Raw genomic sequence first — 138,102 nt, forward strand, 5'->3', positions numbered from 1 at the left:
GAATGATTAAGCTATTAAGTTCGTTGTGGAAGCCCAAACCCAAAAAAAAAAAAAAAAAAAAAAAATCGTTTTCAAATTTTTTGTTTTTTTTTTTGTTTTATAAGAATAATCTGTGGACTAAAAACAGATTTTAAACTCGTTCAACAAACTGACATATGAGTATAAACTAAAGAAAATATAGTTTTTTAAAACAAAATCTTATGTAGTTAAATTAATTAATATATTCTGAATCAATCAGCTGCCTCTTTTGAAAAGAAGAACAACAATAAATTCGGTAAAAAAAAAAAAAAACAAAAAAAATCCAACTGAAACAACGAATGCATTTATGACAGATAAATTAAATATTTAGAAGGTACAAAAAATTCTACGTGGAATAAAAGTACACGCAATTTACCATGACCGAAGAAAAAAAAACAATGGCAGTAAATGGATATTTATTAGTAAACACAAGGCATTTACTTCAGGACATGTATACGTGGCACCATAATAATTAAGGGAAAGTTAAGGATAAGAGTGAAAAATCCGGAAGGAAAGTAATTAGAGAGAGAGAGAGTGCAAAGCGTGTGTGTGTGTGTGGTGTTATTCAGTTTTTCAGTTCATAGAATTACTGAGAATAGAAGCGGAGAGAAAGAGAGAAAAGAAAAATAGAGAAATAGAGGAAGAGAGGGAGAGAGAGAGAGAGAGAGAGAGAGAGAGAGAGAAAGCAGAGAATGAAACAGAGTGTTCTCATTATCATTCTCTGCTTCGCAATCCTCGGTAAAACGTCTTCTTAAGGTGTTATCGGAGACGGCGACGACGACGGCGATTATCGATCCGACTGATCCGATGGCGAAGACGGACGTCTCCGATTCTGATCCAACGTTGATGGCTAAAGCGACCGAATTGAAGAAAGAATTGCAGAGACTGGTGAAGGCTATCGTCGACGATGAGGATTATACCGCTGAAACAATCGATCAGGCTAAAGACGCTCTCTCTTCTCTCAAAGAACTCAAACTGAGGAAGCGATCGCCGTCTTTGAAGCTCCATGAGACTCTGTCTTGTCCTGAGGAATTTCGATGTCCACTCTCTAAGGAGTTGATGAAAGATCCAGTGATTGTGTCTAGTGGCCAGGTTAGTCCTCTCCGGTTTCGGTTCAGTGTGTTTTTTCCCCCCTTCTGCTTGTTCTCTGAGAAAAAAACAAAAAGAAATAAAATAAATGAATAAAAAAAAGAACTGAAATTTTGGATGTCCGAAATATTCGTTCTCTCGCTCCTTTTTTTTTTTTTTTCATCGTCATTTGGATTAATTTCCCTTTTTTTTTTTTTTTTTTTTTTTTTTTTCCTTTGTTTCAGCATTTTCAAACTAATTAGCGCAATGAATATGTAAGAATTTTTATTTCTTTCACTTTCGTCTGTTTTCTTACCAAGATATTGAAGGTCAATGCTTCTTGAGACGTTTTTTAATTGTTTTTTAACCACTCTGTTTTGGAATTTTTGCAAGTTCACTTTTTCTTGAATTTTTATAATTCATGTCAAGCTGATAAATGTGGGAAAGTAAAATGCTTTTCAATACTGTTCTTGTCGTATTCATTAATTCGGACCTCGGAAATACAAGCTACCTGCTGAATTCTTGCATTCTTTGACTTGAGATTTATTTGATTCATACGAAATAAAAACACAATTTATACAATTCTATTTGCCATTTTCTTCTTGTAACCAAGTGGTAGAGGATTTATTTGATTCTATTTGCTATTCTGTTTGTTTCATTTCTTTGATTAACAATCCGTGGAATTTTGATTTATAGGACGTATATACAGTACAGTAGCGTTAGAATTTGTGTTTTTTCTTGGTAGTATTTTCCTTTTTCTCCATTGATTTTGAAGGGCATCAAAGGCATGCTTGATTAATTAGTTCGCTGTATTGAATTACTGTTGTAGATAATGACAGAATTAGAAAAGGAAAGATTTAGTTCTTTCTTGAGAACTGTTGATGATCTCTGAAGTTTAAAGGTGGATTCAAGTAAAAACAATTTCACAACTTTTCATAGAAGGATATTTAAGAAATTCTGGTTGGTTGGAGCCTGTTTGTTTTAACCCAAGTGATGCAGTTTTTTTCCCCTTTATTCAATTTCAATGTGTTCCTCTTGATGTATGTTTCATGGTTGCTATAGGAGTATAGTTGCCGTGAATGTTATTAATTAGTATCGATTTCTTGTTTATTTTGACAGACATATGATAGAGCGTTCATCCAGAAATGGTTAAAAGCAGGCAACAGGATATGCCCTCGTACCCAGCAAGTTCTGTCAGACACAAGCCTAATTCCCAATCACTTGATCCGGGAGATGATATCGCAGTGGTGCAAGAGTCGAGGGCTCGAGTTGTTGGATCCTGCTCACTACGTAAATGATGATGTTGTAACAGCAGCTGATCGAGACCATTTTATTTCTTTGCTTGAGAAGGTTTCTTCATCGGTGTCTGAGCAGAAAGAAGCTGCAAAGGAGCTTCGACTATTGACGAAGAGGATGCCATCGTTCCGGGCTCTTTTCGGTGAGTCTCAGGATGCCATCCCTCAATTGCTTAATCCACTTTCACAAGGCGAGTCTCTAAGCGATACTCAATTGGAACTTCAAGAAGATTTGATTACCACTCTCCTAAATCTTTCCATCCATGACAACAACAAGAAGCTCGTCGCAGAAACCCCCATGGTGATACCTTTACTTATGGATGCATTGAGAACGGGAACCATTGAGACAAGGAGCAATGCAGCTGCAGCCCTTTTCACGTTGTCGGCTATTGATTCCAATAAGGCACTCATAGGGAAATCCGGTGCACTGAAACCGCTTATTGACCTATTGGAGGAGGGGCATCCATCATCGGTGAAGGATGTTGCCTCAGCAATTTTTAATTTATGCATCATCCATGAGAACAAGGCAAGAGCTGTGCGCGATGGCGCGGTAAGAGTGATTGTGAATAAAATAGTGAACCGCATGTATGTGGATGAATTGCTGGCTATCCTCGCAATGCTTTCGAGCCATCAGAAGGCTCTAGAAGAGATGGGGGAGCTAGGAGCTGTTCCTTGCTTGCTTAACATTATCAGGGAGAGTAGTTGTGGTCGTAACAAGGAAAATTGCATTGCGATCCTCTACACTATATGTTTCAATGATCGAACCAAGTGGAAGGAATTGAGGGAAGAGGAGAAGACTTATGGAACAATATCTGAGCTTGCTAAGAGTGGCACTTCCAGGGCTAAGAGAAAAGCAAATGGGATTCTCGAGAGATTGAACAGGGCTGTTAACTTGACGCATACTGCGTGATTGGGATCGCTGCTGTTTTGCAATTACAGAACACCATTGTTGTAAATTCTGCATCTATATCAATTTCTCGCTGCGCGGGTGTTAGTGGAACATTGCAACTCAAGCTCGCTGATCTTTGGTCATCCTCGGTCGCCATTTTGTACATTCCCATTTTTCTCTCCCAAGTTTTAATTTAAGGCTTTTTTCTTTTCTTTTTTTTTCCCCCTTTTTTTGAGTTAGTCATTGTGAATAAAATATAATACAAGCTTTATCAGTAAGATTTTCTTCTTCTCACCCAAACCCTTTTGACTTTGATGGAACGGTAAGGAAAAGAGAAAGGAGAAAAAAGAAAAAGAAAAAAAAGAAAAGAAAAAAAAAGAGGAAGTATATGAAGAGTGAAGCAGCAGTAAATATTTTTGCTGAGATCAGTGGGTGACGGAAAAAAGAATTTGATGTTGGAAAATATCTAGGTGGGTTGAGAAAGAAAGAAATTCGGATTCAGTTGGCCAACATTTCGAATAAAAAGCTTTTAAGTTGAGCGTGACTCATGCTATCTTGGTTCACATCAATTTTTTTCCTAAAAAGAAAATAAATAAAGTAAACAATAAAAGATCTGAATGGTCCATGTTAATTGCAGACGTTTGTCTTCTTTGAAAGGTAAAAACAGAAAAAAATAAAAAACTGTTAAAGCCATGAAAATTGTACTAACAATTAACTAATGGAAGTAAAATCCGATAGTGTCTTGGGTTACTTTGAACAGTTCGACTACAATGCAAGTGGCAACTTTTTATTTAGTTTTGACCTGGAATAGAGCCAAAATATAATCCTTCAGAGCACGATTCCAAAAAATGAACGGTTGTGAATGACCAGAAAGGAAGTTAAAATATGCAACAACAAGAATGTGTCCGCATTCAATGGTGCAGTGACGTTTAGGGAGTCAGGGGTCCATCATATAGATGCCTCACCCTCTCCCCTTTTTTTTTTTGTGAAAATATTGAATGGATTTCATTTCCCATCCATAACAAACTTATACATATTTCCCGACCAAATATATAAAAAAGAAAATTTCACTTAGATTTTTTAAATTTTATCTTAATTATAATGATATTTATATTAATAAAAAATTATAAATTAAAACTATATTAATGAAAAATTATAATAAAAATTGGTAAAAATCATAAATGTAATTATGAAAAATGTAAAAGAATTTTAAATGAAATTTGCCATTTATAAAACTAGCAATTTGTTTTTGCAAAACCTTATCTTTTTGTTCCAATGCCATGTCCACGGATAGATTTCTCAGCCTCTTTCCATCGTTCTTTTAAGTCATGGGAAAGATTTTTGTTGGATGGTGAAGATTTTTGCTACAATATCCCCGGCTACTTTTTGTTTTTTTTTTTTTTTTTTCTTTTTTTTCCATAAAAAGTCACACCGGATTCCCTATTCTTTGTCCTTGTAATTTCTATGGGATCAGAAATTGCATCATTTCAAACAAGGAATAAATTCTACTCGTTTATCTCGTGCTCAGATAAAAATAAATAAATAAAAAGGAGATTACATTTTAGTAGGAAATTAATTTTCTTTAGGGTTGCTCGTCGTTTATTGATGAAAATTTGTTTCGTATTAATCACAATTCTCGTAACCTACTTTAAATTTATATATGGAGGAGGAAGGTTTGACTGAGAGTTGATTGGTTCGTTGAAAATAAATTTATCAACTTTTTTGATCGGTGGAGTACACACAGTATAATAGTATACAAGACGATGGAAACCACTATTAATTTGAAAGTAATAATTGTAGCTTTTGACAATTAAGGAAGATTAATTAATTCTTTCATAAGTTGTTTCTGATGAATATATTTCTCTTACACTAGGTGGTTGAATGGCTTTCACAGTGTTTGGTCATATAAGATGGTAATTTAAATTCGGCAAACAAAACCACATGATCATTATATAACAGAAAGGAAAGCAAAGCAAACACGTGATTATAATGTTAGCTTACCTGCCAAAACTCTTATCCTTTTGGTTGGTGGTTTTGTAATAATTATATAGGTTAAGAAAACACTGTAACAATGCTGACCTTTTTATCTCAGAAGGGCCTGCGGTCCCAAAAAAACAATTATCTGCCGACAAACTCCACTTGACGGATTTCATACAATGTGCGTGACATTTTTTTTCTTTAATATGTTTGTTTTTTTATGTATGCTTTCAATTTTTCTTTTTGATCCACAATTGTAGGAGTGGCAAGTTTTAACTTTTAACATTTATTATATTTATAAGATTCTAATAAATTCAATAATATATATACTCTATTATATAGGATTTTTTTTAACATTTACAATAATATAATTTTCCTTCATGTTTTGAATTCACAATTAAAAATATGATTAACATACTAATTAAATCATGTTTATTTGATAAACTATAAAAATTTAAATGGCAAGATATGTTTCCGATATATCAAAAATTCTATAATAAATATTTATATAATTATTTTTTTTATAATAACTCATATACAAATAATTTGGCATCATCTTCTTTTTAACATCTAATAATATTACTGTAGATTTTATATTTTATTATTGTGTAACGTTTCACATAATTATAGATCATTAAATTTACATTTTATGTATTAATTAAATAGATGATATGATATATCTTAGATCATTAGATTTTAAATTGAAAAGAATATAAAATAATATGGTATATCTGTTATGTATAATACATTTTTTACATATATTTTTTTATGTCGGAACAGATTTTTGATCTTTTGTATTATCCAACAACGTTTTAATTTTAACTACATAAATCATAATTGAGATGTCATTCAAACACTTGAAGCATCGACACGTGGAAAACACCTTTCCAGTATAACATAACCCAGATGTTATACATATACATATTTTATCAGGAAATGTAACGTCGGTTCGACACGTAGCTAGATTGCTTTACCGGTCGTCCCACGATTGATTTTGAAGTCACTTTTTATTTTATTTTATCTAATCTCCCTCTACAACTTGGCACCGACTGGGTCGTTATAATTAACTAATAACTTTTAACTTTTGTCGGTGAGTCGGCTCTTTGCGAAGTGGAATAACCAATGTAACGTCTTAATACGACACATAGTTTTTTTTTTTGGTGGTATATATACGATTTGACGTCTTCTACTTGAAGCTAACATAAACGCCAATATAAATCTGGAAATGTGAATTTAAATATCTAATTATTAATGAGACAGGTTTAAAAGACTAGCAAGAGGGTACAATAATAATAGATTGATATAAAAAGTCCATCAAAGGAAAGTGAAAGCAAAAAAAGCAACGTTTCTATTTCTACCATCATCTGGGTGCTTAGCTGAAATATAAAGCTCAAATTAATCCATGAACCAGCTTACCATCTAATCCATGGGTCTACAATGGACCCAAGATAAAAAGGCCCTTTCTTCATCCATGTCTCAATTTTCAGAGAACCATTATAATTATCCTACGGACTGAACAAAGCAAAAAGCAAATTGGGTATTAAAGAGAAAAAAAGAAGAGAAATAAAAGGGTGTATAAATAGGTGGCAATAGTGTCTTATTTGTGAATTATTGTGATAAGATGTAAACTCTTCGATTGTTTTTATGTGGTGGCCAATCCGGGATGGTCTATTCAACTAGACCCATTTCTTATTTTTCTGCTCAACTTTTTGGGATGGAATATGAATGAATAAGTGGCGCAAATTTTAGAATCTTTTGGGATTTCAAATTAAGACAAAAAAATGTAGTTAACACCTCCGCTTGGACAAAAACAAAAATATATATGTCATTTGAGAAGACTCCTTGAAGTGACTTGAGGCATTATTGATTGGAGGGAATTTGCTCCAAACTTCCTTTTTGATTTTCTTGCTCCTTATATATATATATATATATATATGTATAGCTTTGGAGCTAATAATTGAGAGATTTAGTAATAATGCTAATAATTACCCACATCTAAATCCTTAAAAGCTTTCTTCGCTTCAAGCATTAAAGCAAAAAATATCTTAGGTTTGAAAACAAATTTCGCTTCTAACCAATTTGTTGTCGGCCTTTTAAAACACACACGCACACACCATGAATTCAAAATAGTTTTTAAAAATCATTCTTAATTATTTAAAATCGATATGAGCACAAATGATAATGATTTAAATTGTCCAGAATATATAATTATTTTTTTATAATTATACTAGAAATTTCTTTTTTTTTTTTCCCCCTTTTATCTATTGATTTTCCTACCATTTATGAAAATTAAAGATGGTTGGACAAACCAGACACGTAAGAGTAAAAAACCAGATTAATTGAGTTTGGAATGGAATGATGCTAGAGATAGGAATTTTTTTTTTTCCTCTATCCATTTGGTTGGATGTCTTTCTTTCCCTTTTTCGGTGAATAGTTTGGTTTTTTTTTTTTTTTTTTTTTTTTTTTTGGGGTGGAAAATTTGGTTCGGTTTCTTTATTATCCACATGAGGAACCAAAATCACCCTTCAAATAAGAGCCTGTCCTAGTTTGCCCCAAAAAAAAAAAAAAAAAAAAAAAACAGAAAATCACCTTGAAAAGACTCGTTAGGTTTAAGACGACAGGGTTCTTATTTGAAAAGACTCGTTAGGTTTAAGACGACAGGGTTCTTATTTGATTATAATTTTTTTTTTTTTTTGTTTTTTTGGTTACCGTAAGCTTCAAGGTGATAACGAATTTTGATGAAAGTTAAGAGAGCCATAAAAAAAGGAAAAAGCCTTTGGTTGAAACCCAAAAGTAGAAGGTTTGAAGTTATTTACGGCAATTATGTCAATCTTACTGAAAGAATATGTATTGGGAAAGCCAATACATTTTCGTCTTCATTTTCATCTTTATCATGTAATTTTATCCACAACAAGAAACAACTGTAAAGGTTGACATTTACAGGGTGATGTACAAGAAATGCCAATTTTTTTTGTTTTCCCAGTTCTTATTTTATCCGTGTCCGACTATTTTCTATCAACCGAATTTTCCTACTGATTTCGATGAATTATCTACCAGTATTAGCGTTTTCATCCACTTTATTTTCTTCGACAATGCAGTGAACGGCCCCACTTAATGAAGTAACATGCTTGATGTCCATACTGAGTAATGAATAAAATAATTACTAATCTCTGTAGTAATTGGACGTTATAATGAGAAAGCACAAACTTTTCTCTATACGCACTCGTCAATATATAAGGTTCAACATACCAAATCTGTACAAGCAGTTAGTAAACTGGTTCTTTCAACAATCTTTATACACTTCCGCGAACATTGACCACTAATATGATCTGAGGACATAGCTTCACTCAAACGCCGCAAAAGATAAGACACCAATCACACGCTTGATGGATGATGCACAAGTATTTAGACACTACCAGAAGAACATAATACCACGTTCAGTAGCTCCATTAGTCAATCACATGTTGAACATAAGTATCAGCTCTGTAGTCCCCCCATTCCACAAACCTCCCCCCCCCCCCAAAAAAAAAGGGGGGGAAAAAAAAAATCAACCGTCAATCCATTTTATATGCCCAACCGTGTTCATGTAGAAAAGCTTGGACTGCTTCTTTTATGGCCAAGTTTGGAACTAGCTGGGACTCTTCAAGCGGCTCACGTGTGACTGGATCGAAGTTACCCACCTAGATTGAAATGCAAGTTGGACCATCAGAGAAATAGTTAAATAATACAAATGAAAGGAGGACATCTAAATTGGTGAATGCAATTTCAAAACAAAATATCACCTCTTTAAAATGGTTAAGAATAACTGATCTCTCATATGTAACACCACTTGGAGTGATGACAGGATCACGGAATACATCAAGCGTGATTTTACAACATAGATAATCTGGGACCTGAAATTTTTATACAGTTCCTCCTCCAGATACTGAGTGATAATTTATTAAAAAAGTGAATTAGAAATGGTATGGGGAGAAATGGAACCAAGAATGTACCTCAGTTGGTGTATCAGCTTCTGCTGCTATCTTGAATACTCTTGCTAGAGACTCTAACTGTTCCATATGTTTAGTACTAACTTCATCCAAGAAACCTTCCAATTGAGAAACTTCTAGTATATATTTCTCTTCAAGAGCAGTTTCACAAGCTTCTCTGCAATCATAAAACAAAAATGGGTAATAAACTGTTCAACACCACCAGCCTAAGCTCACTGAGAACATACTTCAAAGTTTGCAATTCCCATGTGCGTTTGGTAGATTCATGCTCCCACTCCATGTATTTTGCTCTTGCAAGCTCTTGCCAGATCTCCTCTACCATGTAACCCTTTGGGTCGGCACCCCGTCCAAGATCCAAAGCCTACACAAGGAAGTTCAAACAGAATTTGAAGCTTATGATCAATCGTATGTACAACTAAAAGAAAGCAGGAATAAACAAATACAGCAATGCAGATGAGATATAACAAGATTCAAGTCATGAGTGCCAAGTGACAATTTTAATTCTAACGACAATTTGACTAATATCTTTTAAGTTTTGAAATTTTTAACATTATATTCACATAATACCTCCCAGCCTACACTTTAAAAGTCACTAGCAAGCATATATCATAATCTTAGAACTTCTTGTACTTTGCATAATACTTGTTTGATGTCACTTGCTCTGCAAGCAAGAAATCCATTGTCTGCTTACAGATGATATCTTCAGAATGATGCACAAGCTAAAATTCCTTTGCTGAAATACATAAGACCAGACATCCTGTGAACCTATTTAATCTTAAAACAGCTCAACTTTTTGTATCAACATCTACAATGCCAATTCAACATATGCAGCAGCAATGGTTAGTTACAACCATTTCCATCTTAAAATTGAAAGCCAACAGAGAGTGACTGATTCAATATGCTTCTATTTGCTACATGGGCTGCATTCCTCAATAGCATGGTGGAAAAGCATCGTTAAGCTATCGATAATTCATGACAAGATGAGAACCACCACCTCAAATAGTTTTTCCTGTGTAGGTGGGTTTTCTAATTTGGTACTCACTCATTAGGACCTAACAAAAAGTTTTGTCTCGGCTAAAAGTAAATTTTGACTGTACACAAGAATCTTTATTCCTTTTATATCTATTTGTTCTCGCTAAGACTTGTTGAAGCTCCATTAGAAAATTGTCTCTCTTCTCCCTTTTTTTATTGGAGATACAGACCACTATGGCTTTACAAATGCTTAAATCAATTGACCAACCCATCAAATAATAAGAAAATTAACACTGCAGTCCAACAAAAAAGTATATTCTCTAGGAAAATGCATAGTACAGTAGGCACATCTGGCATTTGGAATTTGGGTTTTTCACTCCATAACATCCACATCAACCTCAAACATGACATATAGAATATCAAATTATAGTTTCTGAAACATCTGAAACGAAAATTGCAGTGGCAATATTGCTTGCCATAAAGGAACAAATACAAAATATGGTATCCACGACACAAACTCTTGCATAAAATATATAAACAATAAAAACCTCAGTCATTAATTATTCGCAATGCTTACAACAAACAAAGTATCAAATGGCACTTGCAACAGATAAAAAGGTCATTAACTAACAATACAGGCTACAAAACACTCTCTACCTTCTCCAATTCTTTAACTCCTTCGGCATATTCTTGTCTCTGTAGTAATGCAAGTCCCAACATATAGTGGCCCTGCATGCAATCAATTTAACTATGGACTCTGTGAGATAATAATCATCCGTAGGGAGAAATAGGAACATCCACCCTGAAGGTTCCAAATACATATGAAAAGAGTGTACCAAGAATAAAGCCAAGCAAAGGTACATACCCATACTCCACCTAACAGAGATTCCCATGATTACTTCCAGATGAAAACTTATGAAAGACCATAAAAGCCTTAAAAAATAATTCCCCAATAATCTAAAAGAATAAATTTTACACAATCGAATCACTATGATTAAATAGTCAAACAAAACTAGTACAACAACAGTCATGTATTGTCCAAAAGCTCACTTAAAAATTTTCAAAATTCTATATTATTGCCATCTATCACATCCTAGCCTAGACTGAACAAATAGACACTCAGAGAGAGCAGCAGCCAGATTGACATGCACATAACAGAGCATCCAGTCAACTCAAGAGTCAGAACCTCATCAGCCTGCGATAGTACATTAGTACTGAAGGAATGAAAAAGGAACTACTTAAAAATTAGAACCATAGATTCCAAAGCAAGACAAATAGTTATGCAACGGAAGCAATGTACCGTTACCCTCTTATACAAACATCTGAAGGCATAATTTTAGGTACCTATATCACAAGTTTAATTTTTTAAAGAAAGACTTTCAGTTCACACACCCTCATGGGCATTAAATTTAATTTTAATATGGGTTTAGAGTAAAGCATGCCTTCTCCCATTAAAGGTTCCAACTAAAGATTAATCATAGCGTTACGAGCTTAACTTAAAGAACACAATCCTGACCTTAACGGAATTGTTATCAAGTTGAACAGCTTTCCGGCAATCCTCTTCCACTTTTGTCCAATCACTGCATATAGACAGTAGCCAAGTGAAAACCAGAAAAATAATCGAAACTGAAAGAAAGAAAATTAAATGTGATCAGAAATTAAAAAATAACAAGTATTTAACGATGATAATATTATCAAAAAAGGAGAGTTGGAAAATGGTTATCATTCTCGTACATACTTCCGCTTGAGATGGCAAAGAACACGATTCGTCCAATATACAGGAACATTAGGACACAGGGTAATTGCCTTAAAATCCAAAAACCCAAAAGAAAATATCAAGTTGGAAATCACCAAAACCCACAAATTTGTTAGATCATTCATGTAAACTCAACAAGAAATAACATAAAAAATAAAATAAAATAAAAGAGACGAGTTTTGGGTCGAATATGACATAAAATCCATTAAATCGTTACCGGGATTGAGAATACTGAAAAATTTTACGATAACCCATGAAGAATAATCGAAAACAAAAAATTAAATATGGAAGAATACCTCAGTATAAGCATCAATGGCGGCTCTGAAGCGATCTTTCTTGAAGCAAACGTTGCCATCTTTCTTGAGCTGCTCAGCCTGTTTGGCCGGAGACAAAGCCACACTGGGTCCCATTTCTTTCCCCAACTCCTTCGCCAAATGATCCTCTAAATCTAAAATCTTCCCACCCCCAAGAACCACCACCAGATTCCTCTCTCTTTTATCTAACCACAAAGAGAAAAAAACAAAGAAGAAGATGGGAAAGTGTGGGAAATTGAAATTTTGGGTTTTGGGTTTGAAACTAAAACCTTTCAATCCGAAATGCCAAATAAGAAAAACCCTGAGGCCTGATGATTCAGGTGCCTTGTTTGTAAAAGCAACACGAAACGCTGAAGAAACCACGCAGCAACCCCCACGAAGAAGCCAAAAGAGGTCCTCGACGACGTTCTAATTTCTCTCTCTCTCTTTTTTTATTTCTATTTTTTAAATAAAATTTCTGTGTTTATATGTTTTCTTTTGGGTTGTAAAAGACCAAAACCCCGAAGACTTCCTGTTTGAAATCAACGCGGGTTACGAAAGAAAATGAATATTAAATATCACGCCGAAACGGTAAGGATGTGACTCGGTTAGATGGATTCCGGGTCGGACCAGGTTCGGGGCCAAACAAAGATCCCATTGTCATTGTGTTTGTTTGTAGAAATATTTTTATATAAATTTATTTTTTTGGATAATTTTTATTCATGTTATAAAAAATATTAAACACATTATATTCTATATAAATTCTATATAAATTTTATTTTTCCTTTTTACATTAATAAAATATGTAAATTTTACTATAATATACATTCATTTGATACATGTATATCGAAATATATATATATTTTTCAATTTTCAAACGTTTCCATCCACCATTAGTAGCAAGGTATATAAAATATGGACAATATTCATTCCCTATATGTATATTGGATTCCTTTGATTTATATGAATTCAGATTTTTATTTTCATATGCTGTTAGAACATCAGAAACATAATTTGGATGGTATTAGTCTATTCAACATATATAAGTTTATATTTTATTTAAATACTTAGGAATATTTATGATCTTTTATCAATAATTATTTTTAATATATTTTATTTAAGTACTTAGGAATATTTATGAGTGTAAATTTTTTGTGAAATTGATATTATTTTATGGGATATAGGAGTTGAAATTTCTATGATTTTATTGTGGGTTGTGTAAGTTCTATGTGTTTTGGAATAGGTTGTACAGGTTTTATGAGTTTTGGAATAAGAGATTTTCTGGCATTATATTCTGGAGGAGTATGTCTGCAGGTTTTGTGCGGTTTTTGAAGGAGAAGACTTTCTGGATGTAAAAGTCGTTTTAGAATTGAGCAAGTTTTATAAGGTATAAAGAAGTTGAAATTTCTACATTTATAAAGGAATTGTGTAAGTTTTATAAATTGGAGTATCTATGCGAGAGAATTGTTTTTGGAATAGTTTTGTCTTTCATGGGTTGTGACCGAAACTCCTCTCGTACATAGGTTTTTGATACATTCCTTTTTACCAAAAGAAAAAAAGCAGTTTTAGATAGGAAAGAAGAGAAAGAAATAAAGAGATATAGATAGAATTTGATTAGGAATAAACTTCATTCATTCATAAGTTCTTCTACAATCAACGTAATATTTAAAGGCTAAATCCACTTCCCCATCCATAAGTAGCTTAGTAGTACCGGCGAAACCCACTTTCCAATCCATAAATAATTATTAGTACTTGGAGGAAAATAAGGAGTGCATAAAGAAACCACTAATTGCTACTATCAACTAACGTTGGACGTTTTTGCATGGGACGTAACTAGAGATATAAGACACACATACACATAGAGAGTAGGATCCATATGCCAAATTGGGTACATATTATCCCACCCCCTCAATTCATCCTTGTCCTCAAGGATGGTGACAAGATTAGAAATCGAGGGCAAGCTTGGAGATACTACATGATTTGAACCTTCTTTATTTCTTATGTAAACTCATCCAAAAAGGATTGTAAATCAGTGAACTCGCATAAAACTCCAAAATCCCCATAATGGCGAGGTTGTGTTGTAAATCTTTTGGAAGTTGGTGTCGATTACGAATGAGGTCATCCATTGCTTGAACGTTAGTCATACTAGGGACATAGGAAATCATGGAGGGTGGTGAAATCCTATAAACGATTTTAAATAATAAAATGTTGTAGGTAAGATTTTTTAAGTGAAGATTTGAAGTCATAGAATTGCTGTCCATTATAGAAGGTAAAGGAGTGTACCCATAACAAGAAGTAGGACAAACTCGTAAAGAATCCCCTTTATGGAAGGAATTAAAAGTCATGTTCCACCGGTTACTTACTGTACTAGATGAACACACAGACCTTCTAAATCGATAAGAATCATTTTTAAAGTCTCATTGATTCGTTCAAATTTGGTTTCATGCCTTGCCAAAATGTCCAGAACTTCACTTTGGAATTCGACATCTTTTTTTCCACATGTATTTATGGAAAGATGCTCTAATATCAAATGATACATTCCTTTTTACCAAAAGAAAAACAGCAGCTTTAGGTAGAAAAAAAGAAAAAAAATATAGGTAGAAGAGAAAAAGATAAAGATCTAAAAATAAAGTTTGATCAGGAATAAATTTCATTCATTTATAAATTCTTTTAACTTCAATATAATAATTAAAAGGATAAATCCACTTCCCTATCCATAAATAACTACTAGGACTGGCTAAATCAACTTCCCTATCCATAAGTAACAATTGGTTTTTTTGAGGAAAATAAGAAGCACATAAAAAAATCATTAACTGCTACTATCAACCACTTCTGTAAAAAAATTAATGCTAAACCTTCTTATGTGTAAAATAACTACAAATACAAAACATATTATACATAGAAACTAGGACCCATACATGAAATTGGGTACATATCACTTCTTTCGCACAGTCTCAAATCATTATTTCAATATTTTTTAAAATTTTATTAATTATTTATTTTAAAGTGACGTCAATCAAGTGATACAATCAATGATACGAGGATATTAATGTCATTGTAATATGAAAAAAGAAGAAGAATGGATACGATCGTAAAGCAGTGGCTGTGAATTGTGATTTCTCAAATCTCAAGGTGTTTCCCGACATGAGGGGTTTGCCTACAAATTCCAACCAAAAAAAAAAAAAAAAAACACAAAATGTAAGGCTCGGCAATCATAGTACGTCCACGGCCAGTCAACTCAAACTAAATAGTCAAATCCTTTTCTCGCAAGGAACTTGGTCCAATCAGAAAGTTGAAAAGGACAGCATATTGTTACTATTATCATTATTATTTATAAAAGCATATACTTTTCTTTTTCTTTTTCTTTTTTTTCTTTTTCTTTTTTTTTTTTTTGGTAAATTGTTTCGTTCTGTTTTGGTAAAAGGAAAGGACAGCATACTAATTGCAAGGAAATTGATAAATTCACCAAACAACTTGGGGTTCTGGAGACTGTAAAACTAGAAGAAATCTTTGCCCAACATCCTGCAGTGCAGATTTTCTCATCGAAGAAATACTCTTTTGGAACAAATCTGACACTGCAAGTCAGAGGCAGATTACCACTTATAATGCACATATTTGCTGAGCAAAAACCTGTAACCAGTTATACACAGGAACAAAAGAACAACAGAAAAAAAAAAAAAAATTGTATTTCATCACATGTGAAAAGGCTGTTATCTATTTTACAAAGTAGCTAATCCAGCTCCACCTTTGACCACTGACTTCAAAACATGTAGAAAAACCAAAATAAACGTCATGGTACTACTACAATACATAGAAAATCATATCCCCTATTACTATTAGAAGAAATATTCCTCCAAAGGTATATAGATGATGCAGCAGAGTAAGGTAGATATATATGTGTTACTTACTAGTCTAGTACCCAAATCAAGATCCAAGAGGTCAATGAGGCGGGGGCTAACTTGAGAAATTTTACATTATGTGGGGAGCAAATGCAAAACAATAAGACATATGATTTGTTTGGTTGATCATGGGATTTCAAAGGACTTAGATTTGCTGGTGTTCCAGGTCCTATGGTTAAGATATTTGGCTTGTTCAACCGGTGCGGGAAAAGAGTTGAACTTGAAGATGCTGCTAGAAAAACAAATGACATTCCAGACAATGTTTGGCATCACTGTGAATTTTTTTTTTCTTTTTTATTTTTTTATTTTTTTAATTTCAAACCCCAAAATTACTTTTCCCATGCTTTTCTTAGATGAATTATGAAGGTGATGTAGATAATGCCAAGTTGCCACTTCTAACATTTTTGTTTTGAACCTAACTTCTCTCATCTGGCTACAATGGACGCCCAATTCAGTGATATTTCTAAGAAAGTGATTTCATTGTTATGCTTGGTTTTCAGAAATTTGTAAACTCTGCTTTGCTTATGATGGAATAAAGAAATGAATAATCCTGTAGGACACTGTTGATTTATAAGCGCGCCCCCCCAAAAAAAAAAAAAAAAACTATTGCGTTGCAAGAAAAGGTCAAAAAAGTCGCATTATGCAGCAGCTTCTTTCATTTCTCATAGGCAATCCTATTTCAATAGCTTTTAGACTCATCAAGTCCACGCATATCTAGTGAAGCATTCATTTCATTGTTTGCTAAACGTTCAAATATTAAGGAGAAAAAAAAAAAAAAATCCCTTTAGGATGGTTTTATGTCTTTGATTGCCTTTGTTACTTGTTCCTTTTTTTTTTTTTATCGATTAAATATTTCACTTTATAGTTGACCATAAATAATTCAAGACTCAGTGATAAAATATCTCAGTTTTATAAAAATGGAAATTCCTTTTTTTTTTTGTCCCTTTTGATGTTTCTGAACTGAAAAGTTTGCTTGCAGTTGTATTGCAATGGTTAGAAACTCAACCTAAATGTTAGTGTTAAATATCACCAGTGTACAGTGATTAAATACTTTCAAAATTTAGTGATAATTAGTCATTTGTTTAGAGCAGTATTCTAAGATGTGATACTCTTTAGGAAGAAACCTCTAGTGCGGATATTTACCCCCAAAAAAAAAAAAAAAAAAAAGACCTCTAGCGCGGATTTCTCATTGAACAAATACTCTTTAGAAATAAACCTGACTCTGCACGTTGAGGCAGAATACCATGTACACATATTTGCAGAACAAAAACCAGTTATACATAAAAAAAAAATATATATATATATATATAAAATTGTATTTCATGACTTATAAAAAGGCAGTATCACTTTTACAAAGTAACTAAACCAACTCCAGTTTTGACTACTGACTTCATATGTTCTCAGCTGCGGTTCCAAGTAAACAAGATGAAGGACTAAAGCTAGATGATGATTATCCACTGGTGAGTGTACCATTCCCTGGTTACTCCTTATACTACGTGTAACTATATATTCATATGGTACATAATTTCTTTTTTCAAAAAATAAATAAATAAATAAATAATCCCGGATGAAAGATCTCATTGATTTCTGATGAGAATAGAATCTTTGGCCTTGCTATTCAAAGATTTGTCTCAGATGCTTCTTGGTCTAGTTTTAAACTTTTAGAGAATGCCTCTGCATAAGTTCAATGGTTACATATATCCGTAGAAAGACTTCAGTTTCCCACACTGGAAAACTGAAGTTGATTGATGCATACCTCTGATGCCCACAGGTAGTCACTTGCCTTGCGAGGAATTAAATAGATATGAGTCTGCATTTTCAATCACATTAGGAATTAGCAGTTCCCTTTTTTCCAACGTAAATAGCAGAACTAACCTGCTTTATTAATACTTATCGTGGTGTCCGATAGTATGACTACAGGCACTCAAATACAATCAATAAAACCATAAGAAAATGAAGACGTAAAAAAGGAAGTTAATGCTATTTCAATTCAAACAGAATATGATATGATTGACATTTCGAAAGGAACTGTTTAAATGCTAATGGAATATAGCATGGTTTGCTAAATATACTAAGTCTCATTCATTAACATGACATAATATAATTAACGCAAATTGTAATCTTTGATTCTCCATTTTGAAAGATATGGTGATGGTCCTAAATCAAGAACAGAACGATAATAACTTCAACACAGTTTTATGAGAAGTGCCATGGGATTATAACATATATAGCGTCTTTCCTTCAATATTTTTTAATTTTTTTTTCTTAATCCGACCTTAGACACGAAGACTGATGTAAGAAAACATTTTTGTTTATTTATTATCATTATTTTTTTATGAAAAGGAACATTTTAGTTTTTACAGAGTAATTAATGTTATGCGAGGCCACCTTGACGCTTTCCTTTGTGTTAAATATCAAGGTTCGAAAGTCCACAGCCAGTCAACCCCAAAACTCAAAACTCAAAACTCAAGTCCTTTTGTCGCAAGCAATTCCAGTCCAATCCGGAAGTTAGAAAGGGCAGCATAATACAAGCCCAGAAAGATTCCCGACTGTATTTGCACATAAAATTGATAAACAACAAAGTTTAAACAAAATGCTGACCAAATAACTTGGGGATCTGGAGACAAAAAACTAAAAGAAGAGATCTTTGCACAACAGCTTTACGGTCAAAAACCGTAATGCAGATTTCTCAGTGAAGAAATACTCTTTTGGAACAAATCTGACTCTGAACATTTAAGGCAGATTACCACTTAAAATACACATATTTACAGAATAAGAACCGTTTATACACAGGAAAAAAGAAAAAGAGAAGAAACAATTTGTATTTCAATCAAGGCTGTATCTGTTTTACAATGTAACTAAACTAACTCCAACGTTTGACCCCAGCCCAAAAAAAAAAAAAAAACAGAAAAACACCTCCATCTTTGACTACCGACTTCAAATGTTCACCACTTTGACACCAAGTAAAACAAGATACACAAGATGTTTATCCAACGGTACCATGTCCTATATATCTCCTGATAATACCCGAAAAAACAAGAAAAGAACTTCTGCTAATCAGTTTTAGTATTTGCAGAACAACCTATATTCATATAGTACACAATTTCTTTGTCATAGATAAAGAATGGGTGAAAGATCTCATTGATTTCTGATGAGACTAGAACCTTCACCCTTAATATCTTCAGAGTTGTCTGATAACAACTGCTCTCTAACACAGTCTACGAGTCGAGATGCTTCCTGGTCTTGTTTTAGAGAATGCCTCCGCAAGCTCTGTTGAACTTTAAAATTTACATATATCCCAAGAAAACATCCAATCTCACACACTGGAAAACGGAAGAGAATGATGCATACCTCAGACGCCCATAGGCAGTCACTTGCCTTCCGAGGAATTATATGGATATGAGTCTGCATTTTCAGTCACATAAGGAGTTAGCATATGCTTCACTTTTTTCCGATGTAACTAGCAGCAAGTAACCTGTGCTTGTTAAAACTTATTGTGTATTACTACAGTCACTCAAATGCAAACCATAAAAACCATTAGAAAATCAAATGAAAATTGCAACAACTCACGTGGAATATAACTTGGCCAGCAGCTTCGCCATTGTTAACTAACAAGTTGAATGAATCTGCATGATATATTTGAAAAGGATAAAACATTATGATTTTAGCCATCCAAAATTTTCAAATTACTTCAAATGTACAAAAGCATGTTTAACCTTTAGAAAATTTCAAAGACCTTTATTACCACAACTCATCTAACAAGATCACAAATAGGTTATAATTCATTGGATAAGTTAGCCACATGACTCAACAGCTGACTGGTTGAACAGGATACACGCTTTCCATTGCTGGAAAGGCATCATATTTGAGATTTAACCTTTTGCTTCAGAATCAAGAAATTTTTACCTTAACAAACAAGAGAGGATAAAAAAGAAAAGGAAGTTTGAATAGCTGTAGGGGGAAAAGGGAAAAAATTAAGAAAAAAGTAAAAGTAAAAGAAAAAGTAGAATAAAGTAAGAAACAAAGCTACATTTTCAATAAAGTAACTCAAAATTGGAAAGTAAAAACATAGTGCACCAAAGTAAACTATGACTTTCATGACTGCAATCAATATTTATATTGTCATAATATAAGCAAGTGTTTTATTGCACAAATTCTAAATTAGCATAAAAGGCAAATAAATCATAACATCACATGGGGATAGGTAGACACATCTAAATGCTTGAGATGAGAATACGCAAACAAATTAACTTAGTTTACCAGTTTGTGCTTGTTCAAATTGATGTTAAATACCAAATTGGCATGCAAATTTTTTTGATAACACACTTAACGCATTGTTTTTTTAATTAGTTCTTCCAGTGCTGCATTTCCAACCATTTTACTGTCAAAATAGAAATCCCATAGCTAAAAAAACGTTTCAAACAATTCAAACTTCATAGCAAGACAATCAAGTAGACAACCAAAAATGAGAACTAAAACACACCAATGAGACAACATAATCATTGAAGACATACCAGAACCAGTAGCTTTCATGATTGCACTGCTGATAAAAGGAACTTTTGAACACATTGCAGCTACCACCTGCAAATCAAAACAATTAGGAGGCATTCAACATATTCTAATTGTTCAATTATCTAACAATGGGAAAAAATTAAAAAAATTAAAAAAATAAAAAGAAAAATAAAAATAAAAAAACCTATACTGTCCCTTCTCACAGAAAATTCAGTTTCAAAGAACTTCGCAAATGGGTGTGCACAAAAGATTCACATCTACTAATAATAGCATAAATCCCAATGATGAAATAGTTAAACCACAGAAGTTAGCAATACCCATGTGTCAAAATGTCTATATCAGACAATTCATGTAGGAATTTTGTACGTTCCTTGCAAATTGATTGTGTCTATTGGAGATTACTTACAGAAGGAGGTGTCTCTTGCAATGAAGAAAAATGAGATTTTGGGATGATAAGAGAATGCCTGCAAGACGAAAGTATATATACACTCAATAATTTAAATTGAATAAAATAATGGTAAGAAATAAAAAACAAAACCATGTAAAATTGTCCTAAATAATATCTAACACATTGCTATTTTAAGATTTCTCTCAAAAGTTGTAAGGCTGGAAATTAAATCAACACTGACACTAGCACCAATAAAAGGGATGTCACATACAGGTGCAAGGAAAATGCATTTTATCAGCAAGCAAAGTATCTGACTCTAAGCAAATGATATCCTTGTAAGAACCCTTTGCCAATTCCAAAGTACAATAAGCAAACTGTCTGCTTGAAATGAAGTTTCAAGACCTCAAGGCCCAAAGAGACTTGAGGCCCCACAATTTTTTTATTTTTTATTTTTATCTTTTGTAATAGTACATTTCAAACACACTAGCATTAATATTTTATGTATACGTGTCTATGAGTGTATCCTTGGTGGTAGATTTAATAAAAGAATTAGAATAGTTTCTTGCATAAATGATACCTTACCCACGACTCAAAGGATTTTTATCCAGTATGCATAGGCACATATCATCTTCATAAAGCTGTAAGCATCAAAAAAATAGGACGTGAATAAAAAAGTTCTATCAATAAAGGCAAAAATTCATATCAAGTGAGAGTTATACCTATAAATATTTTAAAAATAACATAAGCGGCATTTGAATGTGTTTGTAAGGGCTATTTAAAAGATAATAATAATAATAATAATAATAATAATAATAATAAAGAATTATATTACTTTGCTTTTGCTTTATAATCAACTGTCGAAAAAACATAGAAAATTATTTGGGATGGGTACTGACGGTAATGGAATTTTTACAAAGCAGGAGCAGTCATGTTACTAAGTTCTGGTGATAAAGCATTGGTTGTTTTATCGGTGGAGGATTGAAAATGACAAATTAATGGGACATAATATAGGTGCTTGCATTGTCTGTAGTACAAACAAAGTTAGAGGCAACAACAACAATAATCTGGGAAGTGGAAATGGTAACGAGGTGATGATGGGGGTAATACAGGACAGTCTTGAGAAATCTTAGATGAGAGTGGTTGAATGGGACTAAAGATTCAATACATGATATATAGTTCCCAAAAAAAACCAAGAACAATAAAGTAAATTGTTTTTGTTATGTAACTTTCTGCTGATAAAAGCAGGAAAAATAGAAAACAGATTGGCACTTCCAGAAATCAGAAATGCAATGAAAGGGAACTGAATTGAACTTATATTAGGTTATTAACTGAATCGCAAGTCTTTTGTAAATTATCTAACATGTCTTCTCATCATCTATAATATCTCTCTAAACTATAGTTTCTTTCAGTTCAATGTCTTCCAAATTACACGATAAGCAACCCATCTCTTTTCCCATCGAAACACCAAAATCTTGCAACTCGAACTTCTTCTATCCATGTTTTCAAAATCTAATGCATACTAAAGAAGCATTCTAAAGAAATTCAGCCAATTTCCTCCCATTACCGAGCAAACAAAAGAAAACCTGCCATTCTGCTGTTTCACTCGTTTGGTTAGAAAGAGAATAATAATCAATTCTTCATACTAATACATAAGAAAAATGGGTTTCTCCAATGAGATTCTCAATAAGATGCAACAGTCGATGTAAGAACTCAGTGAGCTACCAACGGTTACAGATTACTATTACTTGTTAATACAACCTCGAAATGTGGTGTTAAAAACGAACAAGCACTATTAAAGTCAATAAAAGTGGGCAGCAAAAAATGCAATGTTAGAAAATTTGCAGTTTGCCTAATTATTTAAGCTACATTCTTGCGGTTGCTCTCTTCCAAATTTCATGATTCAACAATCTCCCGGATATCCTATTCCTATCATTCTTCTTTTTTAGGCCTAAACAGACTTAAAACTCGAATATGTTTTTCACTTCCTCCAGAAGTTTCTCATCAACCAATCAAAACAAACTTTTGAAAAATAAAATAACAAAACAAAAACTTTGAAAAAATAAAATAACCTTGAAAGCGGGTAACTCGCCGCCTATAATCTTGCAGAAAACGCAGTCATTTTGCCGATTGCTGTGGTGCTGATGATTAGAAGTAGAAGCACAATCCGAAGTCGAAACCGGTAAGGGCCGGACTGAAACCGGACGAGAATCAAGTGGACGGAGATGAGAACAGAGAATGGCGAGTCTGCGAGCCTCCATCTTCAGGCAAAAACGGCGACTTTTGTGACGGAGACTATGACAGAGACAGTTGCAGTGGCATAGCAGCATATCACCATGTTTTTCACGCTTTTCTTCCTCAACGAGGAAGAGGAAGAGAGCTCTGATTCTAAAACCGAAAAGTTTTTTGAAAACCGAGAAAACAAGTGGCAACAGAATAAAAACCAAACTGGTCTTCTTGTTTGTTTTCTAAAACAGAATTAAAAAAAAAAATATATATATATATATATACCAAAATTAATAAATAACTAGCTGTGCAGTTCGGAGAAAATACAGGGCGGTGGTTGGTATTCTTATCCACATGAGCTTTCCCCTCCTGTTAGACACAGATTTCTTTCGAAGCAGTGGGACTCTCTGGGATTTTTATTTTTATTTTTTTTTCTTTTTCTCTTTTATTTCGTTAAAGCATATCTCATATCAACGAACACGAATTTATCATTTAAATTTTTTTTTTTGAACAAATATTTTATCAAAAATAAAAATAAAAAAACTTTGAACAAATGTCTTCCCCAACGCGTATCATATTTCAAAGAAGCAGTCGTAGGGATCCAAAACGCACTGCAAGAAGGCCTTAGGCGGTCCATAGTATTTGTAATTTTAGCCCAACCCAACTAGGTTCTCGAACCCATAAAACAAAAATCTGTACAACCATGGGCCAAGACCTTCCCTTGGATGAATCACATGGGTCATGTATCACATAATCCAAAACTCTCCACTTTATACACGTTAAAATTTTATTAGAATAATATGAAAATATATAATATACTCACCTTATAAAGAAATTATCCATTCTTCATATTCTTTCTATTTTCAAATCAAAACCTTTCAATTCTTCCTTAACTTGGCATTTCAAAGTTGTTCTAACCAAATCATGTAAATATAAAAAAGTTTTTTTTTTTTTTTTTTGGGAGTACACATTACGATGCCCATAAATTTAGTATGATCATATTTTGACTTAATTTTACATGTCTTCTTTTTCTTTTATGTGATTAAAGCATATTTGAATGTTATTTATGATTGATTAGTCGTTTATGGATGCATCCCTAGGCTGTTTATGATCATCATTAATTTGCTAAAAGAGTCGCTGGGCCAATCATGATTCAAGACTGATAACAGTGGTGGATCGTCAAGGGTGATGGGGGAAAAAAAAAAAGATTATAGACAATTAGACATTAACATGGTCGGATACATAAAAAGAAGAAAATTACCTTACTTTACTACGCTCTTTCGCCATCTAAATACTCGATGTTCATCCTAGCCCAGGAGAGTTTGGTCAAATGTTCAAAAAATAAAAAATAAAAAATAAAAAATCTCAAGTTCCATACTTTAGACCATTTTCTTTTTCTCTTTTTATGATCTAATTAGCAGCTGTGCTATTGTTGACAGATGGGATACAGATACCTAATATTCAAAAAGAGTTCTATTTCAAACCACCCCTAAAGATATGTTGACTGAAGATGTGTAGCGCTAGAATCTTATAATGACCACAATCTAGTTGAAGCTAGCCATGCCTATCAATTACGTTTTTGGCTAATCGCCCATAAAATAAAATTATTGCATAAATTTTATAAATAAATAAAAAACAAATATATATATATATATATATATACACGTAAAGCATAATAACAATGGCCAACTCTTTATGAGGCAAAAATCCAGGATTTAAGAGACAACCTTTCAATAAACCTACCTACGAGGCAACTTTATGTATATTTAACAAACCAAATCATTCTAGATAGGTGGACCCAAAAATATAAAATAAAAGAGACATTCTAGATAGGCTAAAAAATATTTGTAATGGACGTTTTATAAACGAAAAACTCATTACTTAAATTCAAAAGAAAAAAAAAAAATCAATGTTTAAATTTTGAATATTTTATCATTATTTTTCTTCAAACTATTCATCATACTTAATATTGACTTTTGCGATCTCCACTAAACGAATAGAGTTTACCCACCTAAAGAATTGGGAATCTCTAATGGCTTCTGTAATCCATGAATCAATTTGGACTCTTTTATCCGATTGGTGCTTTGGTTCATCGTTTTATTCAAACGCAGAGATGCACAATTATTCATCATGGTTAAAAGGATTTCTACTTTCACGGTATTTTTGGACATAATCAAATAGCAACTTTACTGTAATTTTTTCCAACGATAAAATTAGGTTTGACTACTCCAATTGAAGACAACAGAAGGATATATTATAATATCTTCAGCAGTTTGATGTTTGAGAAGGATTTGGAATTTTTCCCTTGGAGAGGTGTTTGGTTGAACAGAAAGACCACCTGAAAAAATAAAAAAAGTCCACCACCGCCCGTTATTAAAATTTGAACACTGCCTGCTCCACACGGTTTCTAGTAGAGGACTATCCCACGCAAACATACTTTCCTTCACACTCACTTCATTTACAGCTTTGTCCAATTACTTTTCTACCACCAAACTTCGTAATTTTTGACAACACTAAGGACTTCTCACTCAATTCACATTCACAAAATTACGTTCACATCAATTAAATTTAAATTCATCAAATCCCTCAACTACGCCACGACGGCCATAATTCCCTGCAGAAAATCTAAGATTTCGCCACGTAATACGAAGCAGACCAGATTGAAACGTGTCAGCATCAGATTTGAGAAGGGCTTTATTGTAATTTTGGAGCAAAATTCTGACCCGCTTTCTCTCTTTGAAACCTTCTTCAGCAAGGCTCCTCCCTCGTATTTAGTGTTGAAAAACTCTCGGGTCGCAAATGCCCGCTTTCTCAATAAAAGAAGAAGTGTGTGCCAAATCGGAAACAGAGTATTATCTCTCCCAAACTCACGGATCAACCTCTCACCTGACCGCCATGGACGACGACGAAGATCATCATCACCGCCATGATAATAACAACAACAATAGTACTTGTCAAATCCCTTCTTTGGATTTTCAGAGTCTTAAAGTGATCTCTGCTCTGGGCCGCGGAGCCAAAGGAGTTGTGTTTCTTGTGAAGGACGAAAAGCGTGATGAAACTGTAGCTCTCAAGGTAATCTCTAAGGCCTTGATCGAGAAGAAAGCCAAAGCTGTTGATGGCCAAGGAAATGAGTATAGGAGGGTTTGTTTCGAACAACAAGTACTACGTCGTTTTCAGCATCCGCTTTTCCCGAAATTGCGCGGCGTTTTGAACACGGAGAAGCTCGTTGGATACGCTATGGATTACTGCCCTGGCCGCGATCTTAGTTCTCTTAGAAAGAGACAGACTGAGAAAATGTTTTCCGACGATGTCATCAGGTGAGTTCGTGAAAAGATCCAATTTCTTATGCTTCTTTTTTTATTTCTTAATTCTTTCTTGATTCCATTGCTGTTTGGTTGCTCGGAAAATTAAAGAAAATTTTGGTCATAATGTGAATCAATTTTTTTTAATTTCTTTTTTTTTTTCTAGATTTTATGCAGCGGAATTGGTTCTTGCATTAGAATATCTGCATAAGTTGGGGATAGTTTACAGAGATTTGAAGCCAGAGAACATCATGATCCAACAAAACGGCCACATCATGATCGTCGATTTCGATCTCTCCACAAAACTCTCCGCCAGACTCTCTCCCAAGAAGACTCAGTCCGATCGAGTTTCCAAATCCGTGTCGTTGAAGAAGAAAAAGCAACGGTTCCCATCGTTCCATTGCTTCTGCAACTCAGGCATTTCGCCTGACGATTCGGCCGCCGCCACCGCTCCCGAACCACCAGTGGACTCCGTGAAAACCTATTCGGACTCGTCGGAGAAGTCAAATTCCTTCGTCGGAACAGAGGAGTACGTGGCACCTGAGATCGTTTCCGGCGACGGCCACGATTTCGCCGTTGATTGGTGGTCCCTCGGGGTTGTTCTATACGAAATGCTGTACGGACACACGCCATTCAGAGGCAGTAACAGGAAGGAAACGTTTTACCGGATTCTAACGAAGTCGCCGGAGCTGACGGGAGAAACGACGCCGTTGAGGGACTTGATCAGGAAGCTTCTGGAAAAAGATCCAACACGGAGAATCGAAGTGGATGAAATCAAGGGCCATGATTTCTTCGCATGTGTCGACTGGGATTCGATAACGCAAATCTCAAGGCCGCCGTATATTCCCGATCATGCAAACGAGTGGAGAGAAGAAAAGGAAATTGATGTGGAATCGGTTATCCGTGGCATATTCGGTGGCGGTGAAAATGAAAATAATAAAGGAGAAAAAGATGATAATAATAATAATGATAACAATAATGTAGTTGCCAAGGTGTGGGTCGAAGGTCTGAATCCCAAACCCAGTGAAGAGGATAAATTTCGTGAATTTTAACAAAATTCTTTCTCAATATTCTTTTTTTTTTCTTTTTTTTCTTTTTTTCTAATGAACCTAAGCCATGTATTAAATATATATATATATATATGTATAAAATAACGTCGCCTCTTATAACAAGTTTCCCAACTTGATCTTTTTTAAATCTAACATGGTTTATGTTCCATTTAACATGTGATTCATTTGGCACTTATTTTTGTATCTGTTTTTCTGTATGAGTGATTTGTTTATGTTTCATAGAAATGTCAAGTATAAATTAAGAATTATAGAGGGGTATCTTGGACCTCGTGGTGTATTTAGTACTAAAAAGTATGGTCTTCTGTCTTTATTTTAATTTTTATTGTTTATTATTATGTTTTGTGGTAATGAAAGTGTAGTTCGTTTGGTACCAACAACAATTGAGGTTTTTTTTTTTTTTTTTTTGGGTGAATACCAACAACAATGAGGTTGTTGGTGAAATGGGCAGTTCGAAGTATTTATTTATTTTTATAATATGTGATTACGGGAACTGCGTAGTCCCTTATCATTGAGCCACATATTCACAACTATAAGTGATAGTTAAAAGATGGGAAATTTAAGGCTATTTATAATAATAATATGAATAGAGGGCTAAGATTTTATATCGTAAATGGAGAACCATTCGGTGTGAGCAGCGGGCCCACAGTACAGGTGAACACCGAACACATTGAATAAAATGGGAAAAATATTAAAAAAATAATAATAAAATAAAAGTCTGATAGTCTATATAAACAGACTACTTCTAAATACAAGAAAGCCAACGAAAAAAGTTGAAAAATGGCTGGTGTGGGATTGGCACAAAGAATCAGACCCCGACTGCAAGAGACCCGATTTGGCTGTCTCTGTAAATATAACCAAGAAAAAGAAAATGGAGAAAAAGCACCAAATCTGTTTTGTAGCTAAATGAAAAAGCACCAAATCTTGTAGTTGGTAAAGATCCAATATTGCAGTAACAGCAACCAAAGTGTTACCACTCGCAATTTGGTGTTGGTAGGCTTGCAAGTGCAGCACATGTAAAATTGTATACCAGTTAATAATAAGTTCACGTACATCTACTTTATTAAGTGCATTTTTAACTTATTCTATAGGACCAACTACATTTTACACATGGATTACATTTTTTTGTAATTGGAGTGTGACTTTGGCATTTTATATTATTTTTTGCAGTGGAAATTGGATGGGATTCCAACTTGGGTGCTGGAAATGAATTGAGGTAGATAGACCTCACGATTCGCTTATTTATTGTCATCCAACTTCAAACAGGTCGTGCCAAGTGACGTCCCAAATTATAAAAGGCCATTTTGAAAAGCACTCTTTGCTGATGCTGTTGAGAATGAATTTAATTTTTTTTTGGGTACTACTGGTCAATTAGCCAATGACGCAACTTTGGTTTGGAAAAAGTCTCCCCTCAATTTATATATATGTAGAAAAGCGTGCACTTCATTTCTTGTCTTCCACACAATATTGCTTGATGCTTTGGTCCCCTAAAACATAAACTCTTTGTTTTGACTTATTTGCCATCTTATTTAATTTTGATATGGGAATACACCCAAGATCAAGACAAGAAAGTAGCTATACATGATCTTCGCAAGTAGTAACAGGATGATAAGACCTTGTTTGGACGCAATACACTTATGGGCATTATACAATATTTTCTAGATGATAAATGGCAATCGTTCTATATTGAAATGAGATTTATATGTATACAATCAAATTAAAATATAGAATTCTTCAATTAGTCATCATGATCTTTGTTTATTCCACTAAATTGATTAAGTTCTAATTCCTTTTGAAGATAATTTAATGGTAAAATCACTACATTTTCTAATAAGTATTCGGAGTTTGAATAACCTCATCAAAACATACACAAATAGGAATTTAGGGTGTTATCATCCAAAAACAGATATTCATTTTTCAGGTGATGGGCATTGGGCACTGGTGGGGTCCTTATTACATCCACTGAGGGGTTACAGGTGAAGGAGAGTAAGGATCGGTAAAGCAAAATTACTATATATTCAATGTTGAATTGACAAATGAAACCTATACTTTTCGGCTGTATAAGGGATAAATGACCCACACTGAAACTAGACATTTCATATGGATATTCAATGTTCCACTTCTGATGTATACAGTTTATTGTATAGCTGTTCAATTAAACAAAAATGTACCATATTCGCACAAAAAAAATGGTACTACTGACAAATTTATATCGTAGATATTACTTTTTGTTTATAGGGTCTGCCTAAATTTTTGATCTTTTGCTGCAACACACCATTAAATCCTCTTTCAATTATTACAAGAAAGAAGAAAACTAAAAAAAACACCAAGAGCCGTACAGATATTATAAATGCAAGCAGGAATCACCGTCCACACTAGTGAAAAATGTGAGAAGCATGAGAATTAGGGTGGTGAAACACTTGGTGTCAGTGATAGTAAAATACCAAAGACAACAATTTTTTATGCTTTTGGTTTTTGTTGTATAATTGTATTCTTCAATCTCTTGTTTATTTTTTCCTTTTTTTTTTTTTTTGTTTTTTTGTTCAAATAAATGAAAAGATGTAGTTGCTTACTATAAATAGGATTAGAGCTAATGTGATGAAATATCATAATTTAGATATGGTTATTTTTGAGCTAATGACATATGAGAGGGCATAAAGTGGGAATCATATATCTCCAAATATATCTTAGATATCAAATATAAAGGGATGTGACTCTACTTTTGGATTTGATGCTACGCATCAGCACATGGTTTAAACTTCAGTGTTCTGTAATCACATCCTTATTATTAATACAGTAAGGGGAGTAGATATACCTGACTTTTAATCAATCAATTCAAATATATATATATATATATATATGTATATATACATATATTAATTTTAAGACGCAGGCAGTCTGCATTATAATTCAATATGATGACAATTTTTGAAAAATTATTGTCAATATTTGTCTATGTATGATAGTATTGATGATGATTTTTTAAAAAACTATCGTTAATATTGAAATCTGAATGATAAAAACGTATATATATTCATATCATAAATAGATTATATATATATATGTATCACTTTTTTTTTTCCTTTTCTCTCTCTCTCTCTCTCTCTCTCTCTCTCTCTCTCTCTCTCTCTATATATATATATATATATATATATGCTATGACCCATAGGTATAAAAAAATGTAATATCATCTACCAAAAACAAATATTACTTATTTAAAATCATGGGAAAATGTCATTAACTTCCAATAGATTTTGACATAATGATAAGCAGTCATCATTTAATTGTCTAATCTCCTCGACTGAGATTCGAAATTTATTTACAATAATAATAAAAAAAGAAGAAGATAAATTTCCGAACTGCAAAGACGTCTATAATTTTTTTATTTTTTTATTTTTTTTGAACTTGCATAGATGCCTATAATGAACTTCAAAATTTATTTTGATTTTTGCTGAACATGTTCATTATTCACTGGTCTAACACAATCAATAATGCAATTCTCAATGAGTCCCGACTATTATCACATGACTTATTTCATTTATTACATATTATCTTCACCTTGTAAACATAAATGTTTACCTATATTAATAAATACAAAGAGAGTTCATAATATTGGGCATGGCTGTCTGTTATTTTCTGTATGCTTTAACAATTACGAGCAAATATATCAAGTTTTATTTAGATAAAATAAATAAATAAAGTTTATTAGAGACATCTATGAAATTATTCCTTCACAACACCAGACTTACTTCCTAGTTCCTACCATTCCCAACTCATTAAAATTCTTCCACATAATAAATTGATTTAACACAAAAATTTGAACGATATATTAATGATATGATTGATATCAATATCCAGAAGGACGACCATATGTAAACCACTTGTACTATAATTTCTGAAAAATGTCAAGAAATGCAAAAAATGGTAGCGCAGAGTTACTGGCGCTGATTACAATGGCAAGAAAATTGAAACCTATAATGATCAAATGACTTTTAATATTGACATTGGTGCCAATGGTTAAAATATCAATTTCAGTTGTCACATTTGACATAAAAGATATTAATTTCACTTTCACGGCATTGTCTGTGTATTTTGTGTATATCTACAGCGCTGTTCATTCTTTGATTATGCTCATCAACAATTGATTCCTTTTATGACTTTTACGTTGATTTACTTAATTTACCCAAAAAAAAGATTTGATCTACTTTAAATTTTAACACATGTTCAACAATAATAATCAACTTCTCAAACAATAGGTGGAAATTAATTAGAGCAAGTTATGCAAATAGACAAAAGCATAGATTTGATCTAGTTCGTCTATTAATCAAAATTTGAAAAATTCTGGTTCCTCAGGTATCACAGAGAAGAAAAGAAATGCTGTCATTTTGCCTTTTGCCATAAAATTTTAATAGGAATTTTGCTAAGCTTTCTTTATTGAAAAATTTCCCACCAGGATTCCTGGAGTTGTCACGTGCTTTAGAAGAAACGCAGAAAATAAAGTCCTATGCGGCTATTTATCTCGTTACAGCAATAAAAGAAAGGCCAACAGTAGGGAAATCCTAACCACTGGCTGGACACATATCGATTATTATTAAAGGCAGGATTTGATAGTCACCACTGTAAAATAAATTAAGAGATTTACACCAAAAAAAAAAAAAAAACCCCAAAAAATGAAGAGATTCGTATCATAGAGTAGCTGAGGGAAAATTTTCATAAGCAACCAACTGTAAACGTTATTGACCCTGAAATCCATTGGCGAATTATATTTTCTTTCCAAATATCACCACTAATTTCAAGCGCAATCCAATACCCTCAACTCTTTTGGTTTACAATTTCTCCAATTTTCTCTTCACCATAGAATTCTCATAAGACAGTGACCAAATGGTTCACCAAAGTCAGCTCCCTTAACTCTTTTGGTTTGCCATTCTCCAAATTTATCTTCACCATAGAATTCTCATAAGACAGTGACCAAATGATTCACCAAAGTCAGCTCAGTTGTTGTGAGTAACATCGAATTTAACCATTTTCCATATAATTCCCATACAAAATGGCATAAGCAATAAACGCATTCCATGGATTGAACGCATCAAATATAGTTAGTACGTAGTGAAAGGGAAAAAAAAAAAAAAAAAAAAGATCGACAACCATTTAATCCAAAATTAAAAACGACAGCAAAATTTTGAATCTATCTTCAAATGCGCTGAAACTACTAAAGACGGTGGGAATGTAAACAAGCAAATTAATTAAACAAGGCAAGCACAAATTTAGTTCTCACTCATCCTCCTGGCTACGCAACCTGGCCAGTTTGTTGGTAACAACAACATCCAACTGTGCTGCACGCTCAACAATCTCCTTTCTCTTCTTGGTTGAAACATTATGTGCTATCTCAGCACAGTAAGTCCTAAAACAACCGTGAAAAGGGTAAGCAATAAATGGTGCGTAACTTAAAAGATGAAAAGAAAAATATAAAATTTACATGGTATTTTTACCTGTTGTGCATCATTAAAAGTTCCAGTTCCTTGATGTTATGCACAACAAATTTCTTAAATCCATTTGGGAGATAGTGTCGAGTCTTCTTGTCTGAGCCATAACCAATATTGGGCATCAGAGTACATCCTTTAAACTTCCTCCTCACACGGGAATCAATACCCTTGGGCCTGCGCCAGTTTGTCTAGATCCAACAACAACATGCATTTATACAATACAAAAATTAGGACATTAGAAATCCCAGAAACCAATAGAGTACTTCATATATGCCTAATGCAGCAACAAAACATTAACATACTTTTAAACTGTTCTTGATATTCTATAGCAAAATGTGGCAAGATTAAAATACTATTTATAAGGATATATCATTAAGTCTTTCCAAACAGGTCAATTGTTACCCTGGAAAGTTAAAACTTGCATCACAAATAAACAGAGCATTATTGACCCAAACCCCAGAGAACAGCCTCAACAACTGTCTAAGCAAGCTTCCAGGAACTTATCCTGAAATAAACATACCTTCACAGATATCTTGCGGTCACTTTGGGGCCTTTTGAACTGCTTGACACGCTTCTTCACTATCTTCTTGCTAAGCAGAGGAACAGCCATTTTTCTGAGACCCAAAAAAATAAATAAATAAATAACTCAAAGTATCAAAAGTTTCCTTGTCAACGCATCGATAAAATTTAGCTAGGTACTAACATAAGTATATAACCAACAAAATTTAAAAAATAAAAAATAAATAAATAAATAAATAAAAGGAAAATGAAAAAGGTAGAAGCTACGCGAAAGTTTTCTACCTAAATTACCAACAAAAACTACTAAAATACAGTTAATCCAACTGCCTATGGACAAATAACAAATTAACGAAGTCCACATTGACTTATATCCTATGAGTAACACAGATTCGTTTAACAACTTCAAAGGATCCAACAAATCAAGCATCACGCCATCTATTCCAATTAAGAAAAACACCTATTTTGTACCCACTTTCTAACATAGAGATTATGCCCCAAAATTATAAAGTAAATAAATAAATAAATAAATAAAACACCAACTAATAATCCAAGCTGTTGGTATTGTTTTGAAAAAAAACAGAAAAAAAGAAAAGAAAATGGAAAGAGTAAGAAATAAAAAATCTCCAACATTTGATAAACTTTTAACAACTACATAAACTGACTACTTGTCACTGCTTTAGAAGTGTGTGTTTCTACAACGCCATTCATTATTTTACTATCCAAATCAATCACTGGTTCCTTCTTTGTGTTTATATATATACACACATTTTTTTTATTTTTTATTTTTATTTTTTGACAAGTAGGATTAGGACTTTTCTTAAATTTTAACAAATTTTATGGGTTACTGAGTTGGATTGAGAACTCTGAAACATTTTACATGGCAAAAATCTTCACGGAAACAAATCTAATACTGCCATATTTCATGATCGAGAAAGTAACCAAGAAAGATTTTTTAGAGTCCATATTCTCTTTCAATTCTTTGAGAAGTAATTTTACACAGCGAAGTGAATATAATCTAAAGCACAGAATATTCAATTCCAAGCATGGTAATGGTAACAGACATTGAGGTTCAAAGATGAGGGTTCGCAAACCTGCTCGCAGCTACGACGGTCCAGTGAATCCCAACGAGAGCCGGTTTTGGAGGACAAAGGAAAGCAGGCTAGGGTTTCTGAGTACATTATATATCGTAAGGAGTAAGAATCAACTGTCTCGCGCCACACCGAATGATAAGCGAATCAAGGGGAGCTGACTAGCCCTTTTTCTTCGGCCCACACTTTATGGGCTCTTTCTTGCAATTAGGCCCAAACTAAACTATGTTCAAAATTTTTTTTTTATTTTATTTTATAATATTTGTTTGAGATATAAAGGGGAAAAATTTAAAATAATAAGGGAAATAGGAAAATTAAAAACGAACATAAGATGATGAAAAATCAAAAAGTTTTTTCTAGAGTAAATTTTGAATTTTTTTAATGGTAATTGGGTAAATTTTGAATGTATATAGCTGTAGCAAAATCTTTTTTCACTTCCAATATCTGTAGAGTGCATACGTCAATTAATCTATGATAGCGGATGCAAGTTCTATTTTTTAGACTTATATATTATACTTCTTCCGATTTCTTTTTCTTTGTGCTCTTTTTACCAACCCTCCTTTACCTTGTTCATCCTTTCACTTTCTTCAAGTTTTCTCCATTTGCAAATTAAAATGAGCTTCAAATTGCTGGCAAATAAGTGAGGGAAAAAAAAAAAAAAAAAAAAAAAAGAAGCTTCCAGATCTTCAAAAAGTAGTTATGTATTTCACTAAAAACATCTAAACTTTCGTATAAAGCTATACTCAATCTGTAGATCTTGAAATTTTTTTATGATACAATTTCTAACAAGAAAAATATAAGAAAAGGTTTGCCTATTGGGAGTGTCGTCCCAATTCCTTTCCTTCTTTTAATAATTTCCTTTTATTTTTTCATTTGTTTTTATAGTTTAAGGTTTGCGAAATTTAAAAATAAATAAAAACCATGTCAATCTATTATTGGCCCAATTGTTGGATTTCTAAGATAGTAGTACCAAAGAGTTTCTTTTAAAATATAAAGAACCGAACTCACTTTTCATATAAGCTTTTCTATATATTTTTTTATTTATTTTTCTACAAGTTTCTATGCATATATTAGTTGTAACTTTTACATTTCACTATCACTATTTTTTTTGTTTTTTACACATATGTATAAAAAATCATCGTTATGGTTATAACTAATATTAGAAATGGTGTTATTCCTTTTTTTTTTTTTTCTTTTAATCCATGAATGATAATTTTGGCACAAGTGTTTTTAAGATGTAGTATGTCTTATTTTTCTTCTTGTTGTGGCACTTCAGGTGGTGTTTGATCTTGTGACACGCTCTAGGTGACGGTTCTTGTGGTACTAAAGGTGATGCTTGTGCTCCCGATACAACTTCTATGGGCGTCACCATATCCCCCTTTCATAAAATGCTAGTGCCGGTGGCCCCAACTTTCCATTTCCATATAATATGATTTTTGGTTGTGCCCCTGGTTGTGCTCTTGCGTGCCGCCCCTACATTCCATTTCCATAAAAAGATCAGTCCTGCTAACCTCCACACCCCATTTCCATAATATACGATCTCTGTCATGGATGGGAATCTAGTAAAACGAGAAGGAAAATGAAAGAAAAATCATTATTGTAGCCAAAATTTTAATTTCAATAGTATCTGACAATGAGAAAATTTTTAATTTTAATCCATTTATGAAAAATATACTGTACATCTGAAATCCTCTTATCGTATGATAAATTGTTAAAATATCCACTAAATTTTAATTCTTATTAAAATTCAAAATATTATTAAATATACATGGTAAAAATATCCATATATCCACTATTAAATATATATATATATATATATATGGTAAAAAATATATATATTATTAAATTTACCATGGCAATCATGTGATAGGGAGTATTATGGTAAAGTTAATATTTTTTAAATTTTTATAGTTAAATTGATAAATATTAATTAAAAAAAAATATCATGAAATTTCAACAACAAATTCGATTTTTTTTTTATAAATTATCACTTTTTATGAGTTATTCATTACAGCATAAGATATATAAGTTGGAAATTGAAATTCTGAAGATAAAGGTATTTTGGATGAATATGCTTAAAAATGAAAATCTTTATTATTAATTTTTTTGTTTTTCTTTTCTTTTTATTATTATTATTATTTTCAAAATTGTTTCTCATCTCTAATTATATTATAAATGTTGTTTTTAGTGAATAATTATATTATAAATGGTTTGCATGCATAGGGATGGAGCCAGAATTATATAAATATCAAATAAAGCAAAAATAAATAAATAAATAAATATGCATAGGGATGGAGCCAGAATTATATAAATATCAAATAAAGCAAAAATAAATAAATAAATAAATTAAACTTTTTTGGTACATTTATATGTAATATATAACGTTTGAAACAATATGCAATAGTTACAATTAAACAAAAATCATAGATAAAAAAATAAAAATTAATATTTGTCATCAATATCATTGATGAATCTTACCAATAGGATCTATGTATATTTAGTTTTTAATAGTTAAAATTTATTAAATATAATCAATTATTATTTAACACATCAACAACAATACCACGGATGATATTCAGCATTGGTAACAAAAAGCAATGTTGTAGAAAAATTTACATATAAATAAAGTTCAATTTACTGGTGGATATGTAAACTTAATATGCGGTGTCCATGTGAACTTGGAAAGATTTTTGTTCCATTTTTGGATATGCTAGTATTGAAATTAATAAAGGTTCAAAACGTGTTGATATTTCTGACATACAAGTTACCCAAACGAAACAAACTATTTGTCTTTTTTCTTTTTTTCTTTTTTTTTTTTAAATCTAGAAATCCTTCTTAAGTTAATTTCATTTAACTCCAATGAAATTTGTAAATAGTATAAATTTTAGGGGTTGAGATGAAATATACGCATCCGCTTTTACCAATTCATGTCCCTTTTCAAACCTGCCATGCAAAAGATTTGCCACCTTGCCCCATGGTAAGGTAATTAATGTGAAATTTCTCAAAGAATCAAGCTGACCATCTACAGCTATTATTACAAGTTTCCGTGAGAGACTCAGACTGGCACTGTACATGAATTGGCCTCAATTCCATCTTCAACCCTTTACTATTTACCCAGCTGCAAATTATTATTCTCCAACTTGGATCCTTTATTCAACCTATTTCCTCTTTTAAAACCAAATTGATGGTAAGCTAACAAAATTTCTTGTTTCATCTCCATATATACGTACATATATATACATATATATATATATATTTGTATATATTTTATACCTACTCACAAATAAATAAGGCTATATCTATGTTGCTTTTTGCATAGAAAGTTGTTAATGTTATATATGTTGCTTGTACTTCTCCTTCTTGACCATTAATTGATTTTCATTTTCAATTTAAGAATTTTCAAATTTCATTAATTTGATACTTTTCTCCGTTCTTCTTCTCTCTATCTCTCAAAATTAGGAGCTTGAGATGAGTAGCGGGAATGATGAATTTGTGAATTGGAGAGGGGAAAAGGCAGATCCAAGAAGGGATGGTGGGATTAGAGCTGCTTCCATTGCATGCGGTTTGTATGCTAAGGATTTCTCTGTACTGTGGTCTGTTTTTGTTCGGTTTAATTCGTTTTTTAATTTTTTATTATTATTCTTTTTTTGGATCTGGGTTTTAATTTGTTCTTTTTGAGCTGTTTTCATCATAATTTGTCAAACAAGATAATTTATTCAGTTTTAAATTTTTGAATTCATAGTTCTTTCATTTTCGTTCACGTTTTTCTAATCACTCCAAATATTGATACTAGAGAGATATAATTGAGTGGCTAAAGTCATAGACGGATTTAGCTTAAAATATTGCACGGTTGACACCTATAAAGCTGATATCAGAGTAGAAGAATAAAATATCATTTTGTCAACAAACTACTTCTTTTTGTAATCAATCAAATCTTGGGGACATAAATTTTACATTTTTATTTTTTTTTTGGGAACAATTGGTGCTTCAGATTTGAGGCATGAACCCCAGATTGGCGGACACGGTTTATATTTCAGGGGAAAAAATGGAAGTACTAGTACTTTAATTTTATAATCTAACCTTTTCACTTAAAAGAGACAATTATGTAGACATAGAGGTTGGAGTTGCACAGTTGGTTACCACACAAACCTTTAGTAAATTTATGTAGACGACAATTAGTGTCTTCCACCTAAAGGTTAAATAGTAACTATAAGCTTTTGTTTACTCGGCTTTCATTTACATTTTATATGCAAATAAGAGGGTGATAGAAATATGTATAGTAAAAGGTTGCTAATCTACATAGTTAATTTTTTATTAGATTAATGCCTCATAGATACGTATAATTTCTTGTCGTGTGCAGTTGTGGAAGTATTGGAGAACATGGTTTTCTTATCCAATGCCTCAAACTTTGTTGCATACTTTCTCCAGTCTATGCATTACTCAGCTGCTAAATCAGCAAATATGGTCACCAACTTTATGGGGACCTCTTTTTTGCTTACCATAGTTGGAGGCTTTATTTGTGATTCTTTCATCACAAAATTCACAACCTTCATATCCTCTTGCGTAGTAGAGTTGCTGGTAAGACTTTTTCTCTACCAATTTGCAACATGATATCTAACAATTTAAGGGCATGAATGAATATATTACATTTATTTATATAGGGACTAATATTGCTGACAATCCAAGCTGATCACCCACATTTAAGACCAGCTATGAATTCAAGTCCTTCTAAGTCTCAAGAAGCCATCCTTTACACAGGCGTGTATGTCATGGCCACTGGTGTGGCTGGAATCAAGGCCTCCTTACCTACACATGGTGCTGATCAACTCGACTGCAGCAATCCCCGACTCATCACATCCTTCTTCAATTGGTTTTTCTTTTCGCTATGCACCGGAGGGTTGATATCAGCTACTGTGATGATGTGGGTTGAAGAAAACAAAGGATGGAATTGGAGTTTTAAAATTTCTATTGTAGCCTTGGTTTTGGCTCTTTGCATTTTCACAATGGGGACTCCAATTTATAGAAACAAACGTCCTAGTGGAAGTCCTTTAACAAGAATCTTTCAGGTCAGTATATAGTTAATTTCTTGTTCACTGATTATTAATTCTGTACCAGACCATTAATTAATTGTATGTGACTTTTTTTATTAACCAATTTTTATTTTTTTTTCGTCCCGTGGGGGTTGGGGCTTGAAGATTCTTGCTTCTGCTATTAAAAATAGGAATGCCTCACTACCAGAGAGACTAACAGAGCAAACTCCATCTCAACTAAATCCAAAAAGATATGAAAAATACCATTACCGGTATGTTTCTCTTTTGCTATTCCTTTTCATGTTGTCTTTAGTCAGAGATGATTATCGCTTGGCCTATTGTATTTGTAACTTTAGAGAATGGCTATAGAAGTGGTATGCAAAACTTTCATTACTCACTCTTATAATATCACACAGAACATCAATAAAACAATGTCGCTATTGCCTGCGCATGGTTGGTATGTTAAAGTATATAAACCAATATTTTAAATAAAGTGGTTTTTTAACATGTCCAACCTGACTAAAGAAATTCCAAAAAGCAATTATAACTTCTAAATCCATGCTAATTGCCTGAAATCCGGGGGGAATCACACACAAAAAATAAATAAAATAAAATAATGGGTAAAAAAGAACAATGAATAATGGTTTCTTATATCCATTTATTTATTACTTCTAGCTAGCATTAACATACAATTAAAATTCAAAATCTGCAGGTTCCTTGATAAAGCACTAATAAACACAGCCATTGATTCAGATGAGGTTGAGGAAACAAGAACTTTCCTTGCGCTGCTCCCCATATTTGCAAGCACAATCATGATGAACTGCTGCTTGGCTCAACTCCAGACATTCTCAGTCCAACAGGGGAACATCATGAATAGAAAAATCCACCATTTCCAAATTCCTACTCAATCATTATCAGTTTTACCCATCTCCATCATGCTTGCTTCAGTAGCGCTGTTCGATCGTCTGCTACGCACTCTAGGAAACATGAGTAAAACCTTCCGCCCACTCCGGCGTATTGGAGTGGGACTTGCCCTTGCGTCAGCCTCCATGGCCACGGCTGCTGTAGTCGAGTCGAAGCGACGGTGGGCTGCAGAGAACAATGTCACTCTTTCTGTGTTTTGGCTTGCGTGGCAATACCTGTTGTTGGGTATCTCTGACATGCTTACTCTGGGAGGAATGTTCGAGTTTTTCTACTCGGAGGCACCCCATAGCATGAGAAGCATGTCAACTGCACTGTCATGGTGTTCCACTTCCGTGGGCTACTTCCTTAGCTCTGTTCTGGTTGCCATAACCAATTCGGTGACTGGGAAATTTGGGCATGAATGGCTAGGAGGAAACAATTTGAACAAGTCTCGGTTGGATCTGTTTTATATGCTTCTTTGCATTCTTAATTTCCTGAATATTCTCAACTACATGTATTGGGCTAAGCGGTATTAGCTAATTAATTAAAAGTTCGTAATTCTTGCAGATAATGCATAAATATTGCACCAAAATAAATAAAATACCAACTCTCTTAATATTTATTTAATTTTGTTTTAATGTACTTTTAATATTTCGTTTGTCATTGAAACAAAATCTTGTTTGACGACTCAAGTCATTAAAGTAACAAATAAGAAAAAAAAAAAATAGATAACACGATGATAATATTAGATAAAGATATATATATATATATATATATTCAAAAACACTTATATTATGTCTGTTCAAACCAAAAAAAAAAAAAAAGGTTAATTCCATTTTAATAAGATGTAATAGCAGCAAACGTATAATTCAAAACTTAAAATCAATGACCAATACAGCTGAGGAGTTTGGTTGGACGAATGTGGACTGGCTTTGTGATGCGAAGTCGGTGGTAAACCAGCTTAATGATTCTTCAGAACCTTGTGAATGGGAGTCATGGGAATTAGTTAGCTTGCTCAAAGTTAAAAGAAATAAATGGAAAGTTTCCTGGACCTCAAGGCAAGCAAAAAAGTTGTAGCTAAATATGCCATCAGGGATAACAAATCTTTATTTTGTTCTACTGTTAACCTTTGTTCTTGTCCTGCCAATATTTTGGCCCAAATCCTTTCAGAAGAAACTGGAGCTTGTATATCGGGGTAATCGGTTTTCTGGATTCCCCTTTTTTTGTGCTTAATGCAGGTTTATTTACCAATAATAATAATAATAATTCTTTCCCACATGCGCTTCATCTCCCAATACATATATATATATTTATAGATATATATTATTTTCCCAAGAACATTAATTAAAATCCTTTCTCAATTTCATGGGGAAAGCATATTGTATATAGCAGGTGATTAGTATCGAGCAGTGTGATATGTTATCGTTAGACATTAACTATCATGAGTGGATAACTACCCTTAAAAATCACTCATTTGAATAATTAATTTTTTTTTTTTGTAATGACAATTTCCATATTATACATTAAGTTTAAAATTAATCAACATTTTATTATAACAATAATAATAATTCTTTAATTTTGTGAACATGGTTGGTAGAGGATTAGGTAGAAGATTCGAATATATATATATATTTAAAATGATATATCTCGTAAGAAAAAAGTTCTTAAAATATAATTCTTACTGATAAACAAACTGTTGAGTCAGATATAAAACTTTGGATGTCAAATTGAGGGGCCCTGGCTAAGTAGAAAGGAAACATGATCATTTCATTTTGTTTGTTTTATAGAAAAAAATATATCCTTTCAGAAATAATTCAATGATAAAGTTTTAATATTTTCTAAATAGAAATTTAAATTTAAGATTTTCCCGTCTCAGTATCAACAGATAAAGAATATGTTGGTATATCTTAGAGAAAATAGTAGATTAAATGCTTCAAAATAGTTTGATTGGTTTGGTATGTTTTTTGAAAGTGCTAAAAGAAAAACAAAAAAGAGTGGAAAGTCAACAATCTCCACAGCTGATATGGAAGAAAGTAATTTTTTTTTTCCTGGTAAATAAATGAGAGTTCGAAAGCTTGTTTGGGGATAACAAAGAGACATGAAGGTCAAAGGAAGAGTAAGACAAATTAGTGCCAAAAATTCAAACTTAGGGACTGGAGCAAATTGGTTGATATGTAACGCAAAAGAAACTAAATTTACGGTTGCAAGGAGTGGGTAGATATAAAGATGACTATAAATGCTTTTTAGAGTTGAAAGTTGTTGAAGAAAAAAATGAAAATTCAGTTAACTCCACAATCAAGAAATAATTAAAAAAACAAGATTACACCCAAAGGGTGGAGCAAGTGGTCAGTCCTGGTTCCCCATTATACCTTCTTGTAGGAGCTGTGGATTCAAGTTCCAGTAACCCTACTAAGCGACTTGGAGTGGATCCCGTGTGCCATCATACACTTTAGGGAGGGGAATGGGGGCAACCATGTGGTAGTAGGCTGTATAGTCTATGGATTCCTTGTCAGATTGTTTAACCATGACTACTAATAATTTATAATTCTCAATTTTCTAGACCGATGATATCTATAAAAAAAACTTATTTTTTATTCAAAAAAATAATAAAAAACAAGATTCTACATGTTATACCTTACAGGGACGTTTTTGTATACTACCATCTGTCATGTACTAAAAGATAAAAGATAAAAGAAATTTAAGAGAAAAAAAAAAACAAAAAAGAAAAATTTGACTTCCATGATGAAATTGGAAAACTAAATGAGTTCAATTACATGCCGAAAATTGAGAGAAAAATTATCAAAATGAATATTTAAATAAGGAAGGCATAATGATATTTAATTACTATTTACCTAAATTGTATTTATTACCCTGAATTTTCATAATATATATATTTTTTAATGTTGATATTGGATTCGATATGATTTCAAGCAAGATTTGTTCTGATTCGATTTCTATTGTCAATGACACTCTTTCTTCCCTTTTACGTAGCAGAATTCTAGGAAAAAATTTGCATATACATCGTACATAGAAATAGCGAATAAAGAAATGCGAAGGAAAAATAAACAACATGTGGCCGGAGTTGAGTCCATTTCAAGTTCCATCTATGAATTAAAAGCCAGTCATCTCGTACACCTCCAAGCATTAACGTGGCACCAAAAAGTAAAATAAAAATTTCAAAAAAGTCTGCCCTTTGAGAATCCAAACAATTTAAAGAAAAAGAAAAATAAATAAATAAACAACTGATGTCACACGGTTAACACTTGGGTCGGCTTCTTCTTCATTTTTTTTTTTTTTTTTTTTCCCAGTTGTTCATTCAACGTTAAGTTTTGCAACTAGCAAGCATTCCTCGCATGCATCCTGAATTTATTTAATATTTAATATATATTCGCATTAAATGCATTCAGTACGCGCGACCTTCCTCCACTTGCCTTCCTTATTTCATCTTTTTGAGCGATATCCCTCCCTTAATTCATACCCGTCTACTTCTAAGCCAAATAAATAGATATTAAAAAAAAAAAAAAAACCAGTCAACGACTTAAAAAAAGACCCCACGTGCCAAATTGCAAGCAACAATCTACGTGTCGATTTCTCATTCGTCCTACTCTTCCTTTAAGGATATGAATAACGGATACAGTGCTCAGATTCCCCACACACCCTCCAATTTCACTGTTATCCATTATATAATCCCTTTCCCTTGCATTTCTAAAATCCAGCTCTTTTTCTCTCATTCTCACTCTAAAATCTCTCTCTCTCTCTCTCTCTCTCTCTCTCTCTCTTCAATGGCGTCCATTTCTTTATCGTTTTCGATCCTAGGGATCTCGTTATGGTTGTCTGTGTTAATCTCACCGGCCTACTCGCTCGACTGTACGTCACAGAAATTCACAAACAAGAAAATCTACGCCAACTGCTCCGACCTCCCAGTGCTCAGCTCCTACCTTCACTGGACCTACAATGCCACCAATTCCTCGCTCTCCGTCGCCTTCGTTGCTCATCCTCCAAACCCCGATTCATGGGTGGGGTGGGGCATCAACCCGACCGGAACCGGAATGCCCGGAGCCCAAGCCTTGGTCGCCGTGAAACAATCGGAAGGCTCATTCGTCGTCAAGACCTACAATCTGAGCTCCTACAAATCGATCATGCCGGCGAATCTTTCGTTCGACGTGTGGGACAAGAGCGCCGAGTACGCTAACGGAACCGTCACGATATTCGCCTCCGTTAAGGTGCCGAAGGATGCTGAGAAGTTGAATTATATTTGGCAGGTGGGTCCCGGTGTCAATAAGACTAACGGTTTTCTGATCGTTCACGATTTTAAGCCCGCTAATCTCGCCTCAAAAGCGACCTTGAGCTTGGTCGCTAATACTAGTACTACCGATGGTAATAATAGTACAAGCTCAGGTAATAATACAACAAATGGAAACAGCGGCAGTGGAGGTATTTCCAGATTTGGAGATGCCAAGACCTTTGGTTTGTATCTTGGTTTGCTTTTTGTCCTTGTTAATCTCCTCACTTTTTAATTTTTTAGCTGCTTTTTTGGAATTTTTTTTCTTTTTACTTTCTGCTTTTTTTTTTTTTCTCAATTTAGTCAAAGAGATTTGTTGTATTAGCTGTATGTTTCAGTATGTCTAGGTGAATGAATAATATTTCATTATTTCTGAGGGAAAAAAAAAAAGTTGGGTTTTCTTCTTTCTTTTTCTCTTCATCATTATTCATTTTACTGTCGTCATAAATTTTCACATTCCTGTCTATATTTGTTCAAGAGATCCGAGAATTCTTACTCTTTTTTTATCCCTTTTTTTAAATCTAAAAGGGAAAGACAGTTAAATTTCGCCGAGTAGCATATACTATTTAAATTAGTGCGTCGGCTAAGTTTTAATAGCCCAAAAAAAAAAAAAGAGGGGAAAATTTTGAACTGTGTTTGAAAGTGATAACATCACAAATAATAAATAATAATAATAGTAATAGATAGCTATGGTACCACATTTAAATATCGTGACAGCAAAAATAATATACTTTTGCCGGCATCAAGGCACATGTTTGTCATGAAAGCTATAAGCAAATAAACAAGTTAAATACATAACTAATTACTTTGTCGGTCCAGATGGGACAACTCATGTCCTATCCAAAAATTGTCTTAAACAAATTTGTTATAAATAAAAATTAGCACTTCATAAATGTTAAGCTTCTAGACTTGAATAATAAGTTATTTTTATTTGAAGAGTGTATTTGATTTTCATAACCATTTGGATCATGTAATTGTAAAAGTGATTCTTTGTGTAATGGATACAAGTACTGTCAATCTGCATGCAGTGTTGAAATCCGGATGAATGAGACGAATTCTTAATTTGAATTTTGCATTTAAAACCATGCTTACATTTTACCATAAGATCAATGGAGGAGTAAAATTAAAACGATATTAATATATATATATATATATATTTTTTTTTTTCCTAAGAAAGTGACTATAATATCCTTGTCGGCCGTTTGACACATTAGAGCTGGGTGGTCTTGGTTTTAGAAAGTTCAAAAACATGAACTTGGCAACGCTAGCTAAATTAGGTTGGAAATTAGCTAGTGGATAAGATTATCTTTGGACAAGGATGATGAAAGCCTAAGTACATTCAAAATGAGACTTTCTTTAGTTATAAACTGAAAAAGGGATTTTTTTGGTTTGGAAGGGGATTGTTAAGTTTAGGAGTATTTTGAAGAGAGATGCTTGCTTCTGAATTGGAGATGACCCGTCTATAGAGTTGTAGAAGGACCCTTGACTACCGGAACTCCCTAGTAAATGCCCTGTAGCGAGCGAGGATTAAGTCAAACCTTATTGGAGAAGGGTCTACGAAATTTGGGATGCTAGTAACTGTACATGGAAAGTTGAAGTTATTAGATGTAGCTTCACTAAAAGCCATTTTGAGCATGGAGTGGCCCAACATATGATGCATGGATAAACTCATTTGGCTAAGAAACAAAGTAGGAAAAATTTTCATCAAAAGTTGCTATGATTTATTGACCAGAAACTCTCGGGCAAGAGATGGAAATGGATTGTGGAAGAAACCATGGAGCCTTAAAATTCATGATCACCTAAAACTATTCTTATGGAGAATGTTATCCAATGTTATTTCCACCTGTGAGATACTGATCAACAGAATAGGTAAAGGGGATTGCAATTGGTGATGTGTGGTGCTGAAAAGGAAACGACTATTACATAGTTTCAAGGAATGTCAGAGCATGAGAAGACTAGCCTTTGCAAGTAAATGGGGATGCAAACTTGAACATTCAACGGTGTCGAATATTGAAGACCTAGTAAATTTCTACATCAATCCCAAACCTAAGGCTTGCTTCCAAAATTTGAATAGTAGAGAGATAACAATCTTTCTATCTTCACTAATGTACTTTGCATGGAAATGCAGAAATGAAAATTTGTTTTCGGGTGCTCGGTCCTCTTGTGATGGTGGAGGAATTTATGGCAACAATTGAGGAATCTAACGATGCAATTCCTAAAACTAAGGAATTTTGGATGCCGTTCCTAAAGATTGGTGGAAGATTAACATTGATGCTGCTTTCTTCAATGGTCAGGTTGGCCTTGGTTTTGCTGTTAAGGACTAGAGAGAAAATTTACTTTTTCTAGCTTTAAAGTGTATTAGGTGTTCCTCCCTGTTGGAAGCAGAACTAAAAGCTATTTTATGGGCGGTGAGTGAAGCAGCTGATCGGAAATGGGACAAGCTCGAATGGTCATTTGATTCAACTTTGGTGGTCAAGAATATCATAAACACATAAGATCCCTCCGAATGGAATACCGAATATGATTTTATTTTTCTTTGTTTTTTGGTTTCTAATTTTAACTAGATTTTAAGTTGGAACTCAAAAGCAGCTAATGGTTAGGCAGACTGAGTAGCCAAAATAGCTTTGAGTGAAAAGCTGTTTTTCAATTTGGATAACTTGTGTTTTGAGTCCCTTCCTAAAGATATCTCGGATGTTTTGGCTTCAGAAATGCTTAATTCCAGCTTAGCTTTGTAATTTCCTCCCCCGAGGCTTCAGTGGTTTTCCAACAATGAAATATGCTTTTACCCAAAAAAAAAAAAAAAAAAAAAGAGTTAACTAGTCGATCCCAAATTCCCAGTGACTCGACCTTGCTTTTTATTCTTTCCAATATGTCATGAACAGCGAATAAAATACAAATTATGTCATTGTACAATAAAGACACGCTCAATGCAACTAAAAAGGGTAAAGTACCTCGAAAACCGCGTTTATTTTTTATATTGAAAAGCAAAGTAATCGAATAATTGGTGAGGAATACTATTTTTTTTTTTTTCTCCTTTTCAAATAATGAGATATGGTAATTTAACAATCCCGAATAATTTGTCCGGTGCAGTAACCTGGTTAAGTGCATGAATGACAAATATAAACGAAAAATAATATTTATTATTATTGTAAAGGATTGTAACTAAAATTTATACGTTTAAAATGATAATTTAAATAGCTATTATTAAATAATTTATTTTTATAATTTTAATTTAAAAAATAATAAAATTAAATATTTTAATTAAAATTTATTATATAAATTGATAATTATTATTAATAGTATTAAATAGCATATATACATATATATTACTAAATGTGTGAAACTCCTTTGAAATATAGGTAATTTTTATATAATATACATTGGTATGTTTTTTTTTTTAAATGTTATATCTTAAAATAGTTTATCAATTATTTTTTTTGTCCTGTTACAATGTTATGTGATACACGTATAACACCTTATCTTATTAAATTAAAAACAAAAACACAGCTTATCTTTATTGTCGCTGCTGCCAGCAGTATTATTAGACACGTTAACAGTGCTATTAGACCACCATAAGTGTGATGGGTATCAAAATCTTAACCAGCAAAAAAAGAAAAATAAATGCCAAAAGTTTTTGGAATTTTAGTTGCTTAGAAAAATAAATAAAAGTAAAATTTGGGCCAAAAAGTAAAATCCCATATAATCAAATTAGAAGCCTATAAGGACAGGGAAAAAAAAAAAAAACATTTTTATGTCATAAATATGGTCCGGTAATATCCCTTTTCCATATGAATTATTAACATACGCGGATAGTTTTAATGTAAAATAAGATATATGTCAAACACTAACAATACATTAAAATGCTCCCTCACTAGAGTAATCAAATAAATTTTTTAATTATTTACCCAAATTTTTTTTTTATTGTGAATTTCCCAAAAAATAAAATTTTTAATTGTGCCAATAAAATGAAAACCATCCGTATCTAGAAGACTACAACTCCACCACCGTGATCATAACCAAATTTCCTTCACCTAAAGAAAAACAGATCATAACATAATTTCCAATTAATTTACCAAAAGAATAGAATAAAATAATACGTCATTATGACGAGAGCATTACATCAGCAGGAGACTCGGAACATATTTGGTAAAATGTAAATTGGTAGATGGGTAGGCTGAAAATCACTATAGTAAGGTACATAATTCTAAATCTTCAATCATAAAATACCCAATCCCGCATATCTTCATGCTACAATAGCCTCCATTGCGAATTTCTTAAGATGCCAGATAAGCGTACAATCTACCGATGGAATCAATCTCAATCGTTCATCCAGTCAAGACACCGAATAACAAGGAAATTTCATCTCCCCCCGAGATCCCAACGCAACCTGAATTATTGGTCACATAAAAATCGCTTAAACTATATAAATGCTTTCATTATTTTTCATTTAATAATATATGCTCCTTGATGTATTATTATTGCTCATCCCAAATACATTATCATTAACGTGGAACGAGTAAATCTCACACTCCTCACATGATTTCGATTCTTTTTGGAAAGAAAAAAATTTCAATAACTTCCGCATGTCCATCTCCGGAATTTCCCACATACCTGAAATTCCGATATTTATTTAAAAAGAAAAAAAAATCCGATATTTATTTAAAAAAAAAAAAATCCAACTGCTGGTCAAAAAACTTTCCATTGACCCCACCAGAAAATGTCCATGTCATATCATTACGTGGCATTCTCTGATTCGTTGGAACCAGATTTTTGGGAAGGAATTCCACGCGGTGTACCTTCGTGGCAAAGGCTTTTTTGGCTTTGTCCTTTCTCTATATGTTTCGCCAAATTTATTAGTGGGGGGAAACCCAACGGCCTAGTTTGGCTTTGCTTTCCCTTTTTTACTCTTCTTTTTTTTTTTTTTCTTTTTTTTTTTTTTTTCGTCCGCAAGGCTTAGCCATTACTCTAAAGCAAACAGCACTATCTCTCACTCTCTCAATTTCTGTGTTTTCTCATCAATGGCGTCGCTTTCCCAACTTGCTCTTGTTCTTGGTCTTTCGTTATGGTCCTTGGTTTTGCTAGCCTCACCCGCCTATTCGCTCACCTGCAAATCCCAGACGTTCAAAAACAACAAGCTTTACTCCTACTGCTTGGACCTCCCAACCCTTAGCTCTTACCTCCATTGGACCTATGATTCATCCAATTCCTCCGTCTCCGTGGCCTTTATAGCGGCTCCTCCGGATTCCAGTGGATGGGTTTCGTGGGCTTTAAACCCAACCGGTACGGGCATGCTTGGAGCACAGGCTCTGGTAGCCTTCAAGCATTCGAATGGTTCGATGGTCGTCGAGACCTACAATATCAATTCGTACGACATCAAGCAATCGAAGCTGTCGTTGGATGTGTGGGACACCAGCGCCGAGTACACGGACGGCGCGATTAGGCTCTTCGCGAAGATGAAGGTGCCGGAGAAATCGGAGACGGTGAACCACGTCTGGCAGGTGGGGCCCATCACCGATAACAGCCCTGCAAAGCATGAAATGCAGACTGCTAATCTCAACGCCAAAGCTTCCCTCAAGTTGACGGGACAGACTGACACTTCTACCCCTTCGGGTACCGACTCCAGGACCAAGAGAAAGAACGTGAGTTTTTCTCTTTCTTTCTTTTCTTTTTTTTTTTTTTTTTTTTTTTTTTTTTAACCAAATATGTTCGCATTTTTTTCTTGATATGTAGGCTGAAATACCTTCCAATTCCTTTAGAATTTTCTAATTGTTAGAATTTTGAAAATCTTTTAGGTGGTAATTCCTACAATTTTTTTTTTTTTTTTTTTGGGTCTAATTCTTGTGTCATGTCGAAGAAAGCAAAATTCATTTTCAAATTCTTAGAATTTTTGAAAATCTTTTAAATGGATAATTCCTACAGTTATTTTTTTTGGGGGGTCTAAAACAATTTTTCGTTTCGCGTTGAAGAAAGCAAAATTGATTCTCGAATTGTTAGAATTTTTGAAATTTTTTAGATGGGTAACTCCTACAATTCTTTTTCGTTTTTGGGGTAAAAAAGAATTTATGTGTCATGTGTGTCGAAGAAGGCAAAATTCGCGGAGTTAGTAGCTACAAAATTTGTTTTACTACAATTTGTGCAAATAAGATTATCTTTTTGAAAATTAAGTTGCTGTTTTTGGTTGATATTTGTGATGGGGTATGAAGAACGTGACAAAATGAGTGAATTTTGGGTGCGTTTCAGATTCACGGTATACTGAACGCAGTGAGTTGGGGGCTTATGTTTCCGATCGGAGCAATCATAGCGAGGTACATGAGGACTTTCCAGTCTGCAGATCCAGCGTGGTTTTATCTTCATGTTTTCTGCCAGGTATCTGCTTATGCTATTGGGGTTGCTGGCTGGGGAACTGGAATTAAGCTTGGAAGTGAGTCAAAGGGTGTTCAGTACACTGGTCACCGCAATATCGGAATAGCCCTCTTTAGTCTTGCAACTTTGCAAGTAAGTATTGGTCCATTGTCACTTACCAGTCACCCTTTGTCTTGAACATAAGTTTGATAAGAAAGTTAATTCTGAGTGATATTATACTTGTGAGTTGTGATTTGCTTTTATATAATATATTCTACTCTGAATGTGGATAATAAAATTGCACTTGTTTATCTCTCCGGTTGTCATTTTGTTTTGTGAAAAAAGACAAGTGCAATTAGAAAGAAAAGTGGATTCTTAGAAATTGTGTGGTGTTGGGATTTTTCTTTTGGGACCAAAGAAACGAGGGGGTGTTAATTCTTGCTTAGTTTGATATTGTTGATCTTGACAGCTGCTGAAGGTAGCAACTAAGCAGCTTGTTTTATTCTGCAACTTGGGGGTTTTGATTGTTTTCTTCTGGTGTTTTTCCTTTTTTCTTTTTTGGATGTTATAGATTTTTGCATTGTTCTTAAGACCAAAGAAGGAACACAAGTATCGATTCTACTGGAATATCTACCACCACGGTCTTGGCTACACCATACTTGTACTCGGAATCCTCAATGTGTTCAAAGGCCTTGACATCCTGGTCCCTGAAAAGAAGTGGAAATCTGCTTACATTATTGCTATTGCTGCGTTGGGTGTAATTGCCGTGTTATTGGAGGCAATTACTTGGATCGTAGTGGTGAGAAGGAAGTCAAGCAAGTCTACCAAGCCTTATGATGGGTTCAACAATGGTCAAGGCAGGCAACAGCCACTTGCCATATGATCCAAGCATTGGTCCAGCTTGTCCTTGCCACATTGATTCTGTAATATCCTCGTCTTATCTATGTCACTTTTTTTTTTTTTTCTTTATTTGCTTCTTTCATCTATCCCTTGTATAATGGCTTGATTTCATTGAGATTTTTGTTTAGTATATATCGCATATACACACACACATATGGTTCAGATCTTTCGGTTTATTTTCTCTCTGCGTGGTTAGGTTCTTGAGAATTCTCCGGTGTGTTTTTGTGTATTTAGCGTATTAGATTTCTTATTGATGATTTCCTTGTTTAATTTTTTTCGGTACTATGTAGTTTTACTGGTTTCCACTCTCTTCCCATGTCTTATAATGGTTTTAGATGGATCAAACTACCAAAAAAAAAAAAAAAAAAAAAAAAGGTTACTTTTTTGTCAAGTTATTTGAAGCTGCTAATTCAGTAGTCTCAATTGATTTCAAGTCATTCTATCCATCGGGTCATTTATCGGCAATTCAAGTTGATTAAGTATATTCTTTTATCTGAACCTTGTTGCACAGTTCTTAGGCAACCCCCTTCTTTTCCTTGCTTTCCAAATTATGTTGTATACTTATCCTGTTGTCGCTCATTGCCCCGAAACAATAAAAAAAGATGTAAAAGAAGCTGTTTGGGATCAAGTAACATTGTTGAATTTGTCTCCTCGATAATAAGACTAGAGAAAGTTACTGAAAACAATAAAAGGTCGACGGAAGCTTGGTTGACACTAATGCATATTCGAAAAACCTTGGGCAAACCAGAGTTTTCTATGGTTCATAAAAACTATATCCGCTGAAATATTCTATTATTTGTCCCAAAAAATAAAAATAAAAATGCCAGAAAGAAGCATGGCACATTTGGCCAACGATAGCTACAAGAGTTTCTTTAAAGAAGCTAGCATTGCGCACCTAATCCTGTTCTGTCAAAATCTGCAAAGTTAAATATTCACATTGATAAGGACATCCATTATTAGACAGCCTATGGTGTTAATCTAAGTAATAAGTCTAGTGCTAGTGGCACTTTTATGTGATGGATTTGATTGGAAATATAGGCCACATCAAACACAGCGATATGACGTAAATTGTCAAACTTGCTGGTAGGAAGTTTCTTGAGGGTGTGTGAGAGAGCAACGAAGTGTTAGAAGTAGATTAGCCAGATTTAATTTCTAGCATAATGACCTTTAGGGTAAAGTAACACTTTGCTCAACCATCATTCACCAAATATATTATTCTAATTGAGAATATAAGACTTTATTTATTTGTCTCCGTGGAAAAAGGGGTCCCCAACTGCCCACTGCTATGTGTTAGGCTTGGATCCTCCATAGTATCACTTTCACTGTTGTTGCTTTTTTTTCACAAATGCTGTTGCTTTGTTTATAGGATTCCCATGTGACGAAGGAGGTAGTCCCTCATTATTTGGAATGAGATGACCCACGCCCCTCGAAACACGCCCCTCGAAAACCCTTTTCGAGGGGATGGTTGTTAACTTGTCTTCTTTATTCAAATTTCAAAGAAAAGGTATTTGTTATGTTGGGGGAAAATAAATGGTATTTAGTAATTTTTCATCATGTTTTGGGCCTAGTGTTTTGTGTTGTAAATGTCCTTTTTCTTTATGAAAAAGGTTTCATAACCACCATAAGCTTGAACCATGAAGGTCAAATTAATATTTCCCGGCTTAAATCAATTTTTTCTCTGATGAAGCAGGGATGGACTTTTTCTCCTTTTGTTGTTTTTTTGTTTTCTTTGCCTTTATATATATATATATATGTTTTTTAAATAGCGTTCTTCTATCGTTAGGAAGTGAAAGAAAATAAAGTTCTGTGAACAAGGACATCGAGCTTTAACACTTTAAAAGGATCACTTTAAAACTTTTTCTTTGTTTATTAGAAGGACCGATTTGAACTTTGAAGCTTAGTTATATTACCAAGCATAGACAGGGCGAAAAGCAGATGGCACTCGTTTTTAGGTAGGTGTTTTTTTTTTTTTTTTTTTTTTTTTTTTAAATTTAAAATTTTAATTATTTTTAGCTAGTTGAAACTTGATTGTGACTAATTGATACGTTGATGAAATCGAAAACATCATGAAAATTAATTCAATCATGCTAATCTTCTTTTTCTTTTTCTTTTTATTTGGTAAAAGGGCAAAAAAAAAAAATTTTTTTTTTATTTTTTTTTTTGAAAGGAGAAAAAGGAGAGATTTGATAATGACCAATGACCCACAAAATGCCACGGGCCTTTTATCTTTGCAATGATTTGGTATACAAAAAGATGTTCATTTGAACTTAATTACATCTTAAACAAGTAAGAAAAGCAAAAAAACACAAAAATACAAAAATTGTTTAACAGGCTGCAATTGAGTACATATTGCATGAGAATAGAAAATAAAATTAAAAAGAAAGCTAGTAAGCTTCATATGACACAGAATTAAGTTAAAAAATATAAGCCAAGTAAGATTCCTTTGTCTAGCTTATGGACAATATTCTAGGTATCATTTTTTTTTTTAAATTGTTAAAATTATATATTTTTTTAATAATTTATAACAATTTTCCTTCTCATCTTATTATATTCTGAACTTATAATTTTTTAACCATAAATATAAATCATCTACTGGCTAATCTAATTTTATTCGACCTTAATTTATATGGTTGAACGCTATTCACTTGGACAAATAGATTATGATAAAGTAATCGATTAGGGGCCATACGTCATAGTGATGCTATGATGATTATATATATTTAATAATAAATAAAATAAAGTCGGAGAAAGCGATTAGTAGACTCATTTTTCTATTAGCTCGTGAGCCTTTTCCATAAATTTAAAAATTCAAAATTGACCCGTGATTTTGTTTTTAAAATAAGTTCGTGTATCTTCGCAACAAATATCCACCAAATCAAAAATTTCCAAACAAAGTTCAAATTCCATTTCTCAAACTTGGTTTTAAATTTATGGACTTAACCGTTTGTTGTATTTGTCAGTGATGTGATATTAAAAAATCATCATTTTTCAGTGATGTGATATTAATAATATTTACAATTCATAGACGAGAAGAAGAAAGATGATATGAGTATGACAACAATCAATATGGGATTGCTCTCATGTCATTGAAGATTTTCTCTTCCAGTGAAAGTGGGGCTCCGAAATATGAAAATGAGGCCTGTGCCATGATTATGAGCCATCACACTCATTGGCTCTTTAGAGAATCCCCACAGGCCATAGCATAGCTGGACCACCACTATAAGAAATAGTTAAGTACTTACTAATAACCTCAGCCTCAGTTCCCCTAATAAATAATTATTCCCTTTCTTGTTTTTATTTTTATTTTTTTATTTTTTTTGGATAACAGCCCTAATAAGTAATTCCCTGAACTACCATTTACCCGATTTCCATTTAAGAAAAATAAATAAACAAATTGTTTGTGCTATGTGTGACGGTCCGCACCTTTGGAATGGCCTAGTGGTATTTTTGTAAATATTTGAATGTCGGGATCTTCGATCCCGGGCCGTGGGAAGTTCTTAAGAATGTCACTAGGATGGTGCATATCGAATGGCAAGCCAAGATGTGAAGGTTTGCTAGAGAAAACCCCATTATGATTCATCGCACAAAGTGATATCTATGGGTGCCAGAAAGGAAATGGCTCAATAAACTCTTTAGGGGGGTGGTCCGTGTCTGGCTCTCCACGGCCCCCGGCTCCGGCTTCTAGCTTGGGCTAAGTGAGCCTCCCATGGGTGACGGCAAGCCATGGGGCGGACATATAGTGCCACGAAGGTGGGCATATGTCTCCGAGGGACAGGGAGTCCCGGGGACAGTACCGGTAGGCGCTATGAGCTGGTATTGCGCGTCACTCCTGTGTCAGAGGCTAAGTGTAGCATTCGCTATGCCGTTTTCTATCGGCTATGCCAAGAACACACGTAGGCCTTTGTTACAAGGTTGTGGCAAATGTGCCAGTGAGCGGGGGCTCGGGTTCTGCCTCGCTCACGAGGGTCGGGAGCTAAATAGGCACGGACGGGGCGACACCGTGCCATCGGGTGACATTCGTATGTGGGCTTCCAATCTTGTGTTGCTACCCTGAGGGCATGTTGGCACGATGCTAGTGTGCATGCTCTAGGGTCGGATGCTATTCGAGAAGTGCATGGACCAAGGCCCAAGTGGAGAGATGGGTTGCTGGCTAGATCTTGGCACAAGATTGAGTAACAAGCTACCGAGTGGGCATGAGGCCATCGGGCTAGTTTGCTGAGCGACATGAGCCATGATGACTATGGGAACCTCATGAGCATACAATTGGTATCGGATGGGTCGATATATGAACTCGGATAGTGAAAAGGCTGGCCATGACTAGAGAGTCTTGGCGCCGCACGGTCTATTTCCGCTGCATAAAATGTGGTACCGTGACACTATGAGTGTGAAATTTTGAATTCTGAACACCGTTTGAGGAACAGTAACATTATTATTAAGCTGTTTCCACATGGCTCTGTGGGAAGAAAAATAAAATTAATTGGTGGTTTAGTTAACAAGTGAATTAAAATGTTATTCACCAAAAAAAAAAAGTGAATTAAAATGATTTATCGGTTTTTCTTGTACCGCTCGCATGATACATACAATACATCTGCTCTATACTAAAATTTCTCTGTTTTTACAGTGTATACAGAAAAAAAATATATATATGATGACACACCAAAAAAAAAAATATATATATATATATATATATCCATGAAATTGACCAACTTTTTATTGGTTTGTTTATTGTGGAGTATTAGAGTTAAGTGATTGTTGGGTAATGGTTACGTCTGCCATTAGTTATGTGTTATGTATAGCTGTTAACATTAATTACCTGCACATGAACAACTTGTAATCGAGTTATTATACGTTATAAAATTTAAAATCTTTCTTGGGACAACTTTTTTGGTCAAACGTCATGTACATTTATTATTATTATTATTTTTGGTTCGGTTTATTTTATTTTATTTTCTCTTAAATTCGAAATTTGGAAACTCTTCTTTTGCATTCTTTTCTTTCTTGTTTGACAAAAATTTCTCAATCTGTACAATAGCAGTTAGCATTTAAAGATTATCTAAATTCTGAAACTGACATGACGACATGTATAATTAATAATATTACTTCTATAAAATGTTAAAATTGTGAGCATTGGGTATTTCTGAAAATGAAATTATAAAGAATATGAAAAAGTTATTTTTTTCATATATGAATATGGAAAAAACAAAAAAAGAAAAAGAAAATGAAAAGCTCAGTTATTGCTGGTATAAACTTCCATTGAGAAAAATATTGGGATACACGAAACCAGTCATAATCGAGTTGAAGAATTTGGGAGTGTGGCCCGTAGTTTATGATTCTAAAATTGGGCCTATTAAAGGGCATAACCTTGCTATTCTTGGGAAAGTTATTGAAATGCAAAGTTGTCCATTTTCATTCATTAATCGGTGTTTGTAGTACCGGAAAAGCCCATATAACTAATCCCAAGAGCCCAAAAGGGGTTTTCTAGTTTCTCTAGTCTATACCCATATATCGACGCAAGCAGATCCGAATCATCCACATTAAATGATTGATAGTGATATTTTGATGTATTAGTAGTAAGCTAAGTAGGTGAGGTAGTTGTTAGCCAAAAAAATAAAAAGTAGGTGAGGCTGTTTGAATTCACATAATAATAAATTTACACTCAAAATTAGTTTAAAATGGTTGCGAATTGGTATTCTCACTGCTACCACGAAAATGGTTAAAAATGACATAATTCTAGGGCCTCCCTCCTCTATTTCTTTTTTTTTTTTTTTTTTTTTCTTTTAAACATTACAAATTATCCCAAATTCTTCCTTCTTATGATTCAAAACCATGCTCTCATAACATAGGTAGAGATGCTGAACCACAAGAGCTATCTCTTCGCCTCCCTTCTCTATTTCAAAAAAATAAAATTTCTCTATTTTTACCAAAAAAAGTAATAAATGAAATAAAATTTCCCCAGCAGGATTAATGTCCAAACCCACAAATATTTTATGGCCCAAGTGCCTCGGCAGTCAGAGCCCATGTTGTTTCTGTTCTAATAAGCTCACTGGGTCACCAATCATGCCGACTTAAGTTTACTGGGCCTTATTAGTGTAACCAATGTGTTTCCTTATTTATGGTGGGAGAGGATTGAATCTTTTTTTTTTTTTTTTTTTGGTTGGAACTATTTTTTTGTTCTTAAGTTTGTCAGAACTTAGAACTCAGGTTTTTATTTTGATTAAATTGGATTTTAAATAATTTTTTAAACACCTAAACAACAAGTTTTTTTTTTAAGATTTATTTATATCATATATATTTAAAAAAGAAAAGTAAGATAAGTGAAATATTACCAAAAAAAAAAATAATAATAATAATAATTAATAATAAGTAAGACGAGTGAAAAGACAAAGAAAGTTGGAAAAGACCGCGAATTCCATTATCCCTACGTGCTTTTAAAAAATTTTGTTAAAAAAGAGCATTATCTGTTTAATTGTTTTCCATCATACATAAACACATATATATATATATATATATATTAAATGAAAATGGTCAAAATAATGTGAAAATAGAAAACGGTTCCTTGGAAGAATTTTCGGCCCAAAAAATCCAAAAATCCAAAAAACGAACCAAAAGTTTACCGCGTTTCTGATTCCTTAGCATATGCCCCGTCGAGTGGCGCACGACAAAACGAATTATTATTATTTTCTTAAAATTCATTTTTTCTTTTTTTGGGATAAAAAAAAAAAGAAACTTTCTGAGAAAAATTTCTCTCTCAAGATTCAAGAAAAATAGGAAAAAACAAAATAAAAATTTAAAAAAAAAAAAAAAACTGCAGAGGCAACTCCGCCAGGCGCTTCGTGATTTTCGTCGATCCAAATTCAGTTAGGGAGAGAGAGAGAGAGAGAGAGAGAGAGAGAGAGAATGGAGGCGTTACAGAGCCGAGTGGAATCGTGGATCAGAGAGCAGAGAGCGAAGATCTTGAAGGTGTCGTGGGGACCACTGCAGTGGAGGATGAAGTGGCCGTGGAACAGCGACGACAGAGAGCAACGGAAGAAGCTTCAGCAGGAGTATGAACGCCGCAAGAAGCAACTCCACGATCTCTGCCTCGCCGTCAAGGCCGACTCTTTCTCCGACTTGCAGGACATCCTCTGCTGCATGGTCCTCTCCGAGTGCGTTTACAAGGTACTTTTTTCTTCTTTTCATTTTTTTTTTTATTAAAAACAAAAAATCTATTAAACTTTGTAATAATGTTAATTAAATTCGTATCGTTTCAATAATTATTAGAAACCTGCTAGCGAATTGGTTCGAGCGGTTAACAAATTCAAGGCCGATTTTGGAGGACAAATTGTTTCTTTAGAGCGTGTCCAACCTTCTTCAGATCATGTTCCTCACAGGTATGCGCTTCTCTGCTATTACATTTGCATTAGTCTCCGTTTGCTGCTTTTTTTTTTTTTTTTGGGTGCTGATTACATTTCTTTGCCAAGTTTTATATCTTCTATGTTTTAATAGTATTTGTAGTTACGGAATTGTTCTAAATTTTATTTGAAAATAGGAAATTTCATTGCTGTATTCAAATGCTAACCTACAGTATATTGTGAGAATTTTGACTTATTCGGTCTTACTTTTTAACTTCTTTACAATGATTAAAAATTTTTGTTATAATTATTTTTCCTTTGAAGGTATTTGTTGGCAGAAGCAGGTGATACTTTGTTTGCTTCCTTTATTGGAACGAAACAGTACAAGTAAGTCTGAGATACAATAATTCACTGAATGAGATATACATGTCTTTATTTTATCATTAAGAAATATTGTTTATTTATTTATTATTTTTTTTTCATGTGATCAAGGGATGTTGTCACTGATGTCAATATATTACAAGGTGCTATATTTCATGAGGATGTTGTGGAGGATTCCGATGATTCCGAAACAAATAATAAGCCTAACCAAAGTGAAAATCAAAAAGGAAACGTGGAAAAGTTGTGGAATCCTCTTGAGTCAAAATCTAAGCAACTAAATGACAAGCCTAAACCTGCAGCTCACCGCGTAAGATAGCGGTCTTGTTATTTTCCACCCATATATGCTTGAAATGCTTATATGTGGTGGCTACATGTGTTTGCATTTAATATATATATAAATATATAAATATATATATTTTAACTTTTTCAAATGATTATCTTCAGGGTTTCTTGGGCCGTGCTAAAGGAATACCGGCTTTGGAATTGTACAGGCTGGCTCGAAAGAAGAACAGAAAGCTTGTGCTATGTGGACATTCACTAGGTGGAGCAGTAAGTCTGAATATAAGTTAGTTTAGTCAGTTTTTAACTTTTAATTTAAGTAATGCATTTACTATCTGCTCTTTGGATTGTCTTTGTAGGTAGCAGCCTTGGCTACACTTGCTATTTTGAGGGTTATTGCTGCTTCCTCTTCTCTAAAGGAGAATGAAAATATCCAAGTCAAATGCATTACATTTTCCCAGCCCCCTGTTGGCAATGCTGCTTTGAGAGAGTACGTCTTTAGTAATCTTTTTTGAATAATTGTTTGACATGTTTGTTATGATAAAATAAAGAATTTGTTAAAACTTTCTATTTTAACTTAGCAAGACTTTTTATTGTTTTTCCATAGTTATGTTAATAGAAAGGGGTGGCAGCATTACTTTAAGAGTTATTGCATTCCAGAAGATTTGGTACCCCGGATCTTGTCCCCCGCATATTTTCATCATTACAATGCACAGCCTCTACCAATGCCTGCTGAAATGGAAACTACTTCTAATTCCACATTGAAACGTGAGGAAGCAATAGACAAAGTAAAAGAGAATGAAGGAGAACGTTTAGTTTTAGGTCTAGGACCTGTACAAAGTTCTTTTTGGAGACTTTCAAAACTTGTTCCTTTGGAAAGTGTCAGAAGACAATTGAACAAATACAGTGGGAAAAAAGTTGATTCTGTTGGTGTTGGAACATATTCTACATCCGATTCTGCAGCAACCAACTTATGTGACGATGAAGTAGTAGAAGCACAGTCACTTGAAATCCAGGAAGGTTCTGACGGCATATCCCTTAAGCCTATTTCTGACACTAACGAGGAGGCAGCAGATATAGCAATAGCTGGAAAGCCTACTCAAAAAATTGCCAGTAAAAATGGAGATGATAGGAGATGGCGTAGGGTGCCTTATTTGCCTTCATATGTACCATTTGGACAGGTAAACCAATATCTGGATGAGATTTATTCTTTAGTAGTTTGTCTTTTGATTTATCATTGGAATTAGTGGTTGGACTTTTGACTTGCTGGTTTGAGTTCTTTGGAGTTTTCCTCTTTGGCTTACACCATTTATATTTCTATTATTTGATATGAAAAATTCTGATTCTTTTCCCCTATGTAATTTTTGCTACCTTATAGACTTGTACTTGCCATCAACTTATTGTTGTTTTCCCTAGTTAACAGTGTGTTATTGAACTTCTTGCTTTAGCCATTAGATATGCTTATTATGCTACTAAAATTCTTTATTATTATTGTTATACCAGCTTTATCTCTTGGAGAATTCATATGTAGAGTTACTATCAGATGCTGAGTACTCAAAATTGACTTCGGTATGTGCTTCCTTCGCTTGACTATTTTTTTGTAAAAAACATGTAAATTTTTTTGTTTGATATCATACTTTCTCTTTCATAAATTTACATGATTATGCTTGTTAACAACTAGTTGCTTCTTGTAATTCTGTCGCCTGCATAAATTTACGTGCTTATGCTTGTCCACAACTAGTTGCTAGTTGTAATTTTGGCACCTGTAATTTGTCATTTTGTTTGCTTTCTTCTGGCAAAGACATTTTCAGGTTAAATCTCTAATTGCGGAACTACGAGAACGATTTCAATCACACTCGATGAAGTCATACAGGTCTCGGTTCCAAAGGTAATACATAACTCAATTGTCAATATCACCTGCTCCTTAAGATTGTACCAAGCCAAAAGATTTCAAATTTTGTGATCTTGGGCTGTTGTCTAGGTAATTGAAGTTAAGTATGATTTTAAACTTGCATTGGTGAATGTATGGAAATGCAAATTTGGGGAATTATTTAACCTTAACCTTGTCTTTTCTTCAGGATCTATGAATTGTGCATGAGAGATGATTCCTCATCTTTCTTAGGAATAGAGCAGTTGCAACAGCTTCCACATCTGCAGCAATGGTTTGGGCTCGCTGTTGCAGGTACTGTAGAGCTAGGACATATAGTAGAATCTCCAGTTATTCATACAGCTACTTCAATTGCTCCCCTTGGTTGGAGTGGTATACCTGGTGAGAAGAATGGAGAACCATTAAAGGTTGACATCACTGGTTTTGGTTTGCACCTATGTACCCTTATTCATGCTCAAGTGAATGGTAACTGGTATTGTCCTTTGTCTAAAATTTTGGGTTATTTTGTTAAATTATTCATTGTTAGTATTAATTTTACCATCCAATTGTCATCTCTTTAGGAATGCTATGTGATGTTGGTACTATTACTTGATGAAGTTATTTTGTATTCAGGTGTTCAACTAAGGTGGAGTCGTTCCCATCGGCTCCAACTTATGGAGTACAGCCAGAAATACAAAAAATGCGAGTCTTGGTTGGAGCTCCTTTGAGACGCCCACCTAAGCATCAAATGGTACCAGATTCATTTATGGATCTTTCAGAAACGTCTAATCTTCACAGGGAGGATAATTTAGGATTATTTCACAAGGAAAAGTCCCTCCGTCCTGAAGGTTTGAGTGAAATTTTTGTATTCTGTACCAGTGATTTTACTACTGTCTCGAAAGAGGTCCATGTTCGTACTCGTAGGGTGCGGTTGCTTGGTCTTGAGGTATAAAATAATTCTTTAGTTATATTTGTTTCTTCTTTTTATGCATGGATTCACTCTGCTTATGGGCTGTGCAGGGTGCTGGTAAAACTTCTCTTTTTAAGGCAATACTGGCGCAAGGTAGAATGACCACTATTAGTAATATTGAGACTCAGCTTCCAGAGAGTGATGCTCAAGAAGGTATTGCTGGGGGTTTATGCTACTGTGACTCAACAGGAGTAAATCTGCAGGTACTTCCCCTTGAATAAAAATGCTCTTTGGTATGACATACTTTCTGTTACACTTCATTACTTTTTTTAATTGTTCCATGACTATAGTAGCCTAAGCATGTTGATCTTGAGCCTATTAAATATGTCTCAGAGATGCTTGATATTGTTCCTAGCTTCATTTGTGGGAAGGATTTATTTTGAAGGATTCACAGAAATTACTTTTATTATCTTGAAAATTGTTAGATCACTATTATTTGTCACTATGAAGAGTAGACAGTAAATGTTGATGCCTACCACAAGCTGAAGCAAGATAGATGTTAAAAAATGATTATATGGGATGAACATACTATCGCTAAGATGGTGCATAAACAAAGATGGCTATTTGGTGAAATTGTGTAACACTTTGTTGCTTATGTTATTTCATGTCTTGGTTTTTCATTGTCTCATCTCTGAAATTTGTATTGCAGGAGTTGAATATGGAAGCCTCTCATTTTAAAGATGAATTATGGACAGGAGTTCGTGACATCAATCAAAAAATGGACTTGATTATTCTTGTTCATAACTTGTCCCATCGAATACCTCGCTACAATTACATAAATGGATCACTGCAGAAGCCTGCTCTTATGCTTCTCTTGGATGAGGCTAAATCACTTGGAATCCCTTGGATCCTTGCCATAACAAACAAATTTGCTATCAGTGCACATCAGCAAAAAGCGGCAATTGATGCTGTTTTGCAGGCATACCAAACATCACCAAGTACCACAGGGGTGATCAATTCCTGTCCATATGTCATGCCCAGTGCTGCTAGTGCTTCTTTGGCTTGGGGTGCTGCGGATGGAGATTCTAATAGTAGGATGGGTGTTCAAGGACTTATTTTTGCTCCAATTAATCTTGTTCGAAGGCCATTCCAGAAGAAGGAAACCATTCTCCCAGTGGAGGGTGTCAAGTCTCTATGTCAGCTTGTTAATCGTGTGCTTAAGAGCCATGAGGAGGCCTCCTTAGAGGTAGATGTTTATTCATATTTTTTCTTTTTATTATTTTTGATATTGCAGTGCCACATATTTCATATCCTCTCCCCTCCCCTCCCTATCCTCCTCCCCTTCTGCTAGTCTGGGGAATGTTTTTAGCTACTTTTGAATCCTTCTCCCAAGTAATTAATTGTTGTTGCATTTTAATAGAAGACATGGCATCTTACTGATATTTATACTGGGGAGTCATTTTATATGGGACAATGAATTAAAATATAATTTTTGCTGAGGAAGAAAAGTATTTGTCTGTTAATCATGCATTATCCATTGTGTAAAGAGCTTGAAATATTGAGGTTCTTGAACCTTTTTTCTTTGTAAAGGAACTTTGTAGAGAAAGGCTTTTGGTGGAATTGGCGCGAGATCGTGGAAGGAGAACAGATGGAGGTCAAGATTCTCAAGCCAAGGCAACATCTTTAACAGCTGCGGCGGTGGGTGCTTCGCTTGGGGCAGGTCTTGGTATCGTTTTGGCTGTTGTCATGGGCGCAGCATCTGCTCTTAGGAAGCCCTGATATTTTACATGGTGCTTCGCTTGGGGCAGGTCTTGGTATCGTTTTGGCTGTTGTCATGGGTGCAGCATCTGCTCTTAGGAAGCCCTGATATTTTACATGGTTGATCACACATCAAGTATAAAATATAGGAAGTTAGAAATTTGGTACAACATTTTGTACAATTCTCTCTTTTTATTTATTCGTTTTCCTCCTTTTTTTTTTTTTCAAATTTAACTGGTCAATTGTGTTTCCATCAGCAGATGATTAAAATCATTTATTTGTTCCATTAATGTAAATTTAGTAGCAGCAAGCAATATATATAGGAAAAATTAAAAAAAGAAAAGAAAAAGGTTTGGCTTTTTGGTGTCTTTCATCAATTCTAATTTATAGACCACTTCAATATTAAATATGCTTTGGTAGAAATTCTTGTTTTCAATTTACCCACTGCATGAAGGATCTTCAAAACTTATGATCTACTACTTCATTAACTAAAATAGTCTCAGATTTAAACTAAATTGTATTCGTAATCTTCACAGAAAGCATTAGCATATAGAGCGGTGCAGGGTGTCGGCCAGAGACATCGGCTGGAACACATGGCCTGCACATGCTTAGACCATCTCCAATGTCAACTAGAATTTGTACAGGGTATATAAATGTATAACAAGATCATAATAATGCCTTAAAATTGAATTATAAGCTGATTTATTTTACATATTTTATAGGAAATTATTCCAAATGGAACCATAGAAATTCCTTCCATTCTTATTCTTCAGCTTTTATTTCTTCTGGTACGATAATTCTTTACATTTAATAAGAATATTAAAATTCTATCGGTAGGAAGATTTGATTAAATACTGATCACAAATATAATTTTTATGGTCTCCAATATTTCAAAACCAACTCAATTTATTCAAATTGCTCAGAATCTGACCATTGCTATTACTCAAAAAAGGTAGTATGGTCCTTTAGAGACACGGTACAAAGAATCAACCACCTACAATTACTTTTAAGTGCTTGTTTGCTTGTTCTGTACCTGCATATACCGACTGTCGAGTAGGTGACAATATTTTAACAAAACAAAACTAAAGAAAAAAAGAAACTTATTTGGATGATGTCTCTCCGAAAACAGAATAGCAATGAGAATCGGGGATGGAAAGAAACAAAACCACAAAGCAAACAGGAGATCATCTTGAGCAACATGACAGATGACTTTGCTTGTCATTCCCATTTTTGACGAGACTGACTCGGTTTACGGTCAACTCGGCCTTGTAAGAATCAGAATTTAGGATTTTCCTGCTAACATTGTTGTAAATCTCTCTTATTACTATCTCAAACGCTGTTTGGACATTAGTAGAATCAAGGGCAGATGTCTCCATAAAGAATAATCCTTCTTGTTCTGCGAATTCTTTGCCTTCCTCCACACTCACATCTCTAATGTTTTCCAAATCGCACTTGTTTCCCACCAACATCCTTGCTACTGTGGTATCACAGTGAGCTGCAATATCATTCATCAATTAGATAGACAATAGAAATTCCTCGTAATATCCTTTCCGGGGACCACAAGCAGAAGACAAATAAATAACAACCACATAAATTTGTAAATAATAAAATGGAGTCAAAAGAATAAAATAAAGATTCACCATTAAATGTAAAAAGAAAAGACTGCCAAAAAAAATGACCAAATTCTGTCGGTGTATGTTTTATCACAGCTAACATTACTCTAGATGTATATTCTATGAAGTTTCTAAAAAACTACTATACAAGACTACGAAATAAACACAAACATCTTGCAGGTCATACAATTACAAGACTAATAATGCTTTGTTTAATGATTTATCAAATATTCTGAGGATTCAAGCCAAGTAAATTTTTCATAGAAGAATCATCGGCACTTCCTGTATTACTTTTCCTGTTCTCTAATATGGATTCACTTCCTGTATTAGTTTTTCTGTTCTCTAATATGGAGTCACCATCTGGAAAGATAACCATTTTGAAATCTAAGCTTATGATGCCAATAATTATTTGTGATTTTTTCAGCTATAGATAACAATTCCCTGTCATTTAAGCACTATGACGATGCAGGTAGGTTTCTCAGGATCAAATCCTAGGACATACATGATTTACAGGTTAAAAGGGTCTAGAACTACTACAAGAAAGGGAAAAGCCAACCAATGTCATTTTCTATCTGAATAGCTTCCACAATGCGAGTTTCTCTTCAATAACTTCATTCATATTAACATACATAAAGTATTTTACCAATATGCATACTGCAACCAGTTTAGTCACGACAAGTGGAGCTAGAAGAAGAGGAATTTCTTTCACCAGCGGCATTCTTTTGAGGATAAATTTGAACAGAAGTGGATTAAATATAACAAGTTGAAATATGAGTTCAAAAACTCTAATTGACTGATAAATTAAATATAACAAGTTTAAACATGGTAACATGCATTTCTATAAATATGTTAAACAAATTTTTTTTTTTTTTAATTTATTATTCAAGTATCAACAAACCGAGAAGTTTCCATATTCTTTATACGCAATAAACTATAAACTTATGGACTTGATTAAGACTTAATAACAACGTGCCTAGCAAATTCTTGTTTAATATCTTCTTCATGTCACTTCTCATTTTCTCCTTTTTAGCCATAAAAATTTCCATTCTGCAACAAGTTAAAATAGGAGTTCCTACTTCTCACATAGATAAACTAATCATTTGTAAATTGCGAGGCATATACCCATATAACAAACATTCTCACTCTAATAAAATACGCATTATCCACCAAAAAATAAAAATAAAAAATAAAAAAACGAAAAATAAAAAATAAAAAATCTAAATGTTTGTTCGTTTTTCTTACACTATCTCTTAGCAAACAAACGCAAACGATATAAAAAAAGAATGAGAAAGAAAAAAAAGGAAAACCCAGTGAAAGAAACTTACTGGTTAGCTCATCGATCCAGCGCTTGACACTCTCAAAGGTAGTCTTCCGACTAATATCATAGACGATAAGCGCACCAACAGCTCCTCTGTAGTAAGCAGAAGTGACGGCCCTGAAGCGTTCTTGGCCGGCAGTGTCCCAGATCTGGGCCTTAATCTCTTTGCCGTCAATTTCCACAGCCTGGGTCTGAAACTCCACACCAATTGTGGCCTTGGAGTGTTGGTCGAACTCGTTTCGAGCGAAGCGAGAGAGCAGGTTCGACTTCCCAACCGCCGAGTCTCCTATCAACACTACCTTGAACAAGTACTCTTCTCCTCCTGCTTCTTGGTCATCCTCCATTTTCGTCTCTCAGACTGCTCAAAGGAAATTGCTTTTTTCTGAGAATGAACATGTGGGGTTTCACTTTGACGTTGAGAAAAGGTAGACTCAGACACGCCTGCGTAATTGGCGGGTTCTGATGAATTTGGTGATTTTTTTTTATTTTTTTTTTTTCCCTCTCTCTCTTTATCTATGGGTTTTAGAATGTAGATGGCCCTTTTGGCCGATTGCCTTTTCTTATTTTATTTATTGACATACACAAAAGCATTATTTGTAAAGATTTTTTTTTTTTTTTTTGGGGGGGGTGGGGGAGTATATTTTGTAAAGATGGTTGGGTTGGTAAAGTAATAAATACTTTTTTTTTTTTTTTTTGGTGTAAAGTAACAAATGGGTTAGTGTTTGGCACTTTAATTGAAATTGAATATGTGACTATGCTTTAAGGAGATTTTATTTTGGATGTGACGACACCTTCCCTGGTCAGTGGTCACATAAATATCAACCTTAGTCTGTCGATAAAATACATTAGTTTCCTTTGTTTTTTTTTATTCCTATTATTTTTTGCTTTATTTCCCCAAAAAAAAAAAAATCTATAATTTTTGGCTCTCCATTCACTACCACTTATAACTTAAGTACTCTCTATGATATTTTATACTTTTTTTAACAAAAAAATCTAAATTGAGGATGGATGTTTCAGAAAATTTTCATTGATAATCATATGGAACAATTAAAAAAAAAATCATATACTTTGGACGGAATCTTAACTTGATTAAAATTAGTTTTTTAAGCAGTGTTACGTTTAATTTGAATTTATATATGTTATTCTCCTGTAAATTGTACTTAAAACAAATCGATTAAAAAAAAATTACAAAATTTATATTTATTTGACTCAAACATGTGATCGGTTCATCAAGTTGTAAAGGAAAGCGTAACATTAATTTTTCTGTGAATAGTATGTGGTCGCTTTTTCATCAAGTTGCAGACTGCAAGATTTATTGGACATTACTGAATTTGTTGATATGGCACAAAAATAGTTAAACCAAATTTAAGATCTTCCATTTCATAGAAGATAGATTTTATTTATTTATTTTTTTTGTGTTGGTATATTCTATAGTTGATGAAGATACAAATTATAGTATAGGATGGATGGCATTCAATCGTCCCTATTTATATTTGTATTGTATCTTTTTAATATAAAAAAGGGCAGAAACAGTAGGAAAAATTGGGGATTTGTGACAAAATTCAAAGCAAAACGAAAAAAACCACCAATAAATTTTGAGTAGGACTAAGTAGCAAAAACAATGAGTGAAAATTGATTTATCAATGTATAACATCCATTTTTTTATTCTTCTTGGGCTAAAAATATACAATTTATTATTATTATTTATATATTTTACTTTGAAGCTAGACAAACGAAATTTCTTATGGTAAACCTAAATAGAATGAAGATTGATCGAGTTGGTAAATTTATCATATTTATATTATTAAAGTTATAGATTTGAGTCATCTTCTTCTGCATTTTAATATAGAATAATTGAAATCTTAATCCAAAAGAATTTGAGTGAAAAAAAAAATCTTCAATTTAATCTAGTTAAATTATTATATTCACGATCTTAAAGTTTGTTTATATTAATTAATTAATTGAGTTTTTCTCATGGCCCTCACAAATATTAATGATGTATTTATTTGAAATATTTTAACTTTTTAAGTCAAAAATTTAAAATGATAAAAACTGAATGTTTATATTAGATTACCACATAGCGCTATGCAAGTTGATGATAATCAACACATGACAAATAGAAAATTTCTAATTAATCAAATGATTACAACGCGAATCAATCTGTTTTTGTTAACTTACAAAATGAAAGAGACAACTAATGCCTATCGAAGAAAAAACGAAAAACTAATGAGCTTGCTGCCCTCAAGTCACCCTCTAGGCCAATGAAAAATGCTTAAGTCAAAAATATACGCAAAATAATTTTATTTTATTTTTTAATAAAAAAAGGAAGTCAAAGTCAACCGATCCAGAAAGTTGACCCTGAACGGCGCTTGAGTTTGATTATTGCACCAAGCTGCGTGACATTATTTATGAGAGTTGAGAAAACAAGTACTCAACTTATAACATTATTAGAGGCAGACAAAAAATTACAATGGCTTATACCAAGCAGACAAGAACGATAATATCTACTATATATGTAACACCCCGTCCCAAATCGCACCGGAATCCGTGCACGTTGACCGTTGACCGTTGACCGAAGGGGTCAAAAGTTGACTTTTTGACTCGGTGGGAATTGCGAGATGACTAGGGTACCGTGGCGAAGTGCACGATGCCACGAGTTCGTAGACTGGTAGCACGTCGAAAACGGAGCTACGGTTTGAAAGTTATGGACGAAACAAGTTGCGGTCCAAACTGTCCAAGGGGTGCCGGAGTTGACTTTTTATTTATGGGGAATTGAGCTTTGACTCATGCATGGTTGTGAAGTGCTCGTCGATACGAGTTCACAGACTAGCGGCACGCTCAAAACGGACATCCGGTTAAAAAGTTATGGACGTTTGAAGTTTACCGGATACCGTATTATTTTAATATTTTTTTGGGTCAGTGAACAGTGAAACGCCACGTGTCAGTTTCTGATTGGTCCACGTGGCATGAACAGTGTCACGCAGGGTTTTAATTTTGAAAAACTCTCGGGGAAGAGAGAGAAAGAGAGAGAAGAGAGAGAAAGAGAGAGAGAGAGAGCCACCGCCGGCCACCGGATTTTGCCACTGTTCCGGCCGAGTTACTGTACACGCGCCGGACAGAAAGCTTGCCCACCTCATTTCCGGCAAAACCTCCAAATTTCACGGCGAACGGCCGCCGGACGCGCCCGGATCGGACGTCCGAAGTTTGGCGGCGATTTTTCCCCTCCACCGCCGGCCACCGCGAATCGGCACTGTTCCGGCCACTTTCCGGCCACACGCGCCTGACAGCCTTGATCCTCTCCTCATGTCCGGCCTACCCACCAAAAATCACGGCCATCGGACCACCGACGCGCCGGGTTCGGAGCGTTTTCCGGCGAGGGATCGAAAATCTTCAAACGGTGATTTCTCCGCCGTCCGACCTCCGTTTTGCTCACCGTCGGTCCCGTTGGATTGCTCTCCTCACGATCTACAAATCTGCAAAATTTCACAGCAAACGGCCACCGTCGGAAAATACTGTTCCGGTGACGGTTGCCGGTGACGTGGCGGCCTGCCGGAAATTACTGTTCCGGCGAGTACCCGAAAATTTCGGCCAGCTCCAGTCCGCAGTGTTCGACCTCCTGAATCCGAATCCGGCTTCCGTTTCCACCAATTCACGACGGTTTGGGAGAATTGCGGAGCCGAAACTCGAAAAGCTTTCCGGCGAGATTCCGACCCCGTCGGGTTCGATCACCGGAAAGTAAGACCGAATCCGTGATCCTCATCACGCGAGCTTCGATTCGGTATATAACTCGTAACCCTTAGATGTCGCTTGGTGTTCGCTCCCCGGGTATCCATTTGGGAATTACCCGAATAAAATATTAATATTTTTGGTTTGTGCACTGTGGTTGTTTAGGTGCACGCGCGAGTAGTGGAGTGGATCCCGAGGAGGATCTTAGTTGATTTGCGCTCTCCAGGTGAGTGACCCACCTTCAAAAATTATTTTGGGCAATTAATTAAATTTAATTGGTATTTAATTTAGTATTTAATGATGCTCATGTGGTGTGGTTTAATTATGATTTTAATGCGGTTTAATTTAAATTATTTGTTATGCATGAGCAAGGTATGTTTCGGTATTAAATTTTACGTGGTTTCAAATGTGATTTCTCGGGCATAATTGGGTTAAATATTTTATGAAAATATTTGGTTAAATTTTATAAATTATGCCCGCGGTATTTTTATGGTTGCATTTCGTATTTCGAGAAAATTGTGGTTTGTTGGTTATCAATTGATTCGTACCGGGTTATTAAATAAAAATATGTGGGATGGTGTTTGTGAAAAATTTGGTATACTTCCCACGGTGGTTTTTGGAAAAAACGGTACGGTTGGTTGTGTATGTTTATTTTTAGACGCACTCATACAGTATTGGTGTTCTGGTGTATGGTGTATGGACACGTGGTAGTGCGCGGTTATTATCTGGTTTAGCGCACGGTTATTACTTCACCCGTGAGTTGCCATTGGACCGTGGGCAGGCAAGGTTATTGTTGCGCAATGCCTTCAGTTCTCAAAATAATTAGTTTTTTTTTTTTTTGGGTAATTAAATAATTGCTTCCTCACAAATGATCCATTCTATAGCTATATATATATATATATATATCTTAAACCATTATAAATATAAACCCCCTAAGTTAAAAAAGACTTATTTGACTTAAACACATGAAATCAGACGACTTTCTAGAAAACTTTTGCTTGATGTTCCTCCACTTAATATGGTGGTAATGAAGCCTCCTCAACCAAAGTCAAAATTATCAGCTCTATGACTGTGTCATCCCCATGTACGCCCACTATATCAAACATCAATCTCGCTTAATTGCCTCTATAATAGCAAAGAACCTCATAAAGAAAAATATACCAGTGGAGCTCAAAGATCAGCTTTAGAAGAAACAATTATTAAAATTATGGGTTTGTTTTACATTAATATCATTTTCTTTCTACTTCTTTGCACTACTTTTCTTGCAGAATCTGCTGACCCTCTAGGAGATTTCTGCAACAAAGACACTGAAATTAGCAAAGGAAGCCCAATTTCATCAAACATAGCTGCTTTGTTGGCAAAACTTGTTTCCAACATTGCCTCAAATGGTTATGTTACGACTTCCTATGGCAAAGACCCAAACCAAGTCTATGGCCTGGCTCAATGCAGAGGAGATGTGGATACCAAAGACTGCTCTGCTTGTATCCAAGATGCAGCCAACCAAATCCGACAGCGTTGTCCGAACGAAGCCGATGCTAGAATCTGGTACGACTACTGCTTTTTAAGGTACAACACCAAGAATTTCATAGGAGAAATCGACACCTCTTATGGCATATTCTATTACAACATTAATAATGTGTCTGACCCTGAAAGCTTCAAGAAAGCACTGGGAAATTTGGTGGATAAGGTCAGAGCACAAGCCGTTGAGACGAAGAATGAAGGGCTAGGAAAAGGTGAGACGAAACTCTCGGAGTTCGTGACCCTGTATGCGTTGGCACAGTGCACAAGGGACCTCTCTAAGATAGATTGTGCACAGTGCGTGGCCATTGCTGTGGGGTCTTTCGAAACCATTTGCAGAGACAGACAGGGGTGCAGAGTTCTGTATAGTAGTTGTTATGTGAGATATGAGCTCTATCCGTTCTTCTTCCCTATAGGTTCAAATAATGCATCTGCTTCTCAAAACCAAATTGTCGTGGTTTATCCATAGCTTATCCAATCCATATATATATATATATATATATGTATGTGTATATATATGTATGTGTGTGGTGGGTGTGAAAATAATGAACGTTTTCAAAAGGAAAATGTTAGTTTCATTCGTGGAGGTTATTAGTGCAGTTTGTACGTAGTTTACGAACTACGCATTAACGAGTAAAAGTCGCATTTGGAGTTTGTGTTTGTGCTTTGTGTTTATGTTTTTGGGCCACGGAAGAAATAAGGGGAACCAACAACGGTACTCAAAGAATCAAAACTCTTCTACCAATTAAACTATTTTCTTGAGAATTATAACATTGGACCATAATTATGGCAATCAACATATTTGTTTTTTAGTTCTGTTATTTGATCACAAATGAGATTGGTTCTTTATTATGTTGGACTTTTTAAATTAAAAATCTAATATGGAAAAATAAATTATTATGGAAAACTAATCAAATTGTCAGTATATATTCCAATAGTAATAAATAGCATTTTTTTTCTTTCTATTTTATGGATCAAATATATATATAGTTGCGCTTCTTACTCTTCTCTTCTCTCTCTCACATTATTATTATTATTTTTAACAAACCGTCCAAGTCACAAGAATACTTTATATGTGCTATATTTGTCGTCACTGTCATATAATCAAATTGCTCGCATTCCGACCACGTCAACCACCATGTGTTAAGAGTAATGTCTAATTTTAAGAGCTATCCTTCTATTTGCATCTAAAACTTGGAAAATACCCAGGCTTATGCTTATGCTTAATTTGATGTTGACAGTTTATTGCTATATTGTAAAAGACCATTTATATTCATTCCAAATTCAGTTTTTTTATTTACAGCCCCAAATTCATTTACATCATTTCAAGTAATCAGTAAATCGTTGATATTTACATGCATGGTACACTCATATATAGATATCTCCACCGAATGTGTTTTAAGTTTTCCATTTTTCCTTTTTCTGATCGCAGAAAAAGGGAATCTGATCATGTAGAATATATATGTTGCTCTGAAGTTTTTATTCTTCATCGGCAACTTTGATTAGTTGGCTGCTTTGCCATAACTTCTTGGAAATGGGATAACGTCTCTTACATCAGTCAGGCCGGTGGTGAAGAGAACCATAAGATCAAACGAAAAACTGAATCCAGAGTGCTTGACCGTTCCATGCCTGCGTAGATCCAAGTACCACTCATACTGCTCTCCAGCCAACCCCAATTCCTTGATCCTGCACCAACCATTTACAACAAACTACAATTCAGTTTTCATGCTTTTATCATTAATAACCAAGCTTCTGGGCATACAACTCAATTGTCATCGAGCAGGTCATATCAAATAGAGATCAGATAAAGAGTAAGAAGCAACGTTGGAGTTTAGTTGACATGGTTTCAAGCAAAAAGAAGATGCACAGCTTAGGTGTAAGAATGAATTACCTTGCACTTAGCACATTGAAACGCTCCTCGTTTTGGCTACCTGAAATGAGGGTTCCAACCTACAAACAAATACATCATATCCAGCTTCATCACCAACCTGGTAGGCCCTTGGTGGTTTTGTGAAAAAAGAAAAACAATTTTTGGTTACCTTTGGTACAACCATATCAAATGATGCAACTGTCCGTCCATCATCATTAAGACGTACATAAAATGGCTTAACTTCTTTTGGATGATTGTATACAATTACAGGCCTTTTATACATTTCGTCAGCCAAATAACTGCCATTGCATTAACAGTAGATTAAGGTCCACATTTACCATGCTTAGCATATATATATATATATATATATAGATGTACATATCATACCACGACAAGCATACCTTAGATGTTCTGTTGTTAGTGCAGTGCCCCATTCGAGTTTTGTTTCGAATGATTTATCCGTAACCTGAGAGGTAAAACATAAAAACATGTGGAAAAAAGTTGCTGATGATGTCAATTATTGTCAGAATGACATATCCGAGTATAACTTACCTTCTTTAGAACATCTAAAGCCTCGGTATAGGAGATTCTCTCGGATGACGAAGTTGATATCACTGATTTTAGACGATTAATGCTGGCATTATCCATTCGTTTTATGACAAATTTCATGTCTTCTGAACAATTTTCCAAAACCGATTTGCAGAGGAAAATGAAAAAGTCATCTGCACAACTCATGGCATCCTGGAAAATCCATCAAACATTGTAAGAAGGATAAAAGAGTCTAACGTGGAATTTCCATCGAGAATGATTCAAAGTTATTTTAGAGAAACAACAGAGATAATAAAAGTTTAAAAATTGAAACAATTTCAGATGCAAATTGGAACTTCAGTTTGAAGGTAGATAGAACGTGCATGTGAATAAGAGGAATAACAGAACACATTAATGCTGAGAAGTGTGAAGGTATACCTTTAACTCTGAAAAAGCCATTTCCATATCAACCGTCCACATTTCTGCGACATTCCTTTGTGACTCTGCTCTATTTGCTCTGAATCTGGGTCCAAAGGAATAAACATTACCAAGGGAACATGCATAGCTCTCGAGATGCAGACGACCAGAAACAGTTAGATATGTTGAGCGAGGGAAGAAATCTTCAGGGAGTTTAGATTTATCATCTTTTATAGAATTTTTTGATTTCAAATTCTCTCTTGCTTCCAATTGTGCCGCGAGTTCATTTGTCTTTTGTAAATCACGAATTGCAGCAGCTAGTGCTTCTCTATTGCTTTCAGTTCTCTTCAGTTCCTCAACTATATTACTTTTCTCCCTTGCAGCTGCCTTAATAACATCTAGACTAACACCTCCAACATTTTCAGCTGCACCTGGTTCTCCCTTTTTATCTGCTTTGTTAAATAGAGTTGAAACCTGGAATTTTTCACTAAATCCTTCACAGTCCGTGATTGTCATAATAGGTACTTCAACCGAAAGAAATCCATGGTTTTCAAAGAATCTGTGAGTCGTGAAATCCAGGCCACTACGTATCCGCATAACAGATGCTACCTACACAAAGTAATCGATTGGAAGAATTATCTCACTGAATCATGTAAAGAAGTATTTTGATCAGTGGGTTAAGGGCAATTTAAACCTCCAATAACAGTTCTTTTACTATTGCTGTTACATAACTAATCAACAAGTGCATAAAACAACATGGTTGGAATACTAAGAAGGTCACAATTACCTTATCTAATAATAATAATAATAATAATAACCAGTAAGCCAGAAAAAGAGAGAGACAAATAGCAATGGGAGATGCAAATTACCGTAGTTGTTCGAGGTCGAAAGTGGGAACAATCCCTTAACATATTCAATGGTAATCGTTTCTTGGACAACGGATACTTTTCACTGTCCACTGTTCCTATATGAAGTACTTTCTCAACTTTAACCTCGATGACCTGTTTTCCTTGCAACGATGACTGCGTCAGTTCACCATCTACCAGGATACAAGTTCCAGTAGGAAGTACCTTGCTTGGGGGCGCTAAAGAGGATTCTATAAGGACCTGGGAAGTTTCAAATACCAATTCAGAATGTTAAAAAAATAAATAAATTAAAAAATGAAAAAGTGAAAAAAATAAAAAATAAAAAATAATAATGATTTTTATGCAACAATAAGATAAGCATATATAACTAAAAACATTATGTATTCGATCATCAAAATTTTTATTGACTATTACCCCTTTTTGTCATATAAACTCAAACAGGTGGTTAGCATAATTCATGGAAAGCAAGAAACAATCCACACAAACATACCTGAAGAGTTGCAACACAGGAACCATCACTGACTTGCAAAATAGAAATAGAAGGAAGAGGGGGCTTAGGAACAACAACAGCCGGTTCCAACTTATCACGAGAAGCGGCAGGGGAATGACTACGACCCAAAGCTTTTATGAGAGAACGAATAAAGGGTATTCGGGATTGAAGAATTTCCACACAAGTTACGTCCTTATCCTTCGGCCCTGTATCACCAACCCCATCACCATCGGCTGGGGCTGCCACGGCAGGCCGCTCTTTCTTGAATTCCTTGGAAGATTTGACCCACCCTCCGATCACAACTCTTTGGCCAATCAAACCCAGACCGCCATCGTCGCGATCCAAAATGGTTTTCAAGATTACCCGGTTGGAGTACTTGTGAAGGTTCAGGGGCAAAACTGCCGGGACTGTTTCCGACTCCATTTTCCGATGAAATAAAAGGAAGAAACAGAGTAAGAAGAAAGTTTTTTTCGAAGAAAGTTTTTTTTCTTTTTTCTTTTTTTGTGGGTATTATTGGTAGAGTTAGAGAATAAGAATGGGATTAGGATGGTGAAGAAGATGGACATGGTGGGTGGTGGAGATATAGGAAGAGGAGGGGAAAGGATGCTTTGCTTGGGAAAGTGATTATGGCAAATGGAGAGGTTGGGAGTTCAAGGAAAGGGATTGTTTCCAAGGTTTTTTGACTTGCGCTGATTGATTATAGAGAGAGAGAGATAGAGAGAGAGGTGTGGGTGTCAAGGTTTGGTATTCTTGGAAGGTTGGGCAATCTCGCGGGAGTTTTATCAAATTTTCCGAAAACTCTTTCTGACGGAAAACGGCGGAGGCCTAAAATTCTCTTTCACAAGTAATCGTTTTGACTGTTTTTTGGGCCGGGTGTTTGTGAGGGTTGGGTACGTCGAAAAGCTACTACTACCAGATTATGACAGGTTTTTTCTATATACCATACGAAATATTCCGTATACACTCCCACTCTTTTTTTTAAAAAAAAATTGGTATGGAAAGAAATAAAAAATCAGTCTAAATAATGTTTTTAAAAAGGCGCAATCGTAACTCCTTTCCAAATTTATGTTTCTTGGTTTTATCCTTGTCTGTTTTCCAACAACAGGAGTTTGCATATTTAAGGTCCATTTGCGAATAATTATCACTTTTAACTCATTTTTTTAATTTTTTTAAATCATTAAATAGATGATTTTTCAATAATAAAATTATTAAAAATTATTTTATCTTTTTATTATCAAATTATACAAAATACTTTTATCCATTTCAAAATGATTTAAATATTTTTAAAATCATTTTCAAATGGGCTTTTAAACCGGGCTATACAAAAAAAGTGCAATTTTGCATAAAGGCCATACCAAATCTAAAATTTAAAGGTCTATTTTGCCATTAGATTTTAAAATAGTTTTTTATTCTATATAATATAACATTATTTTCAAAATAAAAGATTATTTGTTTGACTATCCGTTTTTAAAAAAAAATTTAAAAAATAAGTTAAAAAAAAAATATTAAAATAATATTTTTTATTTTTCAATTTTGAAAATTTGTTTTCAAACATCACTAGCCAAATACCATTGTTTTCAAAAAACAAATAAAAACAATTTTTATTTTTATTTTTAAAAATAATGTTTGAAAATTGAAAACAAAAAACATGATCAAACATGACCTAATATCTTTTGCTTGGTAATTTTTTCTTTTCATTTTTTTTATTATTTTTTTTATTTTTGGTGGGTGGCATTCAAAGAATTAGTCTCATGAAGTTAAAAGGAAAATATTGGTTCAAGGCAACTTCCAAAATTAGGGGAATACAAAGATTAGTGTAGATGGAGCCTTATTAGATATTCAAGGAATCGTGGGAATCGGGATTGCTGTTCTTGAAAATAAATGAAATTTGATGGCAGTTTTGGCTTCTTCTCTTTTTTTTTTTTTTTTTCAGTTAATAAAGCTAAAATTACTAGTGTTTCTCAAATAAAGTTATCTATTATTCACGATTAGAACATATATCTAGATTTTAGTTATTTTTTAATTGATGCATTGCCTTTAGATTCTTATGAGTCTTCCATGGAGGTTGGATGATATAAACAATTGTTTTGTTTCTTAATGAATGAAAGTTTTGAATTTCATTTATTTTTCTGTTGTAAATTGTAGCAACTATCCCCCAATATTTTCGACGTGGTTGTCTTTTTATATATAAAATTAGAATTATCAGATTCATTTATCAAATTTTAAGATTAAGTTTGGTTGCCGTAGTACCCTTTGATAAACATATTGTAGCCCATAATTTTTTAGTAATTTGAATTTTTAAGGTGTATAAAGTTTGTTTTCTTCTCTATGGAGAACCATCCTAGTAGTTGGAACCTATCCTTACCAGTTACCAGTTGTGACCCAATTCATAAATCTGGAAGTTTTATATTTTTCTAATTTATCATTTACTACACGTAATTGATGGTAGCTCCATGCTTAAGACCCGTAGAGGAAATATATTTCTTAATATTATTATTCAAAATTTATCAAATATTAACATAAAAAATTTATGAAATGATTGATGAGTAAAATATTAATTGATATATTTATATGAGTTAATATGAAAAAACAACTTTTTTTAAACTATTGATAAATGAATTTTTAAATAGATAAATAATTAAATATTATTATATTATTTAATAGATAAATTTAATGAATACTTTCTTAACTAAAATTATAAATTGGATGGTCTATTCTACGGCACATTATACGAAACTTGTTATATGGATAAATAGAGTCCATTTGCTATAGCCACTTAAAATTGTTTTTGAATTTTACCTTTTCTTATTTCAGTAACAAGCCAAGGATAAATTCCCCAGCTACATACACCCCACACCTTTGCTTACGCGAATCTCAAGGAGACAATTATTTGTCTGCACAAACAATCTAGCTTGTTCCAATATCTCTTCTAAATTTTCTCAATTTTTTAGTGCCTCTTCCAAGTTGAGATCCTTATTCTAAAGGAGAAAAAAGTTTGTATTTATGCAAGCAGACGAATTCTGTAACAGCATTTTCTAAGTTTGAATTTATATTTCTAAATTGCTTTTGTTGAGAACTGTATGAAAATAATTTAAAAAATGCAGATTAAAAGAGTCCAAACTCCCATTCACCATATAGATACTATAAAATAGTCTATCTCTCTCTCTCTCTCTCTCTCTCTCTCTCTCTCTCTATATATATATATATATATATAAAGTTTTGTCCTTTTTTTTTTTTTTTTGGGGGAAAATATCAACCAAATAATAACAAAGATATATTGAAATGGGGTGTGCTATGACGATATCTTAATTAATAATTTTAAAACTAAAATTTAATTAGGGCAGTGGCAACGCAATCCTTAGCATTTGTTGTGATTTTAGTATTAGAGCATATTTTACTAGACTTTGAGATATATAAATATATATATATATATATAGATATAATTATTTTTCTATTAGGATCTTTATTGTTAATATTGAATTATGTTAAAAATAAATAGTTTATATGAATATTATAAAATATTAAAATTCTAAAAAAATAAAATGAATTCTATATAAATTTATATAAACTTTAAATGTATTTTAAAATTTTAATTTTGAAGTAATCTAAAATTAATAAATTGATTAAAAAGAAAAAGAGTAAATGATTCAAATTAACTGAGAGTATCTATGTATCAGGCAAGGTGCACTTCTATGTTTTAAAATAAAGTTCATCCTTTAAAAATTTTTTAGCTGAATTAGACATTTTATTTAAATAAAAATTGAATGATTGTTAAATATGCATCTTACCTTTCCCCCCCCCAAAATTAAAGATGGATCTTAATTGAATACTACAAGGTGCATCTTTTATTTTTTTTTAGATTTGATCTTCCATATTAAATCAAATATCTTTCATTTAATTACTACACAAAAAAAAAATTAAAAAAATAAAAATTCAAGATCTTACATAAGAATTCTCTAGGCAATTTTAAAACCTGGATGCCCCGGGAAGGCCCTAGATGCTGTTTTTTTTTTTTGGTGGGTGAGATGTCTCATAGTCATCAAAAGGCAGGCAAATGATTCTCTGACATAAAAATCCTCATCTAGGCTGCGGGTAAAACAATATAGATATTGTAGAAGCCCATGGACAATTTGGTCAATTGAGCAGAAAAGATTCCAGAAGTCCCACGGGTTCGCCGTAGCACTGGCAAGGAGCAAGGCCGATCTGCCGGATGAGGAGGAACCTTTGTAGATGTGCCAACTCTGGGTCTTGTGGGGGTCCCTCATGAGATTTTGCCACTATTTCTTTTTACAGTCACTACCTTTTTCTTTCACTTCCATATCTCTCTCTCTCTCTCTCTCTCTTATCCTTCTTCCATTACATTCACATTCTTCCCCACATTTTCATTTCTCAATTCTCATTCATTCTCTCAAAGAAACCCAAAAGCCAGAAACATGGCCATGGCACTTAAATTACTCTTGCTCTTCTTGACCTTAAGTTTTGCTGCATATGCCATAGAAGGTTCCTTTTTTTTTTTTTTTTCCCTGAATTACAAATTTAATGTTTTTCTTTTTTACTCCTTTTCGTGTTTCACATCAACTAAGATTTCATTGAAAACTTCATTTCACTAATGTTTTTTTTTTTTTTAATACTGAATTTTCAATGTAAATTTCCATTATTTACTGAATTGAATTCATGTTCTGCCAAAATTTATCAATCGTGTGAAGTGGTCCTGTTGAAAGTCTTTTTTTTTTTTTTTTTTTTTTTAATTTGCATTTTGGTTGCTGATGGTTTAATTTGTGGTTTGTTTAATCAAAGACGTTGTATAGGTGGTCTTTCATTGGAGAATTATGCAAAAACAAATTTGTTTATTGTACTTTTGTTGTTAAACTCTAAGCTCATAAATCATAACCACGTTTTCTTCAATGATACAGTAGAATCCAGAACTCGGGTAGTATTTCCTTACCATCAAAGGGTCTCTGCATTTTCTCCACCGCAAAAAGAATTAGCTACGCAGGTGAGTGGTAATTAAGTAATGAATTAATAAGCTTACATATGAAACATACAAAATTGTTCATTTTTTTTAATGGGGAATGATAATTCTTCTCCATTTTTGAGATAATAGGGTGATAGCGAAGTTATGAAGAATCCAAGAAGGCTAATGATTGGATCCACAGCACCAACATGCACTTACAATGAGTGTAGAGGGTGCAGATACAAGTGCAGAGCCGAGCAAGTCCCGGTAGAAGGAAACGACCCAATCAACAGCGCATACCACTACAGATGTGTTTGTCATCGGTAAAATAATTAAGATCTTAACTAGTTATATCATATTGTAAGTTTGAGTTTGATGAGTACCACTGATGTGTGCTCAAGTCGATGAATGAGAGAGATCTAAATTCATGCAGCAATATATATCACAAGAAATCCCAATAAATTTGTATTCACTGTTACATTAATTTAGCTAGCACAATTGTTTTAAAATGTCATAATTTAGCTTCTCCCTGTAATGTATGCTTAGGATTTCTGATGATAAAAAGACTGCATGAGAGATTTTGGGTTATTCTATATATATATATATATATAATTCAATTTAAAAAAGAGTGTTCTCTATTAAAGTTTTTATTTTTTATATTTTTTATCTTTTACCTCTATGAAAGCTTCCCATTCTAAAAGAAGATCCAAAATGCCCACATTTTATTTCCTCCATAACATGATAAAAATATCTTCTTGTTAATATGTACAAATAATGCATGCCATATACATAAATGATATGAAATCTCACTAAAAGGAAGAAATTTCAAAACCCCAAATAGAGTGGGATGGTAGAGCTTGTTTTTAGGTCGTAAAATGATGAATGGAAGATGGTGGTGGTGGTGATTATGGAGATGAGAGACTGCAAGCAGACACATGGGAAAGTGGTCCATGAAATGGGACATAGGTGGGAGCAAAGGTTCACATGGGGAACCTGTATTAGTCTATTAGAATCCAATTAAAGTTTGCACAAAATGGCAAAACTGGATTCAAATAAGTGACACAACCTTCCAAAGGCATAGAGGTCCCTTTTTCAGTGTATATACAAACAAACAAGCATTGCCAATGTAAACCCGCGCTAAACATTAATTGCGCTTTTAAAACCATCATGCACTTGGCCTCTCTCTCTCTCTCTCTCTCGTAGTTTCTTTTCTTCTTCTCTTTCAGGAATATTCTAGTGCACTGCTCACTCACTCTCTGCTCGGTTACATCAATTTCTGATGCAAGTAAATACACACTCTTATTTGATCCTATTCACTGGCTGCTTTTTGGTCCCCTATACGCTAAATTAATAACAATAATAATATATCTTCGTATGAAAGATATTCCTACTGTTTAGTATAAACGAGGGCTCAAAACTCATATGCCAAACCAAACCACACTGTTTATTCTAACAAAATTTTTTAATTCCAACCTCTCTGCTCCCAATATGCCAAAAAAAAAAAAAAAAAAGGAAAAAAAAGAGTTTTCTTTATTTGCTTTTTTACCATGCATGACCTTCACTTTGGTTGACACTCCTTTTTGTCATGCGCTACATGCTACGTTACGACGAAGAATGCATTCGTATAAACAGAAAAAAATAAAATTTTCGTATTACTTGCACAGCCCAGCTTTTAATTAATATACAAATTCTACCAGTTAAAGAGGGCATTCGGCAGACTTCCCTCAATCATTGATGCTACATATTGATGCCCAGATCCCACTTAATTTAAATGTGGAATATTATCGCAAGTTGTAACATTATATACATACACACACATATATATATATATATATAATATTATCAGTTTATCAGTTTTAATATTGATATGTACACTTCATCATATTGCTACTTTATATATATATATATATATATACATAATTGCATGCAATCGTACTACTTTGACGTTTTTTGGTATATACATCCTGTCACCATTTCAAAATTCAACCATTAAATATGTGAAACTATAATAACAAGTAATCTGCTTTATTGAATTGTATGCGTGTGATCCTGGGCCTGTTTTTTTCAGCACAGTGAATTACACAATAGGAAAATCCTCTATTAAATAATTCATGTACATATTAATCAAATGAACCATATATATAAGAAATTAATTGGTAATGTTAACCATATCAATGTGTTCAATAGATATGATATATCAAGTTTCTTACAAGACGATGTGGTACATTTATTTCAGTGCCACAGAGGCAAAGCAGATAATCTGGTAAGAATTAATACATGGTACTTCTCATGTCTTCCGGGATAAGGTTGAATACGGTAGCTCCCCATGATATCGCTACCACCCAATTCCAGTTTACACATAAACAAGAAGATCGTAGCACATAACGTCATTATATATATATATATATATATAATTTTGTTATGGTGAGGGACATGATCCACATTATGGTGAAATGAAATTCTTGTACATCCTACTAACTTTAGCAGGGTGAATAAAATGAATCTATACAGCCGGGCTGTATATGGTTTTTTTATATTTTCCCAACATTTTCATTGGGAGTTTGAAATTGATAGAGAAGAAGAAAAAAAAAAATGAAAAAGTTTTCCTTATTGAGCTTGGAGGAAGCGAAATATGGGGTCTCTAATCTGGCACCCAGTATGTTATCCATGATAAGTCTTGAACATATTATGTATCATCAGCAAGGACAGTACTGAGAGGATAACATGAATGATCTACCTGACTTTTAGACCCACTTCTGCCCCTGCCTGTTCCTTTACTCTGTATGTGCATAGTACTCTCTCGATCAGTATAATACCCTCGTGAATATGGAAACAGATTCCAAATCTTTGTTTCTTTTACTTGTATAGACCCCTAGTTTTTGTTTCCTTTCTTCTTTTATTTATTTTATTCAATTTTTTTTTCCCCTTGGTGATGGATTAACGATTTTAGTTTGTAGCAGAAAATTTGGTTGAGTTTTAAAGACCTTTTTGTCTTATAAGAAAATACTGATTAGTTTTTGCCTTTACAGTTTCCCTCGCAGTCTTACTAATTAACTTATTATATCATTTTCCTAACTAAACACAGTTAAAGTACCTAATTTATTTTAAAAATGATGCATACTCTAAATATACTTCTCGAATGTTACCTTAAATAGTCAAAGGCTCGGATCTACAACCTCTGATGGGACTTGGGAGGAGATGGGTTTCATATATATTAAGATCTTTGGCCAGGAGTCGAAAATATATGTGTGTGTATATATATATATATATATATATTTGTGAAGATTTATAATAGCTCGAACATGCATGTGGCCCAACAAGCACGTTGTAATTGGGTATTTGGTTGCACGTTGCAGTTAATTGTCTTACAATTTTCTTAAAACTATATCATATATATATATATTGGACCATAAAACTATACTAGATTTAATTAGATCAACAACAAGCATTTATCATATCATCGATTCAATAAGAAAAGTCGATCAGGATACAGATCATAGAGATGAGGTTGAAGACCCTTCAATATATATCCTACTAGCCCACTGAGATCGGCCTGATTTTTTATGGGTCGAAACCCTTTTGGGCTGAAGCTTTATAATTTTGCTCCTTAAAAAATAAAATATAAATGAAAATAAGAGGTGAGAAGAATATCACGCAATTTTATTTTATTTTTTGTTCACAAAAAAAAAAAAAATGCTTGATAGCGGTTTGTGTGTTTTTGTTTTTGTTAATAAATATCTTGTTCACTCATGCATTTTCTTTGATCTTTTGATCATTAATATATGGTCAACAAGAGCAGGCCAAGGACCATTTGCATGGTGCCGAATGTGAGATAGAATAATATAACACGATTGATTAATCTCTCAAAGTATTCACAAGAACATTTAATTAACATCCCATCATATTCAAAGACAATTGCAATGTTTGAGAGGTTTCAGCCTTTTTCACACCATTAGTCAATTAAACGTTCAACTACCCCAAAATGGTTTTCAGATTAATTACATGCACTTTGAAATCTTATGCATATAAATTATAATAAAAACATTCAAAACAAAAAGAGCTCACGAGATTGATTAAAAAATGGGTCACAACCATATAACAGCTACACCAATATCAATTCGCAAAATTATAATTTATTTATTTAGTTTTTCCCAAGAAAAAAAACAAAAAAAAGGAGTCGATTGAATTTGCATATATAGGCCATAAGTCACGTGGGATCTTGATCTTGTGGTGAAGTAACACGCACTATATCTTTTCACGCGGTTTATTTATTTATATTTTTGTGATCCGAATTTTTTCAAAAATAAAATATAAAATTAGTTTCAAATTGTGGCCAATCCAGGCCGACATTGACAAAGCCTAGACTTCTCCTCTGCTGGGTCAAGTCTCCTACTATATAGCTTTTTACTGTTACAAATGTTTTTTTAATTTTAATTTTTTGGTTAAAAAACCATAATATTAGCCACACATTCCGATCCCAGAATGCATGGAATATCTTTGAAAACTGAATATCTTTGAAAACTTCAATGCTGATGCTAACAACACGATTAAAGAAGTCCACTTTCGGTCTCTGATAAGGTTTTTATTTTTGATACTGACCCAAACCTTTTTTATAATATCATCTCCCTAAAGCTTAAAACGACTATAATTTCAAAGTTAAAAAGGAATGGCTTTGTAAAAGTTAAGAGACAATCAATTAACATGTCAAAACTCAAAAACGATTTATAGTGTTTCTGAGGTACATCTTTCTTCCTTTTCTTTTTTTTTTTTTTTTTTTTTTTTTTTTGGGGCTGGAAAGCTATGTCTTCCATCTTATTTTTCAGGTGAATATCCTTTCCTATATACATGATAATATATCGCTTTTGGGATCAGTATTACTGATAGCAACACAACTTATAAATGTTGATAATTGAACAGTTCTATTTAATTTTTTAACAATTTTTTTTTTTAAATTTTTTAAAAATTGCAGACAATAGAATGCAAATAATTTGTTTTAAACCTGACCCGTGAAATCCGGAGAATAAAAAAAAATAAGTATTAGAGGAAGGAAAGGAAACTAGTGAGCATGAGAGCTAGCTAGCTAATCTAAGTTGTATTAATGGTCCTATAAATCCAATTTAGCAGTTGGCTTTTAAAACTTTATTCTTACATAATAATATATATTAGAAATCCAAGATATCCTTTTTAATTTTATTTACTTTCGATTCGATATCTTCCTAAAATTTGATTATTGTAGTGCTTGTTTGATAAACTCGAAACCAGCTACTTTTTTTTTTTTTTATTTAAAAAAAAAAGGAAGATACCCAAATGAAATTGTTGTCAATTAAATAGCGATTTTGTTATTGTACTACACGAAAGCAAATGTGTTATTTTCATTTCGTTTAGAATATGGGTGGATGTACATATATATATATATATATAGAGTTCCGTTCGTCCAATTAGAGACAAGTTTATTTTTTATAAAAATTAAAACAGTTGACACTGGAGGAAGATAAATTCCATATGAATACATCACAAAAGATTAATTAGCTCATTCAAATATTATATCTATAGTTTTGAGAATTATAATTTAAATCTTGAAAAATATCTTCTTAATGCCGCATAACTCAGTTCCTCCTTCGCTTTTTGCCGAATCACTGCTTGGGGAAGTCAGAAGGAAAGGAGTTGCAGATCGCCTCGCTGGTTGATAAGACAAAAACCAGCAGTAAGGAGGAGAGGACTCGTTTGTTAGCTTAGCTGGAGTGCACAGAGCACAAAACTGAAAGACTTCTTATCCTGCCAGTTGGTAGAAAACTTTACACTAAGAACTTTTACTGCATACAACAAAATAGAGTTCTGATTATTTGTTGATGTGTTTTGTTTTGTTTTATTTTGTTTTGTTTTTATTTTTTTTTATGAGTACTATTATAAATACTAATTAGTTTATCTAGCTATTTATCAAAATGAAATTATGTGATAAGGTGATATATTTTTATTTTATTGATAAAATTTTAATATACTTTAAATATAGATAATTGAATCATTTAAAAAATAAATACAATTGAATATAAATTTATAATATAATAATACTAATTATTTGATTAAAATTTTGGTAGATAAATTTGCACCTTTAGTATTATACTACTATTATTGTTTTATTATTATATATCGGTAGAATTTGAGAAGTCTCTTGAACCTGAAATCTCACAAGAAATGAAATGAAGTTGGAGCTAATTAACTAGCTAGACCTAGAGGCATCTATTTTTAAATTGATTAAAGAGGGTATAATATTTCCACCAAATTAAATCTTATATATGAATCTAGTTAAAAGAATTATCACAAAATCAACAAATTTACATTATTATAGTTTTAATTGAAAGTTGAAACACGACTATATTTTTTAATGTATAATTCCCATAATCAAGTAATCAACCAAATAAAGGTCAAAAAAATAACTAACACCAACATTGGTTGACTGTCTTATTTGAATAAAATATACTTATGGTAATCAGGAATAAGATATAAGGTACAAATCAATAAAAGAAGAAGATAGAGACAATCTCATTTGGGTTGTTTGGAACTACTTATTTTTATAATACCAAATCTATATTTATTGTTGTGGTATCTTTTTCCCTTCCGAACACGAATCTCATTATCGCTTTGAAAGAAAAGCATCCTTAAGCTCGAATTGATTACTTTCTCAAATACTTAATTTAAATTATCTCATAGGAAATCATAGATTTGGGACAAAGCCCTTTATTCAATGACTCAAAATGATCAAGAACCATCAAGTTTCAAGACCCTTTTCTTATTCTTCGGCTTTTCCTCATATCCTTTCTCCAGAATAAATTAAACATCTCAACGATATTCTAAAGCAACCTCCTATTATTCATATGTATTATTTTTTTATTATTAAAATTGAAATGATGATAATGATAATATCTTATTCCTCTCCCTATCATGAACATTGGATCAATGATCGATCATCACACTTTTATAATATTATAAATCATTAATTTAACAGCATAATTTTGAAGAGTATACGCTTTGTGAAGAATGTAGATCGTTGACAGCCGCAAACTCCAACGCGTACGTAGAATTGTATATAAATAATATAAATATATATACAATGCGGCTTTACCAGAAACCTCACGCCCACGACATGGCATGCCCATAAATGATTTTGTACGTTTTAATACTTTATATTTTGGTTAAATCACACATTCAATCTTTAGTTTTAAGATATTTTATAATTCATAATTTATTTTATATGAGTTTAAGTTTCAAATTGAGAAAGAGAGAGTTTAAAATTTTGAAAAATTAATTAGTTTTTTCAATTTACAAATAAATATAAGTAAAAAATTTAATTCATTGATCAAGAGTAAATTAGTTAATTTTCTCAAATTTTAAATTTTCTGTTAAATAAATTTTAAATTGAACTAATATAAAAAAGAATTGTAAATTAAGAGACTAATCTGAAACATTTAAAAATCGAAGGAAAGTATAATTAGACCATTTTTAATTAAAAATATATATATATATATATATATAATAAATTAAAAAAAGAAAAACACTAGAGGAATCATTGTGAAACCAAACATATTTGCATACTTGTAGGGTTTAGTTTAAATACCCTCATACTTTTAACTATTAGTCGTAGACATGATATAACAAAAAGTGTTTGATTGAGATGTGATTCAGTGAAAGTAAGAAAAAAAATTTCTGGCCAAGTGAATGGGATGGAATTTGAATATTCTGGATCAATCTTGTTGTTTTGACATATGTATTCTCTTTTTATCTAAATGTAGACAATCACTCTCGTCTTTTCTGCAGAAGATGAAGGAAATTAAACAAACTACTATAACTGATAATAATGTTTGTAGGGGATTCCGCGGCCAAGTTGATTAGAAACGTAAAAAAGTTGACTTCAAACAAATATTTCTCTCTATAAATAACTAATAAAGGTTTTTTCTTTTTAATTGAAAGTGTGTATTTTAGTACCAGGTTTTAAACCCAAGACCTTAGAATTATCTTCATCATCACCAACTAAGCTATCCAAAGAGACGACTAATAAAGTTTGAAAACAAGGTTTGGTGGCATTACTTTATTGGCTGCTAACTATTTTGCGAATTGCATTAAGCATTTCATATGTTTATATGCATCCAAAAACAAAATATCACTTACTTTCAGAAAAAAAAAGTGAATTATGTGCATATAATGATGGACGTTCTATTTGAGTTTATTAGATTATGATTATGAACCAAGAGAAGGATTTATTATTTTTGCTCCTCTTATATTTAAATAAATTTAGTTTAAAAAAAATAAAATTTGGTTTGTAAAAATTTTGAGAAGTCTTGATTTGATCATAAAGAAGACATGGTCGATGTACTTTTACTACTAAATTGTTTTTTCTTGGACACTTTACCTCGTTCACTTTATTTTACACCCCCCACCCCTTTTGTGAAAAAAAACAAATATGGGAGGAATAATGAAGCATTTCATTTGTCTTTTTTCACCCAAAGGAATAATATATGGAAATTATGTGTTAAAGTTAATTTGGACCCTATCATATATGTGATAGGGGTGGGGAATTCCAACTTTGGTTATTGTAAATAGAAAAAAAAAATTATTTTGCTTGTAAATGATGTGAAAAAAAAATATATTTTGTAAATTTGGACCTATTATATATATTCAAAACTTCAAAACGTGAAAAAAATTAGTGTAAATGATGAAAAAATTATTCCAAGGAATAAAATATATTATATTTTGCTTGAATTATTATTATTATTATTATTTTGGGGAAATTTTGCCCAGATAATTTTCTAAAAAGTAAACACACACATATATACGTATATATATATATATATATAAGTTATAGTTAAAAATAAAGATTAAAGAGTTATACTAATTAATATTTCAAGAGGAAGTACAAATAATTTGATATGCACTTTGCACCACTAAGTTAAAAATAAAGATTAAAGAGTTATGCTAATTCATATTTCAAGAGGAAGTACAAATAATTTGATATGCACTTTGCACCACTTTCACCAATATATATATATATATATATATATATGCACTTTGCACCACATACGACAAATTATGTTTTATAGTGTACTATATTTTTAAGTATATTTGATCTGCACTTTATCGATTTACATAAAAAGCAGGGTATCTGTAAATAGGGTACTAGGTAATTAGATGCAAATATTATACTACTAGGTAAATAGGGTCTCCATTAAATAAAAAAAAGGTAACTAGGGTAATGACTACTATGGATGATTAGAATTTGAATCCAGATTTTACATTCATAATTTGGATTTTATTCACAGTCAGATGTGTGCTACTGCAAATAAATGATTAACCAAAAAAATCAAGATACCAGAATCAATAATTAGCTTGGCAACATAAATGTGATAGTTGAAATGTCAATTTTCTTTTCTATACCAGGAATGTAATAAACATTTTGATGTTAACTACCAAAAAGCTTAAGATACTAAAATTAATTAACTTCCTCTTCTACATAAATGTATTTTTTTTTTTCTGTAAAAGATGTTAATAAATATTTGTGATGCTAAATTTCAACCTTTTTTTCTATAATAAGAATATCCTGGTAAGGCCTTGGTTGGGTAAAGCAATATATGGTAAAGGTAACTACATTTTTTTTTGGGGAAAGAAATAGGGGTAACTAAATTATAGTTTACCTAATTACTTTTTTAGCAGGCAATTTGATAAATTTTTAGAAGGTAAAGTATTAAATGCACGCCGTATTTTAAGAGGTGAAATGCAATTATCCTAATTATATATTTTTTTTAACTCAAAAATATTATATTGTTTTTAAATTTCCAAAAATAGGAATAACACTGTATTCTACTAAATTTGTTCCACACATAAATTTCAAGCAGTTCAATAAGACATTTTACATAAAATTGATTAAAATGCAATTAACAAAAACATTTTTTTTTTAATGAAAACTACCAAAAACCACATGAGGAGGGGTTATTTTTATACAATTTTTTTTTTTCCTCCTCCAAGTAAATAAAAGATATATATTTTCTTTTGCTTAGGTTTTAGAACATAGAATTGGAGACCTTATACCACAAAAACAGTACTGAACTGACGTGAAAAGGCTGGAAATTTTTATTCCATCGGAAAAGACCATGGATCAGAAAAAATAAAGACCAATAAATATATATATTTATTTACGAATGAAATTGTCGACTTGGAAAGTGACAGATGTCAACGTCTGGATGGACAAATTACAGTGCCAGAGGTAGAGGACCATTTAGAACACAAATATTATAACAGCCAATTAAAACTTAGAAGAAGAACACGTGGTCCCAACATAGTGACACGAGACTCCCCAAAGATCCAGGCGAGTATCATGAAAAAACCAAAAAAAAAAAAAAAAAGAGCACTGACACGTGGCAGTTACCACATACAAATCAAGCTCCTACAAATTGGCCAACTGCAAACTGGCAATAGCCTGTAGCCATTAACATCCAAAAAATAAAAAATACAAAAATACAAAATTCTGCTATTTTTAGAGAAGCGTAATAATGCTAAAAATACAAATTAGTTTATAAGGATATTTATCATGCAGAGATTTTATTTCATTGATTAAAATTTTAATACCTTTCAAATACAAATAAAAAAATTATTTAAAAAAATAAATATAAATTTATATAATATAATATAATATTATTTTAATACTCAAAATAAATTTTTTGATAGACTAGTCGGTATTAAATCATAAATAAATAGAAACATCTTGTTACCTTCCAAAGCAACGCTTTTATTTTTCTTTCACTCTTTTGGTCGCTTTTTAAAAAAATTGAGAAAACCCTACCCAAGAGAAATTCCATATTCAAGAGCATAGCCTTGTTTCCGGGATTTTGGGCTAAGAGCTAGTTGTCTCTAGGTCTTCTTACCATTTTTGCTCTTTCTCTTTAACTTTAAATTTGCTCCTCTGCCTTTTACCCTTCTTCATCAATCACTTTCTTTCTTTCTTCTTCTTTTATTTTCTGTTTGTTTCTGAGGAAAAGGAAGAAAATATGACCGGGGTTCCAGAAACTGAGAGCGTCTCTCTTGATCTTCTCAGGGAGAAAATGGCTGAGTTTGCCAAAGAAAGGGACTGGGACCGGTTCCATAGTCCAAGAAACCTCCTCTTGGCTCTGGTATTAATCAGACTCTCTCTTTAATCTCTCTGTTCTTCTTGCTTGTAATGGATTTTAATTGCTACCCTTTTTTGCTTGTGCATGGCAGTTTCCTGTTTTGTTGATTTCTATGGTGTCCCTTTTTCTTTTTTTCTTCTTCTTTTCTTTTTTTTATCTCTCTGTGATCCACAAAATGGGGAGGATCATACATGAGAGAAAATTAATAATATTTACTTGCATAATAATATCAATATTTTTCTTTGACTTTCTTATTGATGAGGTTTTGAAGACTCACCAAACAAAATAGAACTGACACTCATATGGATTGACAGAAAATACATAAATGTGATATAGGTTTTTTCTTTTTTTTTTTTTTTTAATTTTTAATTTTTTAATACGGGAGGCCTTGTCTGCAAGTGGGCTTTTGTCTACTTTTTTTTTTTTTGTTTTTTTTTCATCTTCTTCTTTTCTTACTTTTTAAAATCCCCAAGTTAAAGGTTTTGTTTTTTTTTTTTTTTTTTTTTTGGCCTTTTCAAACTTTGAAGAGAAAATACTAGAATGTTGTTGTTTAAATAAATTATCAGGTGTCAAATTTTGTTAAAAAAAATATAAATCAAATGAAAATTTATCTTCTATAAATCAATATGATATCAAAATAAAAAATATGAGAAGTTTTGAGTTTAAAACTCAATAATTTTATTTAAAATAAATAAATTAATTAAAAATATAGATCTAGAAAGAAGTCCAAAAAAAAAAACAAATTTATATTTGAGGAGAATGTTATAAAAAATGATAAATTAAATAAAAATCTATCTTATATAAATTTAAATTTTTGAAATCAGTAATAATTCAACAAGCTTGACTTGCTTTTCTAAATCAATGGACTTTCCCTTTTTGTTACTATCATAGAAACCTGGATAACCCAATTTTTCAATTTTTCCCTTTCTTTCTTTCCCTGTTAGCTTTTTTTGATTTGTCAAAAAGTAAAAATTAGTAACTTAATTAATCAGAACAGTAAAATTAGTAAAGATTAAATTTTGGGTTGGGTATAATGCAAAATGAATTGTCGTTGGTTTTGGCAGGTAGGTGAAGTGGGAGAGCTCTCGGAGATATTCCAATGGAAAGGTGAAGTTCCAAAGGGACTACCAGACTGGAAAGAAGAAGAAAAGGTGCACCTGGGAGAAGAGCTTTCAGATGTTCTGCTTTACCTTGTCAGGCTATCTGATATCTGTGGCATTGATCTTGGCAAAGCTGCCCTGCGTAAGGTTGATCTTAATGCCATCAAATACCCTGTTACCAAACATCAATGCCAAACCACCACTACCACCACAAATAATAATGATGGCAAACAGAGTTCTTAATTGAATTTCTCTATTTAGCTTTGGAACACCCACCACCAGTGTTTTAAAACTTAAATTTTGCTGAGCTGTGAAAGGGCTTGTTTGGGTGTTGCATGGGTATTTTATTTTGGATGTATTAAATTATTAATTAGGTCTTGAAAGTGTTAATATCTAGTGGCTAGGGGCTTGAGGTAGAGCTTTTTAGGATGGGGATTTTCATTTGCCTGAGTGAGGCAGGTGGCGTTTTGGTGTATTATGTATGGAATTTATTCAGGGATATTGTTACTGTTTCTTTCGAGTGAATCGAATCCCTCTGACACATTTCTGATATGGGGATAATACTTCTATTGTTCCTTAAATTTTCCTTTTCATCCATTAATTTTTTTTTTTCCCCCTTTTCATTCATTTTTGTAATTAGGTGATGGAATTTAATAGTTTTATTTATTTATTTATTTTTTTGGGTAATTGGAATTTAGTAGTTAGTTAATTTAATTCATATGAAGAAGATCAAATATGAGTAAAAAGTACAAATCTACAATCACCACTTTATATTTATAGTTGTCATAGTTTTATATTATTTTTGATTTCTTTGATATCCAATTCATATCTAAACATGGACCCAAAAAAGAAATGCTCAACTTTAAAAAACAAGAACTTAAAGAAATTTTTAAAAAAAGTATAATCACCACTTTATATAATTAACTTAATTCATGTAAAGTAGATCGAATATGAGTAAAATGTACAAATCTACAATCACCACTTTATATTTATAGTTGTTGTAGTTTTATATTATTTTTTATTTCTTTGGTATCCATTTCATATCTAAACTTGGACCCAAAATTGAAATGGTCAACTTTAAAAAATAAAATCTTAAAGAAATTAAATAAAAAAGAAAAGAAAAGCATCAATTAACTGTCTTATTAATTTATCCTTCTTGAGGACAGTGCGGTTGTCATAACTAGTGTTTTATCTTCATATCCTCCCTTGGATTAAGTCTAGAGAATTTAATATCCGTTCATTGAACGAGACTAAATTGAATTAGACAAGACTTGAAATGTAATAGTCTAGTAGTGTTCAATAGACGGACCTTTTAATAGTAACATTTATATGGTATAAAAATGTGTTTGATCTTATCTGTTATTTTATTTTGTTTTTACGGTAATAAATAGAAAAAAATAGAAAACAAGTCAATTTGTAGCCATATTTGTATAAAACCATTGCTGGAAGGTGATAATTTAATAGTAAAAAATTAAAGCATTAAATCTAAGACCTTAAACTTAGAAAAGGCTCCTTATAAACAATCCAGACAGAAGGATCATGGCGTCCCAGAACCTAATAATTATATATAAATTTAAAAGTTGTAATTCAAATATTGATAGATCCCATCATTATATTGAAAAATTCTTATATTGCAATATCATATGATACAAGACCATTAATATTGTTGGGAAGCCTTTATTATATTTTAAAAAAATATATATATATATAGGCGAGGCCAGGCAGCATCATGTCGGCAAAGAATAAAATTAAAAACTTTGATCCTGGTGGGATGAGCATAGATGTAGTTAGTGCAATGTAATGAGGTGACAAAAATCCCCCTAATAAGTTTACTTTGTGATATGGTTGCGTTTATGTTCATATTGGTTGCGTAAATGAGTCAAACTACTCTAGACTCGTTAATAATTTGGAATAACCCCTAGTACCATATTCAATCATTTCCAACCGGAAATCTCTTTAGTTTGTGACTTTTTACGATTCCACCATATAAACCATATACGATAATAAAGTTGTCTTGGAAAAAAAAAAAAAAAAGTAATAGAAGGAAAAGTGGGACTCGTCCTTGTGGTTTCTGTCTATTACGCGGGTCTACCACTTGTTTCATATTGTTATTGTACCAAACAGTCGTTTTCCGTTACCAGACCCTGTGGAATATATATGTACGTGTCCATGGAAATTTAGTACAAGTTTTCTGATAAAAGATAAGAATTTTTTACTGTAAAGTAAATTTTGCTCAGTTGATATACCTTTTTAGGTTTTGGGATTTGAAACATTTAGTAGATGGATCATTGTTGTAAATAATCAGAAAAGGGTTTTCTATTGCATATTTGGCCTATTTTTGTATAGCCTTTTTTTTTTTTTTTTTTTTTTTTTTTTTGGGGGGGGGGGGGTCAAAAATCTCAACTTCAGAGCCAAAACTTTTTATTTCTGCAAAACACATAAATGTTTGGTGGCAATTAACCAGTATTTATCGATTAAATTAAAAAATTAAGTTGTTGATTAGAAGCCTAATTTTTAACCTTTTTCTAGAAAAAAGCTCTGCTCTTAGCTTATAAAGGAAGCCCAATTAAGATTTAATGAAATTAACACTTACCATAATTATCAAAATTTTTTATTACTTACCATTTTGTCTTTTTTTATATTAATAAAATACTTAATCTATCCTAATCAAAGCGTACATAAAATTCAATGGCTAAAAATGTTTTGGCTTCTCACCTTATTTTCTTTTGATTCATAAACTTTGTTTTTTTATTTTTCATTTTGTATATATTTAAAAAGATAAAAATATAATCTAAGATCTAAACAAATTAAAATAATATAATTTATAAACAATAACGTTTACCACAATAATTTTAGTATTATTAATTTTTATAGATGTTAAATATATTATTAGTTAACATTACTTATATATATAAAAAAAATATTGAGTGAATAATAAAAAAATAATATTGTACATAATTAATTCAAAAGTATTTTTTAAATTATGTTGCTAAGTACTCAATTTAATATTTACAACACTTTTTATTATATTTTTAATAAAAGCTTTTTTCTCACAAAAATTCTAATTTTATGGACTATACCACATGGATCCTTGATACCTGAAACTTTTTTTCTTTTTCTTTTTTGGGTTAATATTGAGCACCATGTGAATATGTTTGTTTATTCAGTAAGTTTCCATTTTCAATTTTAATGGAATATTTTTTTTTTGTCACCAAAAAAAAAAAAAAAAAAAAAAGCTTCTAGGATGAGATAAGATAATTTTGCATATCTTTTAACGATGTCTTAATTGTAAGATTCGTTTGTCTATTTCTTTTGTTTGGATCAATAAGGTAAGTAAAATTTCTTATTAAGGCAAAAAAAGTTATTATATATATATATATATATATGTATATGTATATATATATATATTATTTTAGGATTCCATGTGAATATGTATATCCGCTTGGTCCAAAAAAATGAAAATAAAGTGAATGCAGAAAAAACTTTCAGGGTTTTGCCTTATCTAAGGACAGTTAAAAGCAAAATGATTGATAGTTATTTTCCACAACTTGATAATTATGGGAGCACTCTTTGTATGTTCGGTCTCTATCTCCACATGTATACCGGGGATCGAATTTAGGCTCATTTTATATATTCAATATATTTGTATATATATATATATATATATATACACACTTTATATACTACCAATAAAAATAAAAATAAAAATAAAAATGAGGCAGCTCAAAATCAACTCTTTTGACGCAAATTTTTAGGATTAATTATACTTTTGATTTGGATAAAATGTGTGTATATATATATAGACTTTTGGGACTTCTAATATGTCCCCAAATTCAATTGAGTGCCTCTAGTTTCAAAATTTTCAATAGAATATCTTTATTTTCAATTCGATTTTAATTTAGGTTCTATTTCAATTTTTTTAATTAAGATTTATAATTTTAGTTCTTCTTTTACTATAGACGAAAGTAAATGAAAATTTTGCTCAAAATAAACATCATATTATAAATGTGAATATTTTATCAATTTAAAATATTAAAAACTAAATAAAATCTCTGAGGATAAAGGTTAAATATACAGTATCCAAATTGAAACAAAACAAAAATTAAGAATCTCAACTTGGAAAAAAAAATTGATGACTTAAATTGAAATCAAAATTAAAATTGAGATGCTAAATCGAAAAAATTGAAAGTTAGGGACACTCACTTGAAATTGGTGGCAAACTAAAGAGTTCAAAATATAGTTAACCTTTTTTTAATGTGAATATAGATAAACGCAAATTTCTATTGTGAGGTTGTCGTTTACTGAATACTGAACAATTATATATAACTAGATGAAGCTTTAAGTTCTTTGTTTTTTGTTTTTGGTTTTTTTTCCTTTGTTTTCCTTTTTCTTCTTCCCCTTTTTTTTTTTTTTGTTTTAAATCATGGGATGCATTAAGTTACATATGGACATAACAGGCTAATACACACCGAATATTGGATGATTCATTGCATAATAGCATATCTGCTTTTAAATGTTTTTATTATATACCAGATATTTTTTCTTTTCTCTATATAAAAAATGTTTTTATCATATAGCTTATAAAATTTGAAAATTTGAAAAATATGAGAATTTGTAATCGTTAGCTCGGTTTGCGACCCACTTCTTTGGACCTGAAAACCATGGAGCGTTAAAATGGACCAAGCTTGCCCATTACCTTCCTTTGGGCTTGGGTTGTAATTAACCCCACACACGTTCATACTGCCAGTGTTTTACTGTTCACATATGTGTGTGTGTGTAAATATATATATATGTAATCCATGTATAGTTAGCATACAGATAGATCATGAATATTAATGAAGATTTTTTAAAAAGTTACTATTAATATTATCACATATATAAAATATTAAATGATTTTTTAAAAAAATTACTCACTCACACGGATCGTCTGCATAGTAAAATTTTCATATATATATATATATATATATATTTATAATAAAATTTTTGGTTTTAATATGTACTATAAATCAAGTTTTGAGGGAGTTATTATGGGCATCTTAGTAAAGTTTAAAGATATATCTTTAGTGATAATATGCCTCTAGTAATCCTGTGCCTCTAGTAATCCTGTTGAAAGTCCTTCGGATTACTCAACTAAAGGACCATTTTCTGAAAGTTCAAATATATGACAATTCGATGATCTTTACTTCTTTTTCTTTTTGGTTAATTGCATTAACAAAATAAATAAGAATGATAGACCCCTTTTTTTTTTTTTTTTTTTAAAAAAAAAGAATGATAGACATTTTATTCGATAGAGTTGAAACATAATCCACTATACAAATGAATGGAATCTTAAGAATTTAAGAAACGAAATAAGTTTGTAATATTAGTAAAAGAAACATTAACAAATCGGCTAAATTACAAATTGAAGAAAAAGGTTTTGTCAAGTAGTCACTGTAAAATAGTTTAGCGATTAAAATGACTGTTCTTTTAATAAAATAAAAATAATTTATTTTTTCCGATAATCATTTTAAATTCGAATATTCACCTTTAATATATATATATATATATATATATATATATATAAAATAAAAATAAAAAGATTTGGAAGCCTACTGTTATATTGGCAACAATGGCAGGAACCTAGATTGTACCGGTTGGTATAGGTAATGGGATAATTTTGAAAGGGAATGGATTATGGAATCATGGAAAGGAAAGGAATCACAAGTTTTAAAAATGGTTAGAGGCAAAAGCAAGACAAAAATACTATTAAATTCCGTATTCTTTATTAAAAAAAGCAAAAAAACTCAAGTGTTTGCAGCTAAAAGCTTTTCCTTTACCATATCAATAAACAATAAAAGCATGCCACAGTGCGCCAGATTGCCATTTGAGATTCATTGAGTAAAATTAAACTAAAAGTTTACCTCTTATAATAAAACTCTTTGACCCACAGTTTATATATATATGTATAAAAATTATTTTAAATATATAACAAATTATAATTCGAATCCAAAAACTTGATTTTAAAAGTAAGTAGATCATACTCTATTTTCTTAACATGTGCAGGTGAAGCGATATTCTTGAAAAAATATAGTTTATAAGTTTCGTTTAGGTGAATATCAGTGCCACTTTTAGAAAAGAAGAAGAAGAGCCTATTTTGTAGTCTGTTTGGAGCTCTATAAAAAAGTATTAAGAAGTGTTTTGTTAAACATTAGGAAGTACTGTTTTTATTAAAAAAATAAAAATAAAAAAATTAAGTTTTCCAAATATTTCTAAGAAAAGCATTAAATTTGATACTTCACCAAATAAAAAAATGTTACGAAAAAATAAATACCACAGAAAATAAGTGCTAATAAAATAGCACTACCAAACACATTAAAAATGGTTTTTTTAAAAACACATACTTCATAGCATCTAAATATTTTGATCGCATGAAAGTAGAATTATGATTCTACTCCCACACCCCCACCCCAAAACAAAAAAAAAAAGACAAGAATATGGTTAATATTTACAATGACAAACACATCTCACCTACAACTTCTTTAAACCGATGTTCTTTTGAGCCAAAAAAACACTTCTTCTTTAATGATGACACCCACAAACCAAAACAAATTAAAGTAATAATAAATTTTCCGTCATACGTGACAACTTTATTTCACTCTTAGCATCAGGCCCTTCAACATCATGATTGTTATCATTGCTAGCCATTATGATCATCATCATTAACATCAATGATCCATCTTTAACACACTATATATTTCAAAATTCACCAAAACATTGAATCCCACAATCACTATCGAGTTAGCTAGCAATGTTGAGAAAGAGTAGCATAACCATATCAATGCTCTCAAATTCTACCATGTTGGTAGGGTGCTGCCGGCCTAAAAGGAGGATGAGGAGGAGGAGAGGCAGCACCATAAGGCTCGGGAACAAGCGCCGGGGATTCAGTTTAGGTTCGCGGTCAGCGGTTCAATGGGGGGTCATGGCTGGTCCTCTTCGGATGCTTAGGAAGATTATCTCCGAGATGGTTCCTAATGCACAGTTTATAGAGGCTTTCTGTTGGACATTACCATTTCTTCGTCCTCAAATCTTTCCCCTATGTTGATTTCCAACTTCAATGGCTTTCGGCAGCTTTATTATTTCTTTTTTTGTCTTTCTTACTTTCTGTAATATGGGGTTCAACAGGCCCTCTTAAATGCAAAAAGGGTTTGATTGCTTCAACTTTTCAGTGTACATTTGCGGCCTGAAAGCCTTTTATACAACAAGCATTTTTAAGAACATCAAAATGTTTCCGTAATTCGACAGAGAACACAAATATTAGAAAGACAAGCATTCCTAAGTAGAGAGAACATAATCATTACATGCAGAGGCGACATAATAATGAAAAATAAACTTTGTTCTTTCTTAACTTCCATATATTGTATATTTTTTCAAACTAGCAAAAGAAAGCGTTGCTGCTAAGGCAGGAAAACTAAAGGAGACTAAAAAAAAAAGTGTACGATAGTCATTGGGTGCGACAGAACCGGCTTCCTAGCGATTGAAGGTTTGCATCGTGCTAAAGAAAAACCTTCACATTACCTTTCCACCACCATCAATTCTAAAGCCGTCTGTGCATATTTACACACAAGGAATAAGAGTCTAGCATTTTCCAAAGTAAGAAAAGAGAGTAGGCTGTTTGTTATCACCAGCACTCTTCAAGTTTCCCTTCTTCTTTGCTGGACTAGTTATCAGCTTTTCGGTTTCATCCGTAGCCAACTCTGAATCAGCTGAAAGCTCTTCATAAGCACGCTTTGTCTGGCACTTACCTGCATCGTCCTTAGGCAATGTAGGTTCACTAGATTTGAAGTCTTGCTCTTCATTTTCAGTTAAAGATGATTGTCCTTCATTACTCTCTCTGGGTTCAGGTTCTTCTTTCGGTTCTTCTTTCAAGCTTTTAGGCAGATCACTTTTGACTGATATGTCAGAAGTACTTTCCTTCTCCGACTTTAACTCCGATTCTTTTTTAATCCCCTTCGGGGAGAAAAATTTTGACAGCAGATTGCTCCCTTCTGTTTTCAGCTTTATCTGAAGAAGATGTTGCAATTAACAGGTATTAATCATGAATTGAGTACATAAACTAGTTAAGGAAATGTTGCAATCAGCAGCTGTCATTGTTTTATTCACCAGACAATATCCTCTGTTACGGAATGGTGAGAGAAAAAATTCACACACGCAAGATAGTGACTGATATACCAAACAGAATCTCTCATGCGGTGACAACTTTTAATGAGACCATCATTTAATGGCGTCACTCCCTAGACCATTCAAGACAAGATCTAGGTGCATGATGTCATTGGGTTTAGATCCTAAACTGTGGCTGTACAGGACATGTGCAATAACACTTAATCCCATATCCGTGACAGACCATTTCATATAATCCAAATGATAAAGATCTGTCAATATCATAAAATCCAAATTATAAAGCTCAACACATCAAAAGAATGCTGAACTTGTCTCACCTCCTTTATGCACTCTGGCCCATCAAAAGATGGCTTGCCCATAGCTGGTGTCACTGGGTACCAAACCTGGAGATGGAAAGTTATTAGCATCCAAGAAAAATAAACTTCAATACTCTTGAACACTGAAGTAGAAGGTGACACTACTCATTTCTTGTACTGCTCAGGAAGCTCTTACCAAATCTGAATTCTCATACGGTTTAAGCAACGTATCAAATTTGGTGGCTGAAGATCCAGTTAGCCATTTATCACTTGATTCCTTGTCACCCAAAATAACAGGCATCCTGTCTATATTCAGAGAGACTGAAAGTGTTACTGCTCACGGCTCGATCTCTCACAAAGATTGCATTACCACAAAGGCACAAATTATTCAGGATGTAATAAAATTCATAACCCATTCTATCTAGCAGGTTGAATGACGCCAAATACCAGTTGTGTAAAGTATAAAACCTAACCTGAATGTTTATGGGCTTTTAAAAACAAGGAAAACTAATGGAAAAGAGAAGATTATATTATGTACCAAAGAGCAAGGGCATAGACCATTCAGCCATGCATGAGTTCCAAACTCCACAAGTAGTGTTGAAAAAGGCAGTTTAGGAATACAGAGAACAACACCCTAGGAAAGCATATAGTAAGAAAACAGTAAAGTTACAAAAACCAAATCGAGCGTGACTCACCATGCAACCACTTTAAAGCTGAGGATGAGGAAGTGGTAAGAATAGTGAAGGTATAAAACATTTCACCTGTTTAAAAGCATAGGGTAGATGTATCAGCACCTAGACCCAAGCAAACTTCAACATAATTTTTACTAAATTAGGTCTTCCAAATAATATATTACTTCCTTGTACCTCAAGGGAACTAGAAAGGAGGGGAAACCGGGAAAAGGATGATTTTACTGTTGAATTAATTAATCATTTATTCTATATAAATGTGCAATTAAAATAAAACATTATACGGATTGGAAAGCTACCTTCAGAGTTTTCCCAAGAATCATAAAGGGCAGCAAACACAAGAGGCCGACCATCCTTGAAATGGATGTAGTAAGGCTGCTTTTTAGATCCATCTTTTTTCCACTCATAGAACCTAAAAGTATATTGAGATCAGATTATAGAACGGAAAGTCCAGACCAACTATAATCATCAAGAGAACAGACAGATATACAAACAGAGCTGAAAATTTGAGCACAATAAATCTAAATACATATCATAAGATACCCTTTCAATAGAATAAAATTGCTTTTGTGATTTGAGGATGCATAAGACTTCAAGTGACAGATTTCAGCCACTGGGGGGGAGGGGGGGGAGAGAACAAAGAAGCTCTGTTTGCATCTATAAGATGCTCCAGAAAACATAAGTTATTAGATACAGTAGAAATACACACGAATGCCGCTTAAAACAAATAATTCAGATTAACTATCATTCCTGCTTAACTTTACCGTGTAAAATCTAAAGTAGCAAGTGCATCATACAAAATCTAAGTTCGTTATGCATTCTCTTATTAAGGTATGTTTACAAATGACCCAAAATGCCCAAGTTTTAATTTTATATTTTCCTTATCCATACATGTTTAAAGTCCCATAACAAATAAAAGATTTTCCTTACCCATACCTGTTTAAAGTCCCATAACAAATAAAAGAGAAAAATCAAGGGTAGTCAACCCCAAATTCAAATAACATTATATCTACAATAAGTCAAATCTGCAGAAGAGAGTCAAGACTCTAACATATGTCATCTACCAAAAAAAAAAAAAAAGGGGGGGATTGGAAAGAACCAAAATACCCCAACATACCCTTCTACTGCAACAAGGCACCGGCTTCTAGGAACCAGGCGACGAAAAGAAGCCTTTTCACCTATGGACTCAGAACGTGCATTAAACTGAAAATTGCAACACAAATGAGATCTCATAAACTTCCCAACCAAATCTAAACAGTCTGTTACTTCTAAGTTATAATGAAAACTGTAAATTCATTCTAGTTATGGGGAGATTGGAACAATGGAATACGGTTTTAAAGTGAAGTCAATTTGAGCCAATGACACATAAAAAAAATCTAGTTATATATTCCACATGACATGAGAATTAAAAGTTATGTAACTCAATTTTTCACGGAAACAATGATGGAAAAAGAACAAAAATAAGATAGGATACGAAAGGAGAAAAAAAAACTGGTAAAAATGGAGGCAGGACGAAGGTGACAGAGAAGCGGTTACTAAGGCCAATATAGATATAGTTGCAACAAATTACAAAACACAGAGACATCATCATGATACATTTGCTTAATTAATAGCATAAGAAACCCCACAATCTAAGCAAATAATAATCACCATTACCATCTTGTAGTGATCAGGTTTCTCAGTTTTCTTAGTGAAACTGGGAATTAAACCCCATTTCATGCATTCAAGTACCACATCTTCACCACCATCTGATGATCCGTCCGCTCTCCGAACAACAGGCAAATTCGATCCCGGCGAAACATTGTACGACGGACGATACCTAATTTGTTTCATTTTCAGTTAACTGATATGAACCAACCATAACTGTCATACTACCCATTTTTTACTTTCTAGGTAAAACTGGGATGCAGGTATTTTAAATTTGCATATGAAACTTACAAAATTTTTAAATAAATTACAAAATAATGAAACTTCAATATCCCTTTTTTTTCGTCCGTTTTTTTTTTTTTTTTTTAAACCTCCGTTTTTATTTTAGGGTAAAAAATATCTAATACAATAGAAAAAGAAAAGGGAATCGAATAGAGCAAGAAAGAGAGAGAGAGAGAGAGAGAGCTTTTACCGGTCTATATTAACAGTACGGACTGAACCACCGGTCCGGTGGCAAGCTCTAGGGATGTCATCGGCCCTCAGAGTACAACGAGCCCTTCCACACATCTTTCTTTCGCGCCTTTCCCTTCTCCTTCACTCTTGCTCTGTTCCAAAGTCAACCGTATAAAGGGCGGGAATCGACTGATTTCTGACCGTTGGATTCAAAACCATCGAGATTCCAGTTTTTGCCGACTCAATTTTATAGTTCAATCTTCTTTATTTAAAAACAAAAAAAATAAAATTCTTGAAAATAACCTTGGGCCTACAATATGTTAGTGGGCTTATGAGGCCCACGATCATCTTTTCACTAGCTCACCTGCAACCTCCATGGTGTTGCGAGCGCGAGGTTATTAGGGATGTTCTTATCAACGGCCAAATCTTCTGCTGGAAGCTGCGGAACATGCTCTCCTTCGCAAAAAGATTACGTTCCTACGTGCCATGCCTCCAGTCCGCGGCTCACCAACTGCGGTGGGCCCGAACGGACGCCGGCCCACCAAGGCGGCGGGGCAGGACTTCGGCCCTGGCCAAGGTGAAGGCGGAGGAGAAATCGGAATGGTGGATAGTAGACGGCGAAATGCACGAGATCGGCGACCACGTGCCGCCTCGTGAGCGCTTCGTTATTCCGAGAGATAACATCCCTAATAAGCGTCGGAAGCAGCTCAGAGAACAGTTCATGCGTCGGACTCGCCTCGTTCTCAAGGAATCGGTTAGTCGTCATTTGCTCTCTACTTGTACTCTTATGCTCAATTCCCAGGGTTTTGGTTCAATTGATTATGAACTTATGTTGTAATATGGTTTTTGATCATTGAAATCCAAAGGAGCATGAGCCATGGTGCAAAAGATACATGGAGCTGTATCAGGAACTCAGAGAGAACTGGGAGAGGTTGTATTGGGATGAAGGCTACTCCAAAAAAATTGCCCAAGATCATGCCAATTATGAGTCTGAAGATGATGATCAAGACTTCTCTCCCTACAGGTTTGTCAATGCTCATTTTCTCTTGTAGAAAAAAATGTTGAAATGACTGAATTATCACATAATGGTTCATTACAAAAGAGCTTCGAATTAGAAATCTTATCACATCTTGAATAAGTAAGCTTTTTTTAACAATCTGTCCATTAGGTACTTAAATTATGTTATCAACTTTTGCATGTATTTGTGCTCCACAATCTCTCCGTTCAATTCACTTTGTTCTTTGTAGCAAATGATATTGCATTTCAAGATTATGTGATGATGGTGGCAGCATCCTAAGATTACTGTCATTTGTTTGTGTTACAGGAGTAGGCGATCCAATGCTGAGCAAATGAAGGTACAATTTCTCTTTAATTGCCTAAACCCGATTCAATTTGTGAGCATTAGCAGTAGTGAAGATCATAATTGGATGCCCGCAATGTTTTTTAATTTTTGAACCCACTCCTCTGTCGGATAGCTCTTGTGGCCAATTTTCTTTGACAATTGTTATTGGGTACAGCGTAACAAAAGCGTTCAATCATGCTATAGTTTGTTTTCATTACTTTTGAATATAATATACTAATTTCGGATGTTATCACCCAAAATGACTGGAATTTTGATTGCAGGGAAGGGGTTCTGGGAGTAGGCAAGGTGATACTTGGGAAAAGGTCAGCCAAATTCGGGATAAGTTTGAATATGACAGGGAGAGAAGAATGAGAGACAAAGGTTAGATAACTGTTGCACTCTCATTGTCTACGAGATATGATATGTTTTGCTTCCAAAAACTTAACTTCAACCTTAGGACTCGAATGTTAATAGATTATTTAACTAAACACAACTTATTAGCGAAGTGAACTCGATTCAATCAGTAGCTAATTTAATAATTGGCTAGTACAGGTCCAAGCTTAATTCTTTTGCTAGATAACCTCACCTGTTGAAACAGCAAATTTCTCTAAATTTAAAGCATGATAGTTTATGGGTGCATACATAAAGGATGCAGTTTAGGGAAAGGAACTCACAGCAGCTGCTAAACATAACATAATTCTACCCCAGAAAAAAAAAAAAAAAATCATTAGCTTATTCTTACGAATGTAGTAAATGGGGTAGAGATACTCTCTAGATGAATTGTCTTCCGTTTTTTGTTGTATAGGAGTTTCATGTACTCTTCTGACTTATAAGCTTCTGATGCAGCATTTGCACCCATGAATAGAGGACCTATCTCAGACTGGCATGATTCAAACTCTCAAAACCGGCCATTTGATGCTGAGAGATACTTTTCCGAGTCTGAAGAAGAAGAGAAAGAGAACTACTAAAGGTTTACAGACTTGTGAATATGTTTTGGCAAGAAGTTTGTGGTGGTGCTCAATTCCCACTTCATCTCATCCTCTATATATGCTGCCACTCTGCAGCTGCTGTTGAAGTATACTCCTGCTGTGAGCTGTGAATAGCTTGCTGAATATTCAGAATTTTGCAGAACTTGAGGGGAAATCGTATTGTAAACGATATAGTGTCTCTTCCTTCAGAGATACGGTTTTGCTTCCAACTCCAAGAGGAATATAAGTGATTTGTAACTTATGGGAAAATTGTGTTCTAAACCATATAACATAGTTTCATTACGGCTGTATGATTATGTGGTCCGAAGTTGAAGCTTTGGTCCTTTTCACTGAATCAAATATTTTCTTTTGGGAACACCTGGCCTTTCTGTAGTGTATGATTATGTGGTCCGAAGTTGAAGCTTTGGTCCTTTTCACTGAATCAAATATTTTCTTTTGGGAACACCTGGCCTTTCTGTAGTGTATTGCCTGTGTTGCATACTAAAAATTAGTACGAGGAGAACTCAAACTACAAAAACAGGATGATTTATTTTATTATTGTTATCATAATTTGAGCGAAGAGGTTGAAAACTGAAATATCTGTTTATAATCAGGATGTTATTTTAGATGACCGAATAGTTTCAATGTGATTCAAATGGTTTTACCAGGCTTAATTTTAATGTATTCATAACAGGTTATCATTTTATTGAAAGACTTGCTTGTTTTACCCACAAAGCAGAACGTTAAGACTGAAAAATCATATAGATAATTGAGAGAAACATAAATATTTACAAATTTTGAGTGGTACTTGCAAGTTACTCCATAAAAAATTATGAACAAAGTAATGAGGGTTTACTAATTTTATTTAGACAAGTTATGCTAAATTAAAAAATTTTGAAATTTAATAATAATAGCAATGAGGATTTATAAATTTATTAGAAAAGTTATGGTTGGAGCAGGCTAAACATTTCAAATAGGTAAAATTGGTATTGGAGGAATAGATAGATCAAAATGAATGGTAGTACACTTATACCTTTTTCTATAAACTCTTGAATACAAAAAAATGTGTTACTATCTAATATCTTTCTAATTGGTAGCATTTAATTTGTTAAAAGTATTTGCAATGTCACACACACACACACATACATACATATATATATATATATATATATATATATATATATATATATATATATAAATACAAACAATTAGTGCTCTTAACACCACTTAAAGATCTAATTCCAACCGTTCTAAAATTTAGATATTTCAAAAATAGAAGTTAAAACTCCAATGACTAATGAAGAAATAAGACCAACGAGTAGATTGGGATGAGAAAGCGCGAGCGACTCAGTATAAACCGAAAGGACAAATTTGTCCACCTATTAATTTAACGGATCTGCCACTCAATTTTATTCTTTAAAATCACGCAATTTAAATTAGAAAGGACAAAAGTTAGTCGAGAAAGTACAACCCAAAACAGCGCAGTATCATTTGTACGTGGAAGTGGGAAGTAAGCAGTAGAAGGTGACTTGCAGTTGCAGGCAAATCAAAACTCAAAAAAAGAGGACTATCACTCGGCCAAAGGGCCGGCACCTAAACGGCCCAAAATACTCCCATCCATCGTTGTCTTCTCAGAATTTGAAACAGGAAGAAGAAGTAAAAGAGACCATCCGACTGAAGCGAAGCGAAGCGGAATTTGAGGCCGGGGAAAGGAAGATAAGGATCGGGAATGAGTGGGGGGAGACTTTGCTGTTTGTTGGGTGAATTGGGATATGAAGGTGCAGAGACATTAGACCCCGATAGCTTCGAATGGCCTTTCCAATACGACGACGCTCGCCCTATCCTCGATTGGATCTGCTCCAGCCTCCGTCCTTCCAACGTCCTTTCCCTCTCTGAGCTTTCTCAGTTGCGTTCCTTTCTCTTAATTTCCCCCACCTACATTTCCTTTTTTTTTTTTTTTTTTTTTTTCCGTCTCTGTTTGGTAGCCGAGAAAGTTCCCGGAAAGCAACCGAAATTTTATCCGTTGACCTGTTGGAATGTCCGCTTTTCTACTGTGTTTTGTGTCTTTTGATTTTTATTTTCTGTGGTTGATTTTGGTTTTTTGATTTATTGCGTGTGTTTTTCATTCTGATGCTTGTGGTAATTTTCAAATTAGAGTAAATGCGTTGGGGGAGTTGTGAATGGTTTGATTTTTAACTTCTATGGTTTGTAATTATCGGCTATCTGGTGTCTAGGTATGAGCAGTTTCTGCAGGAAGGAAAGCTACTGGAGGTAAATTTCTTAGTTCCTCCATTCTCAAACTTTCTTAGATGTGCTTTTTGATATATGCCAAAATGAGCTGCAATGGTAAAGTGAACACTGAAATGAATAAGTTTATGAGTTTGATTGATTGTCATGAACTGGCAGGGGGAAGATTTGGACTTTGCTTATGGTAGCATTTCAGCTTTTGCTTCCAGGAGAGACAACCAAGAAGCTGTTTTCGGAGCCGAAGAAGGATTGAAAGACATCCGGTAACATGTTCTTTTATGTTGGTACTGACTATTTTCGTATCTTGATATTGACTAGCTATGAACAAACCTTGACCTCTGATATAAACAAACATGAAGATCTTGAAATATGTTTGGTGAAAGAAATTTGTTGCTGCATGACAATATTTATTCTATGCCCCATCCATCTAGCACGGGAATGATAGATCATATCGGATGGTTCTTGTTTTCTTTTCATGCAACATAAATCATGAATTATGAGACCTGACATGCATGGGGGAACTGAAGTTCTAATGTTATCATTTGTCCTATTTACCTTGTCAATTTCCCTGCATGCTAAATCATGTATTTTTTGCGTATTATTTTACGTGGTTGCTTCTTCATTGCATAGGAAATTTAAGCTATGAGACAACATAAACAATGAATATGTAGTGTGTAAACCTTGTCCAAAGAGGATCTCCATTCTTTAGATGGTGAACCTATTCTCATTTCCTATTAGTCATATAAGATGTGATAGCTGTGAGAATAATTACATTGAAGTTATACTGTGGGAAAGGGGCTTAACAACTGAAGTGCGTATGTTATTATAAGAATGATGTGCTGAATTCATGGATATGTTAGGTATGCTCTTTATTTTAACTTATAAATGGGACATGATGTTAGGTGTAAAATGGTTAAATCTTATAACATCTTTGTTGACATAGAGTTGAAATCTTTTGCTGCTATCTTCTTTAGACCTTTCTAAAGATGGAAACTTTTGGGTTGTAATAATGCATCAGTTGTATTCTTCTTGTGGTGTTGATTCGGTTATTTTTTTCTTTGTCTTAGGGATGCCACTTCGGCTTATAGATCTGAAGCTCTGGAACTGCAGAGACAGCTTAAGCATTTGCAGTCTCAATTTGATATGCTTACTGGACAGGCTTCTGCTTTGATACAAGGAAGAAGGGCTCGAGTGGCTGCTACATCAACTGTCAATGGACACCTTACAACTATTGATGATAGTATTTCTGCAAGAAATTTACAGGTATATCAAAAGAATTTCCTGTATTGGTTTGTTTTGTACTTTTAACCTTTCACAAGTTTTATACTCTTTATTGTAATTTAGATGAATGCAGTTCTTGGGAAGATTGCTTCTACTGCACAAGAGTTGGCGCATTATCATTCTGGGGATGGTATTATTTTATTTTACCTTCTTACATTTTTTAACTTATAGTGGCTTTGAAGATTTTTAGAAAACTTCTATGTTTAGTTTTATGTTTTTGCATTCATCTCCATCATAAATGTGAAAATAATTATGCAGTACTGAGACTGATTCATGCATAACGAGTAAAGTAATCTACGATGACCTTTTATTTTACTTTTTTTTTTTTTTTTTTTTTTTTTTTTTGGCTTTCTTCTTTTTTTCCTCTCTCTTTTCTTGCTTTTGATCACTATGATGAGTTTTTAGCACTTATTTAACATGCAGAGGATGAAATCTACTTAGCTTACTCTGATTTTCATCAGTATTTGGCTGGGGATTCTTCTTGTATAAAGGAACTAAATCAGTGGTTTGCTAAGCAGTTGGACACGGTATGCAAGTTAAGAACTTTTGTTACTTCTTTATCATTTTCAAATTGTCTTATCAAGTCAATGTATCAGGGTCCTTTCCGATTAGTTGCTGAGGAGGGCAAATCAAAGTGTTCGTGGGTGAGTCTTGATGACATCTCAAATGTCATAGTAAGAGGTAATCTTCTACCAAAATTTTCCGCTTCATTTCTTTTACATTGTCAATGAGCATGTCTCAATGTATTTGCATTTTCAGGCCTTATGTTGCTTTCCCAATGTTTATTGTCATGATTAGACTAAAGATTGTATGCATGAGCTATCTCTGTTATTAATCTCATACATACTAGAATAGCAACAATTTGGCTTTTTCACTTGGTCTATTTGTTTGGAGCAGATATAGAAAAATCCCATCATCAGCGTGTATCTGAATTGCAACGCCTTCGTTCTATGTATGTATTCTTTCATTTATCTGTCTAATTAGCTTCTATTGTAAATTAAGTTTTCGACTTCAGTCTGCTTCTGATTGATAAGAGATGATTTTCATCTACCAACAATAAAATAGTTTTGGAACGAGTGAAAGACAATGGGTCGAAGCCCAAGTTGAGAATGCCAAGCAGCAAGCTATTCTAATGATACTTAAATCTCAAGTAACATCAGATGAAGCTCACATTCATCTTGACCTTCATTCTCTTAGGTACTAATTTCTCTTTGTAGTGCTCAATTTTCTTTCTCCTATATAGAATCCCAGAATATTTATTTTTAGCAACTTCATTTGGTAAGATTTATATATTTAATGCATATGATTTTACATTATGGTTGTAAACATGTTAATGCATTAGTATTGATGTATGGTACCACTACATGTTAATTCCTTATTATTTTTGTTTTTCTCTTTTGCTGTTGCATTTTATTCTTTATTCTCTTTCACTATGCAACATAATGAGCAGGAGAAAGCATTCGGAATTGGTTGGAGAGCTTTCGAATCTTTATCACAAGGAACAGAAATTACTATCTGAGGTTTGTATGCCTGTCCGCTCTAGTTATAGTAAAGTGCTAAATATGGATGTTTCTTCTACTGCAGTAATCACTGTTTGAACATAAATATTGTTCAGTCAATCAGTAAAATGCATATTTTTAGCAATTAGTATGCCAGTACATGCATGAGATGATATGAGTGTGAGTTTCTTTGTTCATGATCCGTTACTGAAGTTGATTCTGCTATCAAGTACCTCTCTTATGCTGTCACAACAAATATAGTTCTTTCTTGAGTGGATGGTTAAAAATTACTTTCTATGCTTGCCCTGTTCTTAGCTGACTGGATTATCATTAGTTACTATTATTTATCCATTTTAAAGTAATCAGACTTGGAAGAACCTGCAACCAGTTTGAATTTAGTATTTATATGGTAGTGATTGATTATTTAAAATAGTTAAACTTACCACTTTAGTTCATGAGACAAGACGAGACCTAATTTCTTTCCTTGTGGAATCTTCTCCTATTTTCTCTTTCATACATATATTGTGCTCTTTGATACTTTTTGATGGTTTTATTAAGTGAAGAACTCTTTCTCTCTCTGGGCATTCTATTCTTTTGTACTAACTGTTCATTTATTTGTCAAGACCATTCCGGATCTTTGTTGGGAGCTGGCTCAACTTCAAGACACATACATTTTGCAAGGTACATTTGGAACCTTTTTTACCCTTAGGAAATGTGCAAGGCTGTATAACCTGTAATTTTTCCCTGTTAGCTGCTGAAAGTTTTGTATGGAAGTTAATGTAATCTATCTTTATGAACTTGTAGGTGACTATGATTTAAAGGTCATGCGCCAAGAATACTATATTAACCGGCAGAAAGCGGTACTGTTAGCTGCATCTTTACACAAATATGTTACTAGTTTAAATGTCAAGCCTTACAAAAGAATTATTTGCACTATGTGAAGCAACTATGCAATCAGGGTTGTTAATTCATGTTTTAATTTGGTTGGCATCACTGGAAAAAGTAATGGTTCATATTACCAAGCTGTCTGACCTTCTGCACTGACATAAATATTCTTTAATTCCTTTCGCAGTTCATAAATCATCTTGTAAATCAACTTGCAAGGCATCAGTTTCTTAAGATAGCTTGTCAGTTGGAAAAGAAGAACATGCTTGGAGCATATTCTTTGCTTAAAGTTATTGAATCAGAACTGCAAGCTTTCCTGTCAGCTACAAGAGGCCGTGTGGTATCTAAGCTTCCAATTTTGGTTTTGTTGTCTGCATAATAATAAATATTTATACTTAAATATTACTAGATATATCAGACTGAAAGTGTAATTTATTAGTGCACATTTTGACATACAAAGTGCATGCAGGGTCTTGCACACTTCACATAAAACATGACCTTTGGCCCAGTCAAATCTCTTATATAGGATCTTTTGACTGCTCAGAAACATGAACATTGAAATTTTTATTTAGAAGTATGCACATGTCTCCTATATAATAGATGTTTCTTTATTATCATAGGGTCGCTGCCTGGCATTGATACAAGCTGCATCTGATGTACAAGAACAAGGAGGAGTGGATGATCAGGACCATTTTCTGCATGGTGTTAGAGATCTTTTAAGTATCCATTCAAGTAATGATTAGTCTTTCTTTAAGTTGACCATAACAACATATCCTTCAAATAGTTGGGTTTTTTTCTTTTTTTTCTTTTTTTTCCCCAATTAATATTAATATTTAATTTATATTCTTTTATAGATGCTCAAGCTGGGTTATCATCATATGTCTCAGCTCCAGGCATTGTTCAGCAAATATCTAGTCTTCACTCAGATTTGATGACCCTTCAATCTGATCTTGAGAACTCTCTTCCGGAGGACAGAAATAGATGTATCAATGAGCTGTAAGTTATCCTTCTTTAGATGATTGTTAAAGTACTAGTACTAGTACTAAGATTACTGAATGAGCCTTCAAATTAGCTCTGTATAATATGAACTGTTATATCTATGTAACTTTACGTATCAATATTAATATGGCTTTGTTTATTTCATTAGGTGCACTTTAATTCAAAGCTTACAGCAATTACTGTTTGCCTCGTCAACAACTGCACAGCCAATATTGACACCTCGGGTATAATTTTCTAGTAGCTATATTTAGTCTGGCCTTTTATGGCTATGTAGGAGTTTCATATTTCTTAAGGTCCTTGAAGTAATTATAACAGGCATGCTACGTTTGCCTCTTCTTCCACCTTTTTCTGATCTTCCATGACCCACCTGATTGTACGTTTGCTTCTTTTCCAGCCGCTGATGAAAGAGCTCGATGAAATGGAAAAGATTAATGCAAAACTCTCAGCTGCTGTTGAAGAGGTGACGCTTGAGCACTGTAAAAAGAATGAGGTAATCACAATTTTCACTTCCTTCAGAATCTTACAATTATTATTACTTTTATTTTGGCTAACAATGCAACTGTAATTGCTTAATGGTATACAGATTGTGAAACATCATTCTCAAGAGGTTGGGCTTCAGAGGCGGGTTTTTGTTGATTTCTTTTGCAATCCTGAACGTTTGAGGAGCCGAGTTAGAGAGCTAACAGCCCGAGTCCGAGCTTTGCAAGTTTCCTAGTTCATTCTCTGATCAGATCCGTCTTTTTTTTTTTTTTTTTAATTTTTAATTTTGTAATTTTAAATCCTGTGTGCGTCCACGTGATTCAGCATGCATTACGCTGAATCCTAATGTATTTACCATGCTTGTAATTTTAGTCGGTCTGTAATGTAAAATAGCATCCAGAACTTCTACTGACTGCTACAGTTTGTGGATACGTTTTTAATTCAAATGGGAAATTCAATTTTTATCTGATTTATTCACGGTTTCGTAATATGATTTAAATATTCCTTTTATATATACATATATATATATAATAACAATAATGAGACACTTGATGTAGATTTGGCGGACGAAATATGCCTATTTATTTCGTACAGGCTCTAATTTGAAGTAATTTAATTCCATTAATAGAGAACTAATATCCAAAAATATTTTCATAGGGAATTTAATAAGAAGCCCATGACATTTAATGTTCTCGTTCACTCTCACAAGACTCGAGTGAACATTTATTTCGTATTCATCCTGTTTCGCGCGCTTAAGAAAAAAGTAATAATAATAATACTTTTTTATTTTTATTTTTATTGTTTTATTTTTTTATTGTTTTATTTTTTCTTTTTTTTCCCCTTTTGGTATGGGTAATAATAATACGAAAGCTAAAACAGAAACATCGAGTATCGGCTTCCATTAGAAAAAGTTGACCACATCATATCAAAATAATAGGATGAAAAAATAAAAAAAATAAAAAAATCCATGAAGAGACATTTAAAAAAAAAAACTTTTGGGATTATTCTATCAGAGTAAGTGACTTAATTACCAAAAAAAAAAAAAAAAAAAAAAAAAACTGTAAGTAACTATGACAGCAGTAAAAAGTGAAAACAATATTTACAACTAAACTAGGAAAATCCAAAATAACTATCACTTGACCTCCTCTGGCTTGGCTGAGGCCATTGTTGAAATTGGCAATTTGTCATGAGAACTCCTCGCAGAAGCAGCTCTGCCAAACCTGGATATTCTAGCATGGCCATCAACCTTGTTCATCTTCTGAACATCCACAAGATTGAAATTTGCATTACTGTCTTTTTCAACCATCCATGATGGCTTTCTTGCAGCAGCATTCACTCGGTGAAGATGGCATCTAAAGGATCCAGCATGGTTGGTTGGAGCACATATGCAAGTTTTCTTGTTTTCTGCCGAATTTTTATTTTCCATCTTCTTTTTCACTACTTTGGCTTCTTCATCTTCTTGCATTGGCATAGACTTCATTTTTTTCAGCCTGGCAATTAAGAATTGAAAGAACACTATGTTAATTGCGAAGGGAAAAAGACAAAAAGAAAAAAAGAAGCATCTCTATTTATATATCTATACATATATATATAGGTTATAAAAAATAAACATAATCCCAATAAACTAATAAAAAAAAAAGAAGCATCATGTATCAGATTCAACTTAAAAAAATAACAAATATGTCATCAATTCTTGACTTTTTCTAGTCCACACAGAGATTAAAGTATTTAATAGGACTTCATACAGCCTCATGTATCTTCCATATACATCAAACCCAAAACTGTAAGAAGATTTTGAAAACAACAAATTGTTCAATTTTAAAATATTTTATTGGTTCTAAAAACAGAAATAGAAAAGAAAAAGAATAACACTTGGCCAAAGACGCTTAACTTAACCCTTTCCCCTCTATTTTTGAAGACAAACTAGAAATTGGATAGAAAACACAATAACATAACGTTTGGTTAGTAATGAATTTGCTCTTCTAATAGGCAATTTATTTATGTGAGTGAACAGAATTGTGATCCAATTTGAATACTGTTTTATGTGTAATTCAGTAAGCACACCACCGGAGGGTTGAATCTTGAAACCTAAGACTCCCAACAGATTAACACTCAAATCAAAAGCGCAATTAGTGACAGAATATTAGAGTAGTCTTTGATGCAAGAAATTGCACAGATTAATGGCGCATTACTTGAATAATTCCCAACTTCACAATATCCAACAAATTAATAATTTATCTGTTTGAAAAAAAAGAACAAAAGGACTAGAAATTGAAGGTAATCATAACCAAAAGAAAATCCAAAGGTGACACAGAGAAACAAGTACGGCTTTTCAATCTTGAAAAGCCCACAAGAATTCAAGAAATCAAAAGCAATGCAGTTTCTGATATACAGAATAAAGAAACTGAGAACGACCCATCAAAAATTGAATACGAAAAAGGAAACAAGAAAAGAAGAGAATGATAATTACATACCAGAGAGTCATGGCTAGCGAGTCATTGTTGCGCAGATTCTTTACCTCCGCCGCAGGCATCGTTATCGCATCCAAAAAAAAAAAAAAATGGGATGTGAAAGAAAAACAAAAAGCGTGGATCTCTATCTGAAAAATTCGAAGCCAGAGACTGATTTTTAGAAGAGAACGAGAGCGAGAGAGAGAGAGAGAGAGAGAGAGAGAGAGAGATTGATATCTTTCTGAATTTTTCAAGTACAAGATTTCGTGTAGAGATAGCACACTTACTTTTATACCAAGAAAATTAAACAAGCACAAGGCCTAAGAGAAAGATAGAGATTGATGGATTAGGAAATTACCAATTATGATGTGATTAGGAAATTGCCAAAATTGATGTTTAAAGATTTTAAGGATAGATTTTGATGTTATTTTTTATTAATATTATTACTATTAGTAATATTTTTATAGTGTGGAAAAATAAAAAGTGTTTGATAGAGGAACCAATGAAAGGGCAACACGGTCATGCATGCAACGCCTAGGGACGTAACACTTGTAAAACGAGGGCGTTTTCAGTCATATTTGGTTTATTTGGAATATGTTTAATTTAATTTTAATCCCTGATTTGGAAACCCAACAAAATTCCACTAGTATACTATATGTGAAAGTAAATACGTATGTGGGAATAAATTGGACAATTTATTTAAAAGTTGGCGAGTGAATAGTCATCTCAAACGACAAACGCCACCCCATCCCTTCATAAATTTCAAGTCGTTTAGTCCACAATCCAGACCTCACTTGTTAATAATAATAATAACATTCCTAGGCTTGGCTGGATAGTTTTCGAATACACCTATAAATTTGGATCAAATGTTTAACCCAGAAATATATGAAATTAAATATAAACCAAAGTATTGACATCTTATTCTGCAGCATCCCCTGGTAAAACATTCACTAATATTGTTGTGATATTTGTATGTAAATTAAATTAGTAAGAATACGTTTATATATCTCAAATACATAAATTAAAATTTGTAATATACATATCCGTAAAAATAAATAAATAAATAAATGAATAAATTCTTTTCTTCAAAATTTTTAGCTATATATTTATGCTGCTTCTTTTGGATTTTCATCCTTTTAATTTATTTTTTTCCAAGTGGTCAAAGTTCAGGGATGAACTCATCAACTAAATTCTTTTAGAGCATCTTTAACGATGTGTTTTTGATACATCAAAAACATGAACGAAGATTTAATATATATATATATATCCAATAACTCTATCAGTAAGACTTTGTCATGTTGATATAGTCTAATAAATAAATAAATATAATAGATAAATAAAAAATTATCTATTTATTTTTCAAAGGATTTGTTTACCATTATGATTCAACAACATAATTATTATCAAGGAAATAATAAATAAATATTATCCATTGATATAATTTTTACAAGGTATAAATGATAAATTTATCATTTATTAATTGAGATTTACAAAGAGTCATTAAGAGATTAATTTTTAGGTTTCGTGTCTATCAAGTAAATATATATTCATACCACATAAATTACATTCTTTTCCACTTCTCTATCGACTATATAACAATTCACATAATCATTACAGATGCTTTATTCTGATTATCTAAACTAATATCCTACTCTTTAGGCAGATTGGATTTATATTCGAAGGGTTTTCATATTATTATTGTCATTAATATTTTATTTTTTACCAAAGAAGATATGATTATCAAGATTGCACCATATCTAGTATAAATCATATATAATTAAAAATCTAAATTCAACTAATAACCTAACAAGTATTGCAAGATTGATGATGAAATAAATGCTTCATACTAATTAAGATTCATTATAGGTAGAATTTTTTTCTTGGGTATTGGAAGGGAATGACCAAAACTAATAATTTTTCTACTAATTAATCATCATATCGTTTATTATAAATACTGAATTACTAAGTTAAAATATTAAAAGGCGAAACGTAAACTTTGTTACATGAGCATAGAAAGCATGCAAACATTAGGCAACTCATTTTTAATCCTTTTTCTTTCTTTCTAAATTTCTTTTTATGCTTGTTCTACAGTCCGTGATTTTGAAAATGTTTCAATAGTAAACGCGTTACCATCTTTTTCTCTTTTTTCTTTATCCCACATGCATTTCCTACCTTAGAGAACAGCCTAACCCATGTCTTTGTTTAATTTAAACGCATCAAAAATGATAAAATTCCCATGCCCTGCAATAATCGTTAAAGAATATTACACACTTGAATTTAAAACTTTTAATTTCTATCATTTATGAATTATGATGAAAAAATCTCTCTGACTTTGAATGTGTTTTGAACTTGGACCTGGACCTCTCTTTTCTATATTTTTACAAAATTGCTGAATAATAATTAATAGTGACTTTTTTTAAAAAAAATTATTATTAGATAACCGATTCAACTGCTCACCTAAAGAGAATCAATTACCTAGTCCTATTGTTTTTTTTTTTTCCCTTTTTTTTTTTTGGTATTATTATTGTACATTTTTTGTTAATAGCTTTTCCTTAATTCTCTTTTGTTCCTCGTGGGCCATTAGGCGCAATCAAGTCTGATTTATTTAATAAAAAATTAATGGGGAAAGACGAGGAGAATTTTCTCACTAATTGGCACTTGACAGTTTCTTTTTTCTTTTTCCCCTTTTTCTTGAAATAAAAAAAAAAAGGTATATTAAAAGAGAAAACATTCATAGTACCCCACATGAGGTCCTTTTGATTTATGATCCTTTATGCAATTCTTTCTAACCCATCCATGACCACACACCACATGTCTTTAACCTTTCTTTTTCTTTTCCATTTTTTCCCACAAAAGAAAAAGATGAATATGCAAAAATTGAACCCCACATGAAAATTAACCCATTTCTTCTTTTTTCGCAAAAACTTTTACAACAATTGATCATGAGAGTTCCAACCAACACTGCCCTCTTCCTCATGTCATTAATAAATATATATATATCCAAATTACAGAGCCCAAAGCACTACCAAACAAAGAAAAGGAAAGGGTAAAATAATAGGTAATTAACTATAATCTCACTCCTTACAACATGGAATGAGATTATAGTGAGAATTTTCTTGGACTTCCTCTACGTCCTAGCGATAGGGATACATATACATAAGCCGCCTTCTCATATATGTACTTAGTCCTGTATATATATATATATATATTATAATCTGGCTGGCTCACAGCTTCAAGCAATACAAGTAGGCAATAAACAGCTTGAAAAGAACCCCAGCCCTCTCTTCTGCACCCACAAATAATCAAAAGAAAACTCTGGTGAAAGGTGGAAAAAAGTATTAAAAAGTTGGTGCAAGTTTGAACTGAAAAAAGCGAAATATGATATGCTTGTATAGCTAGAAAATATACTTTTATGTAGAAAAAAAGAGAGAAATCAGAAACCCACCTTTTTGTGTTTAGCAAAGAGGGACTCCGGTGAGATCTTGTAGAGATCTTCATCCACAGGTTTTGGTGTTGGCCTGTGAACAGGAAGAGGGCTTGGTGGTTCTTTTACGACGTCGTCGTCGCTAACCCAATTTTGGTTCTTAGCTTCTTTGACATGAGGCTGACGAAGTTTTGTCTGCAACCAATAGAAAAGAAACAACACAAATTCATTCATGATCTCCACCCCCCAATTCCTTCATCAATCATCATAATCAATATTTTCAGCTATATATGTATTTTTTATCCTCATGCATTGATTAAATTTCGTCGTCACGTGCCATTAGGTATGGTAAAAAGAGCTGTGTACCATTATTAAAGGAAAAGCACTTGTTAAAAAAAGAAAAAAAAAGTTAATCACGCAAAATGTCTACCATATGCTTTATTATCATTCCTTCATTACTAAAGCTCTAATACATAACTTTTCCGTTTATCAATGTACTAATTCATCTTTTGGTGCATGATTTGTATCTTAGCCAGAATCTCTCTTTTTTCTTCTCTCTTTCTTTTGGATAAAATCATGTCGAGCACTTTCGAGAAGGAAATATACTCTGCATATCTATTTTCAAGCTAGCTTAGCTTTTTTCCATTTAGAACCAATAGCAAATAGTTTATACGCAACATTTTAAATATCGTTAAATTTTTAGCAAAGGTAAAAGAAAGAGCAAAATGGAAAAATGGGTGTATTTTAGCATACCCTTCTGCGAGGAACAACGATCATGGCGGGTGTAACAACGTCATTCTCGTATAAATCCCCTGTTACGTACAAATCGCGGTCTTCAGACTCAGAGTAACTGTAACGAAGAAGCCCAGCTTGTCTGGCTGACTCAAAACACTGAGTAAATGGAAGATCTTCATTCCAATCCCAGCTCCCAAATGCCGGAACATGTGTTCTCCCGTAGTCCTATACTCGGGAAAAAAAAACCAAACCTTTAACATGTTAATGGCTCATAACCAAAAAGAACAAGACCAAGAAGAAAAAGAAGAAGATAGTGTGGTCCTAATTACCTCCATTAAAGAAGATTGGTTGAAGAAAATTGACTATGTGAGAAGCTCAAATAGAGAAGAAAAATATATATTCTCTTTCTTCGGTTTCTTTTACTTGTTGCTTTGCCTATGGCTTAGGTTGTGAAGAGTAAGCGTGGGTTTATAACAAATTTTAAAAGGAGAGAGAGAGAGAGTGTGTGTGTGTGTAGGGTTAAAGTAGGGAGGGTGTGGTTGTGGGGATCCAAAGTAAAAGCAATGGAAAAATGGTAATGGTGAAAAGAAAGTAACCCAGATAATGAAGTTTCACAGTAGCAGACAACAGAGAGACAAATAGGTGAGGTGAGGTAGAGAAGGGCAGAGAGAGGTTTTTCTTTTTGCTTTCGCTTTTGGTTTCTTTTCAAATTCTATCTTTAGCTTTTATCAGGGTCTTTGCTTTGCCTGTTTTGTCTGTCATTTTCATTATATTATATTTTCAGAAAAAGAAAATGTATATTCCAAAGCTTGACAAAGCCTATATATTTGCTTTTGCTTCTTTCTCGGGCCTAAATTCTTCAATCTCGAAGTAAAGCAATTAATTTTGAGTGATGCTTTATTTATGTTTTTCTTTTTTCTATCTTTATTATAATTTTAATCCCCACACGCGTACCCGAGTGAACTTGGTGCTTTGTGCAGCACTTATTCCAAACCACAGTTTTGAAAAAAAAAAAAAAATCATTTAATTTGGTTTAAGAAATGTCAGATTTTTTTTTTTTAGGGTCAGTACTGAGGTCAACTTAAACAGTGTGCATCAGCATAGCATGTTGAGTTTTCAGTCTTAAAGTTTCAAACTTGCAGGTTTGTATCAGACATGGTTCAGTATCAGGGATACGGAATTGTTTTTTGTTTATTATTTTATAAAATTATAAAAATACAAAAAATTTAACAGTTTCTACCCATGATGAAGACAATTGAAGACAAGGTGTGGCTTCAGTCTATATTGGATTTTGAACTAAGTTTTTTAAAATATGGCCTAGTTGGATAACTATATTAACTGTGATGGGTTATATATATGTTTTTTAATCTTTTCCTAACTTGTCATTAACTTGTCGGAATGTGTGTATATATTATCTATTACCAAGGAATATATATATATATAGATAATATGTAAATTATATCCTAATATATTAATGATTTATATAATAGTAAAAAAAAAAAAAAAATACCAAAAAGACAGACTTGTATAATAGTAAAGCTTATAGAGTTTGATCCCGGTTATTTGTCTTCTGGTTGGAACTTGCAAAATTAGCAGAGAGCAATGCCCCAGTAACCAAGTCAAGAATTTTCACTCTTTTGTCGCGATTCTACTCAATTTTTTCTTTTTTTAAAAAAACTTTGCTAAAGGGCTCCGAGTTGTCACAAAAATTACAGCGTAAAAGGGGCTATTGCTGAGATTCTTGAATCTTTGTTCACTCAAAAGATTGAATTATTTGGCTGGTTTAGAAAGAAAAACGATCCCAACCCATCTATCGGATTATTCAGGAAAAAAAAAAAAAAAAAAGCATCATCTTTTGGATCTTTATGATCATCACCTGCTTTGTTCTATGGATATGTTCAATAAATACTCTGTTTATTAAAAATCAACAATGGTGTTACAAAAGATAAAAATAAAAATTAACAATGAATTAACACAACGTGGTCACACTGAAAGATCTAAATGAAAATCTTAATGAAACTCGGCTTTTTAATTAAAGACATGCCCATTGGAATTCTAGTGAGTGCTAGTTAGCTTTAGATATATATATATATAGTCTTTTACAAAGAGATATATTAAAAACTAGTGCACAATATTAGATTATTAATTATTCCTACTATTTCTCCTCCAAGTTAGCTTATTAGGTGCACCAAAGAGATTATTGGGTTACAGAATAGAGGAAGCTGTTTTTAAGGTTAAAAGGTGGTCTAATTATGAAAATCAAAAAGCAGTAGCTTTTCCATATCAGAGCAAGACATAGTCCTATGTGCAATCGGAATGAAGAAAAAAGTGAGGGGTTTCAAGTCAAATGATACGCCGTTTTGTTTCTCAGAAGATTGAGTGGGTGTGAGAGAGATTTGGAACCAGTTTCAAGACTTCATTCTTCCACCTTCTTCAACCTACCAAAATATAAAAAAAGAAGTTTTATTTTAAGGAATATCAGAAAGGCTTCTTGTGAATGCGACTGTTCATCATATGTGGTAGAACTAAAATTAGGTCTTCTTGGTGCTTGCAAACTATCAAGAATAGAACAAATAAAAATAAAAAATCCATGCAAAATTTGTAAAATGTACATAGAGATAAAGGCATCAGGTTTAAGCTTTAAGCGGCAATGTTTATTTTATTTCGCATGGTCTATATATATGGTTTTGTTTTGTTTTGTTTTTTTTTTTTTTTTTTTTTTTTTTTTTTTTTTTTGAAATAGCCTTATATATAGTTATGAATTCGAATTAAATTAACATTATTTAGTTTGAAAGAGCAGAACTTTTTTTTTTTTTTTTGGGTGCTAAGAACCAGAGCATGTACTTTAAATAGATAGATTTTTTTTTCCTTTTTTGGTAAATTATAAATAGATAGATGTGTCACTACTCCTGAAGAGTACCTGTATCTGCACTGAAGGTTACCTTATTTTGTATCATTTATCAACAAAACAAAGTAAAGAAAGCAGAACATCTTAAAGTTTATTCATTTTCTAGCTTTTTTTGTTTCGTTTGTTTGTTTTTTTTAGGTGAATAAATGTTTTCTAGTTAGTACCTAGTAGTGTTTGGCTCATGCATCATAATGAAAACTATACATAGAGGGGGGAAAAAGATTTACCTCTTGTAGATTTACCAAATATTTTGATCTTCAAAATATATTCGTATTTTTTTTTTTTTTTTTTTTTTTTTTTTGCTATGCTTCAAAATATATTCGTTGGGTTTTTAGAGAAATATACAAATGATACTATAAAATTTCCTTAACTAAAATCTTCATTATTTTCTCTACAGAAAAAAAAAAAGGGAAATAATAGGATTCTGATTGCAGACCTCTTTTCTTGTTTGTTTAACTTTTCTGATGCTGGAAGTGGATGAAATGTCATATTCCTGGTAGATAATTTAATTTCCCTTTTTCTCTGTTTGTTTGTGGCAGAGGTTGGCATCTCTTATGTAAGCTTAAAGCTCCGTCTGCTCCCACCTTGTCTCTTATCCTCAGTTCCTGCTGTAAACACTTAATTGCCTTTTTTCTTGTTTGGTGACTATGGAATAAATGCTTACTATACATTAAATTATACTGGTCGAAGATTATATTATTCTTCAATTTGGATAACAACATATTCACCAAAAAAAGAAAAAAATTGGATAACTACACCATGAAAACTAATTAGATAAAGTAGAAGCAATTCAATTCATACGGCAATTTGGATAATTGCCTTTTTTCTTGTTTGGTGACTATGGAATAAATGCTTACTATACATTAAATTATACTGGTCGAAGATTATATTATTCTTCAATTTGGATAACAACATATTCACCAAAAAAAGAAAAAAATTGGATAACTACACCATGAAAACTAATTAGATAAAGTAGAAGCAATTCAATTCATACGGTAATAGTATGTAAACATTCTTTTTTGTTTAATGTTTTTTGATGTGAAACTATCATCACAGATTTCACTTCAAAAATTCTCTTTGAAATGACTCCATACTTGAAGCTCACATGCAGGAATATATATATCTTTTAACAAAAGTACACTCTGGCCCATCAATGGTCAAAAGAATTAATGTCAATTCCTTTGGAAAAACATGGACTTCACATAACCGACTCAAAATCCAATATACTTGGCAAGAATTACTGGGCAAATTCACTACCATCCATAATCCATAAATCTTCCAAATTTCAACTAACTCAGGAAAAAAAGACAACCCACAATAATTGGTCAAGTTACTGTGTGCTCTGCTTTCGGCTCTTGCAATACCCATCAACAAAATCCAATTGCCAGTTTAGTACTAAATATTAAACTATTGGAAACAAAGTTTACAAAACCACCCCGTGAACCATAATACAGCCAAATTCCTATTCACGGGTTTCCAAACATGTGGTTCCTAACATTCCCATATATCCCCTATATAAAGCCAAGCACATCTTTCCTGATCACTCAGAAGAAACTGTATCAAAAACTGAAAATTGGGATCAATGGAGATGGGAAAGAAACTGTTGGTTATGGCGTTGGCCATTTTGGCCTTGTTTGAAGGGTCAAGAGCTTTGGACCTGTGTAACATGAGCCAGGATGGTCTAACTGCTTGCAAACCGTCAGTGACACAACCTAACCCAACTGACCCAACCTCGGACTGTTGCAAGGCACTGTCAGGGGCTGATTTAACATGCTTATGTTCTTACAAGAACTCTGCGTTATTGCCTGCTCTTGGCATTGATCCTGGTCTTGCCATGGGACTTCCTGTCAAGTGCAATCTCACTCCTCCTTCTGAGTGCTAATAATTTAGAAAAAAAAGGTCTTCTTCTTATACCATTTATAGTTTACTTATATGTATGTACCAAGTTAAAAATTTTCTTTGATTTTGCAAAACCATGGGATTTAACTTTTTTGCTGGCTTTCTTTTCTTACTGTCTTTCAGGTGCTTGAGGAGGCTTGCTCTTTGTGGTTGCACTAAAATATTTCTAATGTTGAATGATTTGTAGCTAAGAAAATGTTGTTGTATGTTCTTGGCAATTGTTATTTCTATGATGTTATATGTGTTATTCCTATTGAGAACTTTTAATTTGGGTTTTTATAAAATATCATTAAAGCTATAATTATCCGTTACTATAGTAATTGATCTTCCATAATGCAAGTTTATATTTAAATCAGATAAAGAGATTCTATAATGTGTTGGCATAACATATATAATCTTTTACTAATTTAGAAAAAATTATGTATGCTGCATCTAACTAACTTCTCATCTATCCTAGTGATAGAACGAAATCAAGTGTTGCTTTCTTTTTCTTAACGTCGAAAGAGGAATTGAAAAATAGAAGAAGGCCAACAGTACTATACAGTTCTTCACCGAAGAAGAAAGGGAAAGAGGAGTGGTAAGGAAAGAACAATAAATATGAATCATAACTGGAAATTCTATAAGTAATATATGGAACTAAAATTAATAAAAAATAGTATTTTTTTAATTATTACAATAATTAATCGATATCTCGAAGTCGTTATCTCCTAGGAATAGGTGTGAGAAATTATTGGACAATCGACATCTTGAAAATTTATTTGCAGACTGTGTATGGCTTGGGATATAGAACAACCCCACAACAAATACGCAGCTTCATTCGGTAATTGGGCCCAACTTTTCTATCAAACGTGGTCTTTTGGATAATTGGGCTCAAAGTCTTCGACACATTATTTTGCCTAGATGCAGTTAATTATAAAAAAAATATATAATATAGAAAGAGAGAGGATTATTACTAAAAAAAATAAAATAGAGAGAGAGAGAGAGAGGATTAGAAAATTCGATCTTTGGTGTCCCACGGACCTTGAAATGTCATTTTCTTTTCTTTCTTCTTCTTCTTCTTTTTTTTTTTTTTTTTTTTTCGTTTTTGTTGGTTACCCTGATATTTTATTAGATTCAACATCTTTATGGTTCATAATACTTTTTATTTTTTTGAGACAAGGAGGTAAATATCTTAAGGAGGAATCGTTACATTAGGATATTTTTGAAGCCACAGGGGACTGTTCTAGTCAAATAGTGAGAGAAACAAGGTCAAGAGACGTTCTAGCTAAACAATGAACAATCTTATTAGACGATCTGCGAATCAAGCTTAAAGAAAAATAATTAAATCTCTGAAACTGCCTCGTCACTGCATCCAAAATGACACACTCAGCAAGCAAGCAGTCTTGAAAATTTTGAATCATCTGTTCTGAACTTGTAAACAATCAATTTTTTTATTTTTTATTTTTAAGACATGGGTGTAAATGGTACACAATGAACCAAACTCAATTAAAAAAAAAAAAAACAAAAAAACAAAAAAGAAAATCTCACGTAAAAATATTAAATGAAAGAAACATTTTTACCATGGCACAACAATATTGTCTACAAAATCAAACAAGTAGTAAGAAATAAAATTGACATGAAAGACAATACATCGCAGAGAACACTGCAAAATATTCACATTTACATGCGGCCCCTAACGGCCCCCACAACCGATAAAAAAGAAAAAAGAAAAAAAGGGACATTTAGTCATCTCTAAAAAATTGACATTTAACGGACCCAACTCCCTTGGCAAAACCCAAATAAACATTTTAGCTTGGGCCTGTACAACAAGACGTTATGTTAGAAACCTCAAAAACAATAATACACATTAAATTAAAACAATAAATGCTGCCAATAAAACACACCAACAACAACTCTTAATTCTCAGCAATGCCCTTCCCGAGTCTCTCCTATTCACTGCTCACGAGATTCCCCACCCACGCTCCGTGTCTCTCCCTCAAGTTTCCAACCTCCCATTCCCATACACCCTCCTCTTCTCTCTTGGAGAGCTTTGCTTTGCTGGGGACCACCACAATGTTCCCCACCTCTACTCAATCGCCACGATTTTCTAGATTTCTTTTTTAATCCCTTTTTTTAACCCGATCTTCCATCCTTTAATACACGCGTGTCAATTACTCACTGGCTTTGGTGTTCCACCAACATCAAAAGTCCAAGTCCTCCTATTCCTCCTAACTTTCTTTTTCATCATCCGTTAAAAAAAAAAAAAAACTAGTAACCGAGAGAGTGCAAAAGCCAATTTCTCGTTTGCCCGAAAAATCCTTGAAAGGCATTATATTTATTAATTCATATTTTTCATAAAACAAATATAAAAATATTTCAAACATCAAAAGCAACGCAATATCATGGTACGAGGCACACCAACTCAAACCACCACCGAAATGACTACTCAATACACATCCAACCATCAAGCATTCTACAGCCATTCAAAAATTCAATTATACCCCATTATTTATCATCTTCTCCACAAATTAATTAATTTTGTTTCACTCGCCCCACGGAGCATGGAAGAGGGCCGTTATCATTAGCCAGCTTCCGGATAAAAAAATTATTAATTACTAAGATTAATGTAAGAACAAAAAGAAAAATGAACAAAATTATTAATTACTAGATTAATGTAAGAACAAAAAGAAAAATATAGATAATAAAAAACTAGAATTATAGTGGATAGAAATAACGTAGTCAAAGGACCAACAGCTGTCGGTTAATGATATCACAAAGTTAAGCTTGTTTCCGATTTTTCAAAATGACCGAGAGACCGTATCAAAATACTCAATAGTAAGCCTAATTCCCCCCTACTATAATCACCTAATCCTGACAGCTAGAACCTTTTTTTTTTTTTTCTTTGGCTGATACTCTGAGGTCCCACCACTTGATAATCCAAAAAGATTTAAAAAAAAAAAAAAAACATAAACCCAAAAACACAGTGAAAATCAGATCAGATTCTTCATCATATTGATCCTCTGCCCCCAATCCGATGGTTTCTAAGCTTCCACGTTGGCAGCACACTTCTTGCTTGGAGAGCAGAAGAGCCAGACAAAGCCGTACGGATCATTGACCTTCCCGACGCGCCCACCGCAGCACGCGCCGTCACCTTCAGCGATTTCACCCTCCACAACGCCTCCGGCGCTCACGGCCTTCGCAACAGCACCCTCCACGTCCTCAGTCTCCAGACACAGCACAATCCCACCGCTTCCACCACTCTTCACACTGGAATCGAATAAACAAAAATAATTACCAAAGCAAGAACGTATTAGAAACACGACGAGCGCGTGTAATATAAATTAAATTCCAACTACAAAATAAAACAAGAAAATACGCAGTTTCAGAGACCAACTAAAAGAGCGATGGTAAACGAAGGAACAGTTCAGATAAAAGACAAACAAAATCACAGATCTACTACTAGAGCAAAGTCCAAATCAAACTTATTAATAATATCAATAATAATAATAATACTAAAAATAATATGGCATACTAAAAGCCCTCGTGGAGACTTATCAGGTGCTAAACGAACAATATTATAAGCGAACAATATTATAAATACTTGGAGAACAGAACGAGGTTTTTTTCTTTGCGAAAAAGTAAACTGCTACATGTACAACCTATCTTAATCTCTCTCTATTAAACACCGAAGCAGAACACTCAGTTTTAGACTTAACACTCAGATAATGCACAAATAAAGAAGAGGAGGAAACAAACTTAGACGCTAGGGAATGATAATGATCTAAACGAACACTTGGAGCTTCATATACCTCAGATACATGCAGATCTAAAAGAATACAACTATATATGCACAGAGAAAGTCATACACAAAAGGGGGAAGAAAAACGTACGGAGCAGAGGAGTCATCAGCAACAAGGTCAGAGACGAGAAAGGAGAAGCCAGCTAGCTTCAGCTCAGCTGAGAGGATGAGAGGAATTTCTTGCTCGGCCTTGCGCTTTGAGTGCGTGGAACGGGAAACTTCCTCAGCACCAAAGGCAGACTTGTAGAACTGAACGGCGTCGTTTGCCTTGGGCGCCTCCACAAAAAGCTGCGGCTTCACAGCGGTGAACACCACGGCTGCCACGGTCTTCTCCGCTCCTCCATTCTGTACCTCCTGATCCGCCATTGACTCTTGTCTTAGAGCGTTGAAGGCAAAGGTTTTGAAGAGAAAGGAAAACGAAGAAAAAACACAGAGAAAGTGTATTAACCCTAGGAAAGAGAAGACAAAAAGGCAAAAGGAAATGGATAAAAATCAAAATGGCGTGGGATTTGGAGTGGGGTTGTGGTAGGGGGTACTTATAGAGAGAGGCGGGGAAGCGCAACCGTTTCTGGCCTGTGAGGATATAACGGGTATAAAAAATGGATGGAAAATGGCCCTCGGCTTTGGTACAAATTTACGAATGATACCCCTTCCCAATTCTTAAATGCCTTTGCCGTGTCACGCACTCAAACCAATTTGTTATGGTACGGGTCACAACTCCAAGTGACTAACCAGTTTCCATTTCCTTCTCTGCCTACGTGGATTGTGGGTTTTTCTTTTCTTTTTTTTTTCTTTTTTTTTTTTTTTGTTTGTGAATATAGATTTTTGGCTTCTTTTCTTTTTTTTTTTCTTTTTTTTTTGGGCATTAAAGTATATAAAATTAAACCGCCTCCTAGCCACTAGAATAGCATTTTTCTTTTCTTTTCTTTTCTTTTTCAAACTTGAGTAAAATTTAATATGCAAAATTAGAACGAAACTTGAAACTATTAGATCAATAAGAAATGAGCTAATATATATTTTCTTACTATCTGAACAGCATATAAAGCTTCAATCTATTTACTATTTTCATTTTTTTTTTTGTTGTTACTTTTATCCCATTACTTTTTTTAAGTTTTTTTTTTTTTTTTTGGTCGTAGTTTGATGAATGCTGAATGCTGAATATTCATATATTTCTAATTTGATTTTGTTTGTTCAAATATTTTAATTTGGGCCAAAAAAATTATATGATCATTTGTTAAATTTATTTTTTTTATATTAGTTCAAAAGAAATATAATAAATTGAAAAATAAAATATAGGTTGGACCCGATAGCTCGAATACTTTAATTTGGATGTATCCGTTTAAGATGGTACAAGGATGAAGTATTTATAGAAAAGGTTGGGGCATTTTGGTAAAAGAGCAACAGAGCGGCGGATAATTTTATAAGTATATAATCCATATTGACCCGTCTGGGGTCTGACAAACGAATCAGGAGAGGTCTGGTTTGGATTTAAGAGATTTTGGCACTATCCGAGCGAGGGTTCTCTACTTGTCATTGTCTAATTTTTACTATTTCTCTCTCCTTATCTGGGCATTGGTGGTTTAACAAACTTTTTAAATCTAATTACTCCATTCTTTTCTTAGTCCAAAATGAAAATAAATAAATAACAAATAAAAGTTGACCCGAGCTCCTCGCTTGACCGGGCAGACCTGACCTCCTTTTGCTTAAACTAACCAACCAGCCATGTACAATATTTAATGGGCTACCAGTTTCAGAATCCGAGGATCACCGGCCAGATTCGAGATGACACAATTGCATTTGCGATTTTCATGTTTTGCTGTTTTTTTCTTTTGGTTAACTGTCTATTACTTTTTCGTAAAAATATATATATATATATAGAGTTAGTGCGACTGCATTTAGAAGCTCACAGATACAAGAACTATACAACAAACCCAAAATTAAGCAAATGAGACCAATGTGAATCAGCCGACCAGTGCGTGAACGCTAGCTTTTTATCAAACGAATTGCAAAAGCAAGACACAAGCAAGAACAAAATTTGCAGTTCACTTCTTTGGTTCCCGATTACAAATGAGACAAAATGGGTAAGCATGGGTAAGCGGTCATCTAAGCCTTGTGAGGAAAAAAAAATAAAAATAAAAAAATAATATTAACCATCGGCTATTTATATCAGTGGACAAAACGAATATATCTATATATTGAAGAAAATTAAAACCCAACAAACACTTTGGATGGCAGAATTCCAACACCTCCAAAGCTGAGAGCTGGAAAGAGAAATTTAATGAATATAATGCTTCCATGTTGTTATAAAGGCGCTTCAAACCAAAGAAATTTAAATAATTGAGTTTACAGATCAACACTTGGGTAGAATCCGCGTCCACTCCCATTAGAATCTGCATTAGCATATGGAATGTGAAGCTCCCCAGAGTGCGATGACTTGCGGGACCTCAGATTCTTAGGAGACGATGTATAAGAATCACTGGAACCACTAGTGGAATACAGTGATGATGTAGGTAGTCCATGGATTTTTGGCAACCCTGTTGTATCAGCAGCTCCCAAGCTGTAACCTTTCTCGACTGTTTCAGCTTCCAAAGGCAATTCATCCAATGTCTACCAACACAATGAAAATAGTAAAAGTAATGAATTTCACAAATAAAAATCTGCTTAGTGTTCATATGGAGTGATTTAGAAACATCTAAAACCGCCTGCAAGAAGACAAATGCACTTTATATAGTGTTTGCCTGAAAACATGAAAGCACTTTTCATTGCTATTGGTTCTAAGAAATTACCTATTTGGCGAGATTATGGAAGAAGCACCTCTTAGGTGATTCCTTATAAACCACTTTCTAATCTATAAGTACTAGAAAAGCATAATGCAGTGCACATGAAACCAATAGTCAGAACCTAAGAAATTAATGTGCAAAAAATGTTCCTACAGGACGCTTAGACATGCAAGAAATGGTTTTAAGTCCTAATGTCACTTGATCAAAAATGTCCAAGCATTACAAGGTAATCTATGCACTCAATACATTTACTCATCCATGGACCACATGCACAGACGACATGGATCAATTCTTAATTTAGAGCCAAGTGGATACGTGCAAGGTCAAGTAGTACTGATAAGTGATTCAAGCAACTGTACATATTATGAAATCAAAAAAACTTACTCGAAAAGCCTGTTGGAGAACTCGGAGTGTTTCCCGAGTGCGCTTTCTCTTCATTGCAACCTCATCAGGTTCTTGCAACATTTCTTCAAAAAGATTCTCTCTGTTCAGGAATATATAAATATTAACAGGGAAATATATGTATATATATTTATAAATAAATAGCATAACCAAATGTTAACAAGGAGTGCAAAATAAAAGACAAAAATGCATGCAGAATTTTTTGGAAAATCAGCAATAGGAAGACTGCCTTTTTCTCACCTATAAAGCTTCTTAATGAAAACATTGTGTAACTCACGCTTCGTGTGGTTCACCTGGATGAGTCATTTATAAAAGTTAACGTTAAAAAAAAAAAACAGAAATTAAAAAAAAAAGAAAAAAAGAAAAAAAGAAATTGAAATGCAAAAGGTTCAGATCTGTATAATTACTATACTGCTGCAAAGACAATGATTAAAACAACAGCCTACACATCCATAAACATTGTAGAGAAGTAAAATAAAAAGCGACACGGGTACTAATTTAAAAGTTTTTTGATGCAACTCATGCTGTAAGTTGCATCTATGAATGTACACAATAGGATGTGCAAGTTAAACATGAATTGAACAATCTTCCATTAAGCAAAAACATACATATACTTGCATGGCACAATATGCAATGTAACTGTTTAATATGGTTCCACGGGTCCAAGAATCGTACTACCCTGATTAATAAAATATTGCAACACAAATCCAGTTTCATAAATTGACAGAGGAATGCACTGCATGAGGCAATTGAAGGTTGTCACTCGAATAATGTTTCATATTTGCAGTTGTTATGCAATTAACACGGCCATTTTATGCTGTGATACTTTGTGATTTTTGCAAATTCCAATAATATGATAATGAAAAGATGAATAAACAAATAGATAACAGGAGATACTTTTAATGGATATCACAGGGATTCAACATTACCAAGAAATGCATAATTGCTTTAGGTACAGAGTCCTCAATATTCTTCCTGACAATATCATAGTATGACCTCAGCAGCAGTTTAGTAACCGCAATTTCGATTGCTTCCTGCTCTGAATGGCTTTCTGGCGGCCTCAAGATAGGTGGGGGCTTTAAAAAAGAATGTTAAGGTAAGGATTAAGAAATAATTAATTACGTGAGAGATTAGACAAGCCAAACCAAAACCCAAATCGTACCTCTCTCAAATGGATCATAGACAAGGATTGCTCCACATTGTTGATATGTTCATTATACGCCTTGTTTGTTGAGCTCTCTTTAACAGTCGTACGGTCAACCCCACCAAAAATTGATGAAATCCCCCAAGTTGAGCTGCTGGTGTTTCCTGATTATCGATGAACAAGCACAAATATAAGTATGTCTAGTCTGAATATATTCAATCACAAACTAATGCAAAAATATTTAAATAACATAAAATTAAATTCCTTTGAAGAAGAAGCAGAAGAAAAGAGTTGGCATAAGTTAGTTATCCCCCAAAAAAAAGATTTATTTATTTATTTTTATTTTAAAAAAAAAGGCATGGAATTAAGTCAGATTATACCACTCTCAGCAATGCACCTAACCCACCCCCAATGCCCCCAAAAGAAAAAAAAGGAAAAAAAAAAAAAAGAAAAGAAAAAGAATAATCAATGAAAAAAGATGAAGTATTAGAACTAGCACTATCAATATCAGCAGCTTATCACGCATTGCAGTTCTTCCAATGATGCCCTAGGTGAGTAATAATCAGCAAAATTGTATTCCAAATAATGTTAGTTTAGATATAGTATCAATAATGCATAATAAGTTAAAATTAGTTAACTTATTACGTAATGTTTTACCGGAGGATGTAACTTTTTCACCATCTGCCACAGGTCGAACAGCCTGATAGTTATCCAAGGAGAATAGATAGAAGGAATTAGACTAGGATTAGTAGCAACCAATAATTGCAAATTTAAACTTGTTCGATCCTATAACAATTGCAAAATGAAACTACAGAGATTATGTCAATAACCGAACAGAAGCTGCTTTATTTAACAGAGCCTGCACCCAGCATGAAAAATAACTTCCATTACCTGATCAGTCACCATTCCATTTGCTTGTCTAGCAAAAATTGCTCGAGATTTCGAACTTCTTTCAGATGTTGGGGCCTTGTCAGGCTCTCCACCATCCTAATTGAGGCAAACATGAAAAAGGAAAATTAAAATTGAGGAATACAACCGATTGCAAAAGTAAGCAATAAATACTAAACTTATAAAAGTTGAGTACAGGACGCACATACCTTCTGCCTGGAAAGAGCCAAAGGAATCCGAGAGGACTTGACTTGTTGCAATGCAATTTCAACAGCCTTACTCCCACCAACAAAATTTGGATGTGAAGTATTTATGTAGTCCATCTGCAAATCAAGTCGTTAATGAAGTTAGACAGCCAATTTCAAAACATAGATCAGAATCAAACACCGATTTCCTAACTTCCAAAAAGAAGTTCACATGGTAAAAAATTATAAGAAACCCCATAAAGCAGGAAATTTGTCAGACTGGAGGCAATATAAATAACTCCATTCTAGCAATGATCAGGAGTTCATGACAACTGTGCATTGATAGAAAAGAACAACAATGAACTTTGTCCAAGTTTCTAATTACTGTCATATTAAAAATATTGATTATAATAATTTCATAAAAATCCACGGTAATACCAAAACATATATGTAGTATATTACAATTTATTATTTACATGCTAATCACAATGGAAGATGCAAAATGCTGAAAGACGAAGGCGGTCTGTAATACATGAGTGTAAGAAAATATAACAATGCAGTAGAAAGGATGAAAGATTGGTCAAGACAATACAGTAGGCAAGAAGAGCAACCTAAAAACACTAATGGAAAGAAGTCCAAACAGCAAGAACAACATCTGATAACTCTAAAATAACTTTGCTACTATTTTACAAGATATTATGAGTGACATATGGTTTCAGCATGTCGTTTGAGCCGATTACATGGTCTAATAAATAACAACAATATAATTCAATTGTCTTCATGTTTATACGTACCTCCATTTCGACTATGTGGCCAATCATTGTTTCTGAGGGTTCAAGACCCTCACGCAAGAAGTTTCCTATAACTTCATCCATACGCTTTCTCAGGACAGGAAAACGCTGCAATTCATTTGTTAGGCAGCGATGGCTAATCTGAACAGACAAGAATTATTAGAAAACCAGATTAAGCATATAAGAGCAATATGAACACAAAAAATGCCCAAGACCTTTCTTACCTTTATCAACTCATCATATATGAATCTAGCACACTGAAGGCTTGGATCTAACAAGCGAGCTATTTGTCTTCGAATAAGAACTTCAAATGGCACCTAAATGCAAAGGTCAGCATCAATAACATTAGGCATGAAATTTTAATTACAAACTTCAGTGAGAAGAAAATGAATGACAAGATAATGCAATTAAACAATTTACATTTTTCAAATATATGTTGCTGGAAAAAACCAAAATGAAAAAGAATACATTAAGACCTACTTCAGGTACAAATAATGCGGATTTAGGGCCAGTTGCATTCTGAATGGCAGTTCGAATATCATCATCTGTCAAGTCCTCACAAGGATCTACCTCCTGCATGACAGCTTAAATTGAATTAAATATAATCCATCGATGGACAATCCAAAATCACTGCTGTCTCCTATCTAAATTACCCATAATCAAATATATCATTGGAGCCAGAATCATAGTGTTACATTAAAAAGGTTATATATAGTAATATCAGGCAGGACAACTAAAGTCTTAGCACCCATATAACCTTCTCATACATTTTCCTCAACTTTTATTTTTCAGTCAACTAGAGCATCTTAGCACCTCCAACCAAGCCAAACATCAAGAAATTGTTTGAATGTTTAGAGAAAAGTACATCCCAACCAAGACAAACATCAAGAAATTGTTTGATTGTTTAGAGAAAAGTACATCCATGTTTAAGGTATATTGAAGGATGCTATGATTAAAGAAACTTGGACCTTTCCAATGGTTTCAGAACTGATACACCCTATATTTTCCATACATACACACACAAACCAACAGAAAAGCCAGTTTCTGATACACTAATTGAAAGCCAGCTACAAAGCTGCATCCACCATATCAATGTACAATATTAAGGTTGTAACTATACCAGAAAAGGGGATTTTCCCTTTTAAAATTTTTATTTTACAAGGTTCATCTTGTATCATTTTCCCAAACGTCGTTCAAAAAAGATGAGTAAATTTCCAGATCTTAGAAGTGTCTCCACTAGAAATTAAATTGACCACTAGCCTATAAGGCACAGAGTCACTGGAAAAATGAAGGCAAAATATAACATTGCTTAAAGACAAATCAACTATTCTTCAATTTATGTAACTATTTTCAATTTAAGTAACAATGAAAAGAAGCATAAAATATATGTCTCACTGATAAGCATTTCCAATAATATAGAATGTCAAACAAATTTAAAAAGTACTTCAAGAACAATGCAGGTAGAGTCTCATCAGCACTAACCTCTAAACTCTTCACAAAG

General features: G+C 33.2%; 23 protein-coding genes and 1 long non-coding RNA gene across 33 annotated transcripts in view; 13 read left to right on the forward strand and 11 right to left on the reverse strand.

Annotated features, from left to right (window-relative positions):
• The first annotated feature begins 552 nt into the window (after nt 1-552).
• LOC107426793 (U-box domain-containing protein 9) lies at nt 553-3,562 on the forward strand. 2 transcript variants are annotated; one of them, XM_016037078.4, is made up of 3 exons: nt 982-1,110; nt 1,332-1,361; nt 2,206-3,562. In XM_016037078.4, the coding sequence occupies exon 3, from the start codon at nt 2,320-2,322 to the stop codon at nt 3,289-3,291; it is 972 nt and encodes a 323-aa protein (XP_015892564.1). In that variant the 5' UTR covers nt 982-1,110; nt 1,332-1,361; nt 2,206-2,319; the 3' UTR covers nt 3,292-3,562. The 2 variants fall into 2 exon arrangements, with proteins under 2 accessions (XP_015892563.1, XP_015892564.1); XM_016037077.4 differs by lacking the exon at nt 1,332-1,361 and having other exon boundaries at nt 553-1,110.
• A 4,833-nt stretch (nt 3,563-8,395) lies between these two features.
• Nucleotides 8,396-12,769, reverse strand: LOC107426788 (E3 ubiquitin-protein ligase CHIP). Of its 3 annotated transcripts, XM_016037070.4 has the most exons (9): nt 12,548-12,765; nt 12,261-12,463; nt 11,947-12,014; nt 11,725-11,788; nt 10,866-10,937; nt 9,464-9,597; nt 9,240-9,393; nt 9,030-9,140; nt 8,396-8,927 (listed from the first exon to the last, which is right to left on the reverse strand). In XM_016037070.4, exons 2-9 carry the CDS (start codon nt 12,372-12,374, stop codon nt 8,802-8,804), a joined length of 843 nt encoding a protein of 280 aa, XP_015892556.3. In that variant the 5' UTR covers nt 12,375-12,463; nt 12,548-12,765; the 3' UTR covers nt 8,396-8,801. The 3 variants fall into 3 exon arrangements, with proteins under 3 accessions (XP_015892556.3, XP_024932733.3, XP_015892557.1); XM_025076965.3 differs by having other exon boundaries at nt 11,943-12,014; nt 12,261-12,769; XM_016037071.4 differs by lacking the exon at nt 11,947-12,014 and having other exon boundaries at nt 12,261-12,769.
• A 6,184-nt stretch (nt 12,770-18,953) lies between these two features.
• LOC107426558 (adenylylsulfatase HINT3) lies at nt 18,954-23,770 on the reverse strand. 2 transcript variants are annotated; one of them, XM_016036769.4, is made up of 7 exons: nt 23,126-23,761; nt 21,639-21,694; nt 21,075-21,132; nt 20,671-20,737; nt 19,727-19,782; nt 19,508-19,561; nt 18,954-19,426 (listed from the first exon to the last, which is right to left on the reverse strand). In XM_016036769.4, the coding sequence occupies exons 1-7, from the start codon at nt 23,381-23,383 to the stop codon at nt 19,295-19,297; spliced, it is 681 nt and encodes a 226-aa protein (XP_015892255.3). In that variant the 5' UTR covers nt 23,384-23,761; the 3' UTR covers nt 18,954-19,294. The 2 variants fall into 2 exon arrangements, with proteins under 2 accessions (XP_015892255.3, XP_048336490.2); XM_048480533.2 differs by having other exon boundaries at nt 18,954-19,561; nt 23,126-23,770.
• A 2,292-nt stretch (nt 23,771-26,062) lies between these two features.
• On the forward strand, nt 26,063-27,762 carry LOC107426805 (serine/threonine-protein kinase OXI1). The gene is made up of 2 exons (XM_016037092.4): nt 26,063-26,596; nt 26,748-27,762. The coding sequence occupies exons 1-2, from the start codon at nt 26,079-26,081 to the stop codon at nt 27,631-27,633; spliced, it is 1,404 nt and encodes a 467-aa protein (XP_015892578.3). The 5' UTR covers nt 26,063-26,078; the 3' UTR covers nt 27,634-27,762.
• Nucleotides 27,763-32,701: 4,939 nt separating this feature from the next.
• LOC107426583 (large ribosomal subunit protein eL32z) lies at nt 32,702-34,888 on the reverse strand. The gene is made up of 4 exons (XM_016036805.4): nt 34,742-34,888; nt 33,652-33,745; nt 33,138-33,319; nt 32,702-33,049 (listed from the first exon to the last, which is right to left on the reverse strand). Exons 2-4 carry the CDS (start codon nt 33,739-33,741, stop codon nt 32,920-32,922), a joined length of 402 nt encoding a protein of 133 aa, XP_015892291.1. The 5' UTR covers nt 33,742-33,745; nt 34,742-34,888; the 3' UTR covers nt 32,702-32,919.
• A 2,743-nt stretch (nt 34,889-37,631) lies between these two features.
• On the forward strand, nt 37,632-41,293 carry LOC107426634 (protein NRT1/ PTR FAMILY 4.2). 3 transcript variants are annotated; one of them, XM_025077116.2, is made up of 6 exons: nt 37,632-37,925; nt 38,198-38,331; nt 39,099-39,316; nt 39,400-39,804; nt 39,934-40,040; nt 40,481-41,293. In XM_025077116.2, the coding sequence occupies exons 2-6, from the start codon at nt 38,268-38,270 to the stop codon at nt 41,205-41,207; spliced, it is 1,521 nt and encodes a 506-aa protein (XP_024932884.1). In that variant the 5' UTR covers nt 37,632-37,925; nt 38,198-38,267; the 3' UTR covers nt 41,208-41,293. The 3 variants fall into 3 exon arrangements, with proteins under 3 accessions (XP_024932884.1, XP_015892353.1, XP_024932885.1); XM_016036867.3 differs by having other exon boundaries at nt 37,633-37,925; nt 38,198-38,300; XM_025077117.3 differs by lacking the exon at nt 37,632-37,925 and adding an exon at nt 37,977-38,085.
• Nucleotides 41,294-44,276: 2,983 nt separating this feature from the next.
• On the forward strand, nt 44,277-45,357 carry LOC107426738 (auxin-induced in root cultures protein 12). Its single transcript, XM_016037000.4, has one exon. The coding sequence runs from the start codon at nt 44,292-44,294 to the stop codon at nt 45,186-45,188; it is 897 nt and encodes a 298-aa protein (XP_015892486.2). The 5' UTR covers nt 44,277-44,291; the 3' UTR covers nt 45,189-45,357.
• A 4,493-nt stretch (nt 45,358-49,850) lies between these two features.
• Nucleotides 49,851-52,503, forward strand: LOC107426737 (cytochrome b561 and DOMON domain-containing protein At3g25290). The gene is made up of 3 exons (XM_048480507.2): nt 49,851-50,592; nt 51,194-51,448; nt 51,867-52,503. Exons 1-3 carry the CDS (start codon nt 49,972-49,974, stop codon nt 52,176-52,178), a joined length of 1,188 nt encoding a protein of 395 aa, XP_048336464.1. The 5' UTR covers nt 49,851-49,971; the 3' UTR covers nt 52,179-52,503.
• A 6,311-nt stretch (nt 52,504-58,814) lies between these two features.
• LOC107426782 (uncharacterized) lies at nt 58,815-65,104 on the forward strand. Its single transcript, XM_016037064.4, has 14 exons — nt 58,815-59,353; nt 59,456-59,565; nt 59,851-59,913; nt 60,019-60,214; nt 60,352-60,456; nt 60,546-60,676; nt 60,794-61,367; nt 61,690-61,755; nt 61,998-62,074; nt 62,265-62,546; nt 62,687-62,999; nt 63,074-63,226; nt 63,673-64,209; nt 64,554-65,104. The coding sequence occupies exons 1-14, from the start codon at nt 59,093-59,095 to the stop codon at nt 64,740-64,742; spliced, it is 3,057 nt and encodes a 1,018-aa protein (XP_015892550.3). The 5' UTR covers nt 58,815-59,092; the 3' UTR covers nt 64,743-65,104.
• A 505-nt stretch (nt 65,105-65,609) lies between these two features.
• On the reverse strand, nt 65,610-68,194 carry LOC107426751 (ras-related protein RABA5c). The gene is made up of 2 exons (XM_016037019.4): nt 67,660-68,194; nt 65,610-66,216 (listed from the first exon to the last, which is right to left on the reverse strand). The coding sequence occupies exons 1-2, from the start codon at nt 67,994-67,996 to the stop codon at nt 65,906-65,908; spliced, it is 648 nt and encodes a 215-aa protein (XP_015892505.1). The 5' UTR covers nt 67,997-68,194; the 3' UTR covers nt 65,610-65,905.
• A 4,221-nt stretch (nt 68,195-72,415) lies between these two features.
• LOC107426750 (cysteine-rich repeat secretory protein 55) lies at nt 72,416-73,708 on the forward strand. Its single transcript, XM_016037017.4, has one exon. It carries the CDS (start codon nt 72,586-72,588, stop codon nt 73,363-73,365), a length of 780 nt encoding a protein of 259 aa, XP_015892503.1. The 5' UTR covers nt 72,416-72,585; the 3' UTR covers nt 73,366-73,708.
• Nucleotides 73,709-74,147: 439 nt separating this feature from the next.
• On the reverse strand, nt 74,148-77,935 carry LOC107426749 (asparagine--tRNA ligase, cytoplasmic 2). The gene is made up of 8 exons (XM_016037016.4): nt 77,068-77,935; nt 76,581-76,817; nt 75,733-76,320; nt 75,319-75,507; nt 75,168-75,232; nt 74,936-75,065; nt 74,788-74,846; nt 74,148-74,582 (listed from the first exon to the last, which is right to left on the reverse strand). Exons 1-8 carry the CDS (start codon nt 77,488-77,490, stop codon nt 74,399-74,401), a joined length of 1,875 nt encoding a protein of 624 aa, XP_015892502.3. The 5' UTR covers nt 77,491-77,935; the 3' UTR covers nt 74,148-74,398.
• A 3,165-nt stretch (nt 77,936-81,100) lies between these two features.
• On the forward strand, nt 81,101-82,483 carry LOC107426653 (EPIDERMAL PATTERNING FACTOR-like protein 9). Of its 2 annotated transcripts, none has more exons than XM_060811449.1 (3): nt 81,101-81,567; nt 81,984-82,063; nt 82,172-82,483. In XM_060811449.1, exons 1-3 carry the CDS (start codon nt 81,501-81,503, stop codon nt 82,346-82,348), a joined length of 324 nt encoding a protein of 107 aa, XP_060667432.1. In that variant the 5' UTR covers nt 81,101-81,500; the 3' UTR covers nt 82,349-82,483. The 2 variants fall into 2 exon arrangements, with proteins under 2 accessions (XP_060667432.1, XP_060667431.1); XM_060811448.1 differs by having other exon boundaries at nt 81,104-81,567; nt 81,981-82,063.
• A 10,298-nt stretch (nt 82,484-92,781) lies between these two features.
• Nucleotides 92,782-94,824, forward strand: LOC107426632 (uncharacterized). The gene is made up of 2 exons (XM_016036864.4): nt 92,782-93,177; nt 94,239-94,824. Exons 1-2 carry the CDS (start codon nt 93,055-93,057, stop codon nt 94,515-94,517), a joined length of 402 nt encoding a protein of 133 aa, XP_015892350.1. The 5' UTR covers nt 92,782-93,054; the 3' UTR covers nt 94,518-94,824.
• Nucleotides 94,825-100,857: 6,033 nt separating this feature from the next.
• On the forward strand, nt 100,858-101,378 carry LOC107426799 (uncharacterized). The gene has a single exon (XM_016037084.4). The coding sequence runs from the start codon at nt 101,062-101,064 to the stop codon at nt 101,353-101,355; it is 294 nt and encodes a 97-aa protein (XP_015892570.3). The 5' UTR covers nt 100,858-101,061; the 3' UTR covers nt 101,356-101,378.
• A 247-nt stretch (nt 101,379-101,625) lies between these two features.
• LOC107426796 (uncharacterized) lies at nt 101,626-105,779 on the reverse strand. 2 transcript variants are annotated; one of them, XM_016037082.4, is made up of 8 exons: nt 105,536-105,779; nt 105,073-105,235; nt 104,534-104,619; nt 103,716-103,828; nt 103,423-103,488; nt 102,924-103,033; nt 102,749-102,814; nt 101,626-102,314 (listed from the first exon to the last, which is right to left on the reverse strand). In XM_016037082.4, exons 1-8 carry the CDS (start codon nt 105,628-105,630, stop codon nt 101,889-101,891), a joined length of 1,125 nt encoding a protein of 374 aa, XP_015892568.3. In that variant the 5' UTR covers nt 105,631-105,779; the 3' UTR covers nt 101,626-101,888. The 2 variants fall into 2 exon arrangements, with proteins under 2 accessions (XP_015892568.3, XP_048336476.2); XM_048480519.2 differs by having other exon boundaries at nt 105,067-105,235.
• Nucleotides 105,780-105,867: 88 nt separating this feature from the next.
• LOC107426798 (uncharacterized) lies at nt 105,868-108,202 on the forward strand. The gene is made up of 5 exons (XM_016037083.4): nt 105,868-106,270; nt 106,383-106,540; nt 106,841-106,871; nt 107,140-107,239; nt 107,705-108,202. Exons 1-5 carry the CDS (start codon nt 105,965-105,967, stop codon nt 107,824-107,826), a joined length of 717 nt encoding a protein of 238 aa, XP_015892569.4. The 5' UTR covers nt 105,868-105,964; the 3' UTR covers nt 107,827-108,202.
• LOC132799474 (uncharacterized) lies at nt 107,863-108,516 on the reverse strand. Its single transcript, XR_009634098.1, has 2 exons — nt 108,293-108,516; nt 107,863-108,205 (listed from the first exon to the last, which is right to left on the reverse strand). It is a non-coding gene; the product is annotated as an uncharacterized LOC132799474 (long non-coding RNA).
• Nucleotides 108,517-109,305: 789 nt separating this feature from the next.
• LOC107426567 (AUGMIN subunit 3) lies at nt 109,306-115,690 on the forward strand. Its single transcript, XM_016036785.4, has 18 exons — nt 109,306-109,731; nt 110,061-110,097; nt 110,233-110,336; nt 111,141-111,336; nt 111,418-111,484; nt 111,778-111,881; nt 111,951-112,035; nt 112,252-112,306; nt 112,420-112,551; nt 112,805-112,874; nt 113,477-113,534; nt 113,658-113,713; nt 113,926-114,078; nt 114,359-114,470; nt 114,593-114,734; nt 114,886-114,961; nt 115,132-115,227; nt 115,321-115,690. The coding sequence occupies exons 1-18, from the start codon at nt 109,556-109,558 to the stop codon at nt 115,450-115,452; spliced, it is 1,851 nt and encodes a 616-aa protein (XP_015892271.3). The 5' UTR covers nt 109,306-109,555; the 3' UTR covers nt 115,453-115,690.
• A 546-nt stretch (nt 115,691-116,236) lies between these two features.
• Nucleotides 116,237-117,992, reverse strand: LOC107426680 (uncharacterized). The gene is made up of 2 exons (XM_016036922.4): nt 117,692-117,992; nt 116,237-116,707 (listed from the first exon to the last, which is right to left on the reverse strand). Exons 1-2 carry the CDS (start codon nt 117,748-117,750, stop codon nt 116,350-116,352), a joined length of 417 nt encoding a protein of 138 aa, XP_015892408.3. The 5' UTR covers nt 117,751-117,992; the 3' UTR covers nt 116,237-116,349.
• Nucleotides 117,993-120,556: 2,564 nt separating this feature from the next.
• LOC107426636 (uncharacterized) lies at nt 120,557-122,508 on the reverse strand. Its single transcript, XM_016036869.4, has 4 exons — nt 122,156-122,508; nt 121,845-122,051; nt 121,113-121,286; nt 120,557-120,953 (listed from the first exon to the last, which is right to left on the reverse strand). The coding sequence occupies exons 1-4, from the start codon at nt 122,159-122,161 to the stop codon at nt 120,900-120,902; spliced, it is 441 nt and encodes a 146-aa protein (XP_015892355.1). The 5' UTR covers nt 122,162-122,508; the 3' UTR covers nt 120,557-120,899.
• A 3,808-nt stretch (nt 122,509-126,316) lies between these two features.
• Nucleotides 126,317-126,616, forward strand: LOC107426649 (putative lipid-transfer protein DIR1). The gene has a single exon (XM_025077695.2). The coding sequence runs from the start codon at nt 126,317-126,319 to the stop codon at nt 126,614-126,616; it is 300 nt and encodes a 99-aa protein (XP_024933463.1).
• Nucleotides 126,617-129,287: 2,671 nt separating this feature from the next.
• On the reverse strand, nt 129,288-130,931 carry LOC107426557 (uncharacterized protein At5g48480). Its single transcript, XM_016036768.4, has 2 exons — nt 130,503-130,931; nt 129,288-129,879 (listed from the first exon to the last, which is right to left on the reverse strand). Exons 1-2 carry the CDS (start codon nt 130,775-130,777, stop codon nt 129,654-129,656), a joined length of 501 nt encoding a protein of 166 aa, XP_015892254.1. The 5' UTR covers nt 130,778-130,931; the 3' UTR covers nt 129,288-129,653.
• Nucleotides 130,932-132,587: 1,656 nt separating this feature from the next.
• LOC107426765 (dynamin-related protein 3A) overlaps nt 132,588-138,102 on the reverse strand; it is a 9,275-nt gene continuing 3,760 nt past the window's right edge. Inside the window, exons 9-20 of one of the 2 annotated variants that reach the window (XM_016037036.4) lie at nt 138,084-138,102; nt 137,082-137,174; nt 136,826-136,918; nt 136,605-136,742; nt 135,835-135,948; nt 135,629-135,724; nt 135,395-135,437; nt 134,756-134,901; nt 134,523-134,669; nt 133,834-133,886; nt 133,576-133,675; nt 132,588-133,018 (exon numbers count right to left, since the gene is read on the reverse strand). The exon at nt 138,084-138,102 is cut by the window's right edge and continues 91 nt beyond it. In XM_016037036.4, coding sequence (XP_015892522.1) covers nt 132,755-133,018; nt 133,576-133,675; nt 133,834-133,886; nt 134,523-134,669; nt 134,756-134,901; nt 135,395-135,437; nt 135,629-135,724; nt 135,835-135,948; nt 136,605-136,742; nt 136,826-136,918; nt 137,082-137,174; nt 138,084-138,102 — 1,306 coding nt within the window. In that variant the 3' untranslated portion in view covers nt 132,588-132,754. Of the gene's footprint in view, nt 133,019-133,575; nt 133,676-133,833; nt 133,887-134,522; nt 134,670-134,755; nt 134,902-135,382; nt 135,438-135,628; nt 135,725-135,834; nt 135,949-136,604; nt 136,743-136,825; nt 136,919-137,081; nt 137,175-138,083 lie in introns of both variants that reach the window. The other variant, XM_016037035.4, reaches the window with a different exon arrangement.

Source organism: Ziziphus jujuba, chromosome 9 (genome assembly GCF_031755915.1).
Source record: "Ziziphus jujuba cultivar Dongzao chromosome 9, ASM3175591v1".
In the NCBI taxonomy this organism is placed as follows: Eukaryota; Viridiplantae; Streptophyta; class Magnoliopsida; order Rosales; family Rhamnaceae; genus Ziziphus; species Ziziphus jujuba.

Coding starts and splice junctions, on each gene's coding strand:
- LOC107426793 (XM_016037077.4), top strand. CDS start 826: ATGGCGAAGACGGACGTCTCCGATTCTGATCCAACGTTGATGGCTAAA. Junction 1,111..2,205: donor TGATTGTGTCTAGTGGCCAG/GTTAGTCCTCTC, acceptor TTATTTTGACAG/ACATATGATAGAGCGTTCAT.
- LOC107426649 (XM_025077695.2), top strand. CDS start 126,317: ATGGAGATGGGAAAGAAACTGTTGGTTATGGCGTTGGCCATTTTGGCC.
- LOC107426788 (XM_016037070.4), bottom strand. CDS start 12,374: ATGGGACCCAGTGTGGCTTTGTCTCCGGCCAAACAGGCTGAGCAGCTC. Junction 12,015..12,260: donor CCATTGATGCTTATACTGAG/GTATTCTTCCAT, acceptor TTGGATTTTAAG/GCAATTACCCTGTGTCCTAA. Junction 9,394..9,463: donor TGGGAATTGCAAACTTTGAA/GTATGTTCTCAG, acceptor TTATGATTGCAG/AGAAGCTTGTGAAACTGCTC.
- LOC107426558 (XM_048480533.2), bottom strand. CDS start 23,383: ATGCTGCTATGCCACTGCAACTGTCTCTGTCATAGTCTCCGTCACAAA. Junction 21,695..23,125: donor GCGAGTTACCCGCTTTCAAG/GTTATTTTATTT, acceptor TGATGCTTACAG/CTTTATGAAGATGATATGTG. Junction 19,562..19,726: donor CTGGCCAAGTTATATTCCAC/GTGAGTTGTTGC, acceptor CTGAAAATGCAG/ACTCATATCCATATAATTCC.
- LOC107426634 (XM_016036867.3), top strand. Junction 39,317..39,399: donor CTTGCGTAGTAGAGTTGCTG/GTAAGACTTTTT, acceptor TTATTTATATAG/GGACTAATATTGCTGACAAT. Junction 39,805..39,933: donor CTTTAACAAGAATCTTTCAG/GTCAGTATATAG, acceptor TGGGGCTTGAAG/ATTCTTGCTTCTGCTATTAA.
- LOC107426798 (XM_016037083.4), top strand. CDS start 105,965: ATGCTCTCCTTCGCAAAAAGATTACGTTCCTACGTGCCATGCCTCCAG. Junction 106,271..106,382: donor GCCTCGTTCTCAAGGAATCG/GTTAGTCGTCAT, acceptor TGAAATCCAAAG/GAGCATGAGCCATGGTGCAA. Junction 106,872..107,139: donor CCAATGCTGAGCAAATGAAG/GTACAATTTCTC, acceptor TTTTGATTGCAG/GGAAGGGGTTCTGGGAGTAG.
- LOC107426749 (XM_016037016.4), bottom strand. CDS start 77,490: ATGGAGTCGGAAACAGTCCCGGCAGTTTTGCCCCTGAACCTTCACAAG. Junction 75,233..75,318: donor CTTTAGATGTTCTAAAGAAG/GTAAGTTATACT, acceptor TTTACCTCTCAG/GTTACGGATAAATCATTCGA. Junction 74,847..74,935: donor TTGATATGGTTGTACCAAAG/GTAACCAAAAAT, acceptor ATTTGTTTGTAG/GTTGGAACCCTCATTTCAGG.
- LOC107426632 (XM_016036864.4), top strand. CDS start 93,055: ATGACCGGGGTTCCAGAAACTGAGAGCGTCTCTCTTGATCTTCTCAGG. Junction 93,178..94,238: donor GAAACCTCCTCTTGGCTCTG/GTATTAATCAGA, acceptor TGGTTTTGGCAG/GTAGGTGAAGTGGGAGAGCT.
- LOC107426750 (XM_016037017.4), top strand. CDS start 72,586: ATGGGTTTGTTTTACATTAATATCATTTTCTTTCTACTTCTTTGCACT.
- LOC107426751 (XM_016037019.4), bottom strand. CDS start 67,996: ATGGAGGATGACCAAGAAGCAGGAGGAGAAGAGTACTTGTTCAAGGTA. Junction 66,217..67,659: donor CTGGATCGATGAGCTAACCA/GTAAGTTTCTTT, acceptor ATGATATTGCAG/CTCACTGTGATACCACAGTA.
- LOC107426799 (XM_016037084.4), top strand. CDS start 101,062: ATGTTGAGAAAGAGTAGCATAACCATATCAATGCTCTCAAATTCTACC.
- LOC107426680 (XM_016036922.4), bottom strand. CDS start 117,750: ATGCCTGCGGCGGAGGTAAAGAATCTGCGCAACAATGACTCGCTAGCC. Junction 116,708..117,691: donor TCGCTAGCCATGACTCTCTG/GTATGTAATTAT, acceptor CTTAATTGCCAG/GCTGAAAAAAATGAAGTCTA.
- LOC107426805 (XM_016037092.4), top strand. CDS start 26,079: ATGCCCGCTTTCTCAATAAAAGAAGAAGTGTGTGCCAAATCGGAAACA. Junction 26,597..26,747: donor TTTTCCGACGATGTCATCAG/GTGAGTTCGTGA, acceptor TTTTTTTTCTAG/ATTTTATGCAGCGGAATTGG.
- LOC107426796 (XM_048480519.2), bottom strand. CDS start 105,630: ATGTGTGGAAGGGCTCGTTGTACTCTGAGGGCCGATGACATCCCTAGA. Junction 104,620..105,066: donor ATCACTACAAGATGGTAATG/GTGATTATTATT, acceptor TGCAATTTTCAG/TTTAATGCACGTTCTGAGTC. Junction 102,815..102,923: donor CGTATGAGAATTCAGATTTG/GTAAGAGCTTCC, acceptor TTCCATCTCCAG/GTTTGGTACCCAGTGACACC.
- LOC107426583 (XM_016036805.4), bottom strand. CDS start 33,741: ATGGCTGTTCCTCTGCTTAGCAAGAAGATAGTGAAGAAGCGTGTCAAG. Junction 33,320..33,651: donor ACCGCAAGATATCTGTGAAG/GTATGTTTATTT, acceptor TGTTGGATCTAG/ACAAACTGGCGCAGGCCCAA. Junction 33,050..33,137: donor CTTTTAATGATGCACAACAG/GTAAAAATACCA, acceptor CGGTTGTTTTAG/GACTTACTGTGCTGAGATAG.
- LOC107426782 (XM_016037064.4), top strand. CDS start 59,093: ATGGAGGCGTTACAGAGCCGAGTGGAATCGTGGATCAGAGAGCAGAGA. Junction 59,354..59,455: donor TCTCCGAGTGCGTTTACAAG/GTACTTTTTTCT, acceptor AATAATTATTAG/AAACCTGCTAGCGAATTGGT. Junction 62,075..62,264: donor TACAGGTCTCGGTTCCAAAG/GTAATACATAAC, acceptor TCTTTTCTTCAG/GATCTATGAATTGTGCATGA.
- LOC107426636 (XM_016036869.4), bottom strand. Junction 121,287..121,844: donor TCGTTGTTCCTCGCAGAAGG/GTATGCTAAAAT, acceptor TATTGGTTGCAG/ACAAAACTTCGTCAGCCTCA. Junction 120,954..121,112: donor TCTTTGCTAAACACAAAAAG/GTGGGTTTCTGA, acceptor TTGTGGGTGCAG/AAGAGAGGGCTGGGGTTCTT.
- LOC107426567 (XM_016036785.4), top strand. CDS start 109,556: ATGAGTGGGGGGAGACTTTGCTGTTTGTTGGGTGAATTGGGATATGAA. Junction 109,732..110,060: donor TCCCTCTCTGAGCTTTCTCA/GTTGCGTTCCTT, acceptor TCTGGTGTCTAG/GTATGAGCAGTTTCTGCAGG. Junction 114,079..114,358: donor CAGCTACAAGAGGCCGTGTG/GTATCTAAGCTT, acceptor TTATTATCATAG/GGTCGCTGCCTGGCATTGAT.
- LOC107426738 (XM_016037000.4), top strand. CDS start 44,292: ATGAATAACGGATACAGTGCTCAGATTCCCCACACACCCTCCAATTTC.
- LOC107426653 (XM_060811448.1), top strand. CDS start 81,501: ATGGCCATGGCACTTAAATTACTCTTGCTCTTCTTGACCTTAAGTTTT. Junction 81,568..81,980: donor TGCTGCATATGCCATAGAAG/GTTCCTTTTTTT, acceptor TCAATGATACAG/TAGAATCCAGAACTCGGGTA. Junction 82,064..82,171: donor AAAAAGAATTAGCTACGCAG/GTGAGTGGTAAT, acceptor TTGAGATAATAG/GGTGATAGCGAAGTTATGAA.
- LOC107426557 (XM_016036768.4), bottom strand. CDS start 130,777: ATGGCGGATCAGGAGGTACAGAATGGAGGAGCGGAGAAGACCGTGGCA. Junction 129,880..130,502: donor GCTGATGACTCCTCTGCTCC/GTACGTTTTTCT, acceptor ATTCGATTCCAG/TGTGAAGAGTGGTGGAAGCG.
- LOC107426737 (XM_048480507.2), top strand. CDS start 49,972: ATGGCGTCGCTTTCCCAACTTGCTCTTGTTCTTGGTCTTTCGTTATGG. Junction 50,593..51,193: donor CCAGGACCAAGAGAAAGAAC/GTGAGTTTTTCT, acceptor GGTGCGTTTCAG/ATTCACGGTATACTGAACGC. Junction 51,449..51,866: donor TTAGTCTTGCAACTTTGCAA/GTAAGTATTGGT, acceptor TGGATGTTATAG/ATTTTTGCATTGTTCTTAAG.